Genomic DNA, 144,179 nt, shown 5'->3' with positions numbered 1-144,179 from the left:
GGAGCTCCCGGAGAAAACTCCTTTTACCTGGACCACGGAATCATCCAACACGTTATAAATCGGGTGTATGAAGGGAATCATACCAGGTTTCACAGATTTATAAGGCCAATGCTCTAGCCACTAGACTATCGTGACGGATTATTATTATTATTATTATTATTATTATTATTATTATTATTATTATTATTATTATTATTTTCTATTCCTTTTGCATAACAGCATCTAAGATATTAGTTATACATGTAAATAACGTCACCAAGAAAGTATAGGTCTGAGTTATTTTTATTTATAAGACAAAGCAGGGCTTTAAGCTATAACGTCATTATACTTTAATTTCGTTATAAAATTGCATTCGTATGAAGACGACTACCACATGTTAAGTGAGTAGTAGTAGTAGTACATTCGTGCGCCGTAGCTCATAGTAAGAACCTTATGGTGAGGGTAAGCGATGAGTCGACGGCAATTGGGAAGGCGGTAGTCTGCTAGCGTTTGCGTCGAGAGAGACAGATAAAGAGAGCAAGGCAGCGTACAACATTGCCACATCGTACTTCACGCGCAGGAGAGAATTTAAATTATCAAAAGACTATAATGACCTTAGCCGTTGATTACTGTAAGCATGACATAAAACATAAACGCTTTCCTTCACTAATAATATTCTTTGCACGGTTCTCAATCCCACACCACATGCTTCTGCAGTCGTTTCTTGCGCATTGGCAATGTTGCAGCCAGCATCAAGATGGCCGGCAGCGTTCTGCTCGTCAACGTTTTTAAAATAATTACATACCTTAAACACTATTATCTGCGCCTGCCTGTGAAATGCTTGTCTTTTCACAGTCTCGTCTTCCATTTATTTATCTTACACACAGTAAATGTTAGTTTTACTTATTCAGTGTATTGAATCACTCACACGTGAAGAAACGAACTCTGGAAGTACTTGTTATAGACTGAGTCTGATTGGTTCTACTGTACAAGCTTGTGACGTCACATATCAGAAATGCTGCTGCCCATGTAGGAGCCGACCGCCTTCCGAACTGCCGTTTACTCCTAGGAAGCTTGCAAGTTGAAGCGTAGATAGGAAGGGAAGCTCCTCACTCTACTTTATCCTTCTCTTCACTTGCAGGTAGGTTTCACGAGATACCGAATGACCTATAGTAGCAATAGTTGTAACGGCAGTACCAGTAGTCATGGTAGTAGTAGTAGTAGTAGTAGTAGTAGTAGTAGTAGTAGTAGTAGTAATAGTAGTAGCAGTAACCGCGGTAGTAGCTGCAGTATTAATAAATAAATAAATTAATTAATTAATTAATTAATTTATTTATTTATTTATTTATTCCAGTGTAATTAAGGTCATCAAGTCTCTTCTACACCACCAGAAATGCATATGAAATAAAAAATCTAACTATAAACAAAATGAAACTACACGGAAATACAGAGAGGCTACAGTCACACAAGCCTTAAACGAGTGATTAAGTATTATAATTACATCCTATTTAGTTAACAGCGCCAATATATTAACCACTATAAACAAGAAACTTGCAATTTTAATTTTAGAGAACAAACAAATCAACACATCAAGCAATAATTAAATATCACAGAATAAAACAAAATTTTCCAATTCTATTTTGAATTGTGATAATGTCCAACAATTCGTGACGTCATTAGGTAAAGAATTCTAGAGGCGAGGTATTTCTAGAGTAGGAGGATGGGTGTAAAGAAGTTCTGTGATGAGGGATAGAAAGAAGTGCTTGAGAGTTGTAAAAAAAAAAATGAAAGCTCGATACTAGATAATTCGGAGTAGAAGTATGAATGATTTTAAATAGAACAGCGAGTTAATGTATTATTCTTTGTTCCTTCAGACGCATCCATGAAAGTAATTGGAGGGAAGGCGTTATATGATCAAATATAGGAGTATTGCAAATGACTCGTATGCACACATTATGGACAAATTGTAGTCTCTCAGCTAAGAGTAAACTAACAGATACTAGTTAACAAGGAATGACAGTAATCGAAATAGGGCATTACAAGCGTTTGAGTAAAATCTTTTTATAGAATAAATGGCAGAATTTATTTCATATGAAACAGGGAGTAGAGTAAATATAATATTATTTTTGCAAGTATGTGTTACTTGAATGTTCCAATTTAGATCGCTATCCATAAAATAGCAAGATTTTCAACTATCTGACTGCATTTAACAATAATCCCCCTTTAAATTTGTGTGAGGTACAGTATGTATGTGTTACTTGAATGTTCCAATTTAGATCTCTATCCATAAAATACCAAGGATTTCAACTATTTGACTGTATTTAACAATAGTCCACCTTTAAATTTTTGTGAGGTACAGTATGTATGTGTTACTTGAATGTTCCAATTTAGATCGCTATCCATAAAATACCAAGATTCTCAACTATTTGACTGTATTTAACAATAATCCCCCTTTAAATTTTTGTGAGGTACAGTATGTATGTGTAACTTGAATGTTCCAAATTAGATTGCTCTCCATAAATACCAAGATTTTCAACTATTTTACTGTATTTAACAATAATCCCCCTTTAAATTTGTGTAAGATACAGTATGTATGTGTTACTTGAATGTTCCAATTTAGATCTCTATCCATAAAATACCAAGATTTTCAACTATTTGACTGTATTTAACAATAATCCACCTTTAAATTTGTATGAGGTACAGTATGTATGTGTAACTTGAATGTTCCAATTTAGATCTCTATCCATAAAATACCAAGATTTTCAACTATTTGACTGTATTTAACAATAATCCACCTTTAAATTTGTATGAGGTACAGTATGTATGTGTAACTTGAATGTTCCAATTCAGATATCTATCCATAAAATACCAAGGATTTCAACTATTTGGCTGTATTTAACAATAATCCACCTTTAAATTTGTATGAGCTACAGTATGTATGTGTAATTTGAATGTTCCAATTTAGATCTCTATCCATAAAATACCAAGGATTTGAACTATTTGACTGTATTTAACAATAATCCACCTTTAAATTTGTATGAGGTACAGTATGTATGTGTAATTTGAATGTTCCAATTTAGATCTCTATCCATAAAATACCAAGGATTTCAACTATTTGACTGTATTTAACAATAATCCATCTTTAAATTTGTATGAAATACAGTATGTATGTGTAATTTAAATGTTCCAATTTAGATCTCTATCCATAAAATACCAAGGATTTCAACTATTTGACTGTATTTAACAATAATCCACCTGTAAATTTGTATGAGGTACAGTATATATGTGTAATTTGAATGTTCCAATTTAGATCTCTATCCATAAAATACCAAGGATTTCAACTATTTGGCTGTATTTAACAATAATCCACCTTTAAATTTGTATGAGGTACAGTATGCCATATATGGTGGGTCCCTATCACCACGGTATGGCGCGTCTAGTCTGCTGTCAAAAAATCTGAAAGTTAGAATTTATAAAAGAGTTATATTACCGGTCGTTCTGTATGGTTGTGAAACTTGGACTCTCACTCTGAGAGAGGAACATAGGTTAAGGGTGTTTGAGAATAAGATGATTAGGAAAATATTTGGGGCTAAGCGGGATGAAGTTACAGGAGAATGGAGAAAGTTACACAACACAGAACTGCACGCATTGTATTCTTCACCTGACATAATTCGGAACATTAAATCCAGACGTTTGAGATGGGCAGGGCATTAGCACGTACGGGCGAATCCAGAAATGCATACAGAGTGTTAGTTGGGAGACCGGAGGGAAAAAGACCTTTGGGGAGGCGGAGACGTAGATGGGAGGATAATATTAAAATGGATTTGAGGGAGGTGGGATATGATGATAGAGACTGGATTAATCTTGCACAGGATAGGGACCGATGGCGGGCTTATGTGAGGGCGGCAATGAACCTTCGGGTTCCTTAAAAGCCATTTGTAAATAAGTAAGTATGAGATACAATATATATGTGTAACTTGAATGTTCCAATTTATATCTCAATCCATAAAATACCAAGGATTTCAACTATTTGACTGTATTCAACAATAATCCTCTTTAAATTTGTATGAAGTACAGTACTACTATCAAGAGTGCTACGTAGACGATTATGTCCATTACGATTGCATACGATTTGTAACAGCATTAGCAGCAGCAGTAATTCATAATTATTGTTGTGAATATCAGTCACTATGGCGCACCTTACCTAAACTATTGGTGGGTTTTACACAAACTAATATAAATACGAGTATTAATGATGGAAAAATAGAAAATCTAAAATGAACAAAGAGCTTAAAATGACCTACAGTTAGTCGACCAGTGCTAAAAGCTAATCCGCTGAATTCTGAAATCAAGTACAAGATACCAATTCTCTTGGTTTTTACGTTTATTTTCGAGGAGTGGGGAAGAACTTAACCTACACCCACTTAAAAACCTAAGGAAAATGGACGAAAGCATCATGTCTGCAATCTACCTTTGACTTTGGCAGGAAGAAGACGGGGCCTTTGACTTTAAATCTCGAAGTTCCCCTATTCTTTTTAAGACTCTCGCTAGATTTCGATGTAAGACTTATTGGTGTTAGGGAAGGGCTAACACACACTGGGAAAGGCTTCAGTTGCAGACGACAGATCTCCGGTGTTACAGACAGTGTTTAAAGGAGGCTGGTTGGCGGTACACTCACATATAGGAATGCCCCGAGGAAGGAGGAGGTGGGGAGGCCACAAGGTGAAGCCGTGAGCCTCTCTACTTGATTAATGTGGAAGTGGAAGAACGACGTTCGCCAAAGAAACTGACAGACAGCAGAGATGGCGAGTCAGCACCTTCTTTTGTCTGCAGGCAAAAGAAGAAGAAGAAATCCGGGAGAACGAAAGAAGCAGTCAGAGAAGAGGTTTAAAAAACTGCAACGGAGAGAAAAAATATTAAGACTACAAGAGAGAGCAGGAAAGTAAAGGGAATGAAAGGAAAGAGAATGTTCAGTTCGGTCACTCAACTGATCAATTGCCAATCATATTCGCAATACTGCGTCATCAGCAGGCTGTAATATGTAAAACTGTCATGTTTTATGAAACATATTTTTCTTAAGTTGGATTGCAGCCAGCAGATGGTCTCTTCTTGTAACCAGTTGATTTTAATCTCAGTTCTGTAGACAATACGAATACTTTTATACCATTAAGATAATTATTTTATTTCATTAACTCCGTAATTTAATTGAACGTTCTCTTTTCTATTTGGTATCCGGAGCTCATATTCCTTCAGAGATAATAAATGCTAAGTTCCTAACCAGATTACGGAAGTTTGTGACATTCGTGGAGAGCAAGTACTGCAGACATATAAATCCGAAAGTTATATAAATACATTTCGTACGTACTGTTTGATGCTTCTTAATCTGTTGCACATAATATTTAACTAAATATCATAATCATTGTTAGCCACCGGCGTGGCTCAGTCGGTTAAGGTGCTTGCCTGCCGATCTGAAGTTGCGCTCTGGCGAGGGTTCGATCCCCGCTTGGGTTGATTACCTGGTTGGGTTTTTTCCGAGGTTTTTCCCAACCGTAAGATGAATAACAGGTAATCTATGGCGAATCCTCGGCCTCAAGTCGCCAAATACCATCTCGCTATCACCAATCTCATCGACGCTAAATAAACTCGTATTTGTATAGCGTCGTTAAATAAAAACTTTAAAAAATAATCACTGTTACCATAATCGTCACTAATGAATTTAGAATTATAATCATTAAGGCCTATTCCTCTCTAATTCAAGAATAATTATAGGTACTATAAATACCAACTCATTACACAATTATAATTTGAGAATTTTACTGTGTTAAATGCTGTTCGAGGCTATTGGATACTTGTACCGTGTGATAGATGTATAGAAATTCAATGTTACGACTTCATCATAAAGTGGGACAGGTAAAGGGGGAAACCCATTTGTTGGATTCGTTACCAAAAGCTATTATTCAGTCCGATATTATGTAGTTGCGAAACGTTGGATATCTCTACATTACACAATACAAACACTCATTCATTATATACACTAACTCACTATACGCAACAATAAATAAAATCCCTATTAGCCTACATAAAGTTATTCTACATTCGCTGGAAGCAACCACATTTATGACTAATGTACAATTTTTAGTTAACAGCTAAAGACTTGTTCACAATAAACCGAGAACTGAAACGACAACGAGAACGAGAATGGAAATATTGTTGAAATAAATGTATGTAAATGTGAGCATTCACAATTAACGAAAAGTTTGCCGGAGCCCGAGAACGGGAACGTGAAAATTAATTGTGAATTTATTTTTTTTATTGGGTTATTTTACGACGCTGTATCAACATCTAGGTTATTTAGCGTCTGAATGAAATGAAGGTGATAATGCCGGTGAAATGAGTCCGGGGTCCAGCACCGAAAGTTACCCAGCATTTGCTCGTATTGGGTTGAGGGAAAACCCCGGAAAAAAACCTCAACCAGGTAACTTGCCCCGACCGGGATTCGAACCCAGGCCACCTGGTTTCGCAGCCAGACGCGCTGACCGTTATTCCACAGGTGTGGACTTAATAATTGTGAATGCCCATTTAATTACATTTATTTTAACAATATTTTCGTTCTCGTTCTCATTGTCGTTTCCGTTCTTGGTTTATTATTGACCATCCTTAATTCGTAGAACATACTATCTAATGGTCGTTATAGTTACCTAAGTAAACGTCAACAGTTTATATGTAAGTAATGTACAGTATTTTTGTTACCAGATTAATTTCTTCAATTATTACACAGATCTATGCCTGAAAGTCTTGTGATAGAAATTTAATCTTGCACAGCACGCTAAAAACTATGTTCGCTGGAGAATACGCCTCGTTATGTTATAATCAGGCTCCGCATGTTTGCCACAGGAGCTATTTTCGATGGAGTAGTTTCTCTTGGTACATTAAATACGTCACTCAAAGGAACAAGCAGGTTACAAGAGCTCTATGGGCTCTGACTTGCGTTATGTTATGTAGAAGCGCAGCGCACGTTGTTACGTATGTTTGTATGTAGATGAGTTCATTCTGATCCCGTTCAATCAGAAAGGAGGTGCACCAGGAGAGAAATGCCGCCACCAATATCTAAACTGCAGATGTTTAATTTACAATTCATGTTTTGATTTTCAGATAAGTCAGTTATTAAATACAATAAATAATGTAATACAATATAATTTTTATTTAGTATTCAGTCTAAATGACATATCTATTTATTATACTCCAATTTTACAGAGAACCCTATTTTACCTGAGATAGGTATCATGGTTTAAAAAACATCAACAGCACCTACAAATGTAAATATTCATTTTTTGTGCACATTAGGTGTCTACAACAATCAATACTAAATATAATATAATTGGTTATACAATGTAGACTTATTTGTTGTTGTTGTTGTCTTATACCCTGATTTATTATTATATGTTCACCAGTGTAATTAGGGAAGTTGAGTCACTGAAAAGAATTCTTATACATTTTATGAAATGAATCAGATATCCATGATTTTCCATAGTTCCTGCCTATTTATTTTATCAAAAACCTTCTCTAAATGTATAAATGCCAAATAAGTGGGCAGATTGTACTTTATTCTTTTCTCAATAAGTTCTCTAACGGTATAGACTATTTTCTGTAGATTATTTTTCGGGTCTGAATTCATTTCGCTCCTCTATCATTAATATCTCTGTTTTAGGTTTTAAACTACAGAGTGTGCGCAAGTTCCTCATCGTAAGGGATGTCACAAAATCTGTTGTTTATTCGCTATTTATTTCTATATTTATTTGTAGTTGACGCAGAACAAATGTGTTGAAATCACTTTACTTTGCAGACGTGAAGATTGGTCACAGAGAGCGGTGGATGGCGAATTTAACAGACGAGCAGAAATGTGCGGCAAAGCATGGTCTTTGAATTGCTGGCGAAGTTTAAGAGAACGGGATCGGTCAATGATTTAGCGATATCCAACCTTCCTCACTGAAGTTCGTGAAGCGAAATTCCACGTCAGTCCAAAAAAAAAAAAAAAAGTTCCTACGACGGACAAGTATGGAATTGAATATACCAAAGATTAGTTTTCATGAAAATGAGAATTACCATCCATATAAGCTCCATATTTTGCATCACCTGTCTGGAGATGGTCCGGGCCGCTAGGTGGAAAAGTGTGAGTGGTTCTTTGATGAGATAGACAGAGATGATAGGTTCCTCACGAAAATGCTATTCTCCGACGAGTCAAACTTTCAAATAAACGGAAAAGTGAAGAAACAGAATTTCTGATACTGGTCGGCCAATAACCCACATTGCAATATCGGAGACAAAGGGCAAGAAATACAGTGTATCATGATGTAATGCGGAATCTAGAATGACCATGTCATTGTACCATTCTTCTTTCACGAAAAAGTGAATAGAGAAATGTACATCACACTGTTGGGAGATCAGTAGTGCAAGGAATTGGATTTGCTAGGCGAAAGACATGAATGCTTCATGCATCTCAATTTATTTTTACTTACTTACTCACAAATGGCTTTTAAGGAACCCGAAGGTTCATTGTCGCCCTCACATAAGCCCGCCATCGGTCCATATCCTGTGCAAGTTTAATCCAGTCTCTATCATCATTTCCCACCTCCCTCAAATCCATTTTAATATTATCCTCCCATCTACGTCTCGGCCTCCCCAAAGGTCTTTTTCCCTCGGTCTCCCAACTAACACTCTATATGCATTTCTGGATTCGCCCATACGTGCTACATGTCCTGCCCATCTCAAACGTCTGGATTCAATGTTCCTAATTATGTCAGGTGAAGAATACATTGCGTGCAGTTCTGCGTTGTGTAACTTTCTCCATTCTCCTGTAACTTCATCCCTCTTAACCACAGATATTTTCCTAAGAACCTTATTCTGATACATTCTTAACCTCTGTTCCTCTCTCAAAGTGAAAGTTCAAGTTTCACAACCATACAGAACAACCGGTAATATAACTCTTTTATAAATTCTAACTTTCAGATTTTTTGACAGCAGACTAGCTGACAAAAGCTTCTCAACCGAATAATAACAGGCATTTCTCATATTTATTCTGTGTTTAATTTCCTCCCGTGTGTCATATATATTTGTTAGTGTTACTACAAAAGACATTTGAATTTTTCAACCTCTTTGTAGGATAAATCTCCAATTTTTATGTTTCAACTTTTACAATATTCTGATCACGAGACATAATCATATGCTTTGTTTTTTCGGGATTTACTTCCAAACCGATCGCTTTACTTGTTACAAGTAAAATTTCCGTGTTTTCCCTAATCGTTTCTGGATTTTCTCCTAACATATTCACGTCATCCGCATAGACAAGAAGCTGATGTAACCCGTTCAATTCCAAACCCTGCCTGTTATCCTGAACTTTCCTAATGGCATATTCTAAAGCGAATCTCAATTTATTTTTACACAACAAAAATATTTAGGAAGAAAATAAAAAAGAGAGAGACTTTTTCTGCAGTAGTTCTATTCTATAGGTCAGAAGTATGAGCGTACTTAAGAAAAAAATAAATGAATTCATTTTCCACAAATCGAGAATACAGTAAAATAATGTATGCAATTGGATATTACTAGAAATAAAACTGTTCGAACTAAATGAAACATATACGATTTATGATAAAATAGGTGGCTAAGAGAATTTGTATTCAAAGAAAAATGATAATAGGAGATTTATAAAAAAAAAAGATACACTAGTTCTGAAATACTACTTAAAACGAACAAGAATGAAATAAGTTCCGGGAAAGAAATGGAGAAATCGGAACAAACAATAGTCTAATCCTTGATTAATTTATTTATCATGGTGATGACAATGATTATAATTATAAACGATGATGCCAAAATTTCTTAATTTATGCACTGACTTCTGAAGGCTCATATCCGTTAAGAAATATTACTTCAGTTGGTGAGAGTCGTAAAATTTAAACATGTGGCATGGCAGCATATTACATGTTAGACAGGTGTATGACTGTTGGTAATAATCTAGTCGCTTCGAAATTACCACTCTTCCTTCTACCCTTCATTATAGTGTCAAGTTCACAGACTTAATCGTATCATTAATTAAGCACTATGTCAAGCTGCTTGCATGCTATAATCACCATGTATGCAAGCAATTAACCAGTGTGCTCACTGCATGTTACTGTTTGAAGAAACAATGCTGTGCTGTCCATACCATCAAGTTGCCAATAAGCTCAGTGTAAACACTGCCAGTGTAGACTTTCCCAGGCCCCACTCGAGTCTGGGGTTACGATCCTAGAAAATACGAAGCCATTTTTATTAGTATACTGCGGAAGTTCATGAATTACACACACTTCTTGAATGAGTAGGCCTATATCTGTGAAAATTTAGGTACACATACATACCGTAACCAATAGTTTTCGTTAATATCAAGCCGTTCTCGCATATTTTGAATGTTTGTGCTTAAAGTGTTACATATATAATTTAATTTACAGATACAGTAGGCTATTACTGTGAATATTGAAGATATTCTTGTTTTCATAAAACAATTTGTCGACTTCTGTAAAATCCGCAATACTGCAATTTGGCAAACTTGTGCTTCACTTCAAACCGTTAGAAATTTACTTTTTACGAATACAGAATGTAGCATAGAGATCTTCACAAGACAGTGCGGAACAAGAAATAAAATAAAATTTAAATGTTTAGGTTACCATTAAAATGGTGTAACGGTTTGATGTATTGATTATTCAGTTTATAATGAAGTAATGGCTTGTGCATCAAATGCCGCAAACCAAGTTCATTAGAAGTTCAAATGAAGATTTTTCAGATTTATTTTCCATAAAGAATTCCAGACATTTTCAAAGTTATTTGCTTCCATAATAATTAAACCTATTCCATCGAATATGTAACATTCAAAGAAATGTAATAACTAGGCTTCGTATTCCAGCTACCTCTAATACTGAAGTTAAAGAAACATTGGGTATATAGTACGCCGAATACAGGTAATGCAACGAATAAGCATATAAAGAAACAAGTCGTCGCTGCGTGTTTGTGGAGTACAGTCAACTCCCGAAATTCTGTAGCTATACTAGTAAACACGTGCTTCAGCCGTAATGTTTATTTTCGTCGTGATCTTTGCAGTGAATAATAACGTGTATTGGTAAGTTACGGAACTTGAACACATGCGGATGTCACTTGAAATTATTTTATATTCAAGAAATTATTTTTATAGCACATGATGTTATTAGTGCATGGCGTAGTAGAAGATATTCCTATTGTCTGATATTTTTTCGTGTTTCATTAGGATATTGCATATGTCGTTCATCACTGAAAACCCACTAATTTTCATGTACTTTCCTAAAAATTCCCTAAAATATAGATTATATAATTTATTAATTGGGATGTTGGCACTGAACATCATGGTAGGCCACACAAATCCATGCTAACGTCGAGTTAATATCTTCATAATTCTCAGATTTTGATGGAACTGGTTCTTTTGGAGTACACTCAACACACTTTCTGCGCCTTTTGGTATTGCAGTGTTTTTCATTGTATTGTTTTAGTCACTTTTACGTTCATTTTCACAATATATATGTAATGTTGTCTATACTTACAGTGAAAATATTAGTTCAAATATCCTCAACTATGTCCTGCAATATTACACCCTTGAGCGTCTTACCTAAGGCATTTTACCTCTGCAATGAACCTTCAATCAGCCACAAAGACGTAGTTATTTAAATAATACGACTAGTAAGAGCAGTGATCGATAAGACTACTCACTATGACTGCGTCCTGTTTTGATTTTCTAGAGGAAGAGGGCAGAGGATGCGTAACTATTTTGTTTACGAACGTACCTGTACCAGCGCTGTGACGTCACATATACTTCGAATGAGACAACCTCATTCCAGTTCATAGGTAGCTGGAATACGAAGCCTAGTAATAACAGAATGAAATGTAACAATATCAAAATATATCGCTTTTAAAAAGCTTCCCTCAGAATGATTTTTATGTCAAATGCTTTTTCTGGAACATATTTATCTTCAGTTCTTTTAATTTCAATGTGAAAACGCAAGTAACAATGTCAGGACGAACAGCGGTTTTTTTTCGTGTGAGAATAAAGCAGAAACTATTTCAGGTCATTGCGAATTACAGATAAGAATTAAGAAAATGTCAGGTTTTCAAACAATAGATAGACCTAAAGCATCTTGGTATAGTTGCTGTATGTTTGTGAACTGCCTTGAAATGTAGAAGGCAGAATCACTATTTTCCTGCTAAGAGACGTTGCTAAATTGGTCGGGAGACTAAGAAAACTTATAGGCCTCTTACTTGACCAATAAGTAATGCCTCTTGACTTTTTCTTACGAATTGTAATCTTTGCGCTTCCACCTGACAATATTGGCCTACTAAATATTACTGGATTGACTTATGTGACTAATGAATGTGTGAGAAATGGCTACTTACAGCAATTCGAAATGATACAAACTGAAGTAAAGCCATTATAGTGAGCTTTTTTGCTGGCGTGGGAAACTATGTTGCAATTGTGTTAGTCATTAGGGAAGAGGAGGAGATATGTCATCAGATCACAGTGACGGATTAATTTAGTACCCGTTGTCTGACATATACAACATAAAGATATTTTGGCTCACTAACCTCGGAGACAAAAAGACCGGCAATTTCCTCTGCAGTAGGTTTATTTTGTCTTAATATCAACGAGATTTAAATTTACAGATTGCACGTTTTCTTCATTTTCAATAGGCCCGTTTGCCCTGCATATTTAGGAAATAGCATAAAGATTGTTGGCAAGAATATCTGACATCGTTTGGAGTGACCATAAGATCGTAATTGTAACTGATTACCAGGGAAAGGGATTTGGAGTATTATAAAGAATGGTGAAACGTAGTATAGATATTCGTAGCTCAGTGACTGTCAAGCGAGCTGCGACACGGCGCATGGAAGAGTACAGTCCACTTCATACAAACTTACACGCAACGTCTGTAAATATATTTCAGAATAAACAAATGGAATAGTTTAATGACATATAGTGACCTACATACATAATCTGCATTTCTTTTTTAACTACATGTGCTTTTCTTCGCAACGCACAAGACACCAATAAACAACATTACAAATATACATAGTTAAATATGAACCTCTGCATCTTCGCATGTCAGTGGACATATTGATTTTGATAGACAGTTGTCTTCTGTATGGAACTCGCCTCTGAATATATAGATCCAAACGAAATGGCATTTTCAATAATGCTATGCCTTGTTATAATAAATTGTAAATATTATTTTCAAATTTTAAAAATACAACTTTGCTCTGTTGCAAGGAAGGAAATTTTGTAACATGGAAAAACTCCGCTCTCCATCTGCAGAGACAATTAGAGAGTACTTGAAACAAGATACGTCAATTAAATTCACATGTTGAATGACGTCATTGGGACACGTCTTTGTTAGTACATCTGAAATCCGACTAAGAATATCGTATCCATCATTTTAAATCAAAACTTTGTTCATTTTTTCACCAACACGTTTTCCTATTTCACCTTCTACTGCACTCAGTTTATTTACAGTAGTCCTCATAATATTTATTTACTCAACTAGTTCTACTCCTGACTTTCCTAATTGAATAATGGCATCCGGTAAATATCCAAAATTTGACTTAATATCCGTGACTTCTTTCTCGATTGTTTCATCATTTAGCAGTTCCTGGCGTATTTGAATCGCAGCCGCGTCATCGGTATCGAAAGACTGGACCACTTTCTTCACAGATTGGAGATGACGTGCGTAATAATTGCAAGCTTCTAACCTTGACCCCCATCTCGTAGGAACTGGACATGGGGAAGCGACAATTTAGGGAATTGTTTCCTGAATTTTGATACTTGATCTGGAGGTTTTACAAATATAGTCTTTCAATACTGTATTGTTAGTTGGTTTCACTTTCGGCATTGTACCTGCACTTCACTACTCTGAACTGCAAACCTGCATGTTGAAGTTCTTATGCGACAACTGTCCCGTTCACCTGTTGTTGACGTGTAGAGACCTGCGAGTATGTCATGGAGGGGAGGACTTGGTATAAAGGGTTGTAAACAAATGACTGTGTAGATGCCAATACTAGCTTTTACTACTCCAACTTCCGTTCCCTACTGATTACATATACGTTTTTTATTGTTGTTATGATATTGGTGACTGAGGTGGGGATCAATCATGGTATGTAAATGTCCAACCCAGGATTTACCTTTGTGACTGAAGGAAACCATGAAAATCCCAGTCAGATTGGCCGGCCACGGGGTTGGAACCCGGGATCTCTCAAACGCGAGTTTCAAAGATTATCATCTGAGCCAACTTACTCGGTTTTTTATTTCTTAAGTGGTTATAACAGTGTAATATTTTTGTATTAAAAGTACAGTTCGCACATTTTTTCTTTAGTAATGCATGTACTACTCTATTATTATTTAAATCTTAAATACAGAGATGAAATTGCCCCGTCCTCATAAATAACGCTTCTGAGATAGTACACAGGGTTTCTTCGGAGTACTCTCATTTCCCTCTATAATTCTATCTGAAATCTCCAGTTTTCCTTTATTTTATCTATTATCTACTATAGTTAAAATAAGGTTGGGGCGTAATTTTGGGGGTAGTAGGGCTTTTCCGATGCTGATACAGAAGAGGCTTAGTGTTCCGAGCCCCTGGGGCTTATCAGGTATTCGTCTGGAGATCTGACGTAATTCTGTCACTTTTTTTTTTATTTTTTAATTTAGACCGGCCAGAGGCCATTTACCAAAGTTATCTTCGTTTTCTGTTTTCGTTTTCACTTGTTTCCTTTGTTTTACTTACACTAATACAAACACAACACCCACGCCCGAGGCGGGACTCGAACCCACAACCCTTCGGACCAAGCGATAGAGACATGCCGTGTCCCTACCGCTTGAGCCATCCGGGCCGGCACGGTTGAGGCAAAATGGCACACCTGTCAGCATCGGATTCACGAATTTCACTCGTCAGCTATAGGACTTGGACAATCATCGCAAAGGCTTACTTAGAGCATACATTGGGCAAGCAAGTATTCCTTCCGGATCAGACTCTCGAAAAGTCAAGCTAAGCTAAAACAGGTTTCATGGAGGCTACCCCACATGTCCCTAGGCTAGCCCCTTCACACTTGGTCAACGTGGTCGAAGAATGTTTTGAATAGGTCTATGATAATGTAATAGAGAACGGTAGGAATTATGTTTATGTCCGTCTGGGGAAACGAGAGAACCTTCCTCCTAAAGAAAACCCAGCTGTGACCTTGTCTGCCATAGATTTCACTATGGGTATTTCAATAAAAATTCCCATCCCTTGTCGGAGCTCAAATACGGACCGTCTACGTGACAAGTTGATTAACTAGACTACGCAGACACCGTAGGAAAACACACGTAATAAAATCAGGTTTCATTAATGTCACATCATGGAATTTATAATTAAAAAAAATGTCTGCAGTTTTGCGAATGTGACTGCAGACAGAAGTGAATAGCAGTTCCTGTTGTAGCGGTAGTCCTATCATAGAGAAACAAACTGTCAGTAACTTATGCGACGTCTCTTGTACTCAAAATTCATCATCAGATATCTTTTTCTGCTCCGTACTTTTCTCCCTTTCACCATTCCTTCCAGTGCACCTTTACGTGGGCGCTTTATTCTTAGCCAGTGACCGAGCCAATTTGTTTTTCTCTTCCTGATTAGTTTTAGTATTATTCTTTCTTTACCCTTCTTTCAGCACAACTTCATTTCTTACTTTTTCTGTCCATTTCACACGCTCCGTTTTCGCCCATATTCAAATTTCAAATTCTTCCAGTAGTTTCTCTTCACTTCGTCGTAATGTCCATGTTTTTGTGCAGTACAATGCCACACTCCACACGATCTCTTCCATACCTTTTTTTCCAAAGATCCGCAAAAGATACTGCTTTTCCTATTAAACGTTTACTTTGCCGTTGCTATCTTCTCCTTTTGACTTCCTGGCAGGAACTCTTGTTGCTAGTTATAATAATAATAATAATAATAATAATAATAATAATAATAATAATAATAATAATAATAATAATGAACAGAATATGTAGATCTCGACGAAAAATTTTCATTTCATTTCTTGATATTTCGTTCCTAGAGATTCTGCCGAGACCTATTATTTAAAGTTTTTTTTTTTTTTTAACTCCACCGCTGTGAAGTATTAGGATGTCTGATCGTGGACTAGCGGCCCGGTTTCCAATCCTGATTGGGACAAGTTACCTGGTTGAGATTTTTCCCTTGGTTTTACCGCAAATGCTGGGTGACTTTTAGTGCTGGACCCTGGACTCATTGCACTGACATTATCGGCATTCATTTTACTCAGACTCTGGATAACTATATCAATTTATAAAACGTCGTAAAGTAACTTATAAAAAAAGTTTTATAATGACAAAAATAGTTCTAAACTGTTTTAGAATTATATGGGTATGTATACGTAGTCAAGTTATCTAGAAAAATATTAGTTGTTGAGTAACCACTACCACTACCGCCGCCACCATCACCACCACTACCACTACCACCACTACCACCACTACCATATTTAAATTTATTATCGCAAATTAGTAACGGAAATATGTCATAATTAAAAAGAATAGATTTCACGAAAATCGATAAAGAAATAATGATGACGGAAGAACAAAAGTTTATTCCAAGGAATGAATACGAAGTACAGACAATATATTCCTCCTCCTCTTTAAGAATATGAAGAACATAATGCAAGGGAAATTAACAATGGATACAAAATATCCCGGGAGTAATAAAATTAAAAGCCACCAGCGTAGCTCAGTCGGCTGAGACGCTCGGGTATGGGTTCGATTCCCGTTTGGGCTGATTACCTGGTTGAGTTTTCCGTAAGGCGAATGTCAGGTAATCTATGACGAATCCTCGCCTCATCTCGCCAAACACCATGTCGCTATCACCAATCTCATTGACGCTAAATAACCGAGTAGTTTATTCAGCGCCGTTAAATAACTAACTAAAAATAAAATTAAATATATCACCACATTTTGTTATATTTTAAGATAATGATATAATGTTGGAGCAGAATTTGCTGATATCTCTGAAACAATCCGCCACTGAAGAAAATACGCGCGTGTTTATGATTCCTGTTCATTAACTGCTCATATGTCTGAGTAATTTAAAAATGTCACTTTTATAACATATTATTTATAAATAGTGTATTTGAAAAATTACATTTTATTGTGATCTCTTTTGGCGAAGAAAAATAAGGACCCAAAGCAATTATTAGGACGTAGAACAAAAAGAGTACTAATAAATGGAGTCTGCAAGAGAAGAACAACATTTTGGCTAAAGCTTTGAGATGAAATATGTCGAGAAAGCTCTACAGAGGATTGTAACTTGCTTCCAATTTGTCAGATCGCAAGCTGACTTTATATCCCATGGCTTTTGCTGACATCAATACCGATAAAGCCAACCAGTGGATCTTGGTTGCTACATGCCTCGAAGGCAACATCCCAGCGATCATCTCCGTATCAGACTTGGTGGAGTGGAGTTCGAGACATTTGGCGCGATCTTTATCCCTGTACACTGAGTCACGTCACAGCCAGGTACACAAGCTTCTAACTCCATCTGCAATGATCTCACTTCCAGATAAATGCTGCTAGTTGCGACGATCAACTCCAGTCCCCAGGGTTACAAGAGCAAAACCTACTCTCACATTAATTTCATGCAATGGTAAGATAACGACTTTTCTATTTGCAGTGAAGTTAGAGATCGCTTAATGTTTTATACTATTGTATGTGTACCAGGAATGTAGAAGCGAAAGTACTTGTAGGCCTGTTTTACTAAACATTGATAAGTAAACTCTGTATTATATATTATTGCTATTAATGAAGCCCATTTCCATTCCTTCATTTTCACTTTCTACTTTGCCTCTTGTCTCGTACTCTTAAGTCAGTGGTTTCCAACCTTTTTTGACTGACGACACACTTTACTGACCGCCTACGATATCGCGACACACCGGTATTTGGTATTATTATTATTATTATTATTATTATTATTATTATTAGGCCCTATTATTATCATAATAATAATGCTAATATTAATAATAATAATAATAATAATAATAATAATAATAATAATAATAATATTAATAATAATAATGCTTTTCTTCTGGAGAAAGAGGTGGAGAAACTCTGTGTAAAATATTTTGTAGTGGACGGGGAGATGATTACTGTTCACTGCACGAGAATTGTGTCGTTTTTAACCTCCATTTTGTCCAACTAACACTTTCAAGGCCAAAGCGGAATTCAAATAAAAATTATATAAAAACAGTTATTCACACATATTTCGGTTCCATCATGAAAAATGCAAGAAAAAGGTGCCGGAACGTCATTCCGCCAGAAAAAAGCACCGATAACGTCTATGTCGGACATCCAGTGTTGTTGTAAATAGGTCGATGTTAACACGGAATCGAAAATTCTAAGAAAGCAAGCAGAAATTTGAATGGAATTAGAAGAAAAACAAAGTTATGTGTTAAAAATTCCAATCTGTCTATGCTGGATGTCCGATAAAAGATTTTTATTATCGTTTTTGAAAACTCGCCTATATAAATTAATGTGAAGTCTGCGCTTGGTGGGTTGCACAGTTTCTCTAAACGTGGCCTTATTGTCGACAGACCAACAAGTAAATCATCTTCAAAATGCAGCAGTCTATTCCTTTGTTTAGATTTCATTATTTCCATAGTAGAAAATGCTCATTCACACAAGTATGACTTTAAAAACGGCAGTCCTAAATGTTTTTTTAGTTTATTCGGCATCACCATCGACTGATTTGACAAAACATTTCCGCATAGAAGACACTCGGGATTTTGTTTATATTCATCTCCATGCCACGTAAAATCGTATTGCAATTATTAATCACTATATTTACGAAATGAGGTACGTTTTTGTGAATCCTGAAAGAAATTTTCGCTCACATTATTTGAATTAGCATTGCTGTCATCTGACCCAGAACTTGATTCGGATTATCTTTTTCGAATTAAAAATTTATCCGTGATAAAATCTAAGAAAGCAGTTTTGATAAACAGTCGCACTATCACACGTTCGCACGTATAATATAATTACTGACGATTCTAAACTCTATTTATTACTAAGTGGGAAGAGTAAACGAATTACTAAACATTGTTGCAGGTGTTCACTTTCTTTCGAATTATCTCTAGGCAGAATAATTAAACTGAACATGCATTGTTGTAGGTGTTGCACGTTTCATTGGTAAAGTCTGTCTCAAAATAAAATGTGTCATATCAAAGACTTTGTTGTAAATAAAAAAAATGCACGTAAAAAGACTTTCTGGATGGCATAAAATTTAATTTTCAATTCCAAAATTTCGCGACACACTCCATTGGGCTTCGCGACACACCGGTTGGGAACCCCTGCTCTAAGTAACTCTGAAGATAATAATAATAATAATAATAATAATAATAATAATAATAATAATAATTATTATTATTATTATTATTATTATTATTATTATTATTATTATTTATTTATTTAATCTGGCAGAGCTAAGGCCAGTAGGCCTTCTCTTCCGTCCAGCCAGACTCTAATTCTAATTAAATACATTTGCTTACATAGTTATTACATTAATATCTAGATCATAAAACAACATGAAAGAAATAATGAAAATTGGATAACTAATGTTAGTGTGACAATAATAAACATTGGTAAGAAATAGTTATAATAATAATAATAATAATAATAATAATAATAATAATAATAATAATAATAATAACAGTAATAATAATAATGAGATAATTTAGATATTTATATGTGATATATGTAACAATTAAACATTGAGAAACTTGAAACAGCTATTATTGTTAACAAGAATTGTTAGAAAAATATCTCGTTACCCTATTCTTAAATTGGTTTGATGTCTGACAGTCCCTGACATTAGTCGGTAGGGAATTCCAAAGTCGAGGAACAGCCACAGTGAAAGAAGATGAATATGAGGATGTTCGGTGGGAGGGAATGGATAATATTGAGGAGTGTTGTGATCGTGTGTCTAGGTTATGATGGGTGGATAAATTTTGAAAACGAGACGCAAGATAGACAGGAGTGGAGAAATGAAAGAGAAGGGAAAGACAGTGGATTTTCCTACGATCTTCTAGACGGAGCCAGGACAACATTTCGAGGGATGGTGTGATGGCCGAAGTAACGCTTAGGTCAGTAAACAGAATATCACAGTAATCGAAGTGGGGCATCACGAGTGTTTGCACTAACATTTTTTTCATGGAAAAGGGTAGAAAATTCTTCAATCGTCTAAACGAGTGGATTAATGATAATACTTTTTTGCAGGTTTCTGCAACTTGAATGTTCCAATTTAAACTTTTATCCATATAAATACCTAGATTCTTTACTGATTCACTGAACGGAAGAGATCTGCTGCTAAGTTTTGTGAACATTCTTATTGCATGTTGGCTTTAACTCAAAGCTAACAAGCAAACATTCTGATGGGAGCAGATAAAAAAAGCCATTTTTTTCTTTCCCCATATTAATAATGCCAAAAAAAATTATTATACAAATTTTGGCAACTCGACCGCAATTGCGAGGGCCGTAAAATTAAGTTCGCCAGCGGCCGTTACAGAAAGAAAACACAATTTCATTGGAAAAATTTATTGGAACACACACAGCAATTATTGTTGAGCTATTTTCCAATATATTGCCCACCTGAAGTGAGACATTTGTCATATGATGAGATTAACAGAGAGCTGCAGACGGCTGTCAAACACTGGTTCTGATCCCAGACGGCTGACTTCTACGACACAAGGAACAAAAATTTCAATGAGGTATATGTTGATAAATAGCGTAACGAATGCTATATCTGTTTCAATAAATCTTTCCATGCAATTGTACTTTTTTCTGTAAACGGCCCCAGGGAAAATCACTTAACTGTAGAAATTGTCTCCAATCAGTTCACTGGCACAAGCACTGATTTTTCGGGATTTTTTAAATGATCTTTTTCCTGATCAATTCCTCAATGTTTGAACTATTGTATGTGAAGTGCATACAGTAATCTGAGAGCATATTTTAAGTTATTATCAGTACTTGGTTTATATGACATGGTTAGTTTATCTTCATCATAGAAAAACTGTACGCACATATGTGTAGATCCGAACATGCATAAAATCCGGGCCGCATGTCTATGTCTATGTCTTCTCTTACGGTATTTGAAATTTGTCCTTCAATTCACTACCGCATAGTAGGCCTAAATCAATAAGTTCCAAAGAACTTACCCAGTAACTTGCCACGACTTGGTCACCGCACTTCAATATAGTATGGCAGATCGCCATGCTCACTGTTGCATTCCTCAATCTAATTGTGTTGGTGGTTTTTGTAATTACTTCCAAAACACTTGCCATTTTAATTTGTTTCGTGCATAAATTGATAGTGTTCGGGTAAAAGGAGTAAACTCATTTTTCATGCAAATGCAAATGGAGTTTTGTTCCTCAGGTGAATACACAAGTTAAATTCTGCAAGTGGATGAGCAAAAAACAAAAGAATACTAGTATTTGATGTGTTTTATTTGTGCAGAAAATTATTTACAATAAGGATCCTTAGTTTAATTTTCATTTATCTCAAAACTCATTTTTAAGACTTATCTCTCTTTACCCAAACATCCTGTTCGTGTATAATACAGTGAATAGGAATGAAATTATGGGACACATTAACAGTTTTCATTTTGTTCCTTAGACATCCTACTATATCCTACCTTGTAAGAAGCACCATCGGGTGCCAAGGATGCAAGTTTATCCCAAGGAAGTCCAACATTTTCCACAGTCTCTTCTAACTACAGGGTGTTAAGAAAAAAGTATCCAATATTTTAGGAGGTGATAGTATGCATCAAAACAAGAAAATAATGTCTAATAAACATGGGTCCTACAACACATACTTTCTGAAATCTGAACACTTGCTCATAGGAGGTGTTCAATGTAACGTCAATTCATGGCAATACATTTCTCTGCCCTGCAATATAGCAGACTACCAGATTGACACCCCTCGCATGGAATAATGATACTCGTACATCGCAAGGAATACTGAAAACAAAAGTCTGGTTGCAGATATGAGCGGGCTTCAGCAGAGATGGTTTTGCGAATTTTCGTAATCAGCATGTGTAGGCTGATGAAAATCAGCACCGATTCTCAATCAACTTATGGGCAGGCGTTCTTGGTGTTTGATTAATAGGAGTGATAGATTAATAGGGCCATTCGTGTTACCACAGAGATTAACTGGGAATCGTTGCCAGGACTTTCTTATTAACGTATTAAAACAAATTTCAAAGAGTGCGTGATTCCCTACGCCGAAGGGCAGAGGAATGCATTATCATGAATGGACATCACATTGAACATCTCCTATGAACAAGTGTGCAGATCTCAGAAATTATGTGTTGTAGGATCCATGTTTATTATACATTATTTTCTTGTTTTGATGCACACTATCACCTCCTAAAATATTGGATACTTTTTAACACCCTGTATATAAAAATATCGGATCCGATAGTAGTGCCTTCATTGGAGCAAGATCTAAAAGTTCTTCCTTAATCTGAAAGTCTTCTGTAACGCCTCTTATAAAAATAACCAGTTGGACAGTATTATTAGTAGGTTTGTTCCTAGAGAAAGTTTGTGATGGTTTGTGAACTGTTTGCAAACTTTTCCAACTTCAACTATCGTGCATGATGGCTTTGAAAACTAATTTCAAACCATCCCTGATTTCAGCTATGCGAACGCATTTCAAACTGGTTGGATCCAGTGCCGTCTAGATAGGCTAAGTGTTTGAACTTACTACAGCAGAATCAATTAATTAAAATATTGTGGTACTACAAATTGTTGAGAGAGATTCTCTGCTACATGGCGGGTTACACGGAAGTAATAAATTCGCTGTTATTGTACCTAGGGATAATACGATATGTTGAAAATAAGTTTCATTTTTGGGTGTGTCTCTTTCCTCAAATAATTTCAACAAACCTACCTCATTACCCGCTGGATATATATTCGATATCGATAGAAGTGTTTGAAAGAACAATTACAGTCCTAAATTAGCCTAACTTCTATTTTAAAACACTTCCGGAAAATAATTTTATTACAATTACTCTGGAAACGGCTTCAGAATAATACTGCGTGTACATATATGCCGTTATTTTTTTGTGCAAGAGACATATCTTCTTCATGCACTTACTTATTTATCTACACTTGTACTTTCAATAGAAACATGTTTTTAATAATATTCAATTTACACAGTCTTGCTACATACGCATCTACGCGGTATTCTGAAGTACAGCGTTACTTTCAATTGACACAGTCATTGTACTTAAGTACGAGTACTTACGCGGTATTCTGAAATATAGCGTTAATCTTCATCAAGAGCATACTCTTCATAATCACAAGCTGTGAATTTTGTTTTAAAAGTGGACTAAAATAAAAACATTAATTTCGTCTATGCTATATATTTTATAAATAAAATAAAAATAGCTTGATATGACGTATCGAGAGAATTGAATGTTAGAACTATTGAAAGAAAAACAATAGTACGCTTATAACTTACGCAGAAAAACTTTAGAATAGTACGCACCCTTATATATAGTATTATCTTCCTGAAAAATGACAATTATACGAAGACAACAGGATTAGAATACAATTGATTATATATTTAGGGCATACTCATATAGATTATATTGTAAATAACATGCAGAAAACAATGGCAAATCTATCTTAATGTGCATGCGTCATCTATTATTAGAGATTGGTTTGCACTTTATTCGTAAATCAATTCTGACTGTCAGGAATCGATTTGTGACAGTTTGATATGCTAAAAGAACGCATGACTATTAGTCAAAAACAGTCTGAGTTTGAAGTTCGTGCTGTGCGAAAAGTGAAATCCATGTGCGCATGCTCGTGACTATTCAAAACAGTTTGGAACTGCTGTACGAACAAACCTATTATCAGTGCTTTCATCTACTGCCAAACAATAACAAATGAAAAACTTAAAAAAAAAATTTACTAATTGTAACTGAACGTCCTCGACAAGGACTTGGATGTGACGCGTGACGGTGGAAGAAGACAAGCTGACAAATTCAAACTCCTGCACTTATTGTAGGGAAAGTTAATAATAATACTATTAATAATAATGTCAATAATTGTAACTACAACAATGAACAATATATACAGGGACATCATTTTATTTTTATTCAATTCATATTGTACCTAAGTTTTTGAATGTATTTCAGTACCATCCCCTCTACCAATAAACCTCTAACCGTCCTCCGTATGCAGTCAAAGTCGCCTTACGGTCATAGTAAATAGTACTGAGTTAGTGAGTATAATAATAATAACAATAATAATAATAATAATAATAATAATAATTTATTTTAGCTGGCATAGTTTAGGCCGTAAGGCCATCTCTTCCCCTCAACCAGCAAAAAGTATACATACATATGTATCAACTTACAAAGAATTCAACAATTTGATTTAGATAAGAGCTACATGTATACAAGAGTTATTTCCGAATTAAACAACAAAATACTATGAACTATTAATTAAACACTGAAATACAAACTATGTAGCAGAATTAAGCTAAAATACATAGAATGTTAATATATTTCAAATAATGTTAGATAATAGAAAGAGTATAGTATGTTCCAGAAATATGTTCGCGTTTTCCAGTGACGAAAGAGCTTTCATTACTGAATCATATTTTCGCACAGGTACTGTCGTCCGGTTGCTTACGTCGCAACCCAGTTTCCTCCACCCGCTTCTCCTCGCCCCTCTGTAAAGGCTAGTGACTGGACCGTCTTAGCTCTTTTCTGAAAACATTAATTCCTGTTAAGAATTGGACGTTTACCTAATATTATACAACTGTTTAAAATAACTTAAATAAAAGAGCCTCGTTAAGTAATTAACTATCACGTGATTTTCCCCCTTTCTACGACCCTGCGGCAAAACCACATGGACGGACAGTAGATAGCATGTCTGAGTAATTTTATCTTTTCTGATCGGGCAGAAATGAAGATTGAATTTACAGTACGTAAGGCACTCTTTCATAGAGTAGGTATAGAATTATTTCAACATGAGTTACTCCTACGAAGAACAAAACTGGTAATTGGAATTAGGTATAATAGTCTATAGTGCGATAATATGCAGAAAAGAACTGAAGTCTGTATCGAAATGAACGGCCACCATTTTAAAAAATGTGTTTAAATGTCCATATTATGATTATTTTGCAATTTAACTTCAGTCTCTATATTGTACGCTAATGTGCTGTACACTGTATAATATAGGCCTACACTGCATAATGAATACGTCCGTATGGATAGCTCAGTTCGTGAGTAAAGACACTTATTGATAATACAGTACTCTATTTTGATTAAACAAAAACCTAATGAAAATTATCAAACTCAAAATCGCGATATTTCCTAATTTACGTAAAAGATGAACTAATTGTCTTCCCTCCTATACCTAGTAAAGTGATTTGTTTGTATTTTACTCCAGTATCATCGAACTCCAGTCTTGGAAGGGGCTAGCAAACGGTGTTTCCGGTTCTCCAACCGTTAATCCAAAAGTATAGCCAGGTTAATATTAGAAATGTCAGTAAAAATAAAATGATATCCCTGTAGAATGTAAACCATATAAACTGTCGGAATTACACAGGTAATAGAACAGATTGTGCTAGTTCACCCAAAACATAATCTTTTATTGTCGGTTATCCACTACCAGGTGATTAAGTGTCGATGAAATTAGTGTTTGAGAAATGACAGTTGGCGAGATGAATCCAAGAATTCACAATGGTATTACCTAATATTCATTTTACCGCTGGGGAAACCCTGGGAAAAATCCCAAGCATGTTGGCTTATCAACCGAAGAGGGATTTGAACTCACGCTCAATAGCAGCTCCACATTAGGACGCAAAGACGGAACAGCCAGAGGTACGCCAGCGGCTAATAGCTCTTGTAGCTTCCGTAAGTCCTATATTTTTGTCAAATGGCAAACATTAAAGGGCTGAAGAACTGAACTGATATGGTCACGGGGATGAATCAATAGCTGTAGGGCTCGGCGGCTTTAAACCGGAGTGAGGGTAGTCACTCGCAATTGGGACAAATATTGAGTAGGTTGCTGGATTTTCTGCTCATTTAATCTACGGGTAGACGAGTTGCACCGCAAAGATATACTTACTGTTTTCGCTGTAAGAAAAATCCTAATGTAAACATAAGCACGTTGCTGCCATACCCGTGATTGGCTCCCAGTCGAAACACTCATATGACGCAGGAAAATATAGTTCGTATTTGGAAACCACCATCTTGTATTATTTGAAAATAAAAAATTGAATTCTAGTTTTAAATACGATGAAACATTTAACGTCACTCATATGTAAAACGCTGTATAAAAGAAAAGCTACTTTTATATTTTATTATGTACTATGAACGCGGATGAATACCAACAGTAATACCGAGGTAGTCTGTTCTTGTAACAAACTGGTGCCACTTGAGCTCGTAGTTGTTCACGTAAGCACGTGGTACTGAAGTATGGTTTCTGTACCCTAAACTGCTCATTGTGAAGAATAAGACTTAAAATAATTTAATTGCAGTAATTTTATAGTAAATATTTCCTAAGCAAACGAATGCATAGTAGTGAGGTTCGGCCTACTTGACGAGTAACGGGAAATGTTTAACATGAAACAGAATGTACAACAGTAGTCGGGAACACGTACTGAGAATCTATGGCACCAAACAGTGGCCAATGAAGCCTCATTTCAGTCACGTGCTATTGTTTACATTAGGATTTTTCTTACAGCGAAAAGATTATAGCACTAGAGCCACAAGCGAGGTTTACCAGCACCTGCTGAAACTCGTCTCTCGAAGCTGCTCTCCGGCGGCGTGAGTTCGAATACCGCTTGGGCTGATTACAAAGTCGGCTTCTTTTTAATGTTTCCTCCAACTGTAAAGTGATTGTCCTGGCGAATCCTCCGATTCATCTCGCCAGAATACCATCTGGTTCTCACCAATTATTACATCGACGACAGATAACGGCGTAGTTCGTACAGTGTAGTTAAATAACCGATTTAAGAAAAGCATTTGAGGAAATCGCTATGATTGCGTGTAACGTCTATGCAGAAATTAAGGGAATGGAATTAGGATAAATAAATATAATTTACAGTAAGATCTAAGTGTGTCTAATGAAAGGAATGAAATGAGCTATGAAGAACAGGCTATCCTCCATAATACATATTTTTTTTGATTATTCACAGCAGGCTAAAGCAAGGAGATGCACTCACCTTTACTTTTTAACTTCGCTCTAGAATATGCCATTAGGAAAGTTCAGGATTACACAGATGGTTTGGAATTGAACGGGTTATATCAGCTTCTTGTCTGTGCGGATGACGTGAATATATTAGAAGAAAATTAACAAACGATTAGGGAAAACACGGGACTTTTACTTGAAGCGAGTAAAGCGATAGGTTTGGAAGTAAATCCCAAAAAGACAAAGCAAATGATTATGTCTCGTGATCAGAATATTGTACGAAATGGAAACATAAAAATTGGAGATTTATCCTTCGAAGAGGTTGAAAAATTCAAATGTCTTGGAGTAACACTAACAAATATAAATGACATTCGGGAGGAAATTAAACACAGAATAAATATGAGAAATGCCTGTTATTATTCGGTTGAGAAACTTTTGTCATCTAGTCTGCTGTCAAAAGATCTGGAAGTTAGAATTTATAAAACAGTTATTTTGCCCGTTGTTCTGTATGGCTGTGAAACTTGAACTTTCACTTTGAGAGAAGAACAGAGGTTAAGAGTGTATCAGAATAAGGTTCTTAGGAAAATATCCGGGGTTAAGAGGGATGAAGTTACAGGAGAATGGAGAAAGTTACACAACGCAGAACTGCACGCAATGTATTCTTCACCTGACATAATTAGGAACATTAAATCCAGACGTTTGAGATGGGCAGGACATGTAGCGCGTATGGGCGAATCCAGAAATGCATATAGAGTGTTAGTTGGGAGACCGGAGGGAAAAAGATCTTTGGGGAGGCCGAGACTTAGATGGGAGGATAATATTAAAATGGATTTAATGGAGGTGGGATATGATGATAGAGACTGGATTAATCTTGCACAGGAAGGGACCAATGGCGGGCTTATGTGAGGGCGGCAATGAACCTGCGGGTTCCTTAAAAGCCATTTGTAAGTAAGTAAGTATTGTACGATGCTTTATAAAGTGCGACGGTTATCTGGCGTATGAGTGAAAAAAGATGATAACGCTGAGAAATGAGTCCAGCGTGTAACGTCGAAATTTACCCAGCATTAGTTCTTTTGGGTTGAGGGAAAACCTGGGAAAAAACCTCAAGCACGTAACATTTCCTAACCAGAATTTGAACTCGGGTTCGCTCGTTTTGCGGTCAGACATATTAGCCGTTATTACACAGCGGTGTACTATAATAATAATAATAATAATAATAATAATAATAATAATAATAATAATAATAATAATAATAATAATAATAATAATAATTTCAGTTCCAACATTTTCTACTTTAAATTAACACTACTTTATGTTTTAAAAACAGGGTATTCCTCGACCAAGAAAATTAACACTGATGGTGTTAAAATAGGCGTTGGTTTATTTTTTCTGTTCAGAAAATTTGTCTACCAATGAAATAGACCCGACACTGTTGATATGTACTCTCGATGAAAAGGTAATTTCAGCAATGTAGTGGGCCTCAACGACTATGATATTTTCTAGTGAAAGGAAAGGAATAATTAGTTCACTGTTATAGATAAGTTATTCGGTTTCTATAATGTAAGTATCGCCCGTATTATGGATAAAATGTCAACTTTAATAACTGAAGGTTCTAAATTATGTGGGTGTTATAGTTGAATTATTTGGAGAAATTCTTATTCTCGGTTATAAAGCGGTCTATTAATAGTTAGATCCAAAATATCTATTTTATAAGTATTCACTTATCACACGATGCATTTAGTTTTGAGCTAGGCTAGACTGTCAATATTGGAGCCAGATTTGCTTGAGGACGAAACTTATGCATCAAATTGTACAGCGGTCTCTGTTACTGCGAGATGCTGGGATCGAATACAAACGTCTGAATTACCCATTGACTATATTCACAGTATCGGCTTTCAAGTTCCGTCTGAGAGTAAGGACTTTAAACAGAATACCGTTGACTGACCGATCCCTTACAATGTATCAATTACAGGCTTCAGATGTGTTCGTAGGGCTAGGAGTGAGGAAGATGGAGAGGAGGGGAAGAGCGTAACACATCGTCTAACCATCTATTGAAGATGTTAGGTTACTTGACCATACTTATTCTAACATGGAAACTGTTAATGGTCTTATGTCGAAACCTCCTCTCAAACTGCGCGCACATATTTACACAAATATATAACTTGTCTCTCCATAGCTGTAAAAGTGTGAACACTTTCATCGAACAAAACATCTCCTTCATGTATAACAGACTGCATAAAACAATTCATAAATGTTCCACTCTATGCTCTTATTTGCTTATTTTTATGCCTTGCGTGTAGTACTTAGCTCAGTTTCAATGTCTAGTCGGGTGTGGTATATTAAATCGAGGAGGAATGGCTAACTTTACACACTATTATTTAACTTTTCTCCACAAATTATTCCATTGTTAAAATTTAGGTCGTTGAAAATTATGAGATATTTCAGTAAGTGAAGGAATTCCACACCATTTAATTAGGGCTATTTAGAGCCTTTATGTAAACACAAAAATTAAAGTGAACGTCAACAGCGAAGAAACTATGGAAATGTACAGGGACATCATTTTATTTTTACTTCAATTTTTATTGTACCTGAGTTTTTGAATGTACTTCACTCCCACCCCTTCTACTAATGAAGTTCCAACTCCACACAGAGGCAAGACAGCAGATAGTAAGCAGTACTGTGTTACTGAGTATAGTACGTTCCAGAAATATGTTCGCGTTTTCCAGTGACGAAAGAGCTTTCAATATTGAATCATATTTTCGCACAGGTACTGTCCGTTTGCCTACGTCGCATCCCGATTTCCCCCACCTGCTTCTGCTCGCCCCTCTGTAAAAGCTGGGCTGTCTTAGCTCTTTTCTGAAAACATTAATTTCTCTTAGGAATTGGGCGTTTACGTAATATTATACAGCTGTTTAATTTAACTTAAATAAAAGGGCCTCGTTAAGTAATTAACTGTCACGTGATTTCCTCCCTTTCTACAATCCTGCGGCATAACCACTTGGACGGACAGTAGATAGCATGTCTGAGTAATTTTATATTTTCGGGTCGGGCAGAAGTGAAGATTGAATTAACAGTACGTAGAGTAGATATAGAATTATTTCAACATGAGTTACTAGTACGAAGGACGAAACTGGCAATTGGAATTAGATGCAATAGTCTATAGTGCGATAATATGCACAAAAGAACTGAAGCCTGTATCGAAGTGAACGGCCACCATTTTCAAAATTGTGTTTAAATATTCATATTATGATTATTTTTCAATTTAACTTCTTTCTCTATATTGTACGCTAATGTGCTGTAGACTGTATAATATACACTGCATAATGAATACGTTCGCATGGATAACGCAGTTCGTGAGTAAAAACACTTATTCTTAATACAGTACTGTACTTTGATTAAAGAAAAACCTAATGAAAATTATCAAACTCAAAATCGCGATATTTCCTAGTTTACGTAAATGGATGAACTACTTTTCTTCCTTCCTATACCTAGTAGAGTGATTTGTGTTTTACGCCAGTATCATCGAACTCCAGTCTTGGAGGGGGGAGCAAGCGGTGTTTCCGGTTCTCTAAAGGTATAGACAGGTTAATATTAAAAATGTTAGTAAAAATAAAATGATGTCCCTGTATCAAGGTGTAAGGCAATCATATCCTTTATCACCACTTTTATTTAATTTATAGATTGACAAAGCCAACAAAGAATGACAGCATATAATTATTATATAAATGTAACAATATTAAATACGCTCTTATTTGCTGACGACCAAGTGATCTTCTCTGATTCAGAGGATAAATTTTAAAAGGCTGTTCATTTACTACACCAAGTTTCAGAAAAATATAATTTAAAAATCTGGATTAAGAAACCTGAAGTACTTTAATTTAAAGAAGGTGATCCTCTAAGAATCAAAATTATGTTAGAAAATAAAAGAATATAACAAATAATAAGTTGAACTATATTGGCTGCATTATATTTTATAGGGAAGCAAATGACATCGAATGTAATTTACACAACTTGTAGGTAAAATAAGAAAAATTTAATAAGAAAAGTAAGAGGGGACACAGTAATAAAATTTTATAAATTCTTTGCCATTCTAACATATATATATATAAGAAACCAGGACTCCCACATCTCAACAGCTACAGAAATCAAATTATTACGATCTCTGGAAGGATATAACATACTAGAACTTAAACGCAATGAAGACAAAAGGAAAGAACTTAATATCCAAAATATAACTGAAACAATTAGAGACTACAGAGAAAACTACATATAGAAAAACACAGGCTATCTAGACGAATATACAATTACAGAGCAAAAGGAAAAAGAAGAATTGGAAGACCAAGGAAACTTTGGAAAGAACCAGTCGAAACGGGTCTTAAGGCCTAAACCGATGATGTTTATGATGGTGATGATGATGATGATGATGATGATGATGATGATGATGATGATGATTACCTAACAAAAATATTTTTTTCTGCAACTTTCTCTATTAACTCTAGAACAAACATACAGGCTGTTTCCGGGCTAGTGTTACAAACTTTCAAGGATGATGGGGAAGGGCACATGTATCAATTTGAGATAAGGAACCCTGGTCCGGAAATGACCGAGTCGAAAGTTACAAGCAAAAATAGTCGTGTGGAAATGAAATAATTTTATTCCTCTGTATACCTTATTTATGTGTATTTATCTGTACATCTCACACGTAAACGTTGTTTACGTTGACTACTTACAGTATTCTATTCAGTGCGCTGTCTGAGGGTTGGGGACAGGAAACTACACTAAAGCAATGCAGATGGCGTAATGTGTAACGGACATGGTCGGTCCTGATATGCACGTCTGTAGACAGCAGTGTATGTGTACAAGTTGCAGTCGATCAGTCCTAGTGAAACGGAGGAGTACACGAGAGCGGAATATGCAGACCTGATTTTCGAATACGGATGAGCCAATGGGAACAGTAGACAAGCTCACAGATTGTATCGGGGTAAGTACCCACGTAGGAGACATCCGGCCAATAACATCTTTCCACGACTGTTCCAAAGGTTAAGGGAAGGAGGGCACGTGGTGCGAAATTACAGTTCCATTTCCATACAACTATTTTTGCTTATAACTTTCGACTCAGTCATTTCCGGACCACGGTTCCTTATCTCAAATTGATACATGTGCCCTTCGCCATCATCCCGGAAAGTTTGTAACACCAGCCTGGAAACACTCTGTATAAACAAATATTGTTGACTTACTTCCACAAAAATTGAAATACATTTAACATTGATCCTCACGATTACTGTACCTACAAGGCAATATTAGAATTTCTGTCTAAATGCACCAAAATATCACACAACTGCTGGATTAAAACACAACAGAAATTTTAGATCCAGAATATAACTTATAAGTTGTAACATTAATTTTATTAGAGTTAATCCTAAGCTAAGTACACGTGACCTGAAACATATTATATTAATAAATTAATCTTTGTTTTTTTTTTTCTTCTTCATCTAACTGAGTTTGAAGTTTAATACACGTAAGATATCTTTTAGAGTTTCTGTTATTGAGTATGGATTGTTATATGCTACGTATATGTATTTTACACTATATTAATGCTATTGCGCTGAATGAACAATCTTCAATTATGTAAAATATTTTCTACATAGATGTAACTAAACTGAACTGCATCTCAGCGCGAGCTTCTGCTCTTTCGGTCTGGAATGACTAATGAAGTGATGACTTAATATATTAAATAAATAAATTTGAATTTCAAAATTGTTTATATCATTATAAAAAAATATTGCATACTAGGAGAGTCGAGTTGCCATCTTCCGTGAATTGCTACATGTGAAGTAAGATCGTACAGTTTGGTACCTGCGACGGCTGAGTCAGCACTATCCATTGAAGGCCGGAAGCTACTCAATTTTTCGATCATCTTTTATTCAAGGTTTCGTTTCGGAGTGTTATAGTTAGTAGTACCTATGGACAGGTATTTTTATGTGTCTATTTACGGTGGAGCTCTGCCATTTCGGGACTCTCTTTGATATAGGGTAAAGTTTGTAATATTGTGATATGAGTAATTTTGTGATAGTTCTTTTTGAAAATTTATTACAATTTTACTGAGTGAGAGGAAGATCGCTTTTTGAGTCAACGTATTAAGAGAATGTTCGTGGACAAGTTGCTGCACAAAGCCGTAATACATTCTCAAAACGAACTATCACAATATTACTCGTATCACAACATTACCAATCTTTACCCGAAATACACTATGTCGAATTTCTATGACGTCTAATCAATACGACACCAGGACTCTAGGTCCTCACATCTGCAACATAATAATATAATAATGACAAAGATCTGTCGTGCATGACACATAAAGAATTCGATTCCGAGACTGCGATTCTAGCGCTATATTAAGTAGCGTGACTTCATTACCGTGTATAGCTACAGGGGGTGACATTTTATTACTTTATTGTAAGAATTATATAATTTCTAAAATATTACATTATATAGTTTGTCATTTAATTCCGTTACTTTTTCGTTCAATTAACTGAGAGCCAAATTACTAATGTACCGGAATTCAACTCAGTCTAGCTACTGCAGGTTGAAATTGTGACGCATCTCAAGTATTAACAGTCCAGCTACTGCAGGTTGAAATTCTGACGCATCTCAAGTATTAACAGTCCAGCTACTGCAGGTTGAAATTCTGACGCATCTCAAGTATTAACAGTCTAGCTACTGCAGGTTGAAATTGTGACGCATCTCAAGTATTAACAGTCCAGCTACTGCAGGTTGAAATTGTGACGCATCTCAAGTATTAACAGTCCAGCTACTGCAGGTTGAAATTGTGGCGCATCTCAAGTATTAACAGTCCAGCTACTGCAGGTTGAAATTATGGCGCATCTCAAGTATTAACAGTTCAGCTACTGCAGGTTGAAATTCTGACGCATCTCAAGTATTAACAGTCTAGCTACTGCAGATTGAATTTCTAACGCGTCTTAAGTATTAACAGTCTCGCTACTGTACGTTGAAATTCTAACGCGCCTTAAATATTAATAGTCTAGGTACTATAAGTTGAAATTCTAACGCGTCTTTAGTATTAATAGTCTAGCTACTACAGGTTGAAATTAGTATTAACGGTCTAGCTGCTGTAGGTTGAAATTTTAACACGCCTTAAATATTAACAGTCTAGCTACTACAGGTTGACATTATAATGCGTCTTAAGTATTAATAACTTAGCTACTGTAGGTTGAAATTTCAACACGCCTTAAATTTTAACAGTTAAGCTACTACAGGTTGAAATTCTAATGCGTCTTAAGTATTAATGACCTAGCTACTGTAGGTTGAAATTTTAACACGCCTTAAATATTAACAGTCTAACTACTACAGGTTGAAATTCTAATGCGTCTTAAGTATTAACAGTCTAGCTACTGTAGGTTGAAATTTTGACACGCCTTAAATATTAACAGTCTAGCTACTACAGGTTGAAATTCTAATGCGTCATAAGTATTAACGGTCTAGCTACTGTAGGTTGAAATTTTAACACGCCTTAAATATTAACAGTCTAGCTACTACAGGTTGAAATTCTAATGCGTCATAAGTATTAACGGTCTAGCTACTGTAGGTTGAAATTTTAACACGCTTTAAATATTAACAGTCTATTAGGTTGAAATTCTAAAGCACCTAAGTATTAATAGTCTAGCTACTGTAGGTTGAAATTCAGGCGCGTGTTGAGTATTGCGGGCCAATCCCTTGATTGAGCTTACAGATATCTCTTAACTATGTCTAATAGAGGCCTCTGGCTGAAAATATGAAATATGAGGGCAAGCACAACAAATCATAAGCTTATATAATTGGGCCTACATCTGAGACTCGATAGCTAAAATGACACATACATACTTTCTAATAATTTTACGATTTACGCGTTTCGCAACAATTCAGTTCTTTTTCTATATTGTGAATTACATTGTCATTTAGAGTTGATTTCCTTGAACTACTGTTCGAAGGAAATAGAGTAGGCTATTTGCAGTTATTCATATAAGAGAATGAACTTTCGTTTAATACGTTGCACGCAAAAGTGAGATATTTTATTTTATGTAAAAATTGTATAGTTTCAGTAAATGTAGTTAATTTTCAATAAATTCACAGAAAAAATATATTCAGTAAGATAGGCCTACATATCGCATCCTGCATATTGTTTAGTATATTACAATATAGGGGAGAGTCGTGTAGTATCGGACATCGGGTAATACCGGACAGTGAGTTTCTTTCATCTACCATACGATGATAGTACCTGTTTGACATGGTTACGTTTCTGTGATGTCGCATAGAGAAACGTAACCATGTCATTTAGGTACTACCATATGGTGGTAGATGAAAGAAACGCACTGTCCGATACTACCCGATGTCCGATACTACCCGACTCTCCCCTACAAATATATGTGCATACGATTTTAATGCTACTGTGACTTTTGAAAAACCTTGTTACGCGTGAGTACTTTCAATAAAAGTAAAAACATTATTTACAAGTAATTGATAATCTTCTGAGGAACAGTCTCTCTACAATTTATGAATTTCGGACTACCTCTCCAATTATTTGGTCGAAGGAGATTTAACATAGTCCGAAATCGCTACTGAGAAATTGACATGTGCTAAGATTTACTATGCTACTTATCTTTACGTAGAAAAGAGAGTGTTGGCAAACAGAGTGTGAGACAAGGATAATAAGGGGAATACAAGGACAACAAGAAGTATACAAAGAGAAGAAGGGGCATATAAGGATAACAAGGGGCATGTAAGGATAGAAAGTGGCATACAAGGATAACAAGAGGCATACAGGAACAACAAGGGCATAAAAGGATAACAAGGGGAATACAAGGATAACAAAAGGAATACAAGGATAACAAGGGGAATACAAGGATAACAAGGGGAATACAAGAATAACAAAGGGAATACAAAGATATTAAGAAGAATACAAGAATGACAAGGGGAATACAAGGATAATAAGGGGATAAAAGGATAACAAGAGGAATACAAGAATAATAAGGGGAATACAAAGATAACAAGAGGAATACAAGGATAACAAGGGGAATACAAGGATTACAAGGGGAATACAAGAATAACAAAGGGAATACAAGGATATTAAGAAGAATACAAGAATAACAAGGGGAATACAAGGATAACAAGGGGATAAAAGGATAACAAGAGGAATACAAGAATAATAAGGGGAATACAAGGATAACAAGAGGAATACAAGGATAACAAGGGGAATACAAGGATTACAAGGGGAATACAAGAATAACAAAGGGAATACAAGGATATTAAGAAGAATACAAGAATAACAAGGGGAATACAAGGATAACAAGGGGATAAAAGGATAACAAGAGGAATACAAGGATAACAATAGAAATACAAGGATAACAAGGGCAATGCAATGATAAGAAATGGGATACAAGAATTAAAGGAAATACAAAATTAACAGGAGGAATACAAGGATAACAAGAGGAATACAACGATAATAAGAATAACAAGATGCATACAAGAACAACAAGAGCATAATAGTATAACAAGAGGAATACAAGGATAACAAGGGGATATACAAGAATAACAAGTGGAATACAAGGATAACAAGGGGAATATTAGGATAACAAGGGCAATACAAGAATGAGTACAAAGATAACAAAGGGGATACAAGGATAACAAGGAAAATACAAGAATAACAAGGAGAATACAATAATAAAAAGGACAATACAAGGATAACAAGGGGAATACAAGGATAACATGGGAAATGCAAGGAGAATATAGGGAATACAAGGATGTCAAGGGGAATACAAGGATAACATGGGGAATGGAAAGAGAATGTAGGGAATACAAGGATTTGAAGGGGAATACAAGGATAACATGGGGAATGCAAGGAGAATATAGGGAATACAAGGATGTCAAGGGGAATACAAGGATGACAAAGGGATATAAGGAGAAGAACGGAAATGAAATATTAAGAGGAATAAAAGGAAAGAAGGTAAATACAGGGAGAATAATTTAAATACAAAGGGAAGGAGAGATATATAGGGTGAAGAAGGGAAATACAAGGATAACAAGGGGAAGGCAAGGATTACAAAATAACAAGGGGGTTATGTGGCAGTCAATTCCCAAGTTACCACCCTCCCGTAACTAGTGAGGGGAAAGACTTAGTTTCATGTCAAACTTGATACTGATACAGTTCCACATATTACTGATGTATACACATTATGATGGATTTGAAGAAACAAATGAAATTTCAATATGGGTATTTTGGAATGCCATTAGTATTACAACGGTTCATCTGTATTATGATTAATCGTTCATTCAAATTACCATTCAAGGTCTATAGCGGGGCTTGAAATAGACCTCCTTTCAAAATCACAATCAAATCATTAGGTGTCGGGAAATAGAAAAGGTTTCCTCTTGAACGCCTGAAAGTCAGTCGCATGAGGAGCATGGAGATAGGGTTCTTATTTTCATGACCTCAATCCTTGAATGGAATGGTGTGATAGCATGGCGGTTCGATTGCATTTTTATCCATGAATAAGATCCAATACTTAATGTGACTGGAGTCTGAGTGCACCTCGTTACTATTCTGGAAATTTGGCCATGACAAAAATCCAGCAGTCAACCGGAAGTGAACACGGGGCCTTTAATTCATCAGCTTGGTACTCTACCAACTGACCCATCGGCCGCCACTTAAAATGGGACAAGCAAGCAAATAAATTATTTTATAAAAAGGAAAACGAAAAGCGAAAATTCTAATCAAGAAAATTAAAAACAACCGCGAAATATAAAACATTGTACATAATTCTGTAACTAACAGTCGAATACCGACTTCGTGGCATAAGATCTTCTGGGAAAGCTATATAAAGATATCAAAAGTACCTTTGTTTTGAGAAAGATGATTTAGTGCTTACCCGTAATTAGTTCATCGTTATAATGACGATGGTGACAACTACTATGATGATAATAACAATAAAACTTCAATAAAGCAGAAAAATCTGATCAGGGATCAGTAAGAGTTTGAAACTCCTTGTCAGAATATTATAATCAAATGAGCTTTTAAATATTTAAATGCATTTGAACCTATTGTTTCCCTGCATTATTTACATAGTCTACAAAGCAGAAAATTATTCCAACCAGTTTTTGATTGATGGAAACCCGATTCATATGACAGCAGAGTAATATCTCCCTCTACCACTCAGTTTATTTGAATATGGGGTTAACAATTATTTCACATAAAATATTTTGAATGATACAAAAATAAATTGTCATTACAATGCACGTATGTTCATGAAACTGTTTTCAACAAACTGATTTCCATATATAGTGAAACGATGCTAATGAGTTCTGATTCAAATTCAAATTAATACCGTAGTTTGTCTTTTTAGCAAAACTCTACAGCTATATTATATCTTTTGATATAAAATTATATATGTTCATGTTATTTAAATGCAATAATATAAAACACATAATTTTCCTACTTGAATGTGTGTTTCTGTATGCACAAATATTGTATTTCGGTACAGTATTTCTATCTATATAAGTACAGTCAAACATAGATTTAATAGAAGCTCATATGACTCAAAGGTTTTAATATTTGAAATTGAGGCTTCATTCAAATTCATCACTTCCTGTTTTCATAGTAGACTGAAAATAAAAACAGTATCTTGTTAACAACTCATAACATACAGTATATTTTCATTAAAATATTCTTGCACTTGATTTGCAACTAAAATACAGAGCTAGCACGAATAACCGGTCCGCCTCATCTCACTTGGTGTAAGACTAAATATTCTCCTAAATTAATTAATGTATTATATAATGAATATGAAGTGATGGCATGGCTGAATGTCCGCGAAAGAATAGTTTCGATCAGGTGAATTAAACTCTGTCTTCGTGCGTGTGCGTGTGAGTCAGCGTGTGCGTGTGAGCGTGTGTGCCGCATGTGTATATGTGTATGTGTGCGTGTGTAGATGTGTATGTATGTATGTATGTATGTATGTGTGTAACTCATCGCCGGTACCAACCTGCAAGGAATTTAGTTACACTTATTTTCTGACAGGGACAAATGGTAAGCTCATCGCCTCAAACGCCACCTAGTATGCAACTGAACTGTTTCTAGGACGCGAGAGAGGAGAAATTTGGTCCAGGGGCTTTAATTTAGGCTTGGAGGTCTTTAACGTGCCGGAAAACTCCGATACGGGACACACAGCTTAAAGTTCCTCCTTGAGGACTTGCGCTCCGGATCTTTGCATTCTGAAAAATACATCGATCCCAGCCGGGTTGAACCCGCAACCCTTGGGTCTAGATGAGAGCTGAAGCAAGATGAAACGTGCCGGTTATTGGTCTCAAACCGTGTATCTCTCTCCAAACGATAATCACACCACTACCATGGGCAGGGGATATTGAAGTGTTCATAAAGATCTTCCCACGGTACGCCACAAATCTCAGAACATTTGACAGAAAATTAACCTAAACTTTAAACAATACCTGGATCACTTTTAACAGTTCTGCAACTTACATTATATATTTTTTTAAAATCCAAAAATCTAGGGCGCAATTACCCATCAAGGGCCTGGGCCAACCAGTCGACTGGCCTCACGTTCACATGCCTTCGCAGACTTGAACGATCATCCGACCAGAACGAAGGTATCGTGTGGTTAGCACGAAGATCCCCCTCCCCCTAGCCGTTTAGTTGGTTGTAACCAGATCATTTTTTTCATATTTCCGTGAAATTGAAGAAACTGCGATAAAAATTTCCTGTGTTTTTAACTTTAAACGCCGATGAATCTATATAGCACGAAGAAATTCATTTTGACAACTTTGATCCGAAATGCAATAAAAAATTGAATCATAAGCAGTAAAGATAACGGACAAGTTTCATGATATAGTTTGTAACCTTTATGTTTTACGAGATCGAAGTCTCATTTTCAAATCGCGTCCATTATACGATCAGCAGAATAGCTCCATAGTTTGCATGGTACCGTAGCTAAAAATTAATGAACAGTGGATATACCGGTAGCAATATTATAATGATGTTTTTAATATTCTGTTTTCATTAACAATTTCATTTCCACTTATTCATCACATTTTAAATATTTAAATATTTGTAGTCCATCGATTCCGAATTATTCGATGGTGCATTCAGTACGATTAACGGCTCTGTGCTTGGAAATCATTAACGTTGTTCTTCCTTTTTTCTTTTCTTTTCCTGTTTTACCTCGTCCTTTCCTATAGACTTACATTCCAATGCGGTGTAGGGAACGGTGTATATTTATAGAGCAACATAAATCGTGGACCTCCCTGGTTGCATGGTCAGCACGGCACAGGATTACCGCTGAGACAACGCAGGACAAGACATAAGGGACAATTACCCAATCCCGTGGACGGAAGAAAAATCTCTTCTATTACCTACGCCGAGAATGGAATAATGGACTTCTTGGTAGGGAAGCGAGCACGTTCTCTTTATGTCACAACAGCAGACCATTGACGTTTTATCTTACAAAATATCTTATTCTCTGAACGCCGTCTTTACCTGCAATATTTATAAAACTCACAACGAAATTCATAGAAATATTTTGGTTTGTTCTATTAGTTTTCATTGTTGCTGTATTTTAGTCGAATTTCACTTTTAGCGATAAATGTTTGCTGAGAGAAAGCCAATTGGTACGAATGAAACATAATATTGCGTAAAATTTACAATTGTACCATGTGTGTAAGCAGTGTTTGAATTGATAAAAATGTAGAGGGGAAAATTTCTCGTTGACATAGTAGTTCATCGTTACGCCTCCAAAATTCGTTATGTGCATTTAAAAATCATCCTCGTAATTCCTTCGACTTTCAGAGCTGCTTTCGGTATAGTTTCAATCATTTCAATAAGATATGAAATTATACCGAAAGTAGCTTTGAAAATCAAGGGAATTAAAAATGCTTATTTTTCTCCTGAAGAAATCTGTTAAAATGTACATAGCGAATTTTGGAGGTGCAGCGACAATTTTTTGTAAATATTTACATCAATTACAGTACAACTTAAATTCTGTATAAAATTCTTCACAGAAAGAGCCCATCTATTTCGGTTCACTGAGATCGCAGCGATGCATGCGCACTATAAAAAAAAAACATGATCACGATAGTACCACAAATAAATACGCATTTGCTTTAATACTAAACACAAATTACATTTTCATGTGTCAAATATTTAGTTTTCTATCTTTCATGAGCTTTAATATCTTTAAGACTACAAGAGTTCCTAACAAACTTATAGTTTTATTATGTTCTTAAAGAAAAGTAAATAGTAATTTACAAACAGGTCTGGTAAGAGTCGTCCCTGCAGCATAATGACTGGTGGATTTTACATAAGGTTTCTTTATTCAGAAGTCGCCCTTTACATTTCATACGTAAGTAATTTATTCCAGCTTGTGTTGGGTTTTCAATGGAAATTTTATCCCAGCCGACAACGACATCATAAATCGCGTTGGAACAATAATATTAGAATAATAAAGTTTTCGCCATTTTCTATTCGACGAATAACTTGCAGTTTTTGTTCCATATTTAACCCTAGATTACTAACGATATTCTGCACACTTGCATTTAAATTTATTCATATACTTTTCAATCACCTCTAAAATCTGAAGGAGAGTATTTTATGATTACCTTTATGTTCATCTTTTCTGAATAAAAAATTTGAGCATGATATTGCGTGAATATCTTCGAACATCAATTTGTACAGCATTTATTATATTCCTGAAGCACATTATCTATGTAAACTTGAACATTACATTCAGAAAGGAGAATATTACAATAGACATTCAAAGTAATCTAAAGTTTATTCCTATAAACCTGAACATGGTACTCAGAAAGAAAAATATTACAATGCATAACCAAGGTAATCTAACAAAGATCCTGTCTGGGACAAGAAGGGCACAGTTTCTTCTGTTCGTCACAAATGGGTTTCCTGTAAATTTCACAATGTATGCTACGGCACCTCCTTTTGGTGTATGTACACATGATGCAGTAGTTTCGTTTCCCTTTCTGAGGTGGATTCTGGTGTGTTTCTGAGTACATTGTTGATTTCAAGGACACAATTAATTTTGAAGACGAAATCCTTTGCATAACGCCAAGAATTAGTCAATTCTCGGTGTATTTTCGGCATGAAGTTCAATCTTGTCAGATCAATTATTTTTGTAGCGTTAGTTACATTCTTGAAATATTCATGAGCATATATAACATAAGAATTTGTTGCTATTATGTTCAGAATGTTCCACAGCATACACAGGAGCCACATTCGCGCCTTCTCCCACAGTTCATACTTTGGCACATTTCATCCAATATGTCTACTGCGTCTTTGGTTTGACTGTCTGTGAACATTATTTCTTTTTTTTTAATGTTTGGTTAATGTACACAGGCAAATTCCAAACTTTCTTAATCGGAGGTAACTTACTTTGTGATCGTCGTTCCACTCTCGTTGCGTAGTCATCAAACCTGAGACAGAGTATCAGGAACATAAATCTTTCTGTGGACATTGTTGACCTATATATATTGTCACAATATTGACAATATTGACAATTTCGCACTTTTATCCTTCTTCCTCTTATTCTCGGAATGTGAGAATTCTCTCTCTCTCTCTCTCTCTCTCTCTCTTTCAATTCGCTGGATTTCTTGATTTTGTTGATCTTCATATTGAGCTCTTCATCAGTAGGGCAATAATCCAGATCTTAATCACTGTTATCACCCAATGTCTCTAATTCATCTTCCTCACTATTGCCCTTCTTCAACTGCTTCATAAAGGCATCGTCCAATACGTTCCTCATCAGACATCGGGTCTGCTCTAAAAGTAAGAATTACATTAAGAAAATATTATTGCAAACTAGTGGTGAAACTCATGTAATTCACTCGCCAAAACAACCTCAAATTAACTATTATTATTTTAAATACCCAGCAACATTAACGATGAGTAATTTTTATGCACATCGAACACCCTACAGTACTAACCATGAGTAGCCTAATTCTTACTCACATTAAACAGCCATAAACACCAAGCATGAGTAAAATTTACTCACTGATTTACTGAAAATTGCCACTCGAACCAAGAAAATGACTCACACATACGTTTCACTCATAGAGACATAAGAGATAAAGTAAAAGTCACACTGCAAGACGAAGGGTTAAGTAAGAAGTAGGGTTCTCGAGTAAAGAAGTAAATCGTAAGGAGTGAGTAAAATTTACACATGGATAGTGTTCTAGGGTTAAAGACGTACGCCTGACATACATTTCTTACCGTCTGTGACGTGCTCGATGCCAGTGCCTGAACTGAACTGGCATCACCGTTGTTTACTAACAGCGTATTCCGAATCTCACCGGACCGGTGGACAACAATGACGTCACGCTGCAGCGAAATAGGAACAAAACTGATGGAAAGTTCAATGGCTATCATAGCGGCTGTACAAGTTGTTGTCTGTGCTACGCTAGCAAGAATTTGCAAAATTTCCGTACTGTCATCTCGTTCAAAGAAAAGAGAGCATAAACATTTATTTCTTGAACCAGTAGTAATAACTAGTTCGTTGACATGTTCGCTCATAAGCCATTAGCATATTTTTTTACGTCGTGCTCATTACAAACAACACAGCAGAACACACCGCCATGACACAACAGTGCACGATATCATTCGTCTGCTAATTCCCGCCCTATACAAGAACCAAACAGATTCACTAATGGCGGCTGATGGAGACTGCCACCAACTCTACAAGCTGATGGAACCGGTGCGACGCAGGTGGAGCATCAGTGACGTCATCGTTGAAATTCGGAACATCGTGATGCCATCAGATTGCTCAGCGCTGAGATTTGGAATACGCTCTAAGTCACGGCACGCTTATAATCATTCATAGAACTTGAGTCACACTATATAAAATATTAGATTTTAAAGTTTATAGCTATAAAGTTATGTATTATTATTATTATTATTATTATTATTATTATTATTATTATTGTTATTAACGTTCAATTTAATTACTAATTAGTCTGGCATCTGACATGGTATTTTGAATTTCTGGTACATTGATAACTATTTCTATCTCATCTTATGAATTAATAAGTATCAGGCCTACTACTAGACCAGACAAGGGGATAAGTCGGGGGAGATAAATATGATCCAGTTCACTCCTTCCATAATATTTCTGACGTATTTACAACACATGTACTTAGGTTCGCTTTCGCTTAGGGATGTACAAAACTAATGCAGCATCCATTACATTAAACATTTCAAATCAAGTCAAATATGTAACATAGGCATTCATATGTTCACTATTGCTTAGCACTCATTATAATCACTGATAACCTCTAGATCTCCTTTATTGTTTGGTCAGTGAGAGTCTGTCTATATTAGAATGAGTCTATTATTTCATAAACATAAACCAGTTACGAAATGATAGGTTGTTAGACATGTACGCGTAATAATTTTCATAAGGTTAGTTTTAGGGGGAATGAAATGTTCGCACACTTACGTGAATTCAAAGATTGTCAGTATCTTAGCTGCGAAATTACGTGAGTTAGGAGATTTGTCATTAGGTTATAATTCATACAATTTCTTATTGATTTTACCAGAGATTTGAAAAAGGGCATTGTTCTTTATGACTTGCCTAAGTGTTTGAAATTGATAGGACTGCATTTTCAACTAGTAGTAATTGTGAGTTGGCTTTTTCACTAACAAATAGTTCTTGTAGATTCTCGAAAACTTAGTCACTCTTTCAACCTGCACAAGAAATTAAATTTTTAACAATCCTATTTCAAACTTTTACTGATATGTTCGCCAAAATCCTTCTTACGTACAAGATGGAAGTGACATCTGGTATTATAACGTTTTATATAAATGTTAACTTAATAGTTGAGACACTGAAATTCACCTTCATTCATAATAACAAAATAGTCTTGTTCCCATGTCTCTTGGAAATTAAAACGAAACCTACAATTTATTCCACCACTTTACACACCCCAGAATAAAACGCAATGGTACCGAGTTCAAGCTCTGTTTACTTTATATACACGCAGATAAGTAGCATATTTGTGGAGGGAGAAATGAAGGAGTGGTGTATATAATGCACATACTCAGAAACAAAATTTGAGCCACCTGAGTTTTATATATAAAAGGTTTATTTTCAATCTTATGACATCAATTTCGATTACATTAACACGTGATTTTTCACATATTAAATATCAATATAATGTTTATATTAACATTTTCCCCTGGTATGGCATCTTCGGATACAGTTTTGGCAATAACCATTTGTCATAATAGTTTGATCTATACTATAATTACATTCGTTTATCTACGTTAACTTATGGTTATGTACAAAATTATAATTATAGGCATGTCAAATATGTTAAAATACAGGGTATTGATAGATACGTCATTAATATATGTTATTTACACAATAATTTTCATGAGTTTTATTCATATTTTGTTATGTTATCTATAAGCATTTGCTTTTGTTATCTTGTTTAATTTTATAAATTTACATATTATAAGAACTATCTCTATTTTAATATCAATAAAATTTTTAAAATGTAATATAAAATAAAAAAACAAATAGGCCTATATACATATATATAACTCATGTTACATTTGTATGATATTGTTTTTGCTTAATTTGTGGTATATGATTTATAATCTTTATTTTTACTGATTACTCGTAAATTATGTAGTTGATAAACGTCATCTATATTCACGTGATGATATGAAGGAAATCAACATAATTATCCTCCTTTTCTCTGAAGTTTCACTTAAACAATATAGAAAGTTAATTTTCCTCTAACTTGAACATGGAATAGTTAAAAAGTATTTATTTGAACAATTAAAATAAACTTCTACAGTATAAAACTAAGAATGAATGGTTAGTTTACTCACAGGTGTATGGATCAAAAATAAAACGTTGAATTACTCGGCGCTTGACATACTTCAATTCCTATTGATATTTTATTTTCTATGAACTGCAGGCAATGAAGTGATAAAAATTGATATTGTTTATCTATTCCTCACTATATAACAAACTGCATTAGAAGTAATAATTGCCCACTGAGCGTGTTGACTGGTTCATGTAGGCATTAAAATGCCTGCCAGCAGATTTGTCAAACGCTTCAACACACTGCATAATGAGAGCAGTAATTCAATGAAACTTCACACATAAATGGTCATTTCTAGTTACTCTGAAAAGTGCTTAGTTGAAGTGTAAATTGAAGATCAGTTAACACATAAACATGTACAATCTATGCCTGTGGATAGCATTACTAACTGTAACTGTACCTTACGCGAGTAACTTTATTCGTAATTAGATTCTTTAATGAATTAATGAAGACACGCGTCAGCATTACTATTTGATCCTGTAATTCTGCGGGACTGAGTGCTTTGCTAACTGAATAACTGGCTGGTTGACACGAAAACTTTAACTATTTAGCAGTAATTAAAATATCAATGAAACAAGTCATTCTTGGAAATAAAATTACGGACCGGGCAGTTTAAAAATTCTGGAACATTGCTTGTCCGGTCTGCAGCCCGAGCCTCGTGCAATCGCTGGGACGCCTCTCTATGAAATCGCGACGCTCTTCCCGCCTGCAGTTAGTCGTGAGTGAGATTTCATCGTAGTAGGACAGTTGTGTTGTGTTGTTGTGAGTGAGCTTTCATTACAGAGCACAGTAATGTTGTGCAATGAAGAGGTTGAAGAAAGAATGATGCTGAAACTGATCAGGAAGAGGAAAAAGAATTTGGTTCGGTCACTGTTGAGGAGAAACTGCCTTCTGAAGGATGCACTGAAAGGAATGATGAACGGGAGAAGAGTTCGGGGCAGAAGAATATATCAGATAATAGACGACATTAAGATATTTGGATCATGTGCGAAGACTAACAGGAAGGTATAAAACAGGAAAGACTGGAGAATGCTGGATTTGCAGTGAAAGACAGGACACTATGAATGACGTATATTCTTCTTGGAGACGTACATCAAGTTCAGAAAGGAGATCTTCGAAAATTATATTCCAAGGCAACTTCTGTTTCATAAATTATTTCTTCTGTAAGTACGTGATGTGTCCACCGCTGTGAAGTAACGATTAGCGTGTCCAACCGTGAAAACTGGTTGAGACAAGTTACCTGATTGGGTTTTTCTCGAGGTTTTGCCCCCTCAACCACTTGAAACAAAATTGCTGGGTAACTTTCGGCGTTGAATCTCGTACTCATTTCGCTTTCATTAATTTCAACTTCATCTGTCGTTTTAAATAGTTTCAGGTCGACCAGGAAATCTAGCAGATGTGCTGTCGTGATTCACTTACAGACGTCATCTGTCTGGGGGAGCGTATAGGTTTCTTGGCGACGTAGGGACATTTACTGCGGATTACGGCAAACCTGGGAGTTGCCAGAGCTATGTAGCTTCCTCGAATAGATGGCACATTGGTGAATCACGATATTTACTGTGATGCGAGCTTCAGGCCAATATACAGAATGCATCGGAAAAAGTAGGCAAAACTTCAGATATGGACTCTTCATATGTATAGAAGAAATAATGGTTATATCAACATGGGTCCGAAAATGCTTGGTTTCTGAGTAAGACTAGCAAATATGATCACGGTACACTCCAGTACGGTTTGTTTAGTAAAATTATTATGATGCATTATGTTTGCACTTCCTTAGATGATCTGTTCAAAATGTCCACATCCTGCCTGAATACAAGCCGCAACTCGTCGTCTGGTCGAGATCCGAACATGCTTAAAAATTCCTGGCATAGTTCTTACTGTCTGAAAACATTGCAGAATCAGCTAACGAAGTGTTCCTTCATTGTCCACAAGAGTCGAACATACCAATGACATTAAGTGCCCCCACATAAAGGAGTGGAATTGGTTGAGATCTGGTGACTGTGGAGGTCAAGTATATTAGGATCTCAATTAGACGACGAGCTGCAGCCTGTATTCAGGCAGGAGTTCGAAATATTGAACAGTTTATCTAAGGAAATGTAAACAAAATGCATCATAACAATTTTATAAAAAAAAATACACTGGACTATACTATGATCTTACTTGCAAGCCCTACTCAGAAACTAAGCATTTTCGGACCTATTTTGACATAACCATTTTTTCTTCTACACATATAATGAGGAATCCATAGCTGAAGTTTTGCCCATTTTTTTCGATACACTCTGTAGGATGCAGTAGGAGTTACTAAATGATTTACTAACAAATGCCATCAATCTGTGGAGGCTGAAGAATATCAACAGGGATACTCTGTCAGACCTGGATGCTGTAGCTGAATCGATAAGACGATACCAATCAGTGAATCACGTACTCACAGGAATGCGGTCCTAAGGACTTCAATAATCATACCATATTAAGGAGGTTATCTCTGATTGAGATTCTGGCTGATATGTACATCTATTATCAGGCAGTACATCTTACTTGACGATATGTGTCAAAGAAAGATATTGTTTGTATGCGTCTGAAGTCTGACTAGTGTATTATGTAGCTAGTCTGCGATGTATGTAAAGAAGGGGGATAGGAACTGGTCACCCTATCCCATCATCTCCTGGTCTAGTCGCCTCATAAGTGGTGCCTTGTTGATATCACTTATGAGGTTCAGACCTATCTTCGGACATTTCACTAAACAACAACAACAATAAGGAGGTTGACGCTGTAATTCTTAGGTTGCAAGCCCTTAGACCCTCTCCAGAAATGTGGGAAAAAAAGCACGTAACATCTCCGCTTGCTTTCCCGGTCAGGCACAGAACATGTTTTATTAAAGTTATTCACTGACTTTAACATTGCTTTTCGTGTCGGAACTTGGCTGCTAGAGAATTTACGTCTAAATTCTTTTCTTGTTCTTCCACACAACTTCTTGTACTTGTTGTACCTCTGCAAGATGAACATACCATACAGTGAATATCTTACCATTGCACAAAACTATTGTACTCTCTAACGAAATCTAATGACTGCACAACAAAACTGTCTTACTACTATCGAATCTCACTCACAACCAACTGCAGGCGAGAAGAGCGTCGCGATTTCTTGGAGGGGAATACCAGCGATTGTATGGGGCGCGGAACGCCGACCGGCCGAACAATATTTCGGGACTTTTAAACTGCCCGCACTCTACAGGGTGGTACGAAAGTTTCTCATCCCTAATGCATGTTTTGCAATCAAAATTATTTATCAGTAATTTGAAATACGCTCGCTTTCATGCTGATCTATTATTATTAACGTTGGTAACATACGTCAAGGCAGCACTAGGAACAGTTTTCATTTGCGGCATTGTTGTATTGTATTAGCAGCATTAACGTGAAGAAGTAGTGTTTGAAATCGGATCGTTTTTATTTATCTCTCTACGCCATTCCTCCTTTTCATCATTAAAAGTTAATTATTACGATATACCGAAGTACATATCATATTTCCACTCATTCTTCATCATCCTTCATTAAAAGGTAAGTCAGTCTTTAAACGATGTTAAATTCTTAATCTCTAGGTTTTAATGTTTCGTATTCAGTACACATAGAAATAATTTTGTGAATTACAATGCTTTGACACAGGGTTAGTTTAAATCAAAAGGTTTTCACTGGGGTGAGGAACTTTCGGTTCATATTTCAGATCCAACAGTGCATTGTTTAATCGTTACTCAGAGCAAGATTCAGTTCACTAAGATTTATTTATCGATTGTTGCAGATGTCATCCTCACAACGAGAGCATAAAAGGTCTAAAATTCAATGTCTTTATGAGTCCGACATATCAATAAAGGAGATCATTCGAACTTTGAAAGTTGACAGAAACACAGTTACAAAATGGGCAAGAAAAAACGATGTCGACGTTACAGACGTTCAAAGACGTGGTCGATCAACAAAAAATTCTGCCTGTGTACCAGAAAGTCATGAATGACCTTAGATACTTTCACGTCGTTCACTTGGAATTCTGATGCAAGATGGTGCAACAGCACATACCGCTAAACGAACCGTGGACGTCATTCGGAAGAACTTCAACTATGTCTGGACTGATTGGCCAGGAAACTCTCCAGACTTAAATGTCATCGAGAATTTGTGGCCTAGAGTGCAGGACAGCGTATTCAGACAACCTAGACCACGCAACAGAGTACAACTCATTGAAAGAGTGAAGGAAGAATGGGCATCTATTGATCAAGAAACAACCATGACTTTGGTTTCCGAAAATGGATTTTGGAATGCCACAGCAACAATGAACGTCACACCAAATACTGAAAATCATAGTACATCATCAAAAGTTGTATCTTTAAAACACTGTAACAATAAAATTGACATTTCCTATTTTTGACTAGTTATTTCAAAATATTGGAGGGTGAGAAACTTTCGGACTACTCTGTACTATTTTTAATATAGCTTAACATATATCTGACCCTTATTCACGACACACAGACAAAGACTAATCCCAGTAGACTTCCTACAATAAGAACTTAAGTAAAACAATTGTATGAACATGAATCACCATTACCTACATTCGATGTTCGATTAATTTGGTTTTAATAATTCTTTAATCTACTGTAGTAAATTACGAGCAGAAAGTAATCGTGAAAATATTACGTGTCTTTTTTAAACTGTCTGTGTATTATCATCTTTTACACATGAATCATCCATATTTTACGTAAGTTGTTGGTGTATCTCATGTCAGGAATTACTAATTCCATTCCACTATTAATTGAGACGTTGCTGGGTGCAATAACAGTTTAAGCTGAAAAACTATGTTTAAAAAAACAATGTCAAAGTTTTAGAACAAAGTAGAAATTCTATAAGTACATAATTATACAAATATTTTTGTATAATATTTTAGACTGCATACATTACTCAAATCCATTATCAGTTATAATTTAAACACAACCTATTTTTAAATATTTGTAAATAAAGTACCGGTATTGAAAACTTAAGTCGTTATTGCATGTCATGTTTGGAAAATCTTAAATTAGAGTTACCTAGGCATTAAAACCAGTAGAGAATGTTATTTCACTAACGTAAGTACACGAACTTTATTGAATGAATAATAAGAAATAATAGTACATTAATTCTTTAGCTTATCAAAATAACACAAATAAGAATTTTTGGTCGATAAGCCCTTATATTTTTATGGACAAACAAAATAGCATTTGTTTCAAATTTATAATAAGAAATACAGGAGATGTAGGAAGAAAAACAGTTCTGAAACTATGCTACAGATGAAAACTCCTCTACTATAGTGTCAAATATTCTTATTCATGTAGACTGATTTCACTTTCAGGATGATTTTCATTTATGATCTTACTGATTTCAATTTCAGGATGATTTTCATTCATGATCTTAGTTGGTGGTATATTATGTCCCGAAAAACTGAATTCCTGGAAAACGGTATTGTAAATATACGATACTGCCAAAGACCCTGATGTATAAAGCATGAGTGTAATATATATTTTATATTACGAATTTTGTCTTAGCACAGCACTTCACATAATCAATTCTCATGTCGTTCAGGGTCAACGAAATTAAATACAACTTTTACAGTCGGTAAAGAAGAAAGAGAGATTATGAAAATACCATCTCCGGAATAATGACTTAAGCAGAGTTAAACTGTTATTGCATCCAGTGCCTTAATTAATCTGAAACTACTTAGGCCTAATACTTATAAAACCAGACAGAACATCCCTATTTGCAAGAGTTGTACTATCATCACTACTATTGTCGCTTCCAGCCCTTGCAATACTCTACTCTTAACGTTTATTCTCATTCATTTGCATATTAGACTTTTCGTTCTTGCGTATTTCTGATAGGACGGATTCCGTCCGTCTCAGTTTCCGTAGTAGACGATCTCTTGATAGGACTAATTTTATTAATCTTGCGCTTTACATAACTATGAGTCGGTTTTCTTTCTTTTTGTCCTTATTTTAAAGTTAATTCTTAATCAGCAACTCAATTAAAAACTCAGACTCGGAGAAATAACTACTGAAAGTAACAAACGACAATACTTCACTCATTATTCGACATGTTGCTTAGATAATATAAACATTTGGTGTTCAAAGTCAACATTTCAGCTATCCTATGTGACTTGAACGCTAATGTAAATTAAATGTCGAGTTCACTATTCAAACGATGTCTGTGTATCATGACAGGATAGATCACAAAATATTATTACGAATTAGACATGTTGATTTTCTTTCGTATTTTACATTTATCATCAGAGAGAAAGTTGGAGAAGCATTTCTGCGTAGATCTAAAAGAAGAAATCTCTCAAAAGATTAATGTTTAAGACTTAGTAACTGAACTTCTCTTTGAAGTCCGTGACAAGTTAATGAGGGATTTTAAACAAACATTAGGAAGGAAGTTTGTTTTGCAAACGAATATTAAACGATATGCAAAATGGAGTGCAAACTTTTAGAGAGAAATTTAAGAACGTAACGAGATAGTCTGTATGCAGTTCAATCAAGTGATGAAGTAAACGGAAACATGCCCATGTCATACTAGTTGCGTCTTAGACATTATAATAGAATTACAACAAAGCAAAATTATAAGCTTTAACGACAAAAATTAGATATGCCAGATAAAACACAGGAAGAAGCGACCTAAAATAAATTCACGGGGTTATTACGCTGACAGATTCTTTAGCAGCATTCAGAAATTTTTCAGGACGACTATGTAGCTTTCTTCCTCTCCAGTTGGCGCTTTCTTTTTTATAATTTCACCCCTTTTCACACTTCAATTCTTTCCATATTCCTCTTCAACCGTTTTCCATCTCTTTAGTCATCTGCCTTTATTTTTGTCGTTCATTTCTTTTTCTCTGTTCCAGTAGCTGGCCTCCTTTCCAGGCGTCTTTTATTTCCTACATTCCCTTTTATTGTGGAGATTGGAGACCAAGCCCCCTAATGCCCTCTTTGCTTCTGATGGTATTAGGAAGCCCGAAACGACCTTCCGGAAGCCAGCCGAAGACAATGAAAACATCAGGCAGCAAGTCTCATCCATAAAAGGGTTACATAAAACGGATCTTGTTTGTACGCCCTGATACACGGTCTGCAGGGATGACGGAAATAGGAAAGTTGAGCTCCAGGAATGAAGAGTCTGCAGACTATTACAGAAGATGTAAAATTGTGAAGTCTTAATTAATTCGGGTCTGTGACTCTTTCTACAGATCAATACTACAGAATCGAAATTCAACTTAAAGACTATGCTCAGTATTTGCAGGTTTTAATAAAAATCAATGAGAGTGTGTAAGGCTCTACATAAGAAAGAATGTTGCATTTTGGAAGTGTCATAACATTTTTTAATTACAGTAAACAAGAAAAACATATTTTTAGTTGGTTTTTTAACGACGCTGTATCAACTTCTAGGTTACTTAGCGTCGATGGGATTGATGACAGAGAGATGATATTTGGAGAGATGAAGCAGAGGATTCGTCGTAGATTACCTGACATTTGCCTTACGGTTGGTGAAAAAAATCCAACCAGGTAATGAGCCCAAGCGGGAATCGAATTCATGCCCGAGGGCAGGGAAGCGCGTCAGGTGACTGAGCTACGCCGGTGGCTTAAAAATGCTACTTTGTACCAGTAAGACGTTGGGATATTTGTAATTAACTTCGAATACTGATATAATAATACCAGCCGTCTTGTTCTTTAAAGAACAACCAATTTTTTTTTTTTTACTTTTGTGCTATGAATTTTCTTTTCAAACCGGTGTAATATCTGTAATTTTCAACAGAGTTTAATTTTCCTGCTTCTAATTGTTTGTAGAATAGTATCAGTTTTTTGTACAATGGAATTTGTAGACAATGAAATCATTTTCTATGCTGCAATTTCGTTAAAATGAACAGGAACAACATAACAATGAAACGTTGAAGTCATGGAATATAGAAAGGAATTTTGAAACTGTAGAAGTACTGATGAAATATTTTTATTGCTACATGATTTAATCTGGTCTTTGTCTACTGATCCTGAAGTTTTTTATTTTTACTTTAAAGAGAGTATGCCGTTGTGGCTATGTGGATAGTGTGTGCGCTTCCCGACTAAGTGAATCGAGGTTCGATTATCGGTATGGGCAAAGGAAGAAATGTATCTTCCGTTCACGTGGGTTTCTCTCCGTTGTTTTGCGATTGCCCTGTGGTGTTTCTGCGGTGGCCCTGTGCCATGCTAATCACATGACGAGGGAGGCCCGCAATTGTGAGATGTCTAGTTTGTGATTTAACGATTCTCCCTCCTACACCCGTAGTGGTGTGTAAGACGAAAAAAAAAAAGAAAGAAAACGGGAAGTTAAACCGATAAAGAAAGAGAGACTTTAAAGAGAACTATCTTATTTTCTCTTCCTTACTGCGTTCATTGATATGCTTTGCCTATGGATAATTTCTGCACACTGAAATTCTGTTTCACCTGAATATCCTGAAACTACGGATATAGTACATTTTAAAGAATAAAGCTAAGACGAATTGCTCACGAGACACTATATATATCTGGTGCATACTTGAGTTAATACCACAGTCTAGTATATACAGTCACGAAGCTTGAGGTGATGAGAGAACTAGGAACTGTGTCGGTACTATTTCCCATTGTCTGTGATGAGGCGATAGTAGCGATCCTAGTGGTTAGCAACTATCTATGGATGCATATTTCCTACGTATTGAGCTTCATGACCATGGGTGGGCAACTCGTGCTCTCAAAGTGTGAACTCAACCTCAGTGCAGGTAGTTTCTGTATGCGGTTTTCGCAAGAAGCAAGTATGCTCGCGTCTGCAATAAGTGGCGGCTCGTTTTAAGTGAAAAACAATATAATTCCAGGATCATTTTCCTTTAATGATGAGTCGAAAGAGAAAGATTCTTTTTGTTAATCAGGGAGGTAACGCTTATATTATGTTATATTACACTTTCTTACGCATGACTTTTATGTTCCAATAAACACAGAAAAGGTTTTAGTAAATGAATACTCTCTAGACAGCTAAAGGTAAAAATGGGATATCAACAAGGTGAGACATATCAAATATCGTTAGCACGTAGTGCGTGCGAGTTACAGAATTGCACGACGTATGATCGACTATAATAGCTAAGAGCATTTACGGATAAATTTGAAATTTGGTGGCAGTATCATGTAGAACATAGACAACTTCACTTTCTTTGACTATAAACTACCGTATCTTGATTAGTGATAAGAAAATCTTCTTATCAAATATAAGGCCCTACTTGAAGACTTACAGCAGAATTCACTGGTAAGTTTGAAGAAACAGTGACAATTGACAAGGAATCGAGATTTTTCTGAAGTCCTTTTGACTTTCAGCCGGTAGAAGGTCCTGAAAATTTACAGCTTGAATTGATAAATCTACAGAAAAGCACGCCACTCAGATTTCAGCGAAATCAGGATTCGAACTGTTCGTAAGGCTACCTAAGAATTTCCAAATATACTCTCTGCTCCTATATACTGTATGTGCTTGAGTCAGAGTTTAATACAAGAAAGAAGTGTAGCTCTCAATGTACAGAAAGAGCTCAGAAGTAAGTTTATTTCATCTTCCGTGACATGTAAAAATACTTCCTTGAATTTGTGATTGTTTGCGAATACAGACTGTTACCTTTCTGAGAACAGAGGAATACTCTTCAATGTATAAACACTTGTAAATTCTCGCGTTCTATGTTTCAAATAAGACATATAATAAGAAATATTAACAAATAGTGTAATAATAAATAAGTGTTGCAGTTATGTTCGTTGTATCTTGAAAAGCTTGTATTCAGTTTCTGTTTTCCAGTACTAAAATAATTTAAAAAGCTAGGAAATAATATAATTTTATTGTGTGTGCTTAGGTGCAGTGTGTTTAAAATTACTATAATTATTGTACCATGCGTCATTCTGAAATTCAAACCATGGAGTAGATATCACGACCACCTGCATGAGTCGCCAGAGCCCACCGTGGCATTGAACTGCTTTTGCGGCTGGCTCCGTCTGTCCTTCTCTCTTTCAAGATTTTTTAGCAGTTTATGAGCACGAGTTGCCCATCCATGTTCATGACTAGACTTCGTGGAATTGCCACGAGAATCGTAAGGTTTACTATGCACGCGGTATAGACTGTATGAGAAGGGGACGTGCAACGGATGGAGTATGCCTCTGATTTAAACACTGAGCAGTACAATGCGGTTACAATAAAACCTGTATCCTGCATTCAAGAAATATAATGAATGATCATTGAAGCAGGAAATCTCTAAACATATAAATACACAATTATTTTGTAGTGAGATATATTAACTCTTAAAATGTAATGTAATATACTCACATCATCCTTTAATATGTGCAGTGAAGAGATACGTACATTTTGAGCGACTGCAAAGTGAACCTCCTCCGATGGTCACTCAAACAGTTTTTATATTGGGAAAATGTACGTTCAACATCACACGATGCAATAGGTGCATATTTGAAGAACGGAAAGTCACTACTTTTTAGTACACCAACTTCAGACATCTTGTCGTGACCTAATAGTACATCATTTATAATACGAAGTTGTGAATAGGCAGAATTTTTAGCAATAATCTTTCCCGACTTACATTTAAATTTTTTCTGAAATTAGTGAATTGTTATTTTGGATAACGGTTTGTGATACTTTATACACTATATTAAGGGCTTCTGAGAGTTGTAGTTTAGACGATTCTAACAGGGTGATGCTTTTGGGCACGATTTTAAAATCAGAATCAATGAACAGAATATCTTCCAATAGCTGTTCAGGAGGCAATGATTTTATAGCTGCAACAACGGAACTGTCTGTGCTAATGCATAATAATTAACAGCATCCAACCAAGTTTTTCAAAGGGTCAAGACTGGCTGCGGGGGTAAGGGTATTCAAGGGGCAATTGTTTGGAACAGCAACACTTTCATTGTAGTATGTTTGATTGAATTGTTGTCTGCACTGAACAAATGTTAAGCTTTGACTATTCCAACCACAGTAATGCAAAAACAAGTGCTTACATAGGTATACATTAGCCGTAGCTGCTCTATTTGAACCGGTCACAACTCTTAACATGAACTGCTTATACTACGAGACCGGGCGGTCGCTCACCTCTTCTATACTACCGTACATCGGCAACCTGATTGCATGCTACGTGTGGCAATTCAACGAAGTCTATTCATGACTGTATATACTAGACTGTAGTAATATTGTTTTCTAACGGAACATTTATCTTTTTAAGTAGATGGAGGAAAAAGCAATAGTTTCCTGTAGCTTTATACATCCGTTATGTGACGAAACAAGTGCTTTACGAACAAGTTGAATTAGCTAAGCTAACATATGCGTTTGTGGAGTTATGTAAACAAAAATGTACAAATAAAATGTTCATTCGACCATATGTTGATGATGGAATTGTTGCTTTTCGGTCGTTGCAATGAAATTTTCGTATTACTGATATTCATGCAAATGAAATTATTTAACATTGTGTCTTATTGAGACATGGACAGGGATTATGGCTTTTTTCGTTGAACTGATTGAAAAACGTATTTAATCAACAGTATTTTTTATTAGAATACAAATACGACAATTCTTCAGTCGAATGTAAAACACCGATCACATTGATATGTATTTAGATTGTAGGCTTCGCCTCAACAAATTAATTAAAATAAACAAGTGTAATCTTCTCGTTAATAATAATTAACATGTGACAAAAATTGACCAGGGATTCATATAGTTCCTGTAATTGCGTAGAATATTTTTGATGTTCGTGATTATTTTTGTGAGCATGATTGGGATTGTAGGGATTTTGGAATTTAAATCAAAATTTTGATTTTTTTTTCACTTGTTTTTATACTTGCCGCACTTAAATGTAGCAAGCCGAAGACTTCATAATTGCTTCCTCATTAACCTCGTCCGTGACTGAGTGATTAGCCTTTTTATCTTTCATTGTGACGACCCGGTTTCGATCCCCGTATGTGTCAGGAAGAAATTTGTGAAAGCGGGCGCGAGGGTTTTTTCTCGGAGTTCTCCCGTTCCTGCTCACCATTATTATCATCATTCCTCCACTACTCTACAATCACCCTCACTCTGCGTGGTCTCGAACCAGGCCTCCAGAACAAACAAAAATGACTGAAGGTTGTAACCATTGTTTCCCCTATGCTGACTGAGTGGTCATACCTTCAGCTTGTGACGCAAGCTGTCCGGGTTCTACTGGGTGTTCATTTCAAAGTGTGTCATGACGTCACTGTTGTTGGCTCACCGATTTGAAGCGAGTTTCAGCTTATATGTCAGAGAAGTTTCTTATTATTTAAGGCGTTCTTCAATCTGAACTTGAGAACGTGTACTATATAACTCGAACGTCGTAGCAACAGATGGCGGTCTGTACGGTCTGTGTGCTACCATAACCTCTTTCGAACTGTTTTTGCGCCGGCAAGTCGTACGCAGGGTATTTGTTATCATCGGTTGCGTACGGTAACATTACACAACACAAATCAAATGCTCCGTGTCCATGTTGACCGTCGAAGTTAATGTCAACAAATACGTAAGTAATCGTCTTAACCCTCTCCCAGTACGTATTTCCAAACAGTTCACATTCCTGCCACTACCGGCGTTACCGTACGTATCGGTACATACTCTTCAGAATGAACGCCGTACTTGCTAGGCAACTTCTCTGCCTCATAGGTTATAAACTCTGCGGAAGTGTAGGAAGATTGAATTCTCTAGGCTCATCGGCTAGCCACATGACGGCATACAGCGAGCCATGACACACTTTGAACTGAACACCCAGTAGTCCCGCTCAAGCCTTGGATTTAAAAAAAAAAAAATTCATAGTGACACTAGTGGCTAAGAAGGTTGCAGTTGGGTTTTTTCTCGGATTCTCCCGTTTCCCCATACTAGACATCTACATCATTCCGTCACCATTTCTCCATTTCATCATCATTCCATAGCATTCCCCGAATGCCGACTGGTGACGCACAGAGAGGAGCGCCTAGGGACGAGGGGGGAGGTTGCCTGCTCGAAACCTGGGTATGCAGCAAACCTTAGTGTAGTCATACGGTGTGGGTTTGAAAATGCGCCTAGGTTAAGGTTTAGCACAATACTTACTTACTTACAAATGGTTTTTAAGGAACACGCAGGTTCATTGCTGCCCTCACATAAGCCCGCCATCGGTCCCTATCCTGTGCAAAATTGATTCAGTCTCTTTCATCATATCCCACCTCCCTCAAATCCATTTTAATATTATCTTCCCATCTATGTATCGGCCTCCCCAAACGTCTTTATCCCTCCGGCCACCCAACTAAGACTCTATATGCATTTCTGGATTCGGCCATTAGATAGTTAAAAGTTGAAGTGCTGGGTCATAATGTCCTCCTCCCGAAAACTCCATTCCATTTCATTGTACCTATTGTGTTTAATAAAAACTTAGTAATAATTACTTCCGCATTCCGTGAGGTCAAATCTCGAAATAATGCAAGTGATATTCTAAACGATTTACATATCAATGTGACGTCAATGAGTTGTTTGAAACTGTAGTGAACAATAATTTATTACAGAGAATAGGATGCATTAGAGAATTAATAAGAGACTTTAGTAACTAAGTGTTAAGAATTTGTTAAATGAATTATTTCTTTTTCTAGACTCCTCGCATTTATTAATAACTCCTTTTTGTGTACAAACAGCAATGAATATTCATTATGATGTGACATTCATTTGTTTGCCCTATATGTTTTAATCACGGCTGGCTCAATTCGCAACTACTTTGTTTTAAACATTAAATTTTCAGTCATACAAAGACCTGCTGCAATTGTTGTATTAACAGAATGTGTCACCAGATTTTTCAATTGTCAAACGCATATACGTTCCAGTTAAAAAAGAAAGAAAGGGTCCCATTTCTTCACGAATGCATGTATTTTTCCTACATCAAGTTTAATTATACAAGAAAGTTACAACGATTTACTGTAAAGTGAGCAACTTTATTTTTAATAAGAGAGTGCATCGGTACGAGTAGACAATCGATCAAAGAGAATGACTTCAGCTGTAGTGAATAAATACAGTATAACAATATTTATGTAGTTCAACCATATAATTCCATTATAAGAACAGAATTTAGATAAGAACTGCGCGTCATAAAACAAATTAAAATGTTTTTAATCACTTAAAAAATAAAATAATTCATTATGATGAAGATAATAATATATTTTCAGAATATACGCTCTATGAATTTCTATTTTGCCAGTGAAATCACTATTTGTAATTTATTATCACAAACTATCATTCAAGAGATATGCTGTTATGTTTAGGTAGCTTGGCGCGAAAATTTGAGAAGGGGTGATGTCGAGTGAGTCAGTTGTTCAGCCTATTCAGTGCGGCAAGAGGGGAAGAAGGAGAACTGCATGCATACTGAGTAACTCATAGCTATCTTGAAAAACATTGGTCACGTGCCTACACTCCATAAGGAATCGCAGTTTTCCCACTCACTGCTATCCAAAAACTTGTACTTAAGGGGTTAGGTACAGTGTACAGCATTTTTTCTCCATTATTGTTATCTTGTACTTACTTACAAATGGCTTTTAAGGAACCCGAAGGTTCATTGCCGCCCTCACATAAGCCCGCCATCGGGAAGAGTAGGTCATAGAAAACAGGTCAAGAAGGTGGTTAAGAAGAAACAAGCAAGACGTCCGGAGCCGACAAAGAGGGGAAGTAAAGAAGATTTGGGTAGTCCATCTACTGGTGAGGGAAAGGAAGGAAATAAGGAACCGCAGAACTACAGTCTACGAAGTTGGTGCTTAAGGGGGGTGGAGTGATAAAAGTGTGGCAAAAGACATAGAAACAATAAAGTGAGTGTTCAAGGAGTAAGAGTAACTAGCAAAACAATCGGAGAGAGAATGTACAAGCGAATTAGTGAATTAGTGTCCAGAGAAACAAGAGTTGATAAAGGAAGTGACTAGAGAAAATGAGAAGTGTTTGCTAATAGTAATTGGTAGTGAAATATTACTAATATTGGAGTGTCGACTAACTTAGTGTACAATCAGGGAAATTGAAATGATAGACAGTTAACAAAATAAACATGTGATTCACTGTTTAATGAAGAAATAGGGGATAAGAATGATGATAGAAGTGAGGAGAGGTAGAACTGATTGTAAATTAGTGATGAAAGTGAATGAGTATGATTAAATAGTGTTAGTAAAAGTTAGTTCAAAATTAGGGAAATTTTAGACAATAGGAAGTAAGGGGAGAGGTTAGAAAGCAAATTGAGAGTATGTATTATAGTAACAGAGGTAACAAAGGTAAAGCAAGATGACTGCACACGTCAATGAAAGTTTATTGTAATTAGAAGGTAATGGGGAGCACGAATACAGAGATGTGGTGGCGACCCATTACCAAATAAGAGTTGTAGAAATAAATATATCAATATCAATATCAATAAGCCCGCCATCGGTCCCTATCCTGTGCAAGATTAATCCAGTCTCTATCATCATATCCCACCTCCCTCAAATCCATTTTAATATTATCCTCCCATCTACGTCTCGGCCTCCCTAAAGGTCTTTTTCCCTCCGGTCTCCCAACTAACACACTATATGCATTTCTGGATTCGCCCATACGTGCTACATGCCCTGCCCATCTCAAAGTCTGGATTTAATGTTCCTATTTATGTCAGGTGAAGAATACAATGCGTGCAGTTCTGCGTTGTGTAACTTTCTCCATTCTCCTGTAACTTCATCCCGCTTAGCCCCAAATATTTTCCTAAGCACCTTATTCTCAAACACCCTTAACCTATGTTCCTCTCTCAGAGTGAGAGTCCAAGTTTGACAACCATTATTGTATCTTGTACAATAATGAAAATTAGTATGTGTAAACACGTCCTTCTGCTATATGAAAAAAAAAAATATTTTTACGATTTAAAAAAGGTATATATTCACACTTTTTTTTTTCAAAATTCAGTTCACTGTGCAATGATGAAGCGTTTTCCAAATAACTCAAAAACTGTCCAACGTTCTGTGGTGAAATATTTTGTGTGTATTTGTGCATGTCATATCTACAATATGATGCAAGATCACTCCTCTACCTTTGATAAATTATCTGATAAAAAATAAATTCTTTTAAAATGATCAAATATCAGTATTTTCTTTTAACACAAAAAGAAAAAAGAATTAACGCATTGTATTCTTTACCTGACATAATTAGGAACATTAAATCCAGACGTTTGAGATGGGCAGGGCATGTAGCACGTATGGGCGAATCCAGAAATGCATATAGAGTGTTAGTTGGGAGGCCGGAGGGAAAAGACCTTTAGGGAGGCCGAGACGTAGATGGGAAGATAATATTAAAATGGATTTGAGGGAGGTGAGATATGATGATAGAGACTGGATTAATCTTGCTCAGGATAGGGACCAATGGCGGGCTTATGTGAGGGCGACAATGACCCTCCGGGTTACTTAAAAGCCAGTAAGTAAGTAAGTAAGTATAAAAAAGAATTATTTATTAAGGAATGTAGTTGAAAGAGCATGATATTTTAAACATAAGTTTCAGCAATAAAGTGAAAGAGAGAGAACATGAAAAAGTTAACAAGTTTATGAGTTATGAGGGAAACGCTTCATCACTGCACAGTGAAGTGCCACCATTATGAATTTTGAAAAAGAAAATATAAATATATTTTTTTAAACGTAAAAATACTTTTTTCATGTAGGAGAAGGACAGAGTTTTACTCGTACCAATTTTCATTATTGTACAAGATATAGTAATGGAGGAAAATAATGTTGAATATTTCCAAAAAAATATTACTGCTGTAAGCAGTATCTAACCTCTTAACAATCCAGTCTTATCTTTTCACTCTGCCACTCACAATATCCATTGGTTCCGTTATGTTACTAATGCTTTGCAATAGCTAACTACGCACTAGCACAAGGAAAAGAAGTGAACTCTACAGGAGCTGCACAGCGACTAACCCAGACAGCCATTTGTTTCCTTATCAGTATCAAATGGAGTTGCCTCGTTTACTGCGCATAATGTTATGACCGGCCAAACTATCTAAACACGACAGTACATAAGTGAAACCAAGTACTGTGCACCCAAACAAAAAGATGAAGTTTTCTGTACTTCTTGTAGTACTATGAAATACATTACAATTTCAATAAATAAGACATATAACTTCAACTATGAATAGTTTGGTTTAATTGCAGGTATATAATTATTAGATTACTTGTGCACATTATCACATGATGAAGCTTATATATTACAATAATAATAATAATAATAATAATAATAATAATAATAATAATAATAATATTTTATTTTCGCTGGCAGAGTTAAGGCCATAAGTCCTTCTCTTCCACTCAACCAGCCTTAATCAATACAATACATATTTAAATTACAAACTACACTTAAAAGGTTCTCCAGCAATATTCTTCAATTTTAACGACTAGTAGACTACATATTTATTTAAATTTAGATAAACCTATAAGGTAAAGTAGTAACTTAATTTATGAGCTAATTTAATTCAATCAATTATAATTAATTTAATATTTGGGATAGCTAGTAAAATGATGAAAATTAATTTAATATAAGCTTACTAGAACTATGTTACAGGGAGTAAAATATATATATATATAAATCTAAAATATATTTTTATAATGAGAATATTAATGTAATTGCCACTAGAGGTTTTGTAAATCTATTTAGAGAAATTAATGATGATAATAAGAATGGACAGATGTTAGTTTCATTATAAGTAACAAATATTAATCAATCGCTTTAATGTAACTTTGGTATTCACGTCTAGTATTTAAAATTGACAAAAATATTAAAATATATTAATTTTATTGTTTGTAATGAAATTATGACTACTGCATCAGTATACTAACTATTACTTATTGTGCAAAAACCAACAACACTAAGAAAACTAACCATTCTAGGAAAATAAAGTCTATTGCATACGAACGGCCGCGAGCACAAAATATTGTGGCCTCTAGAACTGACATAGAAAAGCAGTTCATCTTTTCCTACAAAGAGCGATCTTTATTGGCCTTCCCATCAGCCGTGGCTTTTGAATTATTTGAAAGATATATTCTAGCTGTACGCCTGTGATTTCTGCACAAAAGTACTAAGGTATTTTATGGAGAAAAATCCTTCTGTTGTCATATTTCTGTAATGATAGAGATTGCATTAATTTTACAAACAAATTTGTTCAGGTACCGTACTTGAAGAAATGAGGATCTACTGCTGTGGAGTAACGTTTAACATGTCTGACCATGAAACGAGCGGGCCCGGGTTGAAATCTGGTTGGAACAAGTTACCTGACGGAGGCTTTTCCTGCGTGTTCCCTGAATTCATTAAAAGCAAAAATGCAGGTAACCTTCAGCGCTGAACTCTGGACTCATTTCTCTGGTATTATCAACAGTAATCTCACTAGAGGTTTTGATTTATCTAGAGAAAATCAAAACTCGAGTGGGATTGAATTGACAATTACAAGATTAGAAGAAAGTATATAAAGATTAGAAGTAACGAAGTACTCCAATACAATAAAATATTAATTGGCTTACGAAAATACAAAACTATCTTCAAATTTGTACCATCTCGACATTATAAATATTACGCTAGTAGATGGCAGTAGTGTGTAATGATTAGCTGTTTTCTCATCAGTTGTGCCAACTATGGAAACTTCATTGAACTCTGTGGACGGTTACTGGTCAAGAAGGCTTTGTTGATTCAGTTTCATTTTTATCAAAACAGTTGCATTCCACTTCAATTATCCCGATCCCAGTAATCAACGTCATTTGACGGATGATTTTCAATAAATCTTAGTATTAAACAATCTCTGATACGTGACTATTCATAATATCATATAGCAGAAGCTATAACATAACCTAAATAATATAAACGAGTGTTAGAAAAGTTTTAAGTAGGGATGATGAAATAAACAAGAAACATTTTAATTAACGATGACGAAAAAAAAATAAACATGAATAATTTTAAAAGAAACAATTATTGAAAGGTACAATTTTCAAATTTGAATGTTTTAGTGGTTGGTGGTTCAGTTGATGTTATATTGGACGTGTGCGTAAAAGAAGTGAACTCGTTGATGTACATGGTGTATCCCTCAACTTATTCAGGATTTCCGAATGGTGCTCTTCATTTATTTGTAAATAGGGTTTCAGGGAAGATGCATAACTATCACCAGTGATCTTTATTAATTCTTGTTCTTGAATGCCAATGTGAGTCATATTTGAAAGTGCTGTGCATCGACTGGAGTGGTTTGTAATTTTCTGTTTTTGACGTCCAGACCAGTGCAGTTTGAAATGTTGGCAAACAAAAAAAAAAAAAAAAAAAAACAAATTCTAAGGTAGTGATAAAAATAAACAAATTCTAGGGACGTGATACAATTAAAAAATGCCAGGGACGCGATAAAATTGTGCTATAAGCAGCCATGATTGGTTGAAAGACGTCCTTTCGTACCGTTTTATTGGTCAAAAGTAGTATGACGTAGTAAAAGTGTAATAGTCACCTAAATTGCACTGAGACGCTAGATAACTATCGCAGTTGACAAAACATCGTAAAATGAACCAATTAAAAATGAAAGGAATAAAATTTATGTCTATACGTGCTCTGAACTGATAATATAATTCTGAAGTTACATCATTTTGCATAACAAATACTACTTTACTTACTTAATCCGATCCTCTGGTACTTTTCGCTGTCGAGGATACGTAAGATCTCCATATATTCCTATCCTCAGTTAAAGTACCTCTATAGTAAACTACGAGTACATTCCTCCTCAGTTGTCTGCGAAACCAGGAGTTAAAATAATTTTGCAATAGGACTACAACATTTATACACATATATTTGAGCTCAAACGTATTTATCTGATAAAGATTTTGACTAATTATATACCTACATAAGTAAAAATTAATTTCGTTCGCAGAGAGACTCTATTGTATCTATCCTTGCTTTACTTTACTTCACTTTAATCTTAATTTAATTTAATTTAATTCAATTTACTTTAATTCAATTCATTTTATTTCATTTTTTTACGTAACAAAAATATTACAAACATTAACAGAACCGATTGCTGTATCCATATATCCTCATTTTATGTTTTCTATGCACATGGTGTCCATAATTTTTAATTAGTACGATTTTATTTCATTATATCCTTACAGGTTGTATCGACTCACACTTAAAACACTGACATGAACAAAATTCGTGTAACAATTTGAGAGAAATCTCTATACAGAGACAGAGAGACAGGCACAGAGTCTGACATACACTCATACACACAGATGGCATAATCAGAAACTACATCATTATCAGTAATGATTACAACGTATGACTGATTTTCAAAATCGGATTTCACTTCCCATTGTAGCTACCCAAATTCATCACAGATTTTGGGTTGGCAACGATTCCATACGCTGGTCAAAATTTTTCGAGAAAATTGCTTCCCCGTGAGGATACGAACCAACTCGCATTCTATAGATTATTTATTTATTTAATCTGACAGGATTAAGGCATAAGGACTTCTCTTTCATCCTACCAGATAGCACAAATAAATACAAAAATGAAATACAGACGCTGATGAAAATAATACAAATGAAATTAAGGCCCTATAGAGGGTCAACAGGGTCAAAAGAACACTATAGAGCTCTCATCGAGCTAATACAAAGGAAAAAAGGAAGAAAAACAGAGATAGCAATGATGATAGTGATAGCTGATAATAATAATAATAATAATAATAATAATAATAATAATAACAATAATAATAAATACATTACAATTTTACAACAGCATAGATACAATATTTACTATATGTCAGGGGTTAAGCCGAAGTTGCACAATCTGACAAGTGTTCGATTAAGCAATTCCATGAACTAGAATGTGATTTTTAAATTTAAATTTGAATTTTGATATCGTCCGACAGTCTCTGACAAGGTCAGGGAGAGAATTCTAGAGGCCTGGAATCGATATGCTGAAAGATGATGAGTAGAAGGATGTTCTGTGCAGAACAATAGAAAGAAGGTACATGTTCCGGGTTTGAGGTAGTGAAAGGTAAACAAAACGAGATGCTAGGTAAGAGGGTGTGGAGGTATGTATGATTTTAAATAGTAATAAGAGGGAGTTGAAGAATCTTCTTTCTTTAAGTAGATTCCAAGACAACAATTCTAGTGATGGTGTTACATGATCGAATTTTCTAATGTTACAAACGAAACGAACGCAGATATAGTGAACACGCTGTAGTCTATGGGCAAGATCAGTATATAGATTCGTGAATAGAGAATCGCAATAATCGAAGTGGGACATAACTAAAGTTTGGATCAGGTTCTTTTTAAGGCTGAGAGGTAAAACGTTGGTTAAGTGTCTGAGGGAATGAATTATGGAAAAAGTTTTCTTACATATGTAGGTCACTTGAAAATTTAAATTTGAATCTAAATATACCCCTAAATTTTTTACTGTCTTACTATATGCAATTATGGTATTATTTACTTTGTATTTGATACAGTGGCTAGATCTATTTTGTTTAATGCTCGTTGGTGGCCCATTATTATGGCCTGTGATTTGTCTGTCTATAACGCAAGTCCTAGTTAGGATTTCTTACACCACGACGCTGGACATGAACAAACACACCGATTAATATATCATGTAATTTTATATAAAAATAATCTCTCTATTAGGGCTATTCAGTGAAATAGCTATATATTTATATTGATTTTAATTCAACTTTTTAAGCTTTGCAACAATAAAATTTCACTCTTTTTAACGATTCGGAGATTATGTACTTCGATTGCATTAGAGATTAGAGTATGAAGTGGATTTTTTTCCAAACTGTTATCCAGCGGTATGACGACGGAAAGCTCAGAATTAAGAGTGTATTTATGGATGTCGAGAACTATGACGTAATTGCTCACAGCCTTGTAAGATATAAAACGAAGTTACTGCGTACATTTTAATTATAAACTTGTTGACTACATTAGCCTATGGGTTATTAAAGTGAAGCAGCTAATAATTAAACGTCACATTTAGTTTATTTCTCAGAGAATAGCCATTACCTTCCAATCAACTTTAAACGAACTCCTGGACTGCAATTGTGTATGGTAATTAACAATTCGTGTGTACACTTAGAAGAGGATTAACATTTTATTTTCTGTATTATCTTCATCGTTGTTCCGAAATACACTGCTCCGTCGATTTAGTAGAATGCGTTTGACTCTAAAGAAAGCAGAAAATAGTACAACGTGGTCTGTTGTGACGAGAATCCAAGCCTCTGCAGATCGGTAAAGCATCATGTCACAAAACGTTCACGTCTCATTATTTTGGACAACGTAAATGTTAAGGATATTACTGGGGAGTTTAAGGTAATATTTATTTATTTACTTACTTATTTATTTATGCATTATTTACTTACTTATTTATTATTTACTCACTTAAGTATTTATTTATTTGTTTGCTTGGCTTACTTGCTTATATATTATTTATTTAATTACTTATTTATTTACTTATTTACTTATTTATTTATTATTGCATTTTATAGATAGATAGGCTATTTTCTAGAAAATAAAATCAATTTGTGTTAACGTATCAGATTCACATTTTATAATGAATTAACATCTCTTAAATCCCCATTTGATGATGATCGATGTTTTCCTGTCCATAATATATTCCTCGACTTTCATGCTCTACCAAAACCAGACTATATAGAGCAGTGAAAAACTGTCATTACTTTATATGAAATAAAGTTGTAGACTTATAATTAGTTCTTGAAGATAAGTTCATTTGTAATGAAATGAACTTGGTGCATATAATATTGTACCATTTAATTAGTCGTGCTTTATAGCATTCTGAAATTGATCGTGATATGCTGTTTTAACATAATTTTTGGTGCTTGTTTATTTAAATTTATGAGCAAATAATATATAAGCTAGGCCTACTATAATTCTATAAAACTTTTACATATATAGCCAGGTCCTAATCTAGTAAAATTATATAACGTCACAATATAGTCTACCATTCAGTAGTTGAGCAGTTTGGACTTTTTCCATTGCTAATTGTCAAAACTTATAACACAAATTATAACGCCCATTATTTCTATAGTTTCATAATTCCACTATTTCCACTGTTGATTATTAGTGTATATCGTTTTTGTGATATTGTTCCATATAATTAATTTAGTTACAATCACGGTATTCTCTTTTTATTATTCTATAGTTATTTCACGTTACAGCAGCTTATGAGATCGGTTTTCCGTCTTTATATCTCGCACCGACTTGACTGTCGTAGATCAGTCAGACAGGCTAGCTGTTTGTAACGATCCCCACAGTAGATTTTTACCTGAAGACGAAGAGATATCCATTCTTCGAAACGGTGTGTTATAATTTTTGACAATTAGCAATGGAACAAGCCCAAACTGCTCAACTATGGAACAAATTCACCGTTGCTCTCTCCCCTTCATTCAGAACAACATACCATGTTACATTATCCTATTGTTATTTGACATAGGCTACTGTTGGACCCACAAAAATACGATCGCAGTTTTGAGATTCACCTTCTGTATACACAAGTAAACAAATAAAGATTTATAAAGCAGTAATAAATACCAAGTGCATGCAGTTCCTTCCCTATTTCATCCCAGAACTGACCTTTCTTCCTTACATTCCTATAATCTTCATTGCTCATGTGGTATCGCATGGAAAGTCTCCTAACACACTCTATTAACTGTTCAGTCGCCATTGCCAAAATGAATGCAGGACGCGGGAAAACTAGCGAAACTGATCACAATGTCGCTGCAGCTGCTCGCTTATATCTTGACAGATAACTGGATCAGGAGTGTGAAAGTTGTAGACACGCAACTGATGAACACTTTGAACAATACCTTTAAAAGACACTGTAGAGAATGGTGTAAAAAATTTAACAGTGTACCTCACATTAATGTGTATCATTTTCATTTAGTTTCAAAGTTGTTTATTTCTTCCAAACATTGTATTGTAATTGAGTTGGAGTGACATCAACTGTGTGATCCTAAATGTAAAATAATACTGTATTTAAAGCATTAATTTTGTTTTATGCACAATTTTTCATTCTACTGTATTATTGATGAAATTGCCTTAAAATGTAACGGAAACTACGTGTTTGTTCGTACTAAATTTAGTACTGAAACGATACAATAACGAACGCTTCATCATAGATAACGAATAACATAATTCATGTAATTAACATGTTACGATTACATAAATTTTGATTTGACTGCATTCTCAACAGATGTTTTTGTTTACAAAACGGTATGTGTGTACATCCTCTCAAAATCCCTGCCAAGAAGATGACTGGAGCGCCATTCAGTGTGCTGGGATGCAATGCTCTCGGGAAGTAAACACTGCTACTTTCTACAACGTTGCAACATTGCAACATTCGTTTTCTCGAAATATTACAAAAACTATTGGTAGTATGAAAAAATACTATTTCTCAAAACGTTCCCAAATGACAAGATCTGTTTTGTGTGTGAAGGATTGTAAAAGGTTGTCGCATCTCGATTTCCCCCACCTGTTTCTGCTTGCCTCTCTGTAAAGGCTAGTGGCAGGTGTGTTAGGTTCTTTCCTGAAAATATTTGCTGTCGGAATTGGAAGTCTACGTAATATTATTGTAAACGAAGTAACTGTCACATGACTTCTTCCGTTTCGCTAACCCTTAGAATACATACCTGTGGAGTAACGGCTAGCGCGCCTGCCGCGAAACCAGGTAGCCCGGGTTCGATTCCCGATCGGGGCAGGTTACCTGGTTGAGGTTCTTTCCGGGGTTTTTCTTATGAGCAAATGCTGAGTAACTATTGGTGCTGGACCCCGGACTCATTTCACCGGTATTATCACCTTCATTTCATTCAAACGCTAAATAACCTGAGATGTCGATACAGCGTCGTAAAATAACCTACAAACCACCACCGACCCATAGACATAACGACTCGGTCGGACAGTGAGATATTTTAGTATGTGTGTTAAGACTATACATTATCCATAATTAGTATTGTAGACCATACAACATAATCTGCGAAAGTAGCATATCGTGCTTCAATTTAAAGAGCTAGAATGTACATGGTGCTCACAATAACACATTAATGAGTGTAACGTTTCTAGCATACATTAGCTATTTAATTGATATGTAATTTTTAACTTTTAACAGATTAACTGATATAAAAATTTCAGACAGGTACGTTTTAAGATTTACTAACAGCAAAAATATCTTATGTCACAGATGGTTATACGCAACAGCTAATCTTTGGTTCTATATATGCTTTTATTAATAACTAAATGTCCAACTAACCCTTACTGCACGTTCATAATAGCCTGATTGACGACATTTATCTATGACTGTATAGCCGGATACAGCAGAATAGGAGATCACTCAGGTTTTGGGTAATACGACTTTGATGATTAAGAAAAATAAAGTCTAATCATGGCCACTCTATTTCGTATCAACAGAGACATCTACAGAATTGTGTTAATGAATTGTCATCCTCCAAATTAATTCTGTATTCTGTAGCCCCACTTTCTCTCAAGTTCAAATTGGAGAGCGAGAAAAGGGTGGAGCTAGTAGGAAATTACACTGATGTGTAAGTAACGAATATAACTAAAAGAGAGAGACAGAGAAGATAGGGTTAGAGGGAAGTCGCCAAGGAAACTAGAGCTGAAGGAAGAGACCAGAATTAGATATAAGAAGTATATGACGAGGAAGGCATACAGAATGAGGAAAAGTGCTTATTCGTAGCCCTGATCCGCTGTCATTTGCATACTTTTACAAATCGTGTAGACCCTTCTCCTCCCCCACTACTCCAAGAGCAGCAGCGGTGAAAGTTTTTGAAGTTGTAATTAGCAAGCAAGCAACCTCTCCCCCTTCCTCACGCCGATATTAGTTCACACTCAATAACCTCCGAAGGCTACGCTCCTCGGGCCAATGTTCAATTCTTCATCCTGCCTCATTCTTATCACGTACCTCGACGTCTTACTGAAGGAAACTTATTCAATGACCGACCAATCACTGAGGGGGTGTTCGCAGGCAAAATCCATACATTTTAAATTATATTATATTTTATATAAAATGCAGTAATGATCTTACCTAATACTCAGACATCAAATTAAATTTAGAGGTAACAAAATTATTGTGTTGGCTTATACACAACAGACGGAATTAAATTATCGTTTAGGAGGTCTTCGAACGTCTCAATTTAATAACTCTTTTTCAGCAGTTTTAGATTCTGCGATAGTAATAATAGCTGCTTTCTACGTTACTAAACTTTCTTGCAGTCAGAAGTTAAGTCGTTTGTTAAGAATTTCTAAAAAAAAAATAGTAATAAACAAATAAAAGAAACTGAGAACCTGACATACATATTATAACTGATAAATTGGAAACGAAATTCACGATAAATAATGTTGTACAATACTATAAACACTACTCAGACGTGCGTATCTTAATTCTTATTTTAGTTCCTTATTTAACAAATCTGTATCAAATACTAGGTAATTTAGCGTCAATAGAACTTGTGATAACGAAATGTTATATTGTAAGATGAGGCCGAGGAGTTTTCATGACATTACCTAACATTTCCCTTACAGTTGAATAAAAGCTCAAAGGAAGTCACTTACTTACGTACTTACTCACTTACAAATGGATTTTAAGGAACACAGAGGTTCACTGCCGCACTCACATAAGCCCACTATCGAGCCCTATCCTGTGCAAGATTAATCCAGTCTCTATTATCATATCCTACCTTCCCTCAAATCCATTTTAATATTATCCTCCCATCTTCGCCTCGGCCTCCCCAAAGGTCTTTTTGCTTCGGTCTTCCAACTAACACTCTATATGCATTTATGGATTCTCCCATACGTGCTACATGCGCTGTGCATCTCAAACGTCTGGATTTAATGTTCCTAATTATGTCAGGTGAAGAATACAATGCGTGCAGTTCTGTGTAGTGTAACTTTCTCCATTCTCCTGCAACTTCATCCCTCTTAGTCCCAAATATTTTCCTAAGAATCTTTTTCTCAAACAGTCTTAATCTCTGTTCCTCTCTCAAAGTGAGAGTCCAAGTTTCACAATCTTACGGAACAACCGGTAATATAACTGTTTTATAAATTCTAACTTTCAGATTTTTTGACAGCAGACTAGATGACAAAAGCTTCTCAACCCAATGATAACAGGCATTTCCCATATTTACTCGTATTCTGCGTTTAATTTCCTCCCGAGTGTCATTTATAACATCTGTTACTGTTGCTCCAAGATATTTGAATTTTTCCACCTCTTCGAAGGATAAATCTCCAATATTTATATTTCCATTTCGTACAATACTTTGGTCACGAGACATAATCATATACTTTGTCTTTTCGGTATTTACTTCCAAACCTATCGCTTTACTTGCTTCAAGTAAAATTCCCGTGTTTTCCCTAATCGTTTGTGAATTTTCTCCTAACATATTCACGTCATCCGCATTGAAAGAAGCCGATGTAACCCGCTCAATTCCAAACCCTGCCTGTTATCTTGAACTTTCCTAAAGGCATTTTCTAGAGTGAAGCTAAAAAGTAAAGGTGTTAGTGCATCTCCTTGCTTTAGGCCGCAGTGAATGGGAAAAGCATCAGATAGAAATTGGTCTATACGGAATCTGCCGTAAGTTTCACTGAGACACAATTTAATTAATCGAACTAGTTTCTTAGGAATGCCAAATTCAATAAGATTATTATCTAAAACTTCTCTCTTAACCGAGTCATATGTATTTTTGAAATCTATTAATAACTGATGTACTGTACTCTTATACTGCCATTTTTTCTCCAATATCTGTCGAATACAAAAAATCTGATCAATAGTTGATCTACGAGGCGCATTCAGAAAGTAAGTTTCCCGATTTTTTCCCCTTGAAAGTAAACGTAATTAGCCGTGTAAATTGCGCATGCGTAACATATCTGTGACGTATCAATCATATGCCAGCCGGACAGATCCCGCCTGTGGTCCGAAATGGAAGCTCTTATTCCTTCTCCCGCCGCCTGCGAGGTTCGGTCGGTGATAAAGTTCTTTAATGCACAAAGCATTGCGCCAATTGAAATTCATCGGCAGCTCTGTCAGGTCTATCGGCCGAACATCATGAGTAAGCAGATGGTGCGTCGCTGGTGTAGGCAGTTTTCCGAAGGTCGTCAAAGTGTCCATGATGAAGAGCGCAGTGGGCGACCGTCCCTCATCAATGATGATCGTGTTGAGCTGGTGCGGCAGTGCCTCAAGGAGAACCGTCGCTTCACGATTACGGAGCTGAGCAGCCATTTTCCGCAGATATTGCGATCCTTGTTGCATGAGATTGTCACTAAGCACTTGCTGTTCAAAAAAGTGTGTGCCAGGTGGGTGCCGAAAAACCTGACACCCGAACACAAAATGCAACGTTTAGGAGCAGCACTGACATTCCTGCAACGGTATCACGATGACGGCGACGAGTTCTTCGACAGGATCGTCACGGGCGATGAGACTTGGATTTCGCACTTCACCCCGGAAACCAAGCAGCAGTCAATGCATTGGCGGCATAGTGGATCTCAGGTCAGGACGAAATTCAAACAGACTCTGTCGGTACGGAAAGTGATGTGCACGGTGTTCTGGGACAGGAAGGGCATTCTACTCATTGACTTCCTTCCAAGAGGTGAAACAGTTAACGCTGATCGTTACTGTGAAACACTGCGAAAATTGCGACGTGCCATTCAAAACAAGAGGCGTGGAATGCTTACTGCAGGTGTTGTGCTCCTCCATGACAATGCTCGTCCACATACCGCTCGGCGCACAGCAGCTGTTTTGACGGAATTTGGCTGGGAGTTGTTTGATCACCCACCCTACAGATCTGATCTTGCTCCCAGCGATTTTCACGTTTTCTTGCACCTCAAGAAATTCCTGTCCTCCGGTGAGTGTTTTGGCAACGACGAAGAGCTGAAGACGTCTGTCACACGCTGGTTCCATTCACAAGCGGCAGAGTTCTACGACAGAGGGATAGAAAAGTTGATCCCACGATACGACAAGTGTCTCAATTCTGATGGTGACTATGTTGAAAAATAGCTGAAACATTGCTGTACCTGTTGCCAATAAACGTTTTCCTGAAAGTGTGTTTTTTTTTAAATAGGTAAACTTACTTTCTGGATGCGCCTCGTATTACGCCTAAAACCGCACATCCAGGTAATTAGCCAAGAGGGAATCGAACACACGCCAGAGAAAAGCTCCGGATCAGCAAGCAAACTCGCTACTGCCTGAGTTACGACTGTGGAACTTTGAGCCTTTGTGTAAATACAAAAACTAATTCAGTAACGTCTTGCAACAAAATTTATCAAGTATCACGATGGGATATGAAGAATAATTGAAGCGTGGAGAGTGAGGTCTCACATTTGAACGGAGTTTTCTTGTGCAATAATTTACGTTTCTCTTCAGAACTTCTGTTTTGTTAAGTGACATTGACAAACGAGAAATAATTTATTATTATGTTCAAACAATTTGTAACTTCATTTTAGTTCTCTTTGCTATCTACCAATAAATAATACTGGAGAGTGTGCAGTGCCGTTAAACCTGTAATAGGCGGCCCGGGTTCGATTCCCAGTCTGGTCTTAGTGAAATTTGTGGTGGACAAAACAGACGGGGTACTCCCGTTTCCTTCTTTCATTCCACCAACATTCTTCACTTCCGTCTCACTAAATCTATCATTTGTAATATTAAGAATAGGCAGGGGTGATGTCTGGGGGTTTCTGTGTTGATGTAGGTTCTGAGGGTTTCGGGCTGCGTGTTCTGGGTTCGAATTCATCAATAGATGATGGAACTGTACCTATAGGGCCCAATAAGGATGGCACTTCTGTCAGCGTCGAATTCACGAATGCTACCATGGCCACCCGTCGTTTTGGACAATCATCGCATGTTTATAGGGTACACAATTGGCCTAAACGGCCTAAATGCTAGGATCAATTCCGGTTCCAGTCCTCGTGAAATCAATCTATCTATAAACCTGTAATTTGAATATAGTAAAAGAATCTCTATTATAATAACATCTATCAGTTATCGTTACACTACACAGTATTTCGAACCAAATGAAGTTACACCAGTGTACAGATAATTATACAGTATGGACACTTCTCGTCGGTACCTTTGATCTAGCAGGACTGATTTCAATTACTTTCAAACCAGTTTAAGGGTGAGATTCTACTTCCTCCCTGGAGTTGGCACTGACATCACACCAGCTAGCAATCGACACAGCGGAAATATAACACTTACAATTAATACATCTAGGTACGTTATGCACTAAAATAAAATAAATTGGACATATGAAATAATAAATGCGTCATTAAATGTAACGTCTAGACTCTAGAGTTCCTTTATAATGAGAGTTGAGACGTTGACCCCAAAAACAATTAAAACTCCTATGAAAAGTGAAACCATATACCTATATTATATTGTATACAAATATAAACGAATTTGATACATAATTTTATTATTTTTTTATTTTTATAGGCTATAATATAATTTATTATATATAAAATATAAAAAATTATTATTACAATTAGTTTGTCACTGAGAAATAAGGAAAGGCTGTTAACTTGAATTTATTTTAAGCAAAGCGTTACTGGATTATGCAATAAGGGAGGCAATGTTTGGATCCTGTGTCTCAACTCTATTCTCAATTATTATCTTAGCGTGTGCTCGATTACACTCTCCCTCTAGCGTTTGACAGTGGAACTAAACCCCGGCGCACAGAGAAACAAAACACAGGAAAATTCGCTCAGTGTCCATTCTTTGTAATTCCTATTCGCTGGTTACACTATCAGTACACTTTTTATTAATCATTCAGCAATGGTTAAATTTTAACATAGTAGGCCTATTGTTTAACCCTTAAATTGACAAAACTTCGTTTCTCATACTAGTTTATTAAACCTTGTTGGACTGTAAAGCAAAAATCTATCGCAATGTCCATATTATATATGTTGTAGAATATTATAGTATTGTGAAATTTTGGTTAAATTTAATTTTCCTGCCAATTTTTTTCTATTCTATTAAAATTATAGCATATAGCCTATTAACCTCTTGTATCCTATATGATACTTTGTGAATTTAAGGGTTAACAACAAACTGAAAGATCATTTAAAGTCATAACGTTGGTTGACTATAAACGTTCACGAGAATTATTAAGAGAATGAATTCAGTTGCCAGTAAAAGCAAGCGGTATTTTGATTCTTCTTACGTAATGTGTTTTACGTTTGTCGGAGATAATAACAGGGAAATTGCATTGACCTCTAGCGCCAGGTGAAAAGACACGTGCAGTATTGATTAACTGAAGTGACCGTCTACAGTGGGAAATGAGTTTTTATGAAATGAATTATATATGATTATTATTCTTTCGTCTGTTTTATCTCCCAATTTTATTATAGACTTACAGTGCATTGTGACTTATGGGAGGATTAATTTTGGAAAGACATTAATGACAAGCTGAAATTGTCGTCCTCCGTAATCGTGTAGTCAGCACGACACTAGTCTACCACTAAGGCAACATACATCAACATATATCAAGGGACAAACATCTAGTTCCAAGGACGAAACATAAATCTCCTGCATTTTCTACACCAGGAATCATTGTAAGAATTAGTGTGTGGAAATCAGTGTGATATCACCAGTACATAATTGTAATTAACTAAATGTAGCAATTTAGGAAAAGAAATAAGTTTTATCATTCGAGTCCCTAAGTAATACTTTTGTAAAATAAGTGACACAAATTTCGTATAAATTATGTACAACTGTACTTAACTGCTATTTATAAAGGTAACAATCTTGATATCGCATACACGCACGAGCGCACACACATAGTCTTGACATTCTGGCACCTACAGTATATTCTCACGTAGAATAACATCTTTGTCCTCAGTCACATAAAAATGCAACTCCTCTTTTTCTTCTTTTATTCCCCTTGTTCTCATTTTGATCCTTTTACCTTATACGGAGTGCCCAAATTTATGTATACACACTTTGAAATACTGCTTGATACCAAAAAAAGAGCGGTATAAATAAGAATTTTACGGTATATGATTCAGAAGGCAGTGCAAAGCATGGAAACATGTTCATCTGTTTATAAATAGACATGACGGTGCAATTATCGTCGATGAACGTAAGTGGATACTGAAATGTTATTAGAAAGTGGAGAATATTGTTGAGGTTCAACGAAGTAGGACAGTTGAATTTGGAACATAACCACCAACAAGGTTAACTATCACAAGAATTCGAGACAAGTTTGAAGTCGACGGAACGGTGCAAGATGTATTTAAAGGGCGGTGCAGAAGAAAGAGAAGTTCCGCCGATAACGAGTGTGTTGATGCAGTCATGCAGGCTTTTACACACTCCCCAAAGAAGTCAATGAGGCAATGTTCTCGTAAGATTGGGATCAGCAAATCCAGTGTTCATCAAATTTTAAGAGACTTGTCAACGCACTAAATGAGGACGACCCAGATAGGTGACTGGAATTATGTGAGTTGTTTTTCAACATGTGTGATGAAAGGGAAGATTTTCAAGACTTAATTGTTTGGTCAGATGAAGCTACATTTAAACTTAATGCCACAATTAACCGGCACAATTGTGTGTACTGGGCTAACGAAAACCCACACATCTTTTAAGAAAAGGCCGTCGATCTTCCAGAGTAACAGTATGGTGTGGTCTGTCTTCCAGAGGAATAATTGGGCCGTACTTCTCCGAAGTGACTGTCACGGGTGAAAAATACCTTCAAATGTTGTAAACCACGGTTCTACGTCTTAATGACCCCTTTGAGAATGAAAATGGGGTTTTCAGCAAGATGGGGCTCCAGCTCTCTTTCATGTCAATGTGAGGAATTGTATCGATCGCACACTCACTCATAGATGGATAGAACGAAGAGGAAGTGCTGCGGATTTCCCGCCTTGATCTCCGGATTTAACCCTTCCAGACTTCTACCTATGGGAACTCTAAAGGACACAGTGTACGCCACAAAACCACAAACATTGGACGAGTTGAGAGTTCAGATTGAACATGCCTGTAAGGATATTCCATTAGCAACAATCCAGTTGGTAGGGTAGAGTAGCATAAATCGCACCACTTCCTAAATGGCACCACTGCTAGTTTAAACCAAGTTATTGTAGTAGTGTAGCATATAGCGGTATTGTTACAATCTACCATATGAACTTCCACCATGTCACTTGATTTCTGCCACTTCTTTGTGCTAGCAACGTGGTGTTATTGGTTAAAAGAAATATTAAAGAACATTTAACTTAATCGAATTTTCGAACATGTGGTGATTATAGGCTAGAATGAAGGAAATAATAACTTATGACGTAGTTTCTTAATTCTCACCACTTTGTAGGTGCTTAATTCGCACCAGTGCGATATGAGCAACTGTAGCAATTCTAGCCGTACAAAAGAAGGCCCAAAAATTTTAACTGAACGAGGAATGCATTAGGTGGGTGCAATATCAAGTGGTGAAAAGGGCGTTAATACAACAAGTGTGTGTTGTACAAGCGCACCAGATATTTTGTGTCACCTGTGATAATTTTTAAACGTCAAACAGTGCATCCTACATTATCAGCTGGTGTTCTTCCAGGATCATTATTTGTTTGCTCTGATTCAGATTACATCAACAGTGAACTAGTTGTCGAATAGCTGAAACATTTTATTTGCCACTCAAACCTGTCATAGAAAAAAGTGCTGCTTCTGTATGTCCACCTATACAAACCATTCCAAAAATTTAGAAGCTAGATTATCTCGGGAAAATGATGTGCTCTTATTTCAGCATCCTCGTCATAATACTCAGAGGCCCAGCTTTTAGATGTTTCTATCTTCAAACCATTTCAGACAGCTAAATCATGAAGCAGTTCTTAGGTGGCTTCGAGATAATCGTGGAGAAAAGGTGACGCAGTTTACAGTTTGAACTGCCTGGTGACGCACATGGCGAATGTGTAACAATAAACAACGCATTCAGGAAGTTTAAGCGTTAGGTAATTTATGCTCTATTTTTTCAATTTCATTTGAAGATTCGTTACTCCCTTTCATTAATTTCAATAAACTTGTAATTTGCATTTATTACATTATTCATATTAAATACTGTTCAATATATTCAATATTAAAAGCTTTCCTTCATTCTGTTCCCTGCAGTTAAAGAGGTGCGATTTAAGAAACCACAGGTGCTATTTAGGAAACTAATTCCTAAATGGCACCATTGACAAGTGTTTCGAAAATGTCATTCTCCTTCAAAAATATTAAATCAAATTCAAGGATTCTTTTTTACATGAAAGGTAAATGTTCTGGGAATGTATTTCTGTAAAGGAATGCAGAAAATAAAAATTGTATTGTACAATAAGAATTATAAATGCTAAAGTGGTGCGATACACGCCACCTTACCCTATGTCGCTCTGTTGTACGTCGTTGTTGGGAGTGTACTGAGGCGGAAGGGGGCCGTTTTGAACATGTACGGGCTTAAGGGATACAAAACCACAAAAATCGTATTTCTGTCTTCTCTCGTTGCTGAGAAATATTGTTTCAAAATGTGTATATATCAATTTAGGACACTCTATATTCCTAGTGCTCTTTTTTGTGTTCCCTTTCTATTCCCCTATTCTCCTTGCCTTCCCAATATTCTCTTTGTGTTCCCCTTGTTCACTTTGTCTTTTTATCCTAGTTTTCCTTGTATTTCTCTTGTTATCCTTGTCTTCCTCTTGTTGTCCTTGTGTTCGTTTTCCTCCTTTTCTTTGCTTTTTTCTTCATAGGTATATTCCTCTTGTTCTCTTTGCAGCCTATTCCTTCTTCTTGTTCTCCATACATTCATCTTCTGCCTTTATCCTTGTATTCTCCTTGTTTGTTTATCCACACGTAGTTGTACATAAAGAAATGCAGCGTGGTAAAGCTTTGTATCTGTTGATATTGTTGATTATATCATCATGTAAAATAATCACACAGACTTACTTTGATTTTTACGCTGCGAACAACTCGTCAATGTAACTGCTTCTTTGCTGCGTCTATAATCAGAATAAGCGGTTTTTTCTTCCATCCTAGTTAGACTCACGGTTTGGTTGTGATGGAATTTGTAGTGGACGTTGCAGGCATTATAAATGCGAAGGTTTTTTCTCGGAGCACTTATGTTTACCTCTTTCACTCGTCTAGCATAGGCTACTCTAAATCCCCCTCATTTCTTCAATCATCTAAAACAGTTAAAAATGGGCTTGAGTGAAGCTTGTGGGGGATCTTAGTGCTGATATAGGATTTCTGAGGGCTTGGACATTTGAGCTCTGTGGCTTATCAGATACTTTTCTGGATGTCTACCTAGATGCATGGATTCATACTGTGCTCAGCCCTCGAAAAACCTAGTCAAGTCAAGTATCTGGTTCTTGCCGTTGCCTTCTTTTGTCTACTCTCTAATATTGCACTTTAATTTCGTTTCATGCTATCCAATCATTTTTGTTGTTAGATTCGATATTTATAATAATAGCTGTGTTATAAAGTGTGTCCAGCATTAATGCTGTCGTACAGTTTTGTTCACTTAGAGACAGTACATATTTTCGTAATAGGTATATGCTATAAAAACAAAAATAACAATAATTTAGTCTAAAGCTAAAGAATTAAATTTTTTTTTTTTTTCTATATTTGGAAAATATATCATTCTTACTTCCAGAATATAAATCAAAGGGGTGTTAATACTAGTGTCGTGCAATGTTCGAACATGAGAGGGGATATCAAGACACTACAAACTTCGCCCTACTGCATAGGCATCCAGCAATACGTAGAAGTGAAGCATTTATACTAAAATAACCGAATCAGTTGAAAATCGGTAAGAGGCCTTATGTTCGGTTCATGTTTACCGAGTCTCTTATAGAACCGAAGCTCGCTTTGCGTTGTTCAATTTTCTCCTTCTTTGTATTATATATGTTCGGGTCTTTCTCCTGAGCTCCTCTTTCTCTGTGCCTTCATGCTTTAGTTGTATAAGAATATCAGGCACATATCTTACAAAGTTACTCATAATAATGAGTATAGATAATAACATTTTTGTTGTTGTTAATATAACTAAACACTCACAAAATTATACATAAAATAACTCAAACAAGACATATTTTAAAAACGCATATGATCATAGTACCGACTAGTACTCTGTAATGTTCATACATGAGAGAGGTAACCAAGACATTATACACTTCGTCTTATTCCATAATATGAAATACTTATCGCAAGATACGTGCTCAAATCCCGAAGCTGTTTAAAATGTGAAGGGATGGGAGAGGAAGACAACTCATTCCTTCACTTACTCCCATTCACTTAGGCCTATTCTCATAGTCATAGACTCATTCTCACGCTCTCACGTTCACTTATTTCCAAAGTCACTAATACACAAATTCACTCTCACACTGATTATTGCAGTCACTATCTCAGTTTTGCGCTCGTTCTTACACTTACTTATTCTCATAATCACTAATTCGCTCATTATTGGCTTCATCCCTAATTGTCTCACTTATTCTCTCATTTACTCGCTTCTTCATTCCTTCTCTCATTTATTCTGATAATCACTAATTAACTTATTTACTCGCTTCTTCACGCATTGTCCCACATAATCTTACAGTCACTAACTCCTTCATTCATTCACTCTCATACTAACTTATTTTCATAATCACTAACTTACTCGTTTAGGCCTACTCACTGTTTAGCTATTGTCTCTCTTATTTTCACAGTCAGTAACTCGCTCATTTACTCACTTTTTTACTAATTGTCTCTCTTACTTTCACAGTCAGTAACTCGCTCATTTACTCACTTTTTATCTAATTGTCTCTCTTATTTTCACAGTCAGTAATTCGCTCATTTACTCAATTTTTAACTAATTGTCTCTCTTACTTTTACAGTCAGTAACTCGCTCACTTACTCACTTTTTAACTAATTGTCTCTCTTATTTTCACAGTCAGTAATTCGCTCATTTATTCACTTTTTAACTAATTGTCTCTCTTACTTTCACAGTCAGTAACTCGCTCATTTACTCACTTTTTAACTAATTGTCTCTCTTACTTTCACAGTCAGTAACTCGCTCATTTACTCACTTTTTATCTAATTGTCTCTCTTATTTTCACAGTCAGTAACTCGCTCATTTACTCACTTTTTAACTAATTGTCTCTCTTACTTTCACAGTCAGTAACTCGCTCACTTACTCACTTTTTATCTAATTGTCTCTCTTATTTTCACAGTCAGTAATTCGCTCATTTACTCACTTTTTATCTAATTGTCTCTCTTATTTTCACAGTCAGTAACTCGCTCACTTACTCACTTTTTATCTAATTGTCTCTCTTATTTTCATAGTCAGTAACTCGCTCACTTACTCACTTTTTATCTAATTTTCTCTCTTATTTTCACAGTCAGTAATTCGCTCATTTACTCACTTTTTAGCTAATTGTCTTCCTATTGTCACAGTCAGTAACTCGCTCATTTACACGCTTCTTAGCTAATTATCTCTCTTGCTATCATAGTCACCAACTTGTTCATCTACTCGTTTCTTAGTTAATTGTCTCATTTACTCTCATAGCCACCAACCTGCTCGTTTACTCGCTTCTGAGCGAATTATTTCACTTATCCTCATAGTCACTAACTAGTTTTTTTTCACGCCTCTTTACTAATTCTCTCACTTAGTCTAATAAGTGCTATATTTCGCAGCACGCACTACGAGCGTACTAAGCTAGCCCCGGCTATCCAGTGGTTACTAGTACAGAATTCAAATCATATCCTATCGCTAACACTGGTTTATGAATACGAAAAACGCTGATCATCCACCGGAAGCCCGCGCTAAAAATGTCTGTGAATACGACCCTTCGTCACTAACTCTCTCATTCACTCGCTTATTCATTAATTGACTCAATTATACCAATATTCGATCATTAACTGGCCATTTTGCTTACTATCTCGTTTATTAACATTTAATCAATCATTAAATTATTTTTTGTTCATTCATTCTCCTTTAATCATGAATATTACGGCATTCATTCACTGTGCAATCACTGGTTAAGTAATTCACTAATCACACTATTCACTTAACGCCCACAGAACTAAAAAACCGCAATGCCCACATCTACGTTCACGGGTCTGAGAAATGTAGCATTCCAAATAAAATCTCTCGTTCTTCTGTATGTCGCAGAGCTTGCATTTTTCTATTTGGAAGAATCCTGATCTAGTTGAATTAGTATTCGGCGAGTGAGCAGTGTATACAAGTAGTCAATCGCGGGCTGCGGGCTGCTGGCTTGGCAATAGCTGCACATACACCGCCTGGGGTTCGTTCCTTCCTTGAAAAGTGGAGCTTTTGGGGAACGGGTGGGTGGCTGCAATACTACCACTACTGGAGTATGGTTTCAGGGGGTTGGCGGGGGTGAGAGAGAGCAGCGGTGGAGGTGGAGCAGGAAGTTCTTTACGTTACACACGATCAAAGTAAAGCTAGGCCTGCATCTGAGATTTCCAAGTGGTATGAACATCACGTTCATGCATAGGCACTACACGAGCTGGCTTGTACGTCTGTCTGCTAGCTCTGCGTTCCTTCCTTCCTTCCTTCTTACTTGGTTTATGTGTAGTGGAGGAGGTCAGAGTTGAAAGAAAGTGCGGCAGCGGCAGCAGGAAAAGAAGGAAAATATAAGCGACAAATATTGCAGATAAATAATAAATAGATGAAGAGATTGCCAAGTTAAGAAATAATTGTTAAACTGATTTTTTATTGGGTTATTTTACGATGCTGTATCAACATCTAGGTTATTTAGCGTCTGAATGATATGAAGGTGATAATGCCGGTGAAATGAGTCCGGGGTCCAGCACCGAAAGTTACCCAGCATTTGCTCGTATTGGGTTGAGGGAAAACCCCGGAAAAAACCTCAACCAGGTAACTTGCCCCGACAGGGATTCGAACCTGGGCCACCTGGTTTCGCGGCCAGACGCGCTAACCATTACTCCACAGGTGTGGACTGTTAAACTGATAAAGAACTGTTTCGCTACCTACTTCTTTACAGTATCCCTTTCTGTGTGGGAGAAATAATACGACTAAAGGACCTGCCGTTTGATATCGGCCAAAAGAAAGGCATAGCCTATTATTTTATTATGTCATTCTAATTACCAGTATCATTTATAGAAAGTAGGAAATTTTCCAAGCTGTATCATGAGAATAACTAAGACATCTGATTCGAGGAACGGTGGTACAAAGCACGAAATACTGATACAAAGATCTGAATAAAAAAGAAAAATTATGAAGAATTCGTTAGTGGGTAATACATCGGCAATCGACCACACAAAAGTTGCGTAAAGAGATATTACAATATGAATCTGCAGGAAGAAAGAAATATTAGTGGACCGAGAAAGCGCTGGAAACCAGTGAGATAATAACAACTAGTGGATGGAAAATTAACTAATAATAATTAACTTAGTAGTCTATGTACGGTTTAATGTACTATTAATAAAGTTATTTTCAAAATATGGTTTTTGTAAACTATTTGAAGACCTTTTGAAGGGAAGAATGTGAGGGAAACTAAAACTTATTGCAAAAAAAAAAAATATATATATGGAAATCAGTCCTGAAGTATAGAATGAAATGAAGTGGTTAGTAAGGATCACAGATGCATTGTATTATTTGTATTATATTCATCAGTGTTTGTATTTTTTTTTGTATTTATATATACTATCTGGTAGGATGGAAGAGATGGTCTTATGGTCTTAATCCTGTGAGATTAAATAAATAAATAAATGAATGAATAAATAAATAAAGAAATAAATAAATAATACAGCACGCGAATTACAATTACTGTAATTTAATTAATTAATCGAAAATTGAACTTGAAGTTTATCAACAGGAAAATAAAGTAACGTTGCAAGTTCTAAAAATAACTGTATTGTTGATTACTGGTTTTGGCAGTCGAAACTAAAAAGGAAAAAAAAATTAATTTTGTTCAGATGTACCTTGATTTATTGGAAAAAAGAGTTCGATACTAATGTAGTAAATATCTTCTGTAAACTTAATATGACACTTACAGCTATAAATTGTAATATTATGTAGTTGTCATAAGCTTATGTACCGGGTATATTGAAGTTTTCTGTTAGACTTAAAGTTTGCAGCTAAGTCTAATGAGAATATCTTCCATTTCTACATTTCAGTTTATAACGTTGCGATTTTACTGTAAAATTCACATAATAGTGCAGGTTCTTTTCCAATGGAATTCTTTCCTTAGTTAAAATGTCTTCACCAACAGATATACTGGCGTTCCGTGTAAGCCAGGCTTTTCCAGCGCGGGCAATTCTAGTCTTTAAACGAGGTGAAACAATGACGTAGAATCTCAAAATTGCATGTAGACACATGATTAAAAGATATTCTACATCACTATTGTACATCGTTTAAAGGCTAGAAATGCCCGCGCTAAACATGCCTGAGCGAACTTTCTAACGACGGAATATAATAAATTGACAAACTTTGAAATAGTTCCTCTAGTTCTCAATAGGTGACTCAATTATTGGGACGATTAAAAAGTATTTGGGAAAATGTTGATTTAGATTAAGTATAATGGCATATGCCTCTGAAACCTGATCTGATGAAGGAAGACTGGGTATATTTGGGAACAGAATTCTTAGATACATTTTAGATACATATACTGTAGTTAAGTTCTTTAAACTTAATAGACTGAAGAGGGTAGGGCACACAATAGGAATGAACAATAACAGAATTACGAGAAGAGTTTTTAAAACAAAACTAGAGGGAAAGAGATGAGTTGGAAGGCCTAAATTGAGATGGGAAGACGGTATCTGCCAAGACGTTAAACTGTTTGGAGAGCAAGGCTCTTAATAGGGAGAAATAGAAGAATCTTCTGCGAAAGACCAGGACCCACACTGGGCTGTCGAACTATTGATGATGAGATGAAGTATAAATAATTGATAATACCAACGGTTTCTCGCTAAATCTAATGTTTTTTTTACAATCATTAAAGAAGATGAAATTTTAAATTTTATAATACGGGTGTATTTATGTACTATTGGCGGCACTGACTGTTATCTTTGCCATATGAAGTGTTCAGATCCATAGTGGGGCAAGCGTCATTTACTAAAACCGTAGAAAACGAGGGTTAAAATGAAGTTATTACCATAATTCTATGGAAACATGTAGCAAGTAATATAAAGTAAACACATTAAAACTAAATTACAATCTTCATTAAACTATAATAATAATAATAATAATAATAATAATAATAATAATAATAATATTTTCGCTGGCAGAGTTAAGGCCATAAGGCCTTCTCTTCCACTCAACCAGCCTTAATCAATACAATACTTAAATTTAAATTACGAATATTTACACTACACTTAAAAGGTTCTCCAGCAATATTCTTCACTACACATTAATTTAAATTTAGATAAATCTATAAGATAAAGTAGTAACTTAATTTATGAGCTAATTTAATTCAATGAATTATAATTAATTTAATATTTGAGATAGCTAGTAAAATGATGAAATTTAATTTAATATAAGCTTACTAGGACTATGTTACAGGGAGAATATATATATATATATATATATATATATATATATATATATATATATATATTTCTATTTCTATAATGAGAATATTAATGTAATTGCCATTAGAGGTTTTGTAAATCTATTTAGAGAAATTAATGATAATAATAATAAGAGTGGACAGATGTTAGTTTAGTTATAAGTAATAAATATTAATCAGCAATTCATCTGTTAAGTAATAATTAATGTAATTTTGACCTAAATGAAGTTATTGTCCAATAACCCCTTATATCACTCGGAAGCGAGTTCCAATTTCTAGCAACTGAAACTGTATAGGATGAAGAATATAAAGATGTCTTGTGGTAGGGTATAATGAGTAAATTGTTATGATGAGATCTATGGCTTCCACTTAAATTTAACCCTTGCTTTCTCCGTTTTTAATAAATGGCGCTTGGCCCACTATGGCTCTGTACCCTTCATATATTCATATAAGTAATAACTAAAGAAGCCACACTTACACGAACGAATTATTGATCAGGCGTCAGGTATCTTTGAACGCCAGAGTACGAAATTCCACCTGTAGTCAACGTAACATTGTAGTCTAGTCGGGACTTCGTCTTGGTACCTGCAGTTCACTAGGACAGGGACGCTAATTCTTGTAAAGGGACACAGAGTGTTCCCGCGTGTTATTGTGCTCTGTCGTAAATTCATATAACAACTTCAGTCTATTCATTCAGTGATCTATTTTTGTTTCCTTAGATGAAGCATTTTCACAGCCAATAATTAAAATTGTAACAAAGGAATAGAGTACTGAAAGGAATGCAGTAAAAAGTAAAATTTGCGTATGTTAAAATTAGGGAAATTACAATTCATTCATTCATAGCGTTGTGTCAATGAAACATCTTTCACTGCAAACCTAGCATTCTCCAATCTCTCCTATTTTCTTCCTTTCACTTAGACTCCGCATATGACCCAAGTATCTTAATGTTATCTATCATCTGATATCTTCTCCCGCCTCGAACTTTCTTTCTGTTCACCATTCCTTCCAGAGCATCCTTCAATAGGAGGTTTCTTCTTACCCAGTGGCCCAGCCAATTTGACAACTATAGCTGGATCTAAAAATGTCCGTGTGCTTGTAGAGACGACGCGGATAATAATGTAAATTCAAGTGATGTCAAACATAAATTATAGGATTTTAAAAGTGAAGATCATTGTACAAATTGGGGTTTAGGAGTGCTTGGTGAATAATATTAATAACGAATGGTTTAACTTTAACATTGACAATGGTATTCTGTATTGTGTTTGAATGTCCGCATTTTCTTTTGATTGATCAGAAAGTGTGACATGAAAATTCTCATTTCTTTACATCAGTAGAGAGGAATTTTACCATAACAAAAGTGTCTGTAATTAGAAATTAAAAATTGGAAAAGCCCATTACATCCTTAGCAGGCGAGGGCCTCCTACCATCGGTAGGGCAGCTCTACTTTTGCTCACAGGGTGAGCTAGTCCCTGTGGGCCTTACTCAAAGTTGAGTCACTTCACTTCTCCTCACTTCACTTCACTTCACTGTTTTGTGTTCTGCTGTTACTTATTCTAAATATAAAATTATGTCTTACCACTTTTTTCTGTCTCTCGCAATACGCGTTCACTGCGGTCCTATCACGTCAACGAAGTCCTGTGCCCATCTCCTTCTTGGTCTTCCCCTTCCTCTTCTTCCCCTCCTTGGGTCCCACACTGTAGTGGCGTATGCCCATCTGTCGGCGGGTAGTCTGGCTACATGTTCTCCCCAATTCCATTTTAGTCTTCTCGCTGTCTTGCAGGCCATTTCGATACCGCTTTTTAATCTCAGTTCTTCATTTCTTACTTTGTCCTGTAGTTTAATCTCTAATATCTTTCTTTCCATTTTGCGTTGACATACCTGTATCTTTTAAGCTTGTTTTTTAGTCAACGACCAGGTTTGGCTGCCATATGTTAGGGTCGGTATGATACAGGTCCGTAGGGCTTCCAGTCTGTAATAAAATACGATAATGTATGAATACCGATGGGATAAAAAGGAATACTTTGATATAATATTTTTCTAAGGAAGAGAAAGTACCAGGAGATTTCTTGTTCCAATAGACAAATTTCGTCATCATTATCATCTTCATCATATTCATCATTTTCATGAAATGCTTTATGGAATTTGGCCATCCGGTCCATTTCTTCTCCAAGAATGTTATATCTGATTCCTCAGTCGCTTTCTGAATCAACCCACATTTATTTTAGCAACAAGTTTATAACTTCATATTTGTAGAAGAATACAATTTGGATCCTTTCTCAGGAGATGTTCATGTCATTGTTGTAGTACCGATCTATATTCCTCTTTTGTCTGTTAAACTGTAACTATCAGTGTTTTATTCTGTTACGTTACTGTTTAGTCAGTACAGGGATGCAGAACTGGGGAAGAGAGGGGTGGAAGTATGAGGAAAGAGTTCGTTCCCTCATCCATAAGGCAGGAGCCTTTAATGACGTTTCTATGACGCTGGGCAAACACACTGTTCTCTCTTCTCTTCTCTCCCTACCCTACTATTACGCGAGGGTTGAAGGGAAGGGATGAGTTACGTGTTTCGGTTTATGACATGTGCTTCAATTGTAGCACAGTTTTGTATCCCTGAGTTAGTACCTACCTAGTTTTCAGCTCCGTAGATTAATATCGAGATGGCCACTGTTCTCCAAAAATTTTTGTACTATCCTTTCTTACTCTTTTGAACAAGATGCATTTTATTAATCCTGCTGACTATAGGAATGCAGATAGTTTCATTTTCTTTGTCGGTCATACAGGGTCCGGCAATTAACGTTTCTCATTTTCAAAATACCATAACTGATTTATTGTTTAGAAATTACAAACCATGGACAGTGTTAGGCACGTTAAATTGCATCCTTAAGATGGCCTCTATTAGCGTCAATACATTGTTTTAATCTTATTTGTACATTAGTCATTACCAGGGAAAGGATTTATATGTAAATACATATTTACTTATAAAGCTAATATAATTTATATTTTGCATTATCTTTATGTTTCACAATGTGTAGGGTTGAAAAATCCTACTTTTATTTTCCATATTTTTCCATATTTTAGAGTTTAGTACATATTTTCGTTAATTTCCATATATTTTCCATATTTCATATAAAACAGTCCATATTATATTAGGTTTAACAATAAAACAAAACAAAATTCCATTAACTTTTAAAAATACATTTCAACAATAGAGATTTAAACACATGTTCAGTAATCCCTTTAACATCAGAGTTATTTGAAAATTAGCAGTCCTATCAACAATGGGAAAGTAAGTTACAAAACTGTATTAATTTAATTTAAAATTTTTAACAGACTTCAGTTGTGCAGCTCAACAGTTAAATGCCAGTCAGAGTACACATAGGTTCAGTTTTGTAAATCATACTATAAAGACGGTAAATATGCCAAAAGTACGTCATTCAGTCAATTTAAAATCAAAACTAACAAGTTACATTTCAGAATTTAAAGAAGATGGTTTATCAACTGACAATAAAATATTATTTTGTAATTTGTGTCAGTGTGCAGTATCATCTACACAAAAGTTCCTGGTGCAACAACACATTACAACTAGTAAACATCAGGCCAACAAACAACTAAATTCCAAGCAGAGACAATTGTTTTTAACACAACCAACAACATCGAATGTAAGATCTGAGTTTAACATCGACCTGTGCCGTTCTCTCATCTCTGCTGATATTCCTCTCTACAAACTAAAGAATAAGGTCTTCAGGGAATTCCTTGAAAAATATACTCAACATACAATCCCGGATGAGTCAACACTTAGGAAGACGTATGCTCCATCCATCTACGATGAGACAATACAGAAGATAAGAGATGAAATTAAAGATAGTTCAATTTGGGTTTCCATTGATGAGACTCCCGACAAAGAAGGTAGACTTGTTGGTAATGTAGTTATCGGTTTGTTAAGTGAACAATATTCTGAACGAATTCTTTTACATTGTGATGTTCTAGAAAAGTGCAATAACAAAACTATAGTTAAACTGTTCAACGAAGCTATGGGTATCCTGTGGCCAAAGGGTATTATGTACGATAATGTGTTATTCTTTATTAGCGATGCTGCCCCTTATATGGTCAAAGCTGGACAAGCATTATCTGTTGTATATCCTAAATTGACTCATTTTACTTGTGTGGCGCATGCATTTCATCGTGTGGCAGAAGTGGTCAGAGACAATTTCCCTAAAGTAGATTTGTTGATTTCATCAGTGAAAAAAGTATTTCTCAAAGCTCCCAGTAGAGTTAACGTGTTGAAAGAAATGTACCCTGAAATTCCATTGCCACCAAAGCCAATTTTAACTAGATGGGGTACATGGCTAGAAGCAGTTGAATATTATGCCGAACATATAGACTCTATTAACAATGTTCTCCTTGCATTGGACTCTGAAGATGCAGTCTCAATTGATACTGCGAAAACAGTTACCTGTGACATAAGTGTGAAGAATGACTTAGCTCACATTCAGCATACATTTTCATGCATCATAAAAACGCTCAAAAGTCTCCAAAATAGGCACCTTTCACTATCTGAAAGTTTTGAAATTATAAATAGTACTGTGGAACAACTGAATCGTGGTAGAGGTAAAGTTGCAGATGCAGTAAGAGCTAAGGTGGACACTGTACTTTCAAAAAACCCTGGATATGAAGAACTACAAAAGGTTGTTGCTGTGATGAGTGGTGAATCAACAGTGAAGATTAACTTGGACTTATCCCCAGCAGACATTGTGAAATTGAATTATGTACCAGTTACTTCTTGTGACGTCGAACGCTCTTTTAGTCAGTATAAATCTATCCTCAGAGACAATAGAAGAAGATTCACTTTTCAGCACTTGAAAGAAATGTTTGTAACCTATTGTTATGGTAACAGACAATAAAAATTGTGTTTTGTTGAAACTACATTGGAAGATAAGGTACGCCCATTATATTTTTTGTTTAGTTTGATTAAAATGTACCAATATTTAACGTACATAGTCATTTTTTTATAATTTTAAGTCCATATTTAATTCCATATTTTGGTAAAAATCCATATTTAATTCCATATTTTGGTAAAAATAACTACATATATATTTACATATTTCATATATTTTTAGTCCATATAAATCCGTTCCCTGGTCATTACTCTATGCAAATTGTCTGGTGTGACACCAGCAATTTCCTCACGAATTTAATTATTGTGGCTTTTGATATCAGGGAGTCTACGAGAGTAGACCTCAGCCTTCAGATACCCCCACAAAAAGAAGTCTGCTGCAGTGAGTCTGGGGATACGAAGGGCCATTGACTGTCACGAACCTGGAGAGAAGTCACACGTTCAATATTTTCAGATGTCAGCGCTGTTTTCTGAACAGATCCGATATCACACCATTGGCTCACACACCGACTGATTATTTTTCGTGCCGGTGTAATTCCACGTTGTCGATTATCGCCAAATATCTGTCGAAACTCGCGCTGTACAGCCACAACTTACTTGCTTGATACATAATCTTCTACGCAGAAAATACGTTGCTGCAAAGGCCAACTTTCCATAAATAACTAAATCTAAGGCCGTGCTAGATCCAATCACAATGATGAAGCCTCCCTCTTTAAATGATGCATGCATAATTACCAACTTGAAATGGGAAACGTTAATTGCCGGACCCTGTATGTCATATGCAATTTTGGAACCCTTGATAACTGAAACTATAAGCCTGTTATAGAAGAATAACAATTTTCGTTCTCAAGCATAGAATTCTCTTAAATCCGAGAATTTTAGTATTCTTTGTAGATGTTTAGTTCACATTCTATGAATTTTACGCTCAAATTAAAATTTTCTTTCTGTGAATGGTGTTCAGAGGCAGCGAAAATTATTGCCACGCCTGTAAAAAGCAATGTAGATGTATAAAAATTGCATTCAGTTATTTTTATCGTTTTTTCACAACTTCATTAATGTACAAACCAAATAGAGAAGGCGACATCGGGCATCCTTAGCTTACACCTCGTGTAACTTTTACTGATTCCAAATCGTGTATTAATCTTTATTGTAGAGTTTATGTAGTAAGTACTTTGGATGAAGTAGTTCACAAAAAGGCACTATTTAATTAATGAAAACAACTATAGGCCTACCCACTTCCTTCGCAATTTCAAAATCCTTCATAACATAATTTCGTATATCTTCTTATCACCTTCGTCGGCGGGCCGACCATCTGTCAGAGAAGTATCACAACTGACAGAGTGTCCTCCCCGTTGAAGAGAGGAAGGAGTATTACAGGCAACTGTAGAAAAGCAATAATAATATTCCAGCTATATCAGAAATAAGCAATAGGAACAAAGATTACAAAACAAGAATGATTTTATTAAGCAATCAGGAATATTGTAGAATACGCAACGGACGGAAATTTTATTCCTCAGAATGTAGCCAAGAAGTATACAAGAGGAAAAGAACTTATACATGTGATTTAATAAAAATATTGAAAGTGAAAACTCTCAATAAAGTTTCATTTGGGAAATGTATTCTAGACTATATAAAAAGTACCGAAACGATCATAATAATAAACATTATACACTCTTTCATGCTAGGTGGCGGAAAGTGTGTCAATAGTGGCTTCTAGCCGAGAATATTGAGCTTGTACATATTTCAGTAACATTATCCCTCTCATTATGCATTTATTACGAGGAACACTATCATCTATGTAAAAATTTAGCCTCCATAAAAAGTACAGTTAAGTGCACTTTACACATGCGGTATCGTGGATAAAAAGTTAAACACCGCAGAGAAAGCAGTTCTGGTGAAGTGAAATTCGATTACAAGTTATACCATACGTGTTTTCATTTGTTTAATATTCCTCTAATGGCAATGAAGACTATATTCAGCAGCAGCTATAAACCGGGAGTCATTACGGATGCAACACATAAAAGTTTGTCTCACAACAAATGAAGATGGCGAAGATTCGCCCTTAGTGTGTAGCATTTAAGATTGCTCTTATAGCAACCAGCTTATGGCTTCCTTTTTGATACGATTATGTGTACACTAATGACTCCACACAACGACTCCTTCTTCTTTATATGCGGATAATGAGACAAGACAGCACTGCCTTCCGATGTAATAATTGTAATGAAACAAGACCAGCACAAAGTGAGCGAAAAAGGAAAGAGTACTACTAAAATGCTATGACCGCAATAAGCTAAATAAATGGGTTGTGAAGCCAGGATCAAACCAGCACAGACGGAAGACAATGTTAAAAGTAAACTCGTGATATCGTCTTCGGTAGTCTAGTGGTCAACATACTTACCATTAGATCCTATATCAGCGGGTTCAAACACGACTATCAACGATGGATTTTTGAGGGTGGTAAATATTCATTCGATAGTTTTTTTTTTTTTTTTTGTTTTGGAAGGAACACTGTACCTACAGAATCTCCCAGAAGTCTGTGTATTAGATTTAATCAACGGTAGAAGAGGTTAAAACAAACATTTATTTTTAGAAAACTTAGTTTCGACGTTGCGCCGTAAGTCCGCTAGACGGCCTTAGGATTGAGAGTGCTGTAGACATGTCTTCCAAAAAGGAGGTGCCTGTATTTTTATCAGAGAGGATCTATTATTTAGTAAAATTGATATATCTGATTTTTGTCTTGAACAAGATATTGAAATCTGTGGAATACAAATTGGTTATGAGATATCAAATTTAATAATCTTATATGTTTATAGGGCTCCAATGGGAGATTATAAGAAATTTATAACTAACTTAGATTCATTATTGAAAAGACTTTATAAACCACACACCGAATTTGTAATCTGTGGTGACATAAACATAGATTATCTATCAGAAAGCTCACGTAAAAGAAAATTAAACTCACTTCTTGAAACTTATAATCTTAGTCACACAGTAAGTTTTCCAACCAGAACACAAGCTGGAAGTAGTACTGCCATTGATAATATATTTATAGATAAATGTAGATTGAATTCCTATTCAACAGTACCATTAGTCAATGGCCTGTCTGATCACGATGCACAAATTCTAAGTGTTTTCAATATGAGTGAAAAATTCCAAAGTGTTAATCTAAAAATAAAAAAAAAAAGGATTATAAATGCTGAATCTCTTCATCATTTAAATACATGTCTACAAAATGAATCTTGGGAAAATGTATATAGTACCGATACCATTAATATTAATACTAAATTTAATGCATTTTTCACTACATTTACGAATTATTTCAATGAATGTTTTCCAGTCAAGGTGGTGAAAAAATGTAAAAAGTAAAAACATGTGGATAACTCAGGGAATTAAAATATCATGTGCTAGAAAAAGGAATCTATATTTAATGAGTAGGAATAGTGATGCTCCTCATGTTCTTAATTACTACAAGAATTACTGTAAAACTTTGACAAAAGTTATAAAAGATGCAAAGAAAATGTATCTGAATGAAAAAATACAAAATTCAGATAATAAGATTAAAACTATTTGGGATATTATTAAAAATGAAACTAATCGATATTCAAAGAGTGAAAATATTACTTGCATTAAAATCAATGATAGTAAAATAGATAACCCAAAATCAATTGCAAATCATTTTAACGACTTCTATATAAATATTATTCAGAACTTAAACATTCAAGATTGTGCAGAAGATGCTGCACTTGGTTACCTAACTGATGCATTTAACACTGAGTTTTTAGGTCTCAAATTTATTCCCACTACCGCAGCAAAAATCATGCATGTGATAAAACAACTAAAAACAAAATATTCCTCTGGATATGATGAAATTCCAAGTAAAGTTCTGAAAGCTTGTTCTGAAATATTATCCCCTCCGTTAAGCTATCTATGCAATTTGTCAATGCAATGTGGTATTTTTCCAGAAAGACTCAAATATTCAATAGTAAAACCAATATACAAAAAGGGAGATAAATGTACTATTGCTAATTATAGACCCATATCATTATTAACAACATTTTCAAAAGTGTTTGAGAAAGTTACGTATAATAGATTATATCATTACCTGGAGTCCAACAAGATATTAGTTTTAGAACAGTTTGGATTTGGAAAACAAAAATCGACAGAGAATGCTGCTTTTAGTTTGGTGGATGAAATACTAAATTCATTAAATTCGAAGCTACATGTAGGTGGGATTTTTTGTGACTTGGCTAAAGCATTTGATTGTGTAGACCATAGTATATTAGTAAAAAAAATTGACATTTTATGGTATTAAAAATGAGATGTTGGGTTGGTTTACATCGTACTTATCAAATAGAAAACAAAAAGTAGAAATAAATGTACCAAATAGTCATAAAGTTACTTATTCAGAATTTAGAAATATTAAACATGGTGTTCCGCAGGGGTCAATTTTAGGTCCATTGTTGTTTCTAGTTTATATTAATGATTTAGCCTTGACCATAAACAATTCATCCCATGTAACTTTATTTGCAGATGATACAAGTGTAATTATTTCAAGCAAACAATACGATCATTTTATAAACACTTCTAATACAGTGCTGAATCTAATGAATGAATGGTTCCATGCAAATAAACTAGCACTTAATGTTGATAAAACCAGTGCAGTCAAATTTAGTACACACAATAGTGCTCAGGTTTCCTACAGTATTGGATTAAATGGAACTCATCTCAAAGAATCTATAAGCACAAAGTTTCTTGGTTTAGAATTGGATAATCACTTGAACTGGAAAACGCATATAGAATGTATTACTCGTAAATTGAGCTCTGCCTGTTATGCATTAAGATCCTTATCTACTATTGGTGATATAAACTTACTTAAAATGTCATACTTTGCATATTTTCACTCTGTAATGAAATATGGATTAATATTCTGGGGTAACTCGTCTGAAGCTAAACACGTTTTTGTTTTACAAAAGAAAGCTATAAGAATAATGGCCGGTGTGCATAAAAGGACCTCATGTAAAAATATTTTCCGAAACTTAGAAATCTTGACTTTACCTTGTGAATACATTCTTTCCCTAATGCTGCTGTATATTGAGAACCAAGATAAATTCAGTACTAATCAAGACATTCATCATTTTAATACAAGACATAAATCAGATCTTCATCTACCCTCTGTTAGTCTAAGCTGCTTTAAAAAAGGAGTTCGCTATTCATGTATAACAGTCTTCAATGCACTGCCTAATTATCTTAAAGATTTGAAGAACCACGAGATAAGGTTCAGAAAAGAATTAACCAAATTTCTACATACTCATACCTTCTACACAATTGATGAATTGTTTATGCTTGTGAATTGAATTATTCTACTTAAATGACATGTACAATTTTATATAGCTCAACTAAAATATGTTTTTATATTGACTTAATCTGTTTACTATGTATTGTATTTTTTTGTTTAGCATAACTGATGAATTGTATGTACTGTAAATTGAGTAGTATACTGTATAGGTCAACTGATGAATTGTTTAAGCTTATAAATTGAATTAATCTACTTCATATGAATTGTATAGCTTAACGAAAATAAGTTTGTAAATTGAACTAATTTGATTGTATGTGTTTGTATAGTTTGGCTGATGAATTGTATATGTTCTTAAAATGATTACTAGTCTGTGTAGCTCTACTGATGAATTGTATATAGATCTACTGTAAATTGAATGGTAATATGTATAGCTCAACTGATGAATTGTTTATGATTATAAATTGAATTAATGGTTTTCTTCTATAAGATGCTGGGAGAATGAAGATTTTTTATGAGGGGGGATAGAATCCTAGACAGAGAATACCATACATAAAATTGTTATTTTCCTCATTCAATGCGGCTCAACGCTTGGTTGCTCTGACTTGTATGTCTTCCTAGATAATATATATCCAGATTGCTCTACGTTATAGGCTTTGACGGTAACAACTTTTGTCAGGTTTACTATGCTGCCATCTAGTTGTTACATAAGGAGTCACGTCATAACTCGCATTTTAATTGCATTAGCGACTGTAATGCCATCTCGTGTTCGTTTACGGCGGACGGGTGGTGATCCTGGCGGTTGTTCTCTTCAAAGTGCAGCCGATTTTAACATAGAGATGAGCAATATATATGTGATCTGGGGTGTCTTGCATCTATCATAATAATAAATATATACATGAACAGGCTTAAGACAAAATGTGTAATTCCTATGTTATTGTTTGTTGTCAGCTTGCTGATGATATAATACATCAATATTATTTTCTTTGCTTACTTTATACTATATTTTATAAAGTATACTCGTATTAAAACAATTATATTTTTTGAGGGGGGGATAGAAGTTATCCCTGGCAGAGATGTTAATATGAATTTATGAGAGGGAGATAATTTTCTAACAGGGGAGAAGTCCCTCCCATCCCCCCCGTTAATTCACACCCTGGTGGGACACTCTTTATTAACTCTGTTCACTGATCCTAATTCAGACTGTGATTTTTCATCATCTGAGTCACTGTAACTAACTGAATCGCCTCCTTTTTGTCTTTTTGAAAGAATTCGTTTTTCTCTACATTTGAGAACTATTTTTCGTCATTAATTTCCACATTAAACTTCTAAATTCTCCACAATGTACAGCTCGTTTGTCGCGCCCACATTTCGATAACTCCCATCAACTACTGAATTCAGATCCTGTTCATGTTTGTACTCTACGTATGACCTTCTTCTTTGAAATGTATTACATTACACATTACAGAGCCATAAGTACATCAGTAAAATTTCTTGGGGTGCAACAGATAAACACTTAATAAAAAGATTCTTGTCCTATAAAAACGAATATTAAAACACATAAACACAGAAACAGCAATACAAGACACACAAAGAGAACATCAGGAATACATGAGACAAGATATAATAAAAAACATAAAAAAAACAAAAAAAACACAACAAACACGCCAGAACACAAGACAATAAGCACCTTGCAGACAAAACAACAAGAACATAACCTAACTTTCATCAAAGCCGACAAAGGAAATTACACAGTAATCCTACACAAACAAGACTTACAAAATAAAATATAAACATATTTCAAGGACAACAACATCACATAACTCAAAAACGACTCCACAACCAAGTAACAAACACAATAAACAAAAAGAAATACACAATTTCAAGCAACATGAAACAACAACTAAAACCAATCAAATCAGAAGCACCTAAACTAAACGCACTACCGAAAATACATTAAGAAAACATACCCATCAGACCATTAATCAATCATCGAAATGCACCAACACACAAACTAGCCACATATATGGACAAAATCATAAGAAACAACATACAGTTCGAAAAACAAACAACAATAAAAACAACATAGACCTAGTGAATAAAATAAAAGACAAACATATCCCACACAGTACAACATTAGCAACGTTCGACTTAACTAACCTATACACAAATATACCCAAAAAGATACACTACAGATACTATAACAAATGCTCAAAAACAACAACACACCATAAGCAAATATTAAAGAAATCATCCACATCACAGACATAATCACAAAACAAAATTATTTCACATACAATAACAAATATTAGACTCAAACCGAAGGCCTACCCATGGGATCACACATTTCCAGCATACTAGCAGAAATATTCATACACCACGTGGAACAGACATACATACTAAACAAAGACAACAACAAACACGCAGACAACATCATATATTGGCACAGATACGTAGACGACTTACTAATACTATACAAAAGAAACAAAAGACAGATCCAAAATCTACATCAACACATGAACAAAATACATCCAAAGCTACACTACACACTAGAAATTCAAAACAACAAATCCATAAATTTTCTAGACATCACAATAACAAAAGTCAACAAACACATATTCAAAGTCTACAGAAAATCCACAACAACAACAACAACAACAACACATCCAATCACCCAACACAACACAAACAAGCTGCATTCCGAACAACGGTACACAGACTACTCATCATACCAATGAACCAACATGATTACAAAGAAGAGCTAAACATAATCAAATACATAGCACAAGAAGACAGATACGACCCCAACATAATAGAAAACATAATACGAAAGACAAAACATAATAAAAAAATAAGAATAAAACACAAACACAAGAACACAAAAAATACATCACACTAACATACGAAAACAAAAACACACACAAGATTGCAACCTCATTCAAGAAATTAAATTACATCGCATACAGAACAAATAATACTCTAGAAAAACATCTCAACACACAAACAACACAAAAAACAAATACAATCACACAGGGTATACAAACTCAAATGTTACACCTGCAACAACTTCTACATAGGACAGACAGGCAGAACATTTCAAACACGTTACAAAGAACACATCACAGCCATAGAAAATTACAAAACACTTCCACATATATAGAGCACATCACAAATGCTAAACACACATACAGAGACATCAACACATATGGAAATTCTACACATCCAACCAAAAAGTCAGAAACTAAACACACTAGAACAATACGAAATATACAAACACACAAAAACACATCCAAATAAAATTCTCAACACACAACTCAATTTCAGAACACACACCTCTTTGACTCCACATTACACGACACAAACACACCCCCACAGGAAACAAAACAAAAGACGCCAAGACCAGCTACAACCAGTTCTGATGATGGCTAATAGTAGGCCGGAACATGTTAACAAGGTAACTTAAAATTTAACACGTGAAAGCCATATAATACTTTTCCAAAGTGATATAGGCTAGTGTTAAAAGTTGTGTAATCAATATGTATATTTAAAAACATTTTCAAAATTAAACTTGTGACTCTACAAAGCGCCTATTAAAGGAACAAATGATTCTAACAGTTCTGTTCACAATTATTATTTTCGAATGTGATCAATGTGCTTCCAAACACAAATGATTATTCAAGAAAAATTCTAATTATCATTAGGGACCGTCATTCTTGATAATAGCGATACGCACGAAATATTCCACAATAACTGTTTTCTTCGGTTTTTTTACTTCGTTATTTAACGACGTTGTAGAAACTACTCAGTTATTTAGTGTCGATAGAATTGGTGATACCGAAATGGCATTTGGCGAGATGAGGCCGAGGATTCGCCGTAGATTACCTGACATTCACCTTGCGGTTGAGGAAAATCTCAGAAAAAACCCAACCAGATAATCAACCAAAGCGGGAATCGAACCCACGCCCGAGCGTATCTTTGGTTAGGTAGGCAAGCGCCTTAGCCGACCGAGCTGCGTCGGTGGCTACTTTCTCTGTTTCATTTACCGTTCTAGATATCTAAAATACCATATTTAAGAAAAACAAGCTCGCATAATAACGTAAAATTTGGATCAATGTGCAATATGTTTCAATAGTCACGAAATATAGCCTACCCCCTCTACAGCAGAAACTACTAAACATGCATCAAAATATTATTCAATAGTGTTGAAAAAAACATGTTTGCATGTCAGTCGCTTGAAAACGCCAATATCACTCACTTTTACTATCTCTTTGGCTATCGGAAAAAGATGGCTTTCTGTAGTCGATTGCACCAAAAATTGTTATAACATGCGACATTCTTCAATCTTTGCTGCAGTATGTTATGCATCAGAGACTGTATTTTGATGCGAAGAGGTTTTGGGGGGACTAGTAGAGGACCACAGTAAATTTGGTGTGAATTGTCTGCAATAACCTAGTGTGGACAGTGAGAGGGATTTTTCTGCGTACACGAAAATACTCATTTATTGTCGCACAAATCTTCGTACGGACAATGTGAAAAACATACTTAATTTATAATGTTTGTGATGCTGATATGTGATATGAATAAGCAAAGAAATGAACTAAAATTTTATTCATGTTGATATGTGATATGAATAAGCAAAGAAATGAACTAAAATTTTATTCATGCTGATATGTGATATGAATAAGCAAAGAAATGAACTAAAATTTTATTCATGCTGATATGTGATATGAATAAGCAAAGAAATTAACTAAAATTTTATATCAAATTGACACACGAAATACCCACCGAAATAGTGGCAAGTTTAAGAATGAAATCATACATTTTATTTCACGAAAAAATACGGTCCCTAAATATCATTCTTATGATACTCGAAACAAGAGTGCGAAAACCCTCTCAAAGCATACTACTAAACTTTTTTGTAATCGTCTCCCAATTACCAATGTTCCAGAATCATTACTTAGATTCCGTCCAACATCTTCAGTCAGAAAACAGAATAGTTATTTATCAGACAAGTTCGCAAAGGTTCTCTTTTTGGCACAAGTTATGTATCATACAATATTTTTTTTTCTACGGTAGCACAAATTTACATTATATATATATAATATATAAATATTTCAAGTTAGAGAGATTATAAGATCACGACTTCATGACCGTTCAAATTTAGAATCACAGCTTGTTTCATTCATGATCACGATTTCATGGCCGTCTAAACGAAAATGAAAATAGACGTGAACGCCAAAGCTTGCGATCAGGTTATTTAATATAACCATTCACAATGATTTTCGTAAACGTTAACATTAGAAGTGAAGAACACTGTGAACACGAAAGCTTGCAAACTCCAAGCTTTACGTTTGTGGTTACGTCAGCTACTATGTTGAAACAGAAACACTATCTGAATTGTCATGAAAAAGAGCGCTATCGGAGAACTCTGGAAGAAACAAAATAAAATGGCATCGTTTGACGAAAGATTAATCCTTCTCCAGTCATATCGCTGTCTGTTTGACAAAACACATCATTCATATAAAGATAATACTCTGAAAGAAAATTGGTATGTGGAAGACAATCGCCATTAACGTGAAGTGTAAGGGTATGTATTTTGTTCATTCATTTTATCATAGTCACAGCATTGTAGCTAACCTATAACATAAATCACATCTAGGCTAAATACTAATTTGTAGTAACCAGCCATATGTTCTACTATGTGGAACAAATAAATAACTCACGTTTGTAATTATTTTATATCAACATAAACTATCAACTGTACTTTCATGTGATCATCTCTGTGATTGCAGACATCTGTTTACGGATATATTTCATGGTCTTATGGTAACGTCAAGTTTCCATTGTGAATGATGACTCAACTGTTTACCATTACTGTAACGTTTATGTTCTCGCGTTAATTTTAACGTTTTCATTGTGAATAGGCCTAGTTATTTCCAGAAATTATTGTTAGTGTGTTATTGATTTTAACACAGCATTCTGGACACATTTCTGAAGTCAGAACCATACAGAAATAAGTAAACATGGAATCATAACCTTGAAAAATAAAGTTTCTTCAGATTCTTGAAACAATGCAAACAATGACTACTACATATGTAACCTCAGAGTAGTACGGGCTAAAATGTAAATATGAATGTTCAATTTGTTACTTATCTGTGTTACGTGTAATATTTACGTCATGAAAGATAATGAATTAGTTTCGTACTGATTGGAATTTATTAACTGAATATGGCATTTTCTTTGGTAGTGCGTGAAATGAATATCAATGCCTAAATTGATTACTTTCTTTTGACGCACTAGTGCTTTAAGGCTCACTTTAGGCACTGATAACAGTGGGTAAAAAGCAACTTTACACACTATGTTAGAAGAAATTCCTTTTGAAACTCTAAAACATCTCCTCGTAAATCATTGGTTTTTTATAAGTTGGATAAGTACTACTTCAGAAACAATTTACAAACGGAAAAATAATAATGTTGGTACCCTAAAATCATTGTAACATTGTTTTAACATTTCTATGATAAATCTTTATCTCTGTACTTACCACTCTGGCATAAGATGTCATAATTTATGTATGCAGTAACATTTCATTTAATTTAATTTCAAACAAAAGAGATTAAGACATATAGAAAAACAATAAAACCTAGTACAATTTAAATTGAATGTACACCATAAAGATGCTGGCGAAATATCGCTACAGAAAATTTTATTATGGTGGTGACGATGACATCTTGGAGATCTTTCTTCAGCTTCTTAATATATGATTACTGGCTTTCCTTTGTTGATAGTTGCATCAATTATCACTGTAATGATTTACCTTAATTTTTGTTAATTTTAGTTAGTTTGTAATTTTCTACTTATTTTAAACATTTAGTTGCGCTGTTAATTAATGTTACGCTTACAATTTAAGCATCATGTTCCGTCTCTATGACATTATTTACCAACTTCCAGCCCAATTTAAAACAGCACGTAAATATAAAGAAGAAAGATACGAAATGACATGAGAAGTCGGTCTTTTCAAGCTTGGTATCAGCTTCCTCACGAGGGTAAAGTAATCCAAGTTTATATGGATAATTCTAAAACGAACTCGTGGATTAATAACAAGAGACATTTATCAATATTCGAATGGACGAATGCTATTAAGATGTCCTGTAACATAACATTTGTTAGGTCTGCTCCAGGAAGGCGCCAGGACACGACAACATGCAGACATCTAGATTGTAACGAAGCAGAGACTCTGATACACGTCCTTGGATTTTGCTCTAATGGGGAATTAATGCGGAATTCTCGTCACCACAAAGTGCGATCTCCAATTACAACGGCTCTGCGCAAGGAAAAGTGGGAGGTTTATGAGTAAGTACAGTGCATTTCAGACGATGGCAGTAATCGACGAGCAGATATCGTAGCGATTAATAGAAACCATGGACGAGAATTAATTCTGGACCCCACAATAAGAATGGAGAAGAACACTAAACAAACTGCGGATATTAATGAAGAAAAGGGAATCATTTACCGACCAGGCATATCTCACATAAACGAGAAATATAACTCGCCTATTAATATATGGGAGGTGAATGGTCTTTTTTTTGGGGTTCGGGCTTCCTCATATAAAATTACGAACACATTCCTAAAATCATTAGGTGTATGTTGTCAGATCATTCAGAATATTTGTAGTAACATTTTGAAAGATTCAATAATAATTCTTCATAATTGAGCTGCTCGGGTGAAGACAATGTTAAGTGACTGAAACTACATTTTGAAATACAGTAACTTCAATGTTTGAAAAACTCATGCTCAAGTAGCACTGACATGTATTGCCAACATTTGAAACTTCAATATAAAACGTCTCACATACAAATGACAAATAGCTCTGAAAAGGGCATGTGACATAATGTTATTTTCATGAATAATGAAAATGTCACTACATCCATTGATGAAAGTTCACGTTAACACTTTGTTTGTTAAAAACATAAAATTACTTAGTCACACGTTAAAAAGTGTTACAATTTTTATAAAAGGTATATACATTCGACAGACGGTCCGTTTCGACGTGATGTTACGTCTTCATCAGTGTCTCCTGAACTACTTTGCGATGAGAGACACTGATGAAGACGTAACATCACGTCGAAACGGGCCGTCTGTCGAAGGTATATATCTTTTTTAAAAATTTTAATACTTTTTAACGTGTGACTAAGTAATTTTATGTCACAACTTTGTCTTCACCTAAGAGCTCAATTATTTATATATTAATTTCTCGTAAATATATGCGATACTCTTTCTGTAATTTCAGATTAATGACATTCTATTTGAATTGTGTGTATATAAATTTCTGTGTTCACGACACTTTCCACTTTTGTTTTATATACATTCCTAATATATTTATGTTATGTTATGGAACTTCAAGGTCACTCGGACTGCCGGGTGATATGATATGATAAATGATAAGATATGGTGTGATATGAATTATGACAACGGTATAATATTCAATATCCACACTAAGTATCTGTATAATGGCAAATAAAGTAAGTGATTTGTGGATTATGAAGCTTCACTATCGAAGGTGACGTTTTAATAAACATTAATACACAACGCGTAAACTGAAAGATCATTTCAAACACGATACAAGGAATACATTATAATCATAACCAAATCACAAAATACCTCCACATACACAGAACATATCACAAACACCAACCACAACTACAGCAACATCGGAACAGACATGGAAATGTTACATATTGAAACAAATATACAGAAATTAAATACATTAGTTGTCGTTTAGTCAACTGTCAGAAGACAGATCCGAACCTCACAAGTGATACCAACATGACAGCACTTTTGAGGCAACTAGGTCAGGAGAAAATTGAGTAGGGTGGCCAGTTAGAATAGTATGAAATATACGGACACACAAAAACACACCTATAACGTAATATCCTCAATAAACAATTAAATTTCAGAACACAGCCTATTTGACTCCATACTTCCTGACACAAATATACCCACTACAAAAGCAACTTCAAAGAAACCAAACACAGGCAAGAACCTCATTAGTTTTGATGTTGGCTAACAGTGAAGTCGAAACTAATCAACTAAGGTACATTTTACATGTTAGTTTCAATTTAATAGTCTACAAGAAAGTTAATTCTATAATCAATCTTTAGTTTTTAGTAAATGTTTATTTCATTGTATCAGATGACTTAATTATGTGTTGAGAGTGAATTCTCTTCAGAAAACATACATAGTATGTGTAATATCAAAGATCGAAGTTAGAGTTCACTAACTACGTATATAGTGATACACGATGTGTTGCGTGTTATCGAAGTAACTCGCGTGCTGAGGCAGACACGTGGCAATGTTTCGTTGTACACTCGAAAGCACATAGATTTTTCTAATATTATGCGAAAATAAATCCACAGAATATTACTTACATGAAGATAGTGTGATGGCAGGACTTTATCAACAGTTTTCGCGTTCAGTGACGACGGCAAATTTGTTCCGGCGCTGCGCTTGGGAATGGGTGCGAATTCCAATTGGGCTTATTATCAAGGTTAGGCTGTCTAACGAAAATGTAAAAAAAAAAAAATCAGTTACATTTTAGTTATCTTAGCATAATAATTAATCATAAACACGATGAAAAAACACTAATCACATTTTCCTTATCTTACGATATGTCATTAAACTTACTTCTTAGGTTTTCTGAATTTCATTTCAATGGACTTCAACTCCTCTGTTTTTTCTTCCAATAACATTTATTCTCGCAGCTGCAGTTGTTTCAGTTCTCCATTAGCTAATATTAAATAAAAATTTAATAAGTGAAGCAGGACAATATGCATATTTCATTATACACGATCATGCGAGTCATTAAAATGCGTTACCATTTGCTTAAATTAATTACTTTATGGCTACTTTCGCTACTTTAATTACAGGTAGACATCTTAAAGCAGGCCTGCTCAAACGGCGCTCATTGAACTCTGCCGCTCCTTCGGAGCGGGAGAGTCGTCTATCAGCTCGCCGGAAAAAGGAACGTTGGAATGACGTAGGGCTGCTTTAGGTAGAGGATAGTCCACGCAACTCTCTAGTGTAGTGTCTGTTATCAGTAGCTGTTTCACTTTGCCTATCTACGGCTACATAATGGAGGAATCTAAAAGACGAAAAAGTGATCATCAGGCAAATTCTTTCAATATTCTATGGGAAAATACTTATTTTTTTCACAGCAGCTGAGTCAAAGCTTATTTACCACAAAAGTTTTAAAGAAAGAGGAAAAAATAATATAATGCGTCATTACTAGTCCACACATAGAGATATAATGGTTTTGTTGGTGAAGATCACAGTAAAAAGGTTCATGAGTTGAAAGTTGCATTATTACATGAGGTAGGGTACGTTAGAATTTATTAATGTTGAACAATTTAAATATCTCTCTTCAGGGAAAAGGCTAATTCATTGCAGAGCTTGCAGAGATGATGACAATATCCATCAGCCGCCATCAGTGAATCTGATTGGTTCATGTAAAGGGCGGGAATAGCAGACGAATGACATCGTGCACTGTTGTGTCATGGCGGTGTGTTCTGTTCTGGTTCTGTTGTATTGTTGGTAATGAGCACTACGTAAAAAATATGTTAATGGCTTATGAGCGAACAAGACAACGGACCAATTATTACTATTGCCTCAAGAAATAAATTGTTTATGCTCTCTTTTCTTTGAACGAGAAATGGAAATTTCGCAAAATCTTGCTAGCGTAGCACAGACAACAACTTGTACAGCCGCCATGTTAACCATTGAACCTTCCAGCAGTTTTGTTCCTATTTCATTGCAGCGTGACGTCATTGATGTCCACCGGTCCGGTGAGATTCAGAATACGCTATATACGACCGCTTCCATTTGCGCTGCGTGTGCCTCGACATTGTGAATTTTCTCTCTTCTCTGAAATTCACTCGTGAAATTTTCCAGATTAAGTCGACTGCTGATTGTGCTTAATTGAGATTGTAGCCTGGCTCGTTACAAATCGTGTAACACCACTGCGAACGTTTTATCGCTTTACACTCTCGAGATACACTGCTTCGGCTACCTCGCGGCCCTTCAATTCGTATCTCAAATTCCCCTACCGCATATCGCTAGATGACGTCACCTGCTCTAATTCAAGGTCACATTGGATACATTGATTTTTCGTCTGTCAATCTTTGTATACTTCATTGGAATAAGTCGTGTAGTTTAGAAATTATTGGCGCGACAAAACTCGCCTGAAAACGTGTCGATCGACTATGTAGAATAGGACTCTATTACCGGACAGTTTATATACTTATTCACGTCAAAAATTTCCCACATTGCATCAGCTATTTTGATTACTATCCATGTCAACTTATCACAAAGAACATACTGTTGTCGTGGGCTGTCCTTGGCACTTGTAAGTTATAAGCAAATCCAAAATAAATATAATACATCACACTTTCCTTTACACGGCTGGTCTTTGTCGGATTGAAGCAAACATATATTCCACCACTCAATGTGCTGAATGCAGCACTGACCGTCGAATATGCTACTCTATGTTCCTATTTCACAGTACAACTTTTCAAGCAATTAAAGGTTAATTTCAGATACGGACGAATACAAATTTAATGGAACGATTCCGATACACAACTAAATTGCTAACAAAAATCAACCAAACAGAAATACTTTTCATAATACTAATTTTTTTTATTATTTATATATTTATCTGCCTACCTATCTCTCTCTCGCTGCCTGTCTGCCAGTCTCTCTCTCCTGCCTGCCTGCCAGTATCCATCTCTCTGCCCTCCTGCCAGTCTCTCTCTCTCCTGCTTGCCTGCCAGTAATCTCTCTGGCCGCCTACCAGTCTCTCTCTCCTGCCTGCCTGCCAGTATCCATCTCTCTGCCCTCCTGCCAGTCTCTCTCTCTCCTGCTTGCCTGCCAGTAATCTCTCTGGCTGCCTGCCAGTCTCTCTCTCCTGCCTGCCTGCCAGTATCCATCTCTCTGCCCTCCTGCCAGTCTCTCTCTCTCCTGCTTGCCTGCCAGTAATCTCTCTGCCCTCCTGCCAGTCTCTCTCTCCTGCCTGCCTGCCAGTATCCATCTCTCTGCCCTCCTGCCAGTCTCTCTCTCTCCTGCTTGCCTGCCAGTAATCTCTCTGCCCTCCTGCCAGTCTCTCTCTCCTGCCTGCCTGCCAGTATCCATCTCTCTGCCTTCCTGCCAGTCTCTCTCTCTCCTGCTTGCCTGCCAGTAATCTCTCTGGCCGCCTGCCAGTCTCTCTCTCCTGCCTGCCTGCCAGTTTCCATCTCTCTGCCCGCCTGCCAGTCTCTCTCTCTCCTGCTTGCCTGCCAGTAATTTCTCTGCCCGCCTGCCAGTCTCTCTCTCTCCTTCCCACCTGCCAGTCTCTATCTCTCTGGCCGCCTGTCAATCTCTCTCTCCTGCTCGCCTGCCAGTAATCTCTCTGGCCGCCTGCCAGTCTCTCTCTCTCCTGCTCACCTGCCAGTCTCTATCTCTCTGGCCGCCTGCCAGTTTCTCTCTCTCCTGCCCACCCGCCAGTCTCTATCTCTCTGCCCGCCTGCCAGTCTCTCTCTCTCCCTCCTGCTTGCCTGCCAGTAATCTCTCTGCCCGCCTGCCAGTCTCTCTCTCTCCTTCCCACCTGCCAGTCTCTATCTCTCTGGCCGCCTGTCAATCTCTCTCTCCTGCCCGCCTGCCAGTAATCTCTCTGGCCGCCTGCCAGTCTCTCTCTCTCCTGCCCACCTGCCAGTCTCTATCTCTCTGGCCGCCTGCCAGTTTCTCTCTCTCCTGCCCACCCGCCAGTCTCTATCTCTCTGCCCGCCTGCCAGTCTCTCTCTCCCTCCTGCTTGCCTGCCAGTAATCTCTCTGCCCGCCTGCCAGTCTCTCTCTCTCCTTCCCACCTGCCAGTCTCTATCTCTCTGGCCGCCTGTCAGTCTCTCTCTCTCCTGCCCACCTGTCAGTAATCTCTCTGGCCGCCTGTCAGTCTCTCTTTCCTGCCCGCCTGCCAGTAATCTCTCTGGCCGCCTGACAGTCTCTCTCTCTCCTGCCCACCTGCCAGTCTCTATCTCTCTGGCCGCCTGTCAGTCTCTCTCTCCTGCCCACCTGCCAGTAATCTCTCTGGCCGCCTGCCAGTCTCTCTCTCTCTCCTGCCCACCTGCCAGTCTTTATCTCTCTGGCCGCCTGTCAGTCTCTCTCTCTCCTGCCCACCTGTCAGTCTCTATATGTCTGGCCGCCTGTCAGTCTCTCTCTCCTGCCCACCTGCCAGTCTCTATGTCTCTGGCCGCCTGTCAGTCTCTCTCTCCTGCCCGCCTGCCAGTCTCTCTCTCCTACTCGCCTGCCAATATCTATCTCTCTGCTCGCCTGCCAGTCTCTCCAGCCTGCCTACCAGTATCTATCTCTCTGCCCGCCTGCCAGTCTCTCTCTCCTGCCAGCAACCTTCTCTCTGGCCGTCTGCCAATCTTACTCTCCTGCCCACCTGCCAATCTCTATCTCTTTGCCCGCCTGTCAGTCTCTCTTTCCCGCCAGCCTGCCAGTCTCTATCCCTCTGCCCGCCTCCCAGTCTCTCTCTCCTGCTAGTCTGCCAGTGTCTATCTGTCTGCCCTCCTGTCAGTCTCTCTCTCTCCCGCCAGCCTGCCAGTCTCTAACTCTCTGCCCGCCTCCCAGTCTCTCTCTCCTGCCAGCCTGCCAATATCTATCTCTCTACCCACCTGCCAGTCTCTATCTCTCTCTCCTCTGCCCTCCTGCATGTCTCTCTCTCGCTCTCTGTCTGCCTACCTGTGTCTCTTTTTCTCTCTCTGGCCTCCTTCTTGTCTGTCTCTCTGCCTGCCTCTTTGTGCAGACAAATATAAAAAAGCGATGACATTAATTAAATATATTGTGCAATGGTAGCCATTTTACTACAATAAAAATCTGTGCCTAATGATAACGTAACAAAAAATAAATTTACCTTCAATTATCGAACAGGTATTCTTATAGAGCATTTGTTATCTCTTGAAAGCTACCTGCGCGTCAGAGGTAAAAGGAATTGGATTGAAAAGCTTCCCTCCCTGACTACGCTTCTACTTGTAGTTAGTGAGCTCACTTACCCCCATCATATGCTACGGCGCACGCAAGCATTTGGTTTCACGAGATAACGAATGACCTACTATATATCGATTTGCGAAGTTGCTGGGTGGGAGGCGCTGTATCGGGTTTTCCCGGCATCTTGTTTGACCTAGGTTGCTGCACTAGTCGGCAAAATAATTGTGCTACCACTTTGCATTTTCATACTCAAATAGTTTATGAACTGTATTGAGAAATAGGCTACATATTTATTTAACTGTGGTTCAATATATAGAACTGGAACGCATTTTCCTCACAGGCATATTTTGAAGTGTTCGATTTTTGTTACGGCACGCTTCGGACATAATTTCTTTTTATTGAAAACGGAATCTGTTTATCGATGTTTCAATGAATAGAATGCATTTCCATACTGTGCATCTAACCATGTTAAAAATACGTTGATATTTGTGGTTACGGTTCAGATAATTGATTCTGATTGACAATGTAAAATGCTAGCAAGCAGAATTTATTGTGTTACCAGCTTAGTGTAACAGCTGATATGGCAAACCCACGCATTGTGTCCTTTTCCGGACTTAAAAAGAAGCTGGAAAATGCCAACGCACTATTGGCTACAAGGCGACCTCGCGACTCGGTAAGAATGTCAAAAACTTAGGTTTGACTCACTCTGTAGTTGTGAACATTTTTGTGCACTTAACCTCCATCGCAATTCAAACGTATTATGCGAACTAGTTTTCATGTGCGTTATAGGATGGCTGGTGCGTCGCTCTCGGTGGTCTAATGGTTACCAAGCTAGTCGCTGGATCCTAGATTCGCAGGTTGAAACCTGGCGGAGGGCAGTGGCTTCTTATTGGAGATGAATAAATATGTGAAATTAGTGTCGTAGATTTACGGCATATAAAGTACCCTATTTCTGGAAAAGATCTATAGGCCATATTTATCGGTTATTTCCTGCCAAGATTGAATTTCTATTCTGAATAATGTTGAAAGCGGCATTAAATAAAATATTGTACAGCTGTTTCATATCGCCTACTTCACCATTTATCAGTAAACGCTGTTTCTTTTTTGTTTCTTTTTCTTTCTTTTTAATTATTTATAACCGACCAATATTCTCTCCATACACGTATTCCAAAGAATTCAAAGTAACTTTAGGTTCATATAGGTCAATCTGGAGGTACGAGAAATTAAATAATAATTATGTTTTTTTTACACGGACCTAATAATGTAATGTGACAAGAATGTCTAAAACTCAAAACGAGACACTTACTAATAACTATGCTAGTACAGCTTCGTGAAAAATTCCCTCTCTTAATTTTACCACTTTTAGTATCTCAAATCCACACCTGTGGAGTAACGGTCAGCGCGTCTGACTGCGAAACCAGGTGGCCCGGGTTCGAATCCCGGTCGGGGCAAGTTACCTGGTTGAGGTTTTTTCCGGGGTTTTCCCTCAACCCAAAAGGAGCAAATGCTGGGTAACTTTCGGTGCTGGACCCCGGACTCATTTCACCGGCATTATCACCTTCATATCATTCAGACGCTAAATAACTAGATGTTGATACAGCGTTGTAAAATAACCCAATAAAGAAAGTATCTCAAAGAAAATTGATTTATTATTTTTAATTTGAAAATGAAATAATATAAACACAATATAGGCATTAACTGTTAAAGAGTTATTACAATATCAGAAAAAAATTACAAAATTACGTTGTTCATAACACGAAATACAAAATTAAATTAGGCTACTATTAACACATTTATTGGACATATTTCTTCTGATGAATGAGTTTCCACAAGAAGATTCTTATTCTCCTTCAAGAAACTGAAGTCGTCGAAGCAATTGTATTTAATATATATATATATATATATATATATATATATATATATATATAATTTTAATGTACCGAAGTACATATGATATTTCCATGCAGATATTCTGCATCATCATACGACGAAAGAGTAATGGAACGGAGAAAAATTCTCTCCGGCGCCGGGATTTGAACCCGGGTTTTCAGCTCTACGTGCTGATGCTTTATCCACTAAGCCACACCGGATACAACCCCGACGCCGGTTAGAATCGTCTCAGATTAAGCTCCAACTCTTGGATTCCCTCTAGTGGCCCTGGGTTCCCTGCACTACGTCATAGATGTCTATGAACGCAGGACCGAAGTCCACACATGTGCTGAGGTGCACTCGATGTGAGTGACTAGTTGGCCGGGATCCGACGGAATAAGTGCCGTCTTAAATCACGAAGTGATTTACGCATATCATATATATTATTTTAATGTACCGAAGTACATATGATATTTCCATGCAGATATTCTGCATCATCATACGATGAAAGAGTAATGGAAGGGAGAAAAATTCTCTCCGGCGCCGGGATTTGAACCCGGGTTTTCAGCTCTACGTGCTGATGCTTTATCCACTAAGCCACACCGGATACAACCCCGACGCCGGTTAGAATCCTCTCAGAATTTTTCTCCGTTCCATTACTCTTTCATCGTATGATGATGCAGAATATCTGCATGGAAATATCATATGTACTTCGGTACATTAAAATAATATATATGATATGCGTAAATCACTTCGTGATTTAAGACGGCGCTTATTCCGTCGGATCCCGGCCAACTAGTCACTCACATCGAGTGCACCTCAGCACATGTGTGGACTTCGGTCCTGCGTTCATAGACATCTATGACGTAGTGCAGAGGGCGGCCACTAGAGGGAACCCAAGAGTTGGAGCTTAATCTGAGACGATTCTAACCGGCATCGGGGTTGTATCCGGTGTGGCTTAGTGGATAAAGCATCAGCACGTAGAGCTGAAAACCCGGGTTCAAATCCCGGCGCCGGAGAGAATTTTTCTCCGTTCCATTACTCTTTCAATTGTATTTAAAATTAACTTTGGTAATTTACAATGCCTTCAGTGTGTAAACCTTCAAATAGTTTTTTCTCCGATGTCCTTGTTCACTTCGGCATGAACACTTCGTATAGGACCATTGGTTCCAGCAGGGATAAGCCAAATTCTACAATTAAGGCGTTGATATGGGAAAGGTTGTAAACCAGAAAAAAAATTGATTTTTTTTGTTTTGTCATGAAAAAATAGTAAGCACTCGTGCGAATGGCGTGAAAGTAATGGCAGGTCAGCAGATGTACTCAATTCGTTGCAATGCTCGACATAAGGCGGCAGGTGTGTCATGTCCACGGGGTATGACTTACAGAAGATAGTAAGTCACCATTCGCCGACGTGTGTGACCTCATCCACTGTGTGACAGTAAACAGAGTGCTTTATTGGTATTGTCTGTCTGTAAGAGTGATTCAGGTGTCCTAAATGCCTCCGAAACCTATCCTATTCAGAATGGCAAGTCTTCATTTTTGTTTAATCATCATCTCAACAACATGAAGTTCATAGCAGTGGCGGTTCATAGGGGGAGGGAAGGGAGGAACGTCCTCCTCACATTTTCTTCTTTTGAAAGTAAATACCAAATAAAATATGTGCCTTGAAATTCGAGGAAGATTCGATAATTTTTAAGTTCACAGCTATAAGAACAACTCGGTTTATCGAGTTTTAAACGACGCGCGCTCATGTGCTGTAGAAAACTATGAGAAAGATGCGAGATTGTCTGTGTAGAGGAAAGGCACTCCATTCCTCCTCTACTGCAGTTAACACACATAGACAACAGCGCACTAGCGGCCAGAGAAAGAAGCAGAGTTTTAAAGCACGTAAATGAACGGAGAAGGAGGAGATCCTCCTCTGAATCAGCGCATGGGCGGGAAATAGAAACCGACTAGTCTTGCAGCAAGCTCGCTACCACTGCCACCTAACCAACGAGATAGAAACTCGTTGCACCCCATAAAAAGTCTTTGGTTGCACCAAACGATGCTGCATTCAACCAGACTATAACACATCTAGGAGGAGACACAACAAAAACAGTTTTAACGCAACGCTATGAAAGACACCATGTAAACTTTTTTTAATTATGAATCAAAAATATTATTCATTGCACTTTATATAGGCTACTATTCATGGTTTGAAACTTTCGTGGATATTTGAAAGTTAAAGTCGGGTTTATGTAAAACAAAGAGGAAGTAGTTCTACGTAGTTGGGCCCTGAAATTCACTTCTATTCATACTTTACTAGACAGGGCAACAGCCAAGTTGTCAGTTTTGTACACATATATTTGAAACTGAAAGTAGGTACTCCAATCTACATCATTTTTAACATAAAAAATTAATCGGTCACCGGGAGCTTTGAACAATAATGATAGTACGACTTTACAAGAACTGACATTCTTCAAAAGCATGTGATACTGAACTTGTAAAATGTACATGTGGCAACACAGACCACGTGGGTGGGTGCGGTGTTCTCTCTTTCCTCAGATCATTTCCCATTCCCATTTCCGTAAAACGGTTCCGATTACGTGTTAGTAGCTAGTCTCTTCCAACACGTGTGATGCTGTAGTGTTCTCGAAAAATGCTATGAGGTTGTGAATTTCATTGTAATTGTTAATTTGCGCAATTATTCAACAATGAATGGAAGTGAAAACATAATATATTATGGACAATTTAGGAAACCCAGTTTACAAGAACAGATTATTGCTATACAGAAGGGAAGGCCAACCCCAACACTACCTGGTCTTACATGTATGCATGTAGGCTAATTTGTAGCATGTTTCATTCAAGAAGGTGTCATTTCGTGCTGTTAACTTCTTTCCTCCTCTTAAGAAATATGTGGGAGCCGCCACTGGTTCATAGTCATTCTCCATTTTTGTACAAAGGTAGGCTACTAAGCCTATATTTATTTAGTTATTTTCTTTGTGCAGGCTACTTGGCAATGCCAATACAGATATAATCACAATGACTTTGCTAAGGAATATGACAGATTTCTTAATACTGTAACTGTCAAAATTAGCACTCTTTCCTGGGTAAGGATTTCAAGAGCCCACTTCCCATTAATAAAGACAAGGCAATCATTCAAGGAGGACGAACCGTGGAAAGAGTTCAACATCTTCAAAAGATGACAGTTTTTCCAGACCATGACAAACTAATATGCACTCATTACAACCTCTTACAAAGAGGCCGGTCTTAAGTGAACCCAAAAAGAAAAACCAATTAGTCATGCTGGATTTTCTGGACAAAAAGTATCGCGAGTTTTATAAGAAAATTGGTGTTTGAAAAATAAAAAGTGGCATACATTTTTTTTGTTAAACTCAGAAACTCATTTTTCTTTGATTTTAAATTACGTTAGTACAAACAGAATAAAGTTTTCTGAGATAAAATCTGCTTCGTGATATTCTTTCAACAAAAATACAACTTTTTGTAATCAGATAAGTTTGCTGATATTCTCTAAACAATAATACATGTTTTTTGTATCTCAAAACTATTTTTCGCCTCGCCTGTACAATTTCGTTTTTATAGCTTACAACCTTTCCCATGTCAGCGCCCCAGTTATAAAAATGTTTCTGAATGACAACTGTTGAACAAAGAAATGTCTTGACCACAGATAACCATCCAAGCATTCAAGTGTTGCTGATAGTATTGTATTAAAACAGTTATTGCATAAGGCATTATAATGTAGGTCCAAGTATTTTTTTTATATTTGTCACTTCTAAAAAGTAGAAAATGAGTAAATTTTATATTTATCAAGGAAAACGGGACTAATGGACGTCCCAACAAGAACAGTCGAGACATCGTAACGGTAAGTCCCGTTGAAAGTGTGGACGTCTGGTCACATTACCTAATGCAGCAGTCTCTTAAGTTACAGCAACGATCTGGTACCAAAATGGTTAGGCTTACAGACAATGACGTAACTTATCAGACATTCATATCATTGGGTTGATTACAATGTTGTACTCAGTCAAAAAAATAGTCAAAATTTTTTAGTTGACTTTAAGACATTACAACTACGCTTAATTAAATGTGTATTAACACTTGGCGAATTCATCGTTATCCTGATGCCTACAGCCTTATCTTTGATTTTCAGAGACCTTGGATTAAGTAGACTAATAGAGAATCATAATGGTATAGGAATTAGACAAACATAGTGCTATTGACAATTTTCTCGAATGTTAGTCTCCTTCGTAAAAATTCACCATTTTTCACATTATAAGCCATATCACCAGCACCTACAAAATTAATTCTATGGGAATCCTGTGTTGTGTGGTTCATGAAGTAAGTATGCCTATAGGACGGTTCCATGTACACTTCAATGAGGCGCACAAGTAATTTATAATTCCCATGATTCCTTACCTACACACTGGATGAAGGTGGTGTGTTCTGCACTACGTTTCTGCCAAGTTTTACTCCCGGGAAAGACTCGGTTCCTTCTTGATTTTATACAAGGCTGGGTGAGCCCCGGAGCAATTCTGGAAGTTAATTTCGAGATGAAAAATCCCACCTTCATATGAGCTTCAGCTTGGGCTCTTCCAGTACGGAGGCCGTCCTATCGACAGAGCAAATTCTGCTTCCCGTGAAGCATGTACAGTACAATAACGAACAAAAGTTTAAGAAAACATATCAATGTAATCTTCATCGATAATGTTGTTAATACTTATGATTTGATAAAGAATTGTTTTCATTTTTCTTATTCAACTATCAGCAACACTGGAATGCTTGGATGGTTATCTGTGGTCAAGACATTTCAACTGAACCTAGCAGAATAAGGGATGATTGTGAAGTGTTGGAGAAATAAAAGGGAGGTACTTTTTGAGCGAAAACGGAATCTTGACCCAAGTTAGAAGTTTGTTTTGAGCCACAATAACTTACTATGGAAAATTAAAATGTTTACCTCGGACTGTACATAATGAGAATTTGGAAGCAACATTTTCCTTCAATTTTCAGAGACTTAGGACTCTCATGACCAGTTTCTCCAAGTAATGTTAGAATATTTAACGAATGTTAAAGTCTAAATATTTTGTTAAATATCGTTTTTTCCATGTCTTCAATAATAGCTTAGCTTAATAGTTTGTTAACTGTATGTTAACTTCAAATGTGGGATTTTAGTCACTTAACTCATTTCACAAATAGTTAAATATGATGGATGAACAACTGTTCAAACAGAAGTTGTAAAAATAATATTTTATGCCTCTCTTTAAGGAATGTTTAATGTGTGACTGATAAAAGACACTTTTGAATGTGAATATATGGAAGGTAATCTTTAAAAATCAACCGATTATCATATTGACTTATTTTATAGCTGAGCTATTATAGGTAATGAATATTTAGAAAATGTGGGATCTCAACGTGGTAACATAACTAGGAATGGTGATTTATACTGTACTATACAATGCATGCACTAAATTTGTGACACAATATATATTTCCAAAACAAATAGTCCTCAAAATTTTGCAAGAAATTAAAACCGGACTTGAATATCCTGCAAACAGATGTAGACCATTTACTTCAATTGAGCATCTACTATTAACTTTAGATTCTATGATGCTGGCTCTTTCCAACTAACTACAGCCGAGGTCAATAGTGTTTCAAACTACACAGTGATATACAAAAAAATTCAGCCATCATTGTTCAAAACTGATATTTACGTTTTTGTACCACTGATTTCACTGCGGGTTTTCTTCCAGAACATCGTTCACCCCATTGATTTTCAGGCAAGTTTCTGACTGAAGGCCTTTCAATACTTCTAAAAATATACAAATGTCTGGGTGAGGAGAATGAAATTTAGAATTGAATATGCTGTGACATGATTCATATGTGTGAGCAATATCTTATATTTTACATGAATGTGGCTTTCAGATTTATATAAATGTAAAGCTGACTTGAATAAAAACTTTGACTAAGCACATCAACGCTCTACCGACTGAGCTACCCAGGAACTAAACCAGATCCCCGTCTCAATTATTCCACTTATATTTCACATACCTCAAGTGGGTTCACAGAATGTCAGAGCCCAGCATTGAGTGCACACCTTCTGTGCGACTTAAATTTGTTGTTTCCTGTTAACGAACAGCAAACATGTATTATACAAATCTGGCTTTAGGTATAGCTCCCTGTAAAGCTGACTTGAATAATTTTAGAGTAAAAATTGTTCCATGGCCGGGTATCGTTGATTGGGATATTAGTATATAAATTTGTAATGTCCAAGGATAATATTTTAGTTTCTTTAGTGGTTTTTAGTTTTGATAGTTTCTACTACATTAGCATATATACACATCATGTGAGCACAACTCGAGATTCAGTCATTGCCGAGCAGCCACGACGCACGCATCCAACTTCCGCAAACAACACCACCACGTAAGTTAACAACTCCAACAATCGTTAACTTTGAGATGGATTAAAGAAATTTCCATAACTGATTCAGCTTTATTCACTTGTGTTGCAGTAAAACTCGGCCATGGTGAACCTCGAAGCGTGACATTCCTATCTTCGGAAGAATGTTATAATAACAAGCTTGTAGTCACGTCTTTGTATTTTAACCTCAGCTATTGTACATTTCTGCATATTATTTGTTGTTACATGTATTTAGCATATTCCTTTGAGCGTCATTATTGATCTGAAGATGGTATCTTAATGCGAAAACGTTAATCACTTAATAAAATGTACTAAGTAATTAATACTATATTGTAATTTGATAAGCAAATAGACGGCCCAAAACAATCTACATACTTATAGTTAACTTATACTGATTCCTGAAGCTAAAATAAGGGGCATAAAAATCGAGAAACTGTGGTGTCCACTCGAAGCATTAAAATATGCATTTAAACTGAAAATGATGTATATACTACATGCATGATAAGCTAAAAATTGCTTAAATATGCATTATGCATGTTTTTATCCCCAAAAAGGCTAAAACATGCAAATATGCACGGAAAAAGTACACAAATTTGGAACCGGAAAGTAATGAAATGGATAAGTACTAAGTTTGAGCCACAGTCTACTATATACAGTCTCGAAGCTTGAGGTGTTTTTTTGAAAATCTCGTGATAAAGCGCTCCAAGCGGTTAGCAACTAGAAACAATAGACTGTCCATGGTCGACTTTGGACTGTGTCGTATTTCTATCGAGTGATAGCTCGTTGCGTATTTCACATTGATGCTTGTGAAATGTTTGTTATTGGTTGTAATGAAAATGTTAATGGCTAAAATATAATAATTGGAATAATAATATGGGACAAGGAGGAGACGTTTGTAGTGCTATAAATTGTAGCAACAGTAAGAGAAAGAGGCCAGAGTTATCCTTTATCCGATTTCCGAAAGATTCAGAAAGGTTCCTGGGTTTCCACAAGAATTCTGTGCAGAAACAAAACTGTTAATTTTGAAGTTCTTTGTGACTGTTAGAATACATTATATCCTTAAATTTCACAATGAAATGTTTCAGTCTAACCGAAAGGACATTAGATACCGGTTAAAGTTCTGTCACTTAGGCTGCTAAATTTCCAGATAAATAAAGGTTAGGTCTACTTTTTTTTTCATATGATATATTGTTAATTGTAGCTATTAACTTTGTTATTATTTTTATGTGTTACTTTACTAAAGACGTAGAAAAATTAAGTTTGTTTCAATCAAATTTATTGATCGCGTTTTATTTTCAATTCTGGTGGGATTATTATCGCTTAGGCTTACTTTTTTGTCAAAGGATATGTTTTTAATTATGGCTGTTAATTTTGTTGTTATTTTTATTTGTTGCTTTACTAGAGGCGTAGAAAAAGTCTGTTACAATAAAATTTATTGATCACTTTTTATTTCCAATTCTGGTGTGATTATTATTGCTTAACCTCATCCCACTTTGTTAACTACGTAAGCCTACACTACAAGTACCGGTACACGTAAGTTACTCCATTAATTCATATTTCCATTATTATTGTTGTAAAGGGAAATGCATATTAATATTTATTGGTTTCATAGTTAATTATCGCTATAATCTTGAATGAGTGAAGCTATTATAGTAAATTTCAGTTCGTTTTGCACAAACAAAAATTATATTAACTTATTTCTTGCTGGTATCTTCGAGTTTATGGTGGAATTTAGTATACTTCATTAAAATAATAAATTAACTTTATGCATTTAATATTTCAATAATGGAAGGAAGGTGTTAATTTTTCCAAAAGAACACGACAACGAAAGTGTAACATATTTTGTCGTCTGCTAGGAGAGAGATCTGCGATGATGAGGCGATAGTAGCGATCCTAGTGGTGGGCAACTACCCATGTTTGCATTTTTACTACTTATTGAGCTTCGCGACTGTATATAGTAGACTGTGGTTTGAGCTATGTCCTATGTTCGTATAAAAACATGCATTTGCATGAAATTCTCGTCTCTAGTGATAAAATATGATCAAATAAATGGAGTTTCGAGAAAGAAAATGTACACTGGAACTCCACAAATAGACACTCAGTCTCGTATACTTCACGATACAAGTAAGTCAACGCATCCTGTCCCGTGCTGCACAGGGCTAACCAGTTGAACCAGTGCAGTAGTGTGCAGATACTCGTACACGTTGGCAGCAAGGCAGGGAACAAAAAATGTGTACTTATGTTGAAGCAGAAGTTACAAATATTGGAACGGTTTAAAAAAAGTGAATCAATCAGAGCCATCCTTCAAGAATTTCACATTTCGATCAGAACAGTGCATAGGGTAAAACAAAATTAATCTAATTACGAGGCATTCTATAGTGATTATATGAAGCTTTGTTATTATCAGTTCATTGTAGAATGAAAACAGAGCTAATTTTGTGTATTTCCTAAATTTAATCAATAGGGATGATTTATGTTCTCTCTTGAAGGGTATACACCATTTTAAAATAATTTAATACACAAACACAACTATTACAAGAAATGCTCAATAGCCTACGTTTTTGTAGCTTTATTCTCTTCGGCTCTAATCATCAATAACAAAAATGCAGGTTGCCAGGCGACGATAGAAAAGAAAAGATGCGAAAACAAATGAATGTGGTGTATAAACAATCGAATGCTTTTTCATATATTTTAAGTATGACCAGCCTCATGGTCTAGTGGTCAGAGCTTCTGGCTATAGTTCATGAGGTCCCGGGTACGATTCCCGGTTAGAGCACAGGAATTTTTCCTTAAAGAGGATTATTCCTGTGTTCGTCCATGGTCTGGAATTTAGGTTAAGTTTAGATTTAAGACATTTAAGACCTCTCCTGGCACTTACTTACTTACAAATGGCTTTTAAGGAACCCGAAGGTTCATTGCCGCCCTCACATAAGCCCGCCAGCGGTCCCTATCCTGTGCAAGATTAATCCAGTCTCTATCATCACACCCCACCTCCCTCAAATCCATTTTAATATTATCCTCCCATCTACGTCTCGGCCTCCCTAAAGGTCTTTTTCCCTCCGGTCTCCCAACTAACACTCTATATGCATTTCTGGATTCGCCCATACGTGCTACATGCCCTGCCCATCTCAAACGTCTGGATTTAATGTTCCTAATTATGTCAGGTGAAGAATACAATGCGTGCAGTTCTGTGTTGTGTAACTTTCTCCATTCTCCTGTAACTTCATCCCGCTTAGCCCCAAATATTTTCCTTAGCACCTTATTCTCAAACACCCTTAACCTATGTTCCTCTCTCAGAGTGAGAGTCCAAGTTTCACAGCCATACAGAACAACCGGTAATATAACTGTTTTATAAATTCTAACTTTCAGATTTTTCGACAGCAGACTGGATGATAAGAGCTTCTCAACCGAATAATAACACGCATTTCCCATATTTATTCTGCGTTTAATTTCCTCCCGAGTGTCATTTATATTTGTTACTGTTGCTCCAAGATATTTGAATTTTTCCACCTCTTCGAAGGATAAATCTCCAATTTTTATATTTCCATTTCGTACAATATTCTGGTCACGAGACATAATCATATACTTTGTCTTTTCGGGATTTGCTTCCAAACCGATCGCTCTACTTGCTTCAAGTAAAATTTCCGTGTTTTCCCTAATCGTTTGTGTATTTTCTCCTAACATATTCACGTCATCCGCATAGACAAGGAGCTGATGTAACCCGTTCAATTCCAAACCCTGCCTGTTATCCTGAACTTTCCTAATGGCATATTCTAGAGCGAAGTTAAAAAGTAAAGGTGATAGTGCATCTCCCTGCTTTAGCCCGCAGTGAATTGGAAAAGCATCAGATAGAAAATGACCTATACGGACTCTGCTGTATGTTTCACTGAGACACATTTTAATTAATCGAACTAGTTTCTTGGGAATACCAAATTCAATAAGAATATCATATAATACTTCCCTCTTAACAGAGTCATAAGCCTTTTTGAAATCTATGAATAACTGATGTACTGTACCCTTATACTCCCATTTTTTCTCCATTATCTGTCGAATACAAAAAATCTGATCAATAGTCGATCTATTACGCCGAAAACCGCACTGATGATCCCCAATAATTTCATCTACGTACGGAGTTAATCTTCTCAAAAGAATATTGGACAAAATTTTGTACGACGTCAACAAAAGTGATATTCCTCGAAAGTTACCACAGTTGGTTTTGTCCCCCTTTTTAAAAATAGGTACAATTATGGACTCCTTCCATTGTTCTGGTACAATTTCCTTTTCCCAAATAGCAAGTACAAGTTTATAAATTTCGTTATATAATGCACTCCCACCCTCTTGTATTAATTCTGCTGGAATTTGATCGATACCTGGAGACTTGTACTTTTTCAGATTTTCTATCGTAATTTCGACTTCTGAAAGCGTGGGTTCGGGTATAAATGGCTCAGCAGTTTGTATTTCAATTTCGTCCCGATCATTTCTATTTGGCCTATGTACATTTAGTAGTTGCGCAAAATAGTTTTTCCATCTGTTTAGGATTGATGGAGAGTCTGCAAGCAAGTCACCATTCTCATCCTTGATCACGTTTACCCTTGGCTGATATCCGTTCTTAAATTCCTTTATACCCTTATATAAATCTCGAATGTTTTTATTCTTACTATTTGTTTCTACCTCATTCAGTTTTTCCTTCAAGTAACCTCTCTTTTTATTCCTAAGTGTACGGCTAGCTTCCCGTCTTTCATTGAAATAATTATCTCTCTTCTCCTCAACTGGATCCTGTAAGAATTTCAATTTTGCCTGTTTCCTTCTTTCTACTACCATGCAACAATCTTCATCAAACCACGGTTTCTTTTTCCTAGTTTCATAATAACCTATGCTCTGCTCAGCTGCAATTTTGATACTATTTCTGATATTTTCCCACACGCTATTAACATCTAATTCTTTCTCAACTTCGTCGGAACTTTCTAAAGTGGCAAACCTATTCGAAATTTCGACCTGATAATTTTGCTTAGCTTCCTCGTCCTTTAATTTCAAAATATTGAATTTAGTAATATTAACTTGTTGCTCTACTCGCTTGGCTACTGATAATCTTTCTCTTAATTCTCCAATCACCAAATAATGGTCAGAATTACAGTCTGCACCCCTGAAAGTTCGAATATCTACTATACTAGTATGTCTCCGTTTATCTATCAAGATGTGATCGATTTGGTTGTGTGTCAATCCATCTGGAGAAGTCCAAGTATATTTATGTATATCCTTACTACATTATCATAATCATCCTATCACATCATCGGATCGGGGTAATGTAACTCCGCCTCCCAGGCGTCCCAACCTCAGAAGTGGGTTACAATTAAGCCACAGCCAGGAGAGAAGACCAGAAATGTCGAAAAGACAACCTGGTGACATTGGATAAAAAAAAATTATATATATATATATATATTTTTTTTAAGTATAAAAATATAAGGGTGCCATTTGAAATTTCAAAGTGGGAGTGGCTGGGGGTGGGAGGTGAAATATAAAATGCAATTAAGCCTTGTTTAAGACTTCCCCCTTAATATCTAAATTTACGTGTTTTTTTTTTGTTTAAATTCAATTCAATTTAATTAACTAGTTATTTGGGAGGCCGGCGGGAAAAAGACCTTTGGGGAGGCCGAGACGTAGATGGGAAGATAATATTAAAATGGATTTGGGGGAGGTGGGATATGATGGTAGAGACTGGATTAATCTTGCTCAGGATAGGGATCAATGGCGCGCTTATGTGAGGGCGGCAATGAACCTCCGGGTTCCTTAAAAGTCAGTAAGTAAGTAAGTTATTTAGAGTGGGAATTTGTGAAATGAAAGCCCCGTATGTAGGTATATTTAGAGAGTTTTTCCTCCAGAAGTTTGTTTTATGTTTCAGATGTATCACGTATATATTATACTTAATCACGGATTTGTTTTGTTATATATTTTGCATATACTACAATACGTTATTTAAAATTATATACGTTAATTATTTATGTTTCGGTCCGCACGCCATAAAAGACATTGTACAGCCCTTATGTTTACCACTGTCCGCAGTACTCCGTAGAAAGACAGCGTTCGTACCTCGTCTCGCACATGGACCATTGCTGTGTCTATTTGTGGAGTTCCAATGTACATTGCCAGTAACTTGGTGCAGTCTAAAATATTCTGCTAAGACTCACTGGGAGGGAAATCATGCAAATAAAGTTTGTAACAAACGAAAACAACCAGTCGATGTTTGCACGCGAATGGGTAGCAGGCGTTGGTGATGAGCTTTGCAAGTTCTGGTATGATTGATTACATCCCTACAGACTTTATATCTCACCTTCCAAGCTGAATGTTTAATTTCTTTTACTTTTTTGTCGTGCATCGTGAACTTCATTACATGACGTTTAGTACTTCCATTTGCAGCTGCCTCGGAAAATGATATGGCAGAACAATCGTGGAGCTCGCACTTTGTCAATTATTAATGCAGCAATATTACTTTGAAACAAAGACGTGATGAAGCTATTTGACAGCTACTTGCTCCTTTAAACTGATCTTTCTGGCGTAACACAATGACTCAAGGCTGTAGGAAAATTAACTCGAAATTGTCAGAGCGGTCTTTTCTTCCGGCACCATCTCTCTTTTCTAAATAACGCGTCGCTGCCCGGCTAGGCAATTTAGTTCACGCAGAAGGCCATTAATTAATCAATTAATTATTCGCTTGCTCACTTCCCTGGCGTGATTATCCGCCCAGCGCTGCTTCGTAGTGGTGATAACAGGCAACACATACGACTACCGGCTGTAATACGGGTACCAAGCCATTCATTGCGGACACGGGGTGTGGGAAGGGGAGCTCATTTTAGATAAATCATGCGTGGCTGGTCAAGGCGTGGGACACAGTCTGTGCGGACACAGTTGTATTTCAGTAGCAAATAACAATACTCGACAATGGCGGTCGGAAAGGGTTGTTGTATTCACCCTGTGTCCCTTGACGTTAATCCGTTGAGACGCGTAGCGCAGTGTAGAATTGACCAACATCCGCTGGTAATGCACACCGATGTTCATTTTCAATAAGAACCCACAAACCTTCCCGGTCGTTGCTCAAAATAATAAAAAGGATTTCTTATTAGGCACACTCCACGTCCGATTCGCATGTCACCTATTATGGAACGCACCCCCACACCTGTCAGTCACAATATGGTAGCACATCTGGCTTTTGGTGGGAAATTGCTCTGCCTGTAAGGCTTTGTAATATGTGACAATGTAAGATTTCGGTTTCCGAGACACAGTACAGTGCTTCCAATTTACTCCCTATTTGTTAACCGGTCGTAGGATTATTATTTTCAACCATTACGATCATTCAGCCGTAGTGATCCCTATGAATTCATTCTCCATTCCGTGGCAACATATTACTGCACGGTGCAACATTTGTTGTTTAACGAGGAAGTTGTTTGTCAAAGTGTATTGTGTACATTATGCAACGAGCCTATAATTATAGTAATTAAGAAGCGAGTATGGATGTTTATGAAACGAGCGCAAGCGAGTTTCATAATTTTCATATGAGCTTCTTAATTACCATTATAGGCGAGTTTCATATGACTTCTTATGCTCGACCATATTTCTAACTTGAAATTATAGTATTCAGATGTATACATTTTATTTGTATCTGACAAGATCGGAAGTGACCTTGTTCTAGGTCGTGAATTGTGAGTTGTGCGCAGACGCGAAAGTAAGTTATTGATTTTTTCCGAGGAACAATAATGTCATTGACCTTGTGTAATCCTTTAAACTTTGTATAACTTTGATTATTGAATTCGACATTGAAAAACGAGATGACAAATTGAATTTATTTGAATATTATTTACAATTAACGCTAATTATTATAGTAACAGAACATAACCTTCTGCGACAGTATTGGATTTCCAGCCTCCGTGACTTTTCGCTAATTCTTTTTCGATTGCATATCCGAGAATAATCGATACTTGCGGTTTTATAATTGTACAAAGCTGACTCGTTATTGGCTGAACACCTGTAAGCTGAGTTGTCATTGGCTGAAAACACCTGAACTTTAATGAGTAGGTGTACTTTAATGACATGCATTAAAGGACTGCTACCAGGTGTATAATTAGTACATTTCGGCATGGTCGAGCATAAAATATATACCAGTGTGATATATCCTACAGCTATGACGCAGCTTTAACCCTTTACCAGGCCATTTTTTTGTAGCCATAAAAAGAATTAAACGTTTAGTATATTAACAAAATTTTTCTCTTAAAGTCACTGATTTTGTTTAAGAAATTTTATTTTGACATATTAAGCCCAAATTTTTTATGGTAAATATTCTTACCATCGCCCATATGAGAACACTTATGAGCAAGTAATTCAAAATTAATAAACCTAAAAATTTTACATTTGTTAGAATTTTGTGAATGAATTACATGGTCCAGAAATAAATTAATATTAACCTTAACCTCATCATTTGGCTATAACAAAGTGTAATTTTACTTACCAGAATAATTATATGGAGGGTTGAAATTTTATATAATTCATCTAAGCGTAATACAAAAAATATAATGATTTTATAATATAAATACCTAAAGAATACTGTAAAAATAAGGTATAATACATTTTCGCACTTTCCATACACTAATTAATAATCACACTCTCAGCTGACTTTTCAATTCACAGTATCGATATTCTGTGATCTGTACCGGTCTATCCATTTTTCACCGAGTTCTAACAGTCGCTGCTAGATGTGAGACGCTACTAGAGGTGGTAAGACATTGTACCGCGGACACAGTAAAATAATTAATTTCCTGGGAAATATACTTCCCACCACCTAATAAGAGTTAAAGCGCTGTGAAAGCCACGGTTGGGGTTCGAATTTCATTTAAGTTTAAATGTGTTCCCATAGTCAACGTGATGCTCTTGTTGTCTGTCTTATGTAGAGATTCACTTTTATGTAATCTCACGTAGCCCAAATACCGCGGTAGAGAAAAAATACAGAAGATATGGATTAGGCAAAGAATAAACAGCAGAAAACGAAATAAAAATACCACACTGACGTCTGAACAGCGTATTTACTTATAAGTAAAATATGGCGAAAGTAGGATTACTAACAGATGCAATAGTTAGAAAAACACGTAGGCCCTAACTATGAAACTTTGACATTAACATATTATTGTAAAGGTTTTTATTTTGTTTATGAATAATGCATTGCACGTCACGATCAATCCGATTTTTAATCATATGAATTTAGAGAGCATGAAAATTTCATTTTAACAGCATGCCGACCAAGTGGGAGTAAGTTTAGAAATAGAGGCACTACTTTTAAAATTTGAAAAGACTTCGATTATACGTATACATTAGCATGTACTTCCTCTGTATTTGATAACAGAGTAATATTGCTATAGGCTACTTCGCAACTACATGGTCGCCCTAGAGTAGCAAAAGAATAAAAGGTAGACTATGCAATGAGCTGAGCAACATTATTATACTGTATTTATGAGTTAATAATTACCAGGTTACTTCTAACAAGAACCTATCCTAGAAGGATTTTAAATAAACTCACTTGTCTTGAATGTATAAAAACAGAAATAGAGGTCATTTCACATGACAGAAACAAATAAACTATAGACATTCAGAAAACGATGTTGAGTACATTAGAAATAATAATAATAATAATAATAATAATAATAATAATAATAATAATAATAATAATAATAATAATAAAGTAATAATGATAATAGCATCGTTCTGTGATGGTAATTAATAATATAAATGTTTAAATCTTATGTTTTATTTAACGACGCTCGTAATTGCAGAGGTTATATCAGAGTGCCGGATGTGCCGGAATTTTGTCCCTCAGGAGTTCATTTACAGGCCAGTAAATCTACTGACATGAGCCTGTCGCACTTAAGCACAATTAAATGCCATCGACCTGGCCCAGGATCGAACCCGCAATCTTGGGCATAGAAGGCCAGCGCTATGCCAACTCGCCAACCAGGTCGAAATAATGTAAATGATACACTAAATGAACTATAATGCTTTTCACGCAACTTAATCCATAAGTTTCACCTTCTTCTTCACTACAATATTTTGTCTGGGTGCATGTAATTTCTAACTTACCATAACTAACAGCGACTAAGTCTTAATATTACAAGTATGCAACGTTGTTTAAGCGCGAATGACTCACGTTGTTCTGGGAGTTTAAAAGCAGCGGTCTTGATAAAGTAATTCGCACGAAAATGGATATAGAATTCATATGAATTCTTATGAAAACACTAGGATTCATTAAAAAATCTACACATGACAGACGGACGAATGGAAAGCATATCAAAACTGATTATTTTTTCGTTTGTTTGAAAGACACTAAAAATATACATTTCCATGAAAATCTGTGGATTAAATTCGGCGTAGCTCAGTGGTCAGAGCGCTTGGTATGTAGAACCAAGGACCCGGGTTCGATCCCCGGCGCCGGAGTTAATTTTTCTCCTAAAATATCAATTGTCAATATTACAGATATTATTCTGTAGGACAAATTAATCAAAATATCTTTAATATTCTGTAAATATATATTTTTCAGCATCACAATAGTTTTATAACTTTCTTTATACACGGACATCATTTTATTTTTATCCTACTAACATTTTTAATATTAACTTGCCTATACTTCTGAATCAACGCCGTTTGCTATCCCCTTCCACGACTGGAGTTCGATGATACTGGCGTAATATACAAAGAAATCACTTTACTAGGTATAGGAGGGAAGAAAAGTAACTCATCCATTTACGTAAACTGGGAAATATTGCGTTTTTGAGTTTGATCATTTTCATTAGGTTTTTGTTTAATTAAAATAGAGTACATTATTAACACTGAGTATTTTTACTCACGAACTGTCCATGTGGACGTATTCATTATGCAGTGGATATTATACTGTCTACAGCACATTAGCGTACAATATAGAGAATGAAGTTAAATTGAAAAATAATCATAATATGGGCATTTAAACACATTTTGATACAGGCTTCAGTTCTAATGTGCATATTATCGCACTATATGTTATTGCATCTAATCCCAATTACCATTTTCGTTCATCGTACTAGTAACTCATGTTTAAATACTTCTGTACCTACTCTATAAAAGAGTACCTTACGTATTGTAAATTCAATTTTCACTTCTGCCCGATCCGAAAAGATAACATTACTCAGACATATTATCTACTGTCCATCCAAGTGGTTATGTCGTAGGGTCGTAGAAAGGGAGGAAATCATGTAACAGTTAATTACTTAACGAGGCCCTTTTATTTAAGTTATTTTAAACAGTTGTATAATATTACGTAGACGTCCAATTCCTAACAGAAATTAATTTTCTCAGAAAAGAGCTAAGACAACCCAGCCACTAGCTGGCGAATAAAAACTGGTGGGGGAAATCGGGATACGATGTAGGCAAATGGACGACAGTACCTGTGCGAAAACGATTCAATATTGAAAGCTCTTTCGTCACTGGAAAAAGCGAACATATTTTTGGAACGTACTGTTTACTATGACCGTAAGGCTACTATGACTGTATATGCGGTCTTGGATCTGTGTGGAGGACGGTTGAACTTCATTAGTAGAAGGAGTGGGAGTGAAGTACATTCAGAAACTCAGGTACAATAAAAATTGAAGTAAAAATAAAATGATGTCCCTGTATAATGAAACGCTGAAGACAAAAAGAGAAGCAATAGGATAGCTAAGGTGTCTCGGTTATTTTTATCAGATGTATATTTGTCAAAGTCACAAATTTGAGGAGTGACAAATGATTAGCATTGCTAATGACTAGTTGCTAGAAAGATAAACATTTATGTTTTCCTATGTTTTTTATGTGACAGTCTTGTCACTGTTCGCCATTTCTTGACAAGTTCATTAGCATAAAACAAAGTATCAGGTTCTGTTAACGTAGTAAAACAAGACGAAATAGTGTGTGTGTGTGTGTGTGTGTGTGTGGAGTAGGCCGCCATTACACAACAGATAAATAAATAAAAAACAGTTGTGTATAGTGCAAAGTAAAAACAAAATAATTATATGCCTGTACGGACTATTTACGAACTCTGTCGGAACACTTCACATGAATATTTTTGGAAATACGAATCAGAATGTTTTGGGGTATGGCATTATAGGCGTACGAATTCCTTATATATATAGGGAAGAAAGAAGAGAATGAAGTGTATCTTGTGAAGGTGAAAAATACAAAGTACCGGAATTACATTGTGGTATATTTCATCATAAGAGACATTTGCAGTAATTTTTTCCAAAGACAACAAGACACAACGCGACAGAATGTGCAGTGCAGGAAATGGACGTAAACACTTGATAATCCATTCAACTCAAAAGTGAAACCTGAATGTCAACAAACGCGCGTGTAACCTATAATGTCTCACAATCAGCAGTCTGTCGCAGTACACCTCTCGGCTTAAAAATATAGTCCGATATATTTTATACTTTACCTTTAACTTGTTTATTTTCAAACAAATATTATAAAACAATAATATCTATGTTTAATTTATATTTCAATTTAAAATATATTTATCATACGATTAGAGCATTAATTACACTGTGGACTGGCTGTGATACTTGATTGAATCTTGAGGGCTGAATCCAGGATGGGTCCTTACACTTAGACCGTTTTTAGACCCATAGTACGCCTTATACCCGATGATCGTTGAAGTCCAACGGCTGGATCGGTTGACATTTGTGAATTCGACGTTGATACCCTGCCTTGGTGCCATTATCTATTGACGAGCCCGATTTCAGAGTCCGGAGCCCCAAGTTCTCAGAACCTAGATCAGCATCGGAAACCCGTACTACCCTCTAAACATCACCTCAGCCTATTTTACTATTATTGATGATAGACGGAATGAGGGGGAAGTGAAGATTGTTGCTGGAATGAAAGAGGGAAACCAAAGTGCTCCGAGAAAGAACAACGTGTTGTCCACCATAAATTCCACCCAGACCTGACCGGAGATCGAACCTGGACCACCTGGATGGAAGGTCAGCACACTACTGCTATAGCCACAGATGTGGCCAGCTGTGATACCTTACAGATGTGTTTCTCTTCTGAATGCGTCATTCTAGAGGCGGCAGTTGAATGTATCGCTTAAAGGGAGGTAGCCTATGGATTTTGTAATCTTGCGATAAAATATATATTTTACATTAAAATATAATCATCTATTTAACATGGCTTCTGTTATTTTATAATAATATCATTTATTTGACAGTAAACGATATATGGTAAAATATAAAATATGGTATCCAACTATATGCTTTATGTCGAGAGATTATACTATGGTAGTTGGCCAGTCATGAGATATCACAACACGCGCATTTGTTGATATCAGGTTTCACTCTTGAGTTCGGTGAAAAATAATATCCTAACGATTACACCGCCTTTCAGGTGCAATAATACGAGCAAAATGTGTCTCTGCAGTCTGAACAGAAATATCATATATGAAGCTCTTGATATGTTCCGACAATGAAAGGTCCAGTTTGAGAGGTGAGGTGATCCTGCTGGCCTTGTGATAGGACGGCCACAACCGATCCACTTGTGGTTGAGATAGCTTAGGCAGCAAAATGTGTTGACACCCAGTAAAGACATAAGTTCTCCATATAATTTCGGATCACCGAAGATTCTAACTGAAGTAGCTTGAGAAGGGCTTCTTTCAAAAGAATTCGGGATATAAGATTCTACCATATAATGAAATACAATAACAAATATAACAGAAACTGTGTACTGAAGGGAACGAAGCAGTACTGTACGGTATGTGGATTTTCCTGATCTCAGATACGGATATATTTATGAATCGAGACTTCGACGACAGTTGTTTTTTTTATCTCAAAAGACGAAGAATCTTCTTCGAAACATTTTAAAATCTGTTGGTAGGGTTCCGAATCACTTTATAGGCATATCAATTCGAGAATTAAAAAAGTCATCAGATATATTCATTAACAATAACATCATTTAAAGTAAACCCAAATCTTAAAGTAATCTGCAGATCTCCAAATAGAAAATAATTGGACGTGATGAGGGAATGTGATTAATAAACAAGTGAATCCTAATAATTCTTCAAAAGTAAAAGAAAAGGAACTGGAAGACAGTATGTTTTAACAGTTTTCTATAAAACATTGTATTATAATAAGAAAGAAGTAAATAAATAATAAATTGGCCTCAATAAAACACTATTACTCCTCTAAAAAGCCGTATATAGATAACAGAAGAAACAATAGGATTCAGAGAAAGTGTCAGAATTAAGAAACATTGGGTCACAGGGAAAATGTTGGAGAAGATGAAGGAAAGGAGAAATTGTAAAAAAATCAACACAGAACAAGGTAGAAGAAACTACAGGAAACTAAACAGCGAACTAAGAAGAGAATCTGATTAGGCGAAGGAAGACTGGATGAAAGAGAAATGTAAAAATATTGAAGATCTAGAGAGGAAAGGAAGATATGATTTAATGTACCGCGAAGTAAAATGTTTGGACTTCACAGATAAAAACAGGATAGCCATGTGTTGAGTGCACCTCTGCACTGTAACGCAGAATTCTTGCACTGAAAAATCATGCGTACTTCGGTACATCACAATAATACAACCATTTTGTAATCTTTTACAGGGGAAACAAATAAATAAATTTAACAACGGATTTTCTATAGACAGTTTCGTTATATTTGCACCATAAAGTTACGACAGAGACAAACATATATATATATATATATATATATATACCGGAAATTTGAATTTGCTAGTTTTCTGATTTTTAGCGGGAAACACATTTTTTATTTGAACCCATCATTGTGGCTTTAGCTGTTTTTGCTATGTTAGAATGCAATTATGCACACAATGTCAAACTATTATCATTGATTAACTGCTAAATTATTTCAAGTGAAACAACATTATTGACAATACAAACTTTTTCAATACAAGTAATTAAATTTAAGAAAAAAAAATTACAAATTTACTTCTTTAAAACCTACACAAAAATGAAATTGAATTATTATTAACAATATTTTGCATAGACTTGGAATTAATTAATTCCTTAATGTGTTAATTAATTTGTTAACTACACAGAATGAAAAGCTATAATAATGATTGATAGTTAAAAATAGAGGAGACACCAAGTGGACAACAATACAGCAAATTAATACTATTTCATATAAAATATGCATAAGTGGATGTAGCTAACTCTAAACCTAACTGCGAATTTCAAACTTTAATTTAAACGAAATAATACCCATTTTCCAACTTAACTCTTCACAGATCTACAGAAAAACTTACAGACATCGCAAATACAGCATTAAATCAATTACAAAAAAAATGTGATGTAGCTGGCTTTGAAACTAGACGACTCAAGTGTGTATGCTATTTGTGGTCTTAGAAAAGGCATTTGGCAGAGTGGATTGGAATAAACTGATAGGGATCCTGAAAAAAATTGGTGTAGGTTGGAAAGAGAGAAGACTGTTCTGTAACCTTCATATGAAACAACGAGTTATAGTCAGGATAGAAAATGATATGTCGGAAGGAAGTGAAATAGGAAGAGGAGTACGCCAAGGATACCCTGTATCTCCTGCCCTGTTCAACATATACTTACAGTAGAGGATTTAATGAAGAACTGTTTTCAGAACACAGGGTGGGTGTCAGTAGGAGGAAGAAGAATAAAGTTCATAAGATTTACTGATGATATGGCATTGTTAGCAGACGAGGAGATAATAATAATAATAATAATAATAATAATAATAATAATAATAATAATAATAATAATAATAATAATAATGGTTTATTTAACCTGGCAGAGTTACAAAGGGATATGCTACTGGAGCTAAATGACAGCTGTGAGCAGTAGGGATGAAGATAAATTCAAACAAGACGAAGACCAATGTCATTAGAAGGAAAATAAAGAAGTTTAACGTGCGAATTCGAAATGAGCCCCTGGTAGAGGGGCAGAGAAGGCCTGACGGCCTTATCTCTACCAGGTTAAATAAATAAATCTAATCTAATCTAATCTAATCTAATCTAATCTAATCTAATCTAATATAATCTAAAATGAACAGCTTCAAATACTTTGGATATATTATAAGTAGTGTCATGAGCTGTTGTCAGGAAGTCAAAAGAAGGATAGCTATGGCAAAGGAAGCTTTTAATAGAAAACGGAGCATCTTCTGCGGACCTCTAGAAAAAGAACTATGGAAGAGACTAGTGAATTGCTTCGTGTAGAGTGTGGTATTCTATGGAGCAGATAATTGGTCACTACAACGAAGTGAAGAAAAGTGAATGGAAGCATTTGAATTGTGGATATGGAAGAATGGAACGTATGAAGTGGACAGACAGACTAAGAAGTGAAGATGTATTGGGAAAAGCAGGTGAAGAAAGAATAATAACGAAACTGATCAGGAAGAGAAAAAGGAATTGGTTGGGCCACTGACTGAAAAGAAACTGCATACTAAAGGATGCATTTGAAGGAATTGTGAACGGGAGAAGATTTTGCGGCAGAATAAGATATCAGATCATAGATGAGATTAAGATATGTGGATCATATTTGGGGACTAAGAGAAAGGCAGAAAATAGGAAAGATTGAAGAATGCTGGGTTTACGTGAAAGACCTACCTTTCTGCAGAAAACTATGTATGAATGAATGAAAACCCTATTGCACTATAATTTAAATACAGCCCACTTTCTTTCGCGAAAAATAAATGTGATCACAATCACTGATCAATATTTTAGTCGGAACAAAAATAAATAATTAATATGTACTAGTGACCAGCTATAACTTTTCAGACGCAAAAGACTTGTCACTGAGTAAAAAGTCACTGACCAGTAGCAATAATTTTTCTGATAGTCTTCTTACTAGTAACTTGTCTCAGCGCCGTTTTATGGTTCATTACTAAGATTGAGATATTTTGTTTCTGTCGAACATGAAAGTTCTACTTTCTAGTTCTTCTTAGTGGTTTCATCTATAATTGTGATGTCGCTACACTCTAGTACACAGGAAACAATGTGTCTTTACTCAGGGTTGCAGATACTTACAGTGTATTAATGTAGATTCTAACACACACACGCACATACACACACACACTCACAAACGTTGTCTGTTTCTACCTGTCTGTCTATATATCAGTTTCTCTCTCTTTGGCTTTCTTTCTCCAGCCTTTTATCACTGCAGCATAACTAACTCTAAGGCGTCAGTGCCATTTTTTTAATTCGTTATTAATTCTCCATCATATTTTATTTATTTATTTTTTTTTGGTTAAATCCATGAATACTTTGGTGAATTCTCAACAGCAACACTACAAGCACTGAAAATTTTCTGATAATTTTATTGAGCTTAACGAATATTTCTTGATATGATAAGAAACATGAGTTTAAATCGAAATGAAATTATTACAGAAAATTATTACCAAGAGTGGTATTCGGCTAGAAAATTCCCACGCGAAAAATTAATTGTATTACATGAGTGCATTCTATTATTCTTCTGTGAAAGCAGAAGTTACAGATACCTACAGTACCTAACCCTTCTAGATTACGAAATTTATTGAGAAATATTTGATAAAGTAAAGACCTTGGCCTTCTTGCAATAAAACAGGTGAACATTTGAGATTAATATATGACAACGCTTTGTTGTGAAATTTAAAAGTTGTTATTTCCTTATTTTAAATCTTTTGTTGCGAAATTACTTTAATATTAATTAATAGTACAATTTTTATAATTAATAACAGTTCCATGCTGACCTTTTGTGTTTGCTAGCATTTCCTCTTACACTTTCCAGCGTGTTGAAATAAAACAATTGAACTCGAAAAAATAAAACTGTTATTGCAGTTCGATTGACATTGGTGACTTGAGTATAAATAAGTTTAATGATTGACTTAAAAACGATAGCGTGGAATTATCCTGGTAGTTTTCCGTAGTTAACTACACCAGTGTTACTATTAATAGGTAAAGTAATGATATGATGACAACAGGATAGATGACAGCATATCCTGAGAAAAACCTGATACATTACTTATGTCTAGGGGGCGGATGTTGATGAAAAGTCATCTTATTTTTCACATTAGGATGATGCCTATTAATATAGAAATCCTTTCTATGTTAATATCAACGTACAAAATTAATTTCTTATATTCCTTTTTTTTTTGCATATTTTGACGTTTTTGAACTAATAGGTCATTTTTACATTTTTCGGAATTTTTGGTCTTTTTAATATTTTGAAGAACCTTTTGATCATTTTGGATGCATCACACTTCCTTCTTTACATATAGGTCTATTAAATCTTTTTCCAAGGAAACAGAGCGGTAGTAGGCCCTACTAGCAATTACCTACTGAATAAGAGAAAAATAGTGAATTTTGAGTTTTATAGTTTGGAACAAACTCTAAAGTCCGTCCCTCATTTCACTGAAGGCTTCACCTCGCACAACAGAAATAATATAAAATGTTTGATAACAGCTTAGTTTAAGTGAGAGCTTTGACTGCTACTGTGCTACTGCTCTTTTGTTAGAATTCATATTTGGAAGGGGGGAGGGAAATTTTCACAGTTTCCTGGACAACAGGACGTTGTGTCCCCTTTATGGTTAAATCTTTAAGATAAAGATTGCAAGAATGTACGCTGCGCCCACAATTTGTTTTGCCATTTATACTCCTCATCTGAAAGGTCTGATAACAAAAGTGAAGAGCGGAAGGAGGAGGAGACCGAGAATGAAGGCATTGACATGGACCAGCCCTGATTGAAAAACGTTATAAACCCTCATTAAAATCTATAGTTTTCCCTTAAAACTTTCATTTTGTTGCATACTCTTTTCCTTCATCTTAGTCAAATTCCAGGAAGTTGCCTCCTCTCTCCGACTTTTGCAGGACAGTCATTGAAACAAGGTGATTAATTTTTAAGAAGTTGTGGTGCAACTACGGCGAATAATATTTAAATATCATTTTTGTTTAATATTTTGTCATTTTTCCATTATTTCAAGGACATTTTGTAATCATTTTAAGTAGACTTTTAGGTCATCGACATCCGCCCCCTACATCAGAAATTGCTCTTGGGCTTGTCAAAATACGAACCAGCTTAGCTTTTCTCTTATAACCTGCAGACTGACTATTCTGAAGATGTTGGTTGTTAAGATTGCCAGAGAAAACACTGTTCGTCTGAGAAGTAGTTCTTATACGTTAGACAGTCGGACAGAGGAAGTCACTGTATTAACGCTATCTCGGACATTCTCAGTAATGCTTCCATAACATCACTTCAAGTGAAGGAGACTGGAGTTCTCTATACAAGACATTACATGTATTCTACGTCAGTACAGGCAAAATTTGCTCAATTTGACTGCGAGTGTACGTGTAACATAAAACTCATTTCCCCAGTCCCGGCTATTACATTCTGAAGCGGTAATCAGACGCGGAAACTGCAGTAAAGAGAGGGGACTCTCGGTAGCTTCATACATCGTGTATTCCAGTCGTGTTGCGGTCTGAGGAGTGTGTGTGTGTGTATCAGCCCTACTTGCAGACCACACACCGGTCTTTGTACTGCAGTCCTTCCTTACGTATTTATGCCCTTGTACAGTGAATAACGTACATTCGCTGTATGTCTGCAGTTCATTCATATCTTATTTTCTGTGTCTGAGGGGTTGTTTTTTGAAGTGCAGTAGATAGTTACAAATATTTTCCGTACTTCATTTTTCATGGAATTCGTGAAATTGGAAGAGAACCATTACGAATGTGGAATGTGACAAATTGAAACCAGAACTAAAATAAAATACACTTCCTGATCACTAAAGAGGACATTCACAACATATTTAAAATACAAAACATAAATACAATTTTAGATACATACAGAAGAATTTGGTACGACCATGTGATCAGAATGCCCCCAGAAAGAATACCACAAAATATCCTAAACTACACACCAAGAGCAAGGAGAAACATCGGCAGACCGAAGAAGCGTTGGAGGGACCAGCTGAATCCAGGAGACGGAACAGGCCCAACGGCCTAATCCGAAGAGCATTTGATGATGATGGCTAAAATAAATACAGTATTGGTAGGAGTGAAATTTTGGAGAACAATAGTCAAATATTATAAAGGAAAATAAGTAATAAATTAAGTAGTCGAAAAAATTAAAATAACAGCGCTGTTGTAAAATAACCGACATGGTGCGAACATACGTGGGTGACAATAAACTGACGGAATAAACCACTGAACGACACTCATACGGAAGGAGAGTAGGAGGAAACATATCATTGAAAGACAGTATTCAATAAAATAATGTGATGTAGAAAGTATAGTAGGATGACAGATATTGTACAGAATGAACACAAAGTCCATTACTCTCTATAAATACTTTGAATATACATACTATTTATGTAATTCCGATCATAATGTAGACATACATCCATTTCACAGTAATTGTGTGTCCTAAGTGTCCAAAGAGTCAGTATGTTACGCATTAATTTTTCACACAAAATAATGCGTCGCACTGCGTTCTTCAATTCATCAAGGTATCATACCGTTCCTGTACAACAATTTTCTTGATGAAACTCCACAGCGCTTTGTTACCGGTTGTGAAGACAGTCCAGAGGAAATGATATGACAGGTGACCCACGGCCAATCCAGCATTGTAGAAACATCTCATCGAGGTGCTCACGAACGGAAATGACTTAATGGGCAGATGCCCCATCACACTGCAACCAGCAATCATTCTTGACACCATTGATGAGTTTAAGGATGACGTGCGACGCATTATTTAGTGTGAAGAGAATGATGGAACACATACTGATTCTTTGGACACTTTGGACACACAGTTAGAGTAAATTGGATGTATATCAGCATTATGACCAAATTTACTTAAATAGTGTGTATATTTGAGGTATTTATAGGGGGTAACGGGACCTTATGCCCATATTGTAGAATAATTTTTTGAAGATGTAGACAATTAAATGAACCATATACATACATACGGACGTACGAAGATTGCCTATCCACACAAAAATGTTCATCTCCGTATCTAGTAAATTTGTCAACGGTATAGGTCAAGCATGAGTATAAGGAAGGGGAGGTAAAAATGTTCTAATTCACTCCTTCCACAATATTTCGGACGTAGTTACTGTGTTTACATCTACGAATAACTACAGTATATGAACTTGTCTTCTTTCCCACTTACGGATGTACAAAACTAATACGGCATGTCATTACATTAAAAATTTCAAATCAAAACCAATATCGGTACATAATGTAAGTGTCATAGGGTCACTTTGGTTTAGCACTAATAAATAATCACTTATAAGCTCTAGATAGGCTATACTGTTTCGTCGGGGCGAGTCTGTCAATATTAGGATAAATCTATTATTACACGAACATAAACCAGTTACGAGATGATAGGCTGTTAGACGTGTACATGCAATATTTTTCACCAAGTTCATTTTGTGAGAACATTGTTCGCAGACATACATGGATTCAAAGATTGCCAGCATCGTAGCTGCGAAATGAGTTAATTAAGGAGATTTTGTCATTAGGTAATAATTAATACAATTTCTTGCAGGTTTTATTTGTTATTTGAAAAAGGGTACTGCTCTTTATGACTCACCTGCATGTTTGAAATACGTCAAATGTTCCGACTACATTTTCAACTATTAGTGATTGCGGGTTGGTTTTTACAATAACAAATTATTGTTGTAGATTCATGGAATTTTTCTCACTATTTCAACATCCAAAAAAAATTAAATTAAAACAACACATTGCTTTGTCGCATGTAAGAACTATTTCAATAATATGAACCATTTTTAACAATCCTATTTGAACCCTTACCTTTGTTTACGTTTGTAAACATTCTTCGTATGATCAAAATCGAAGTGCCATCTGATATCATAATGTTTTATATAAATCTCAACTAAACAGGTTGAGACATTATTCATAATAACAAAATATTCTTTCTACCATGCTTCTTGAAAATTAAAAGGAAACATATAATTTATTCGCCATATTCCATTACTTTACACACCCCTAATTAGAACGCTTTGGTACTGAGTACAACCTCTGCTTACTGTACGTACACTTAACGGCAAAAAGAATTGACCTACTTTTGGTCGATAGAAATGCTAAGTTCTATCGCGCGGTTCACTCGTGTAAACGCAACGCAATGCAAGGCATTGCTGTGGGATCTATTCATTGAAAGTCATCCTTCTACAATATAGTCAATATTACGAGCTGTGTGTGGCCCGGTGGTAAGATGTCTGATTTCCGTACCAGAGGCTGTGAATTCGCCTCCCGATAGGGTACAATTATTATTATTTTTGTTTTAGTTTTTAATTAATTTATTAGTTTAAATATGAAATGGCATTTGTTCATAAACTTCGTTATGCCTGCCTTGTAAAAATATGTTTGCCCATCACCTGTGGGCTATTAATAGGCGAGACCTGGTCTATATAAACAAAAAAAACTTGTTTAACTTCTTAAAAACAATCGGACGCATATCAAACATAATTAAATAAACAAAAAAACAATTTGTTAATATATTAAAAAAAAGGCTTGTGGTGGGGACTAGTATCTCGTCCACAAACTACCTGCGTGAACAACTGCCCTCATTCTGCGCGGCATGGAGTCCACAAGATTATGGAACAGGTCTAAATTCATGGCCACTTCTTCCCACGCATCTAGACTCTGTTCCACAATTCGTCAGCTGTCCGAACGGGTGGTTGTTCTGTCCAATTAGAGCGTAGGATCCGTTTGACTGTAGCCCACAGATTTTCAATCGGATTCATACCTGGTGATTTTGGAGGCCAGTCGACCAGGTCGACATCAAGCCTCCTCGTAAACCATCTTTGAATCCAGTTGGCGGTGTGTACTGAGTGATTATCGTTCTAGAAGAAAAGTGTTCCTTCTGGATATCGTTCTTGGGCGGAAGGGATGACTACATTTGCCAAAATGTGTTCGTAGACTTCTCCCGTAAACCGGCTGTGGATGCGTTATAGAAGTCATACCTCATCGTATGACATCCACCCTCCAACACGCGACGCTCACGCCACCCGACCTGTTAAGTCGTCCCACGAAGCCATCCATACGACAAACTAGGGCAGGACCATCATTGATACTGGAGAAAATTACCTCGTCGGAGAAAATTACATTTTTCCAATCGAAGTCCTGTCGGAGAGCAGCATACGCTAGACGGTCTACGGCATGGTCCATCGTCAAATGTTCTCTCCTCACAGCTCGATGACACCGTATGCCACGTTCTCTATTGCCTCTCTGGCATCTTCAAGCGTAATGACGTGACAGAACATTTTATTAACAGACAGGAGTAATTGCTTGGAAGAGAGAGGGTGGTTTATTATTTATTAGAGCTTGGGCGTATTCTAAGAGATGTCGCCACATAAATATAGCTTTGCGAAACGTATATAATGGAAAATTTGTAATTAAAAAAAGAGATTGTGGGAGATTCGAACCTTGAGCTACTACTATTATATCGCTCAATAGACCAATGCCGTAACGACTTACGCTACTGAGACTGTTAATATCATTTTGGCGTAATACTAGATTTTCCTTTTCATATTCGCTTCAGTTGATTTTGTATTTATCAATTTTATTATTATTTCATTCTTCAGAGGCCCTAATGTATCTAGAATCAATCCTCCATTCGATTTTATAACATATTTTAAACTCCTAAACAAAATACAGCAATTAAGTACGAGAAAAATTCGTACCGACACCGGGAATCGAACCCAGGACCTCTCAGCTGTGCGCGCTGAATGCTCTCTAACCAACTGAGCTATGCCGGGACCCGATTCACGACGCCGGCCGAACTCCTCTCGTAGTATCGTGTTACGGCCTTACTGCCTGCACTTGAGACGATACACGTCATATATATATATATATATATATATATATATATATATATATATATATATATATATACAGGAGCGCATATTACATGACTTTATGGCCATATTCAACAGTTGTACGAATTTTTCTCGTACTTAATGGCATAAAAACAAACTGACAAG

At 35.9% G+C, this 144,179-nt stretch overlaps 1 non-coding gene across 1 annotated transcript; it reads left to right on the top strand.

The window, feature by feature from the left end:
• Window positions 1–130,583: 130,583 nt before the first annotated feature.
• TRNAY-GUA (transfer RNA tyrosine (anticodon GUA)) lies at window positions 130,584–130,656 on the top strand. Its single transcript has one exon. It is a non-coding gene; the product is annotated as a tRNA-Tyr (tRNA).
• Window positions 130,657–144,179: the final 13,523 nt, after the last annotated feature.

Source organism: Periplaneta americana, chromosome 9 (assembly GCF_040183065.1).
Source record: "Periplaneta americana isolate PAMFEO1 chromosome 9, P.americana_PAMFEO1_priV1, whole genome shotgun sequence".
In the NCBI taxonomy this organism is placed as follows: Eukaryota; Metazoa; Arthropoda; class Insecta; order Blattodea; family Blattidae; genus Periplaneta; species Periplaneta americana.
This window is presented reverse-complemented; position numbering and strand designations above follow the sequence as displayed.